The sequence below is a fragment of the Coptis chinensis genome, chromosome 4, assembly GCF_015680905.1.
Source record: "Coptis chinensis isolate HL-2020 chromosome 4, ASM1568090v1, whole genome shotgun sequence".
Lineage (NCBI taxonomy): Eukaryota > Viridiplantae > Streptophyta > Magnoliopsida > Ranunculales > Ranunculaceae > Coptis > Coptis chinensis.
The window spans coordinates 11,106,658-11,238,521 of record NC_141459.1 but is presented as its reverse complement, the minus strand read 5'-3'; the positions used below and the strand labels follow the sequence as shown (position 1 = coordinate 11,238,521).

The window sequence follows — 131,864 nt, the reverse complement described above, 5'->3', positions numbered from 1 at the left end:
ATATTTCATGAATCCTTCTCGACATATAGATAATGTGTTAAATACATTATCTAAAGAAGAAATTGTTAAGAACCATTTGCTAGTCAAAGCTATTCTTCAGTGTATTCAATTTCTTGTACTACAAGAGATTTCTTTTAGAGGCCATGACGAGTCCAAAAAATCAAAAAATGGTGGAAATTTCAAGAGAGTGTTGGGATTTGCAGCGATGTTGAATGACAAGGTTGCAGAATTATTAAAATATGCTCCGAGAAATGCCACATATACCTCACATTCAATTCAAAAGACAGTTTTGCATATATATGCCGATAAAGTGAGAGAGAGAGAGAGAGAGAGAGAGAGAGAGAGAGAGAGAGAGAGAGAGAGAGAGAGAGAGAGAGAGAGAGAGAGAGAGAGAGAGAGAGAGAGAGAGAGAGAGAGAGAGAGAGAGTTCGTGAGGAAATTGGTGATGCAAAATTTTGTGTTTTTGTTGATGAAGCACAAGATAATTCAAATAAGGAGCAAATGGCGATTGTCCTAAGATTTGTTGATAGATGTGGTCTTGTTAGAGAGCATTTTCTTGGAATTGTTGGTGTTAAAGACATTTGCGCTTTAACTTTGAAAGAAGCTATATGCAATATCCTTGCTTGCCATAATTTGCATATTATAAATATAAAAGGTCTAAGTTACGATGGTGCTAGCAATATGCGTGGTCAAAGGAATATATTACATGCATGGTTTATGAAGGAGTGTCCATATACATATTATGTGCATTGCTTTGCACATCATCTACAACTTGCTCTAGTTGCGGCTTCTAAAGATGTTTATGATGTTTGGTTGTTTTTTTTTCCAAGTTGGCTTCCATTGTTAATCTTCATGTTGCGCCTAAACGTAAACATGAGTTGAAAGATACTCGGAAAAATGAAATTGATAAGCTGGTAGCTAGTGGTGAACTTGTTACTGGAAAAAGGAGCTAATCAAGTTTCTACTTTGCAACGAGCAGGAGATACTAGATGGAGTTCTCATTTTGCTTCAGTTTGTAGCCTGAAAGAAATGTTTGATTCAATTTGTATAGTTTTTGAAAGCGTCATGAAGAACGGGTCAAACAACTATATGTGTGGGGAAGCTAAAGGTGTTATTCTTGCAATGAAAAGTTTTGAGTTTGTCTTTCTTTTTTATTTATTGTATAAGACTATGAGAATTACTACTGTCTTATGTAAAACCCTGCAATAAGAGTCCCAAGACATTTTAAATGCTATCAGCTTAGTCTCGAGTATGAAAGCACTTCTTCAAGAATTAAGAGGATCTTCTTGGGACGTTTTCCTTTCTTTCTTTTTCTTTCTTTCTTTCATTAACCCGATGCTCCTATCTAGTAGGTATTTTGGCAGTAGACTTACGTCCTGACCATGGAAAACCCAATGTGCCAGTTCGTGCGCGTCGCCATTATACCGCCTATTAATCCAACTATATTTACAAAACTTAAGCGGTCTGATACGCTTTCCTTAGCGATGTGATTTTGTTTTGCAAAAAGCATGACATTGGTATGCCTGATATGGGTGCTCGACACATAGCGGATACAGGTCGTTCTTGCCAGCAGAAAGATTACATTACAGTTAAGCATCACTACCGCGTCGAGTTATTTAATGTTGTAATAGATTACCAGTTGGTGAAATTAAAGAACAGATTTCCAGGAGAAACAATAGAGCTTCTTTATCTTAGTTCCGTTTTGGATCCGAAATATGCTTCTAAGTCTTTCTGCATTGATGACATTTGTAAACTCGCAGAAAAGTTTTATTGGGGAGACTTCACGAAGCAAGAAATACATCATTTGAGAAGTCAACTACAACATTACAAACTTGATGTACTCAAACATCCTCTTTTTCAGAAATTGTCTACCATCTCCGAATTATGTCAAAGATTAGTTGAAACAAGAAAGATAAAGATCTATTATTTGATTGATAGATTGATTCGTCTTGTCTTGACACTTCCTGTTTCCACGACGACTACAGAACAAGCATTCTCAGCTATGAAATTGCTCAAAACACGACTCCGTAACAAGATGGGAGATGAATTTCTTGCAGATTGCATGGCTATTTACATTAAACAGGAATTTGCTAAAGAAGTTGATTTGGATATAATAATAGATGTATTTGATAAGAATCCACACAGATCAAAACTTCACTAGTGTGATACTAATGTGCTATGTTATTCTTGCACATTTCTTTGTTATGTTTATCTAGATCTATAGTGAAAACATTCTTTTGTCTATTTTGGGTAAGATAATAAAAGTGATAACTCTTTTGTTTATCAATGCTAACTAATTATGAACTCAAATAGATATTCAGATAATTTTCCGTAGACAGTGATTATTGGTTCCTAAAAAAATATTTAAATGTTAACTCCATGACAGCCCCCCAATCTAAAATCCTAGATCTGCCCTGTATATACCTAATGTGCTATATAGGTTTAACTATAAATTTGCAGCCCCAAGCCCCCGACTTGGAATCCTGGTTCTGCCCCTGCCTAGAAGAATTATTTGCTTAGAATGAGTTGGTGCTAATGGATTGTGAGTTGCTTCGTCTTATACGACGACCTTGATGCATGGCCTGTGGAATCTCTCCATACATTCTATTCTATGAGGTCGTCCAATATATCCACTTGTAATATGGACCAAGTTGGCTGCGTGACTTATGTCTTTATTGAAGTCCTGGATGGGCGGTTCTGTTGCAATTCATTTCAGATTTTCAGGCCAGCTTCTTTGGTGGATGATAAGCCAAATAGTTGGGATCGCATTCTCATTGCTACAAAAGCGTATCATTGAGACCTAATTAGTTTACATGCATTGCATTTACTCTGATCACAACTGTATTTGTTCTTGTGGTCAAGCCCTATTTAAGCATTTTCACTAACATGGAGAATTGATAGATACTATTCTAGCTAGAAAAAGAAACACTTGATTTTTTATTTTTTTATTTTGATTTTTTTAATACAACGAACTCAATAATAATCTTGTTCCTTTTGGTTTACTTTTTTTCTTCGATAATCATTTCCTTTTGGTTTAATTATTTCATTTATAATTTTTTGCTACGTTCATGAATAAATGAAATAATACACTGTGTTCCATTCAATTAGTGTTTACTAAGTCACTCCATTTAATGCGCGATCAAACTCAGACAATTTGCTAGATCGGATTGATGAATGATAAAATGGTCCTTTCCATTCAATCTGTGTTTCCCAGTCTTTTGTTCTAAGTTTTTTTTTTTGCTAAGTTTGTGTTTACTAGTCAATTATTAGAAAAGCATATTTTGAAGTCAAATTAGAACAAATGATGATTTCCTTTATTTCATTGCGTCAAAAAGAATTGGGGTTTTTAGGTTTTGGTCCTCCTAATAATAGGGTAATTAGGCTTTGGTCCAACAATTATCGTTTATTAGGTTTTGGTCCTCCTAACCGTGAGTTGGCCGTGAGTTGATTTGGTTGACTAACGATGGACGTCCACCCATCTCACATATTTTGCTATTACCCACAATACCCTTATGAGGTCCTGAGTTGACCATCTCCAATTTTGGTCTGACCAGCAGCACCAAGAAATCATTCGACGGTATGTGATGAGGCAATTGGTCAATCTTCGGAACAAGGCGATGGTCAATCTCGAGAACAAGGCTAAGAGGAGAATCGTAATCAAGGCGATGGGTTCACGGTTCGAAAAAAAAGACCATTGGGTGTTGAGCAAGATGGTTCCGGGTATGGTTTTCAGCAGCGAAATTTGAGTAATAACCCAACTAGTAGCTCTCGATTCCTTCCACCTTCACTGACTCGCATTTATTGCCGATACCATTAAGTCTTTTTCCCATTGCGGTTTCTACAACATCACCTCCAATCCATTTTCCAAACTACCCACCGACCCCTTTCAAGAACTAGTAGCCACACTCAAGATCTTCGACTTTCACTTTAGTCATTTCAAGACCCAATTCTACTTCACCATCAACATTCCAATCCTAATTCTTCTCGTAGACAACAAATCCTTTTCTCCAACTCATCTCTCTCGCCTTTGAGACTAACTCTACTAGTTAGTCCGACCAAAGAGCACCAAGAAATCGGGAGGTTTCAAAGAATGGTTGCTTGGAATGTTGGTACGATGCAAAAAGGGAGGAGGAGGGGTGGTAGTGGAGTAGGATTTGTCTTCAATTCGCAATGACCATCACAACCAAGATTCTCGCCAAATAATAGAGTGAGATTACTTATCAGCACCTCTACCAAGCATCTCCTTGTACCTGAGAATAGAATCTAACCTCTGCAACTTCAATTGGTTCTTGAACTTGTTAATGAAATCATCTGCCTTTGCATCAACTTCTTCATCATCTCTGAAACTCTGCAAAGTACTCTTCCCTTCTCTTACAGTAGCTGGTTTAGTAACTTGTATATCTCCAGATGCTGGTTTTGTATCAGATATAATGTTCTTGTTACATGATGATCTTCAATATTGTGATAAGTTTCATCCATGGGAAGATGATGGTTCTCTTCGAGATTCTCATCAAGATTCTCATATGGGAATTGGTCAATGTGTTGTTTATCATCATGGGGTATGTTAAAAGTGTCTAAAACTTGTTGGGAATGTTCTAGTTCTGAAGGTTGAAGTGTAGTTATTGTGATTGAAGAAAATGGGTTTAGTTCTTCGGACTTGTAACGATATAGATTAATTGATTTCACGCGTTGTAAAAGAGATGGAGATCTAAGTAACCGGCCGGGTTGTTGGTTATTGTTGTTGTTGTTTTCTCGGTTCTGTTTCTGAGTTCCAAAACCACCAGAAGCAACAACAATGGTTCCAATCATGGGGTAAGTAATCGACGGTTTGTTTGATGTCCCAAAACCTCTGCAAAAATTGGTTTCATCACTTTAATTCGATATCTTTCCAAATCTCTCGTCGTCGATTCCTCTAGCCTTTTAACATCTTTAACTAGATTGTCGGGCTATGGAGCCATTATAGAATGCTTCCGCCCATGCCTTCCAATTATTTGAAGTGTTTGTGCTAGTTTTCGTTTCGCACATACCGCCTTTGTTGCAAGAGGGTTCCATTTTATGTGAATATATCATGAAGTCCCTTTGTCGGCCATGATCCCCAATCTTGTTCTATCCATTTGCATGTAGAGATAAGGAGAGATTTTGAATCCCTTTCAAGCAAGACGCTCTGCCGGTCTCACCACCTTTCCTGTGGTAGCTTTCCATGTTGTTTCCAAGCTTCATAAAGCCCCCGCAAGTTCCCAAGAACTTGAATAGAAAGTGCTCCAAAGAAATTTTGAGGCAACATTTCCAAAGATACATGTTCAAATGAAACGAGAGAATTGAATGGAGAAGTAAGAAGTTAAGATATTTGCAACCCACAAGTTTCGAAGTTTGACATCAAGAACAAGCACCGCTTAGGGTCCGTGGTCGGCCACCACGATAATCTTGTTGTTTCTTTTGTCAAGACACGTGTCTCATCACATACCGTCGATTTGGCGTCAAACTACAAAATTGGAGATGGTCAACTCGGTCAATATTGACCTTATAAGGGTATTGTGGGTAATAGCAAAATATGTGAGATGGGTGGACGTCTATCGTTAGTCAACCAAGTCAACTCACGGTCAACTCACGGTTAGGAGGACCAAAACCTAATAAACGATAATTGTTGGACCAAAGCCTAATTACCCTATTATTAGGAGGACCAAAACCTAAAAACCCCAAAAGAATTTACAAATGCTGTTATCTATCTATAGCAGTCAAACAACAGAATTAGTTACAAAAGATATTTTAATTGAATGTGCTGATATGGCATAACTAAAGATTGAGTGTGAACTGTGAAGTGAAAGACTGTTCCGAACGAATTTTAATTACACATATATACGTATTCCGTAATCAATACTGGAAGATTCTATAAGTGAACTTTGACAAAGATGTGATCTCCTTTTATCTCTCTAATGATCTATTTCAGTCCAAGACCCTTCTTTCCATAGAAACAAGGCATAGATGCAGTTGTGATATAGCAATGTTATCATTGCGTTAGAGCGAGTCCACTGAAGAGTTGTCAAAATGAGCTGCTAAAGGGCGCCACGTAACCTAGATAGCAGGAGAATCAAATTTGAAAGCAGTTAAACAGAAAAACCGTTCTTATGGAGGAATGAAAATAAGGTGCTTTACGGACGGCATAGTTTCTGCCGTCCGTCCATTAGTTGCAAACTTAAATTGAACTTTTTTTGGACAAACGACACAATTTACTCGCCGCTCGTCGAATATCATTAACCTACGCGGTAAACCGGTGGCCGTGGCCGGCCTCTCTCGAAACTTATTATAACAGCTATTGGGAAATATCTTAACTTTGGCTAGATTTATGGCTCCTTCCAAATTTAGAAGTCTTTTAGTAGTCTTATTGGAAGTACATTTTGGTGGTTGGGGTGCTATATTTGTCTTTAGCAGTCCATATAGCTCCCATTAGACTTGCTCTTACTCACTTGACTAAATATAATTGTATTTAGAATCATGGACCAAAATATCGCCGATATATCCGATATATATCGGTATTTTGGTACACCGATATCGATATTTTCGATATATATCCACCGAATATAGAATCCTTTTTTTCTCAATATATATCAGAATTTCCAATATAAAACTTTATGTCGCCGATATAATCGATATATCCGATATTTACGATATATGTCGGTTGACTTTTTGACTATTTTTTAATATAAATCCGATATTTCCAATATATTTCCGATATTTCCGATATTATATTTTCAATATTTCCGATATTTTAAATAGTTTAGACTGATCACCGAAAAAATATATATATATGATATATCCGATATATATCGGTTTTTGAGTACACCGATATATTCATCGATATCGATATTTTGGGCCTTGTTTAGAATGAGTTCAATATCACTAGCTCAGAAACCTCATGCGGTTTGTATACCTTTTCCACTATAAGAGCACCTCTAGGTGGACGCATTCATGGTCGCATTCTTCAAATTTGAAGAAATGCGTCGAAATTTTCCGGAATTCTAACTCTAGGTGGATGCATTCGTGGTCGCATCACCTGCTTGTTCGCATTCTTGTTCGCAAATTTGGCAATTTAGATCTTGCGGATCTTGGTACGACATTTTAGTAATGTCGCTACCATTGCAAATGTCGCCCCACAACTTTTTTCGACTTTGACCAAAAGACTCACACGCCCATTCAGACCGCCCGCCCAATCTAATGTCGCGTGGATTGTTTTCAAATTATACATGGGCGACATTACAACTGTCGCGCGACAATGCTAATGTCGCGTGGGTTGTTTTTTGGTAATCGAATTTGCGACCACCTAGAGTTAGTCGAAATTTGCGACCAACTTTTTCATTCGCATTCTTCAAATATGAAGAGTATGCTACCACCACCTAGAGATGCTCTAATACTACATCAACCCCATGCTCAAATTTGTCATAATTCTTCACCACAAAGGTTTTCATATCACATTTCTTAATAGTGAGTTTAATCATAAACACTTACTCAAATTTCGAGGTCTCGATTCACTTTCTAGATTATCGGATTTTCAATTTCGTTCTATCCCAGAGGTCTCCCACCATCAGAGATATCGATGCCAACCAAGACATCCCAGTTTTATATGAATCCACTACTAAAAATCTCTTAGCTCCATTCAGGAACCTTTTAGGCCAACTTAATGGAGCCATGAGTCTTTGATGGAGCCATGAGTCTCACTCTAGATGCCGCCGGAAGAGCTTAACATCCCAAATGGCACTAATTCTACACTTACGCACCAAATTGACACAATCAACCAATACACTGATGAGTCGTGTCTACGTTAAGCGAGAATAAATAGCAGAGAGTGACATCCAAGACAGATTGAGAGAAAAAATAATTCTCAGAACCACCTTTTTTTTTAATCACTCACAAGGACCGGATAGATGAAAGGTCAAATATATCCTTGACACGAAATAATAAACGGCCTGACCCAACCGAAACGACTTGGTGTATATAGTATGAACATATCTATTGGACAATCGTTATTCATACCTCAACATGAGATATGAACAATCACTGTTCATACCTCAATATAATGTGTGGTCAATAAGAAATATGAACAATTATTGTTTACACCTATTGGAGTATAAACAATCAATGTTCATACATCAACATGAACTATGAACAATCACTGTTCGTTCATACTTATAATAATTGTTCATACCTATTTATTTTTATTTTATTTTTTTGTCGGGGGGGGGGTATGAACAATCATTGTTCATATTCCCAACCTAGGCTACGAACAATCACTGTTCATATGAACATTTATTGTTCATACTACTTATTTGGAGTATGAACAATTACTGCTCATACATTAACATAATGTATGGTCAGTAAGAACACCTATTATATTAGAATATAAATAATTATTGTTCATACAATTACTATTTTGAGTATGAACAATCACTATTCATATCTTAACATGAATTATGAACAATCACTGTTTATATCTATTTGGCCGGAGTATAAACAATCATTGTTCATAAATTCATATCTCAACATAATATATGATCAGTAATAATACATATTGGAGTATGAACAATCATTGTCCATATATCAACGTAGTGTATGTATGAAGTATGCTCACTTATTTGGGTATGAACAATCATTGTTCATACAACAACGTAAAGTTAAAGAGCTAATAATCATTATTCATACCAAAATAACAGAAATAGTAAAATTGGAAAATATTTCTTACAAATTTAAACTATTTGTCCTTACATATTATTTTAATTAAAAAATTAGTTTTCAAAGTTATTTCACCCAAAATTAGTACTAGTAAAAAATGGTACTAAATAGTAGAGAGTGATTAAAAAAAACACGCTGATTTACGGGCCACCTTTTTGTCTTTCTTTTGAGAGAAAAAAACAAAACAAATCAGGCCCTCTTCTCTCTCTCATGAGTCTCAACTTTTCTCCATTTTCACAAGCCATCTTCATATTAGTTATGTGATTATGTAACCTGACCCTTCAATCCATTGGAGCACCTTTATTTAGATTCTGAAAGTGGCAAAACAATTCCAGCAGCATTACTCTCAAATTTGGAACTGAACTAGCTACCATCAAAAGATTGCTCCATAGAAACAGAATTCTGCCTAAAGGAGACTACATCCTTAAATTGCAAATGGCAAAGGACGTGTTATTCTGAATTACTACCAGTAGTCCAGTACTAATATGATATCACAACTGATTAAGCAATATTTACAACTTCATCAAGCTTTGCCGCAAGATCAAGTGCATACATTGATAGATATTGGTAAAATAAACCAAGATCACAAAAACAAAAAAAAAGATGAATTGCAATTCTTGCAATTACAACTACGCACTAAATTTATTCTATCAGACCCATCTCTTTCTCAACCTATAATACTCACCAAACTCAACATAACACCCACTGAATTTCAGACTTATCCTCTAAAAATCTGATCGTCGAAGTATGGACGACCTCTTTCCACGTTTGAAGTAAAAATCTGATCTTATACTCACCAAACTTGATGTTTTAGTTTGTGGTGTTGATAAGTTGCCCCAAAATGGTGTTGATGTGGTCTTTTTCATGGACTGGTTAGCACTTGTAAAGAGGCAGATTAATAGCTAGGGAGAAGGGCAATCAACTACTTGACAAAATGCCTGTAGAAGTTTGGAATTGTCAGAGAACTGGTCTGGCCGGTCACTTTGGTGAGAGAAGAGGGCTTGATCACTTGATTAAAAAAAGTAAAAAAAAAAACAGAGATTGGGGCTGAAGCCCACCATTCTAATTTAATTTCGGATAAAAGGCATAGACTTTTGTAATTATGTTAAAAGCCCACCCAGTCAATTTTTTGGTAATATTACAAATTTGTCCCTCACCCCATCTTCCCCAAACAGAAATCTAAATAGTTTGAAAACAAAAAAACAAACCCTAGTTCCTCCAAATTAAACTGAAAGTATGAAAAGTGTAACATGGAAATTTGAAATTTGAAATTAATGGCGATTCCACCGATTTTGTACATTAAAAAACCGAGATCTACTTTCGAACAAAAACAACCAACTATTACAAAAGTGAGAAACTAAATTTAAAATTTCCATATATATATATATATATATATATATATATATATATATATATATATATATATATATATATATTTAATTTTAGTTGTATTTTGTGTTTTGGTTTAATGAACTTGCTTTTGCTTAAAATGAACATGAAGCTTAAATGTTGATGCTTGTTGTTTGATTTTACATGTTGTTTTCAATTGTCAACTCCCTCTACTGGAACATGGGTGTTACACCATACGTCAATTACTATTGCAACATGGATGTAGCACAATCAATTACCATTCCAACAACCACAAATAACTCATATTACAAATACGTGGATGTTGCGATCACAATTATCATTACAACATGGATGTTGCATAGTCAATTACTACCGCAACAACCATTGTCAACTATATCGCAACATGAATATTGCAATCGCCAATTACCAAGCAAAAACCAATCGCAACATGAATGTTACATCGATTACCACCGCAATATGGATGTTGCCTTGATCATTATTCTAATTTAAATGGATGGATGTTGCAACCGTTACATTGACATCAAATAATTGAGATTACATGTACTCATATATGAATGTTAAAGAACTTAATGGTTATACACAATAGAAAAGTGCACTTATTACTTTTGATTCAAATGTACTATAAGTATTATCGTGATGAAGTTAACATAAAAGAATGGATCTTTAGCTCAAAAAGGTAGAAATTAGGAGAAGAATCCCAAGAGGATGGTGGTTCAAATCCACCAAGATTCGTTTATATGTGTATATAGCATTAAGTCTCACGATAGTTCTAGCATTAAGTCTCATGCATTACATCAAAAGTAAGTCTCACGATGGTTCTTGTACAACATCCCACCTAATATGGATGTTGCACCTTCAATTACAACCGCAACATGAATGTTACACTCTCACCAGAATGTTAATGTTACACTTCATTACGACCGCAATATGAATGTTGCACTATCAATTAGAATGTTTCACTTCATTCACGATCGCAACATGAATGTTGCATTCTCAATTAAAATGTTGCACTATCAATTCATTTAATTACAACATGAATGTTGCACTCCACGACATCATTTACTTAATCCAAATATGAATGTTGCAATATCGGTTAGAATGTTGCACTATCAATTATGATCAAAATACATGAATGTTGCACTCTTAATTACAATTGCAACACAAATAATTTCACAGATATAAATTCCATTATAACAAATGAAAAAAAAAAACTAACTTGAATAATCTCAAATGAGTATCTAACATTCAATAAAAAGAATACAATGAGTATCAATTTCTCATTAATAAATGTCGAAGACTATACTTAAAAATCTCAATTAAGATAACAAAAAAATATGGTTTGTCGAGAACATCAAAACCCGATCACAGACTAACGAATCACACCGGTGCTTTCAATTTTTTTCTTCTTGAGTCTACCAGGACCAATCTTTGGACTACACGGATAAACCGTAGGAAAATCAAGCATATGTCTTAGCATAGAACCATTCGAAACTGGCTTGATAGAATGTGAGTAACATTGCCTGAATGCGATCACTGTATATCCTTCATCAATGTAGCTATAAAAGGAATCACCCTTACTACCAATACAAGCGATAACAAGTATGCAAGGGAAATTATCGACACACTAATAGTTACAAGTACATGATCTATTCATTAAATCAACTGAATGAATGACGTCGCTATGAACTAGAAACTGATTTTCATTTGATCTAACCACCCTCAAAGTCCTTATAGCTTCAACCTCTATCTCCATTTTTGGACATAAAACGGAATTCCATTTCATAGACTCCTCCAATCTGTTCCAAGTCATTTCTATCATCTTTTCCATGATTCCAAAAAGCATAGGAATAATAGGCAGGAAGCGCTCTTTAGTGATCCATATCATTCATTGAAACATTCGATCAGTTAGTGTCGAGCACATGTATCTTACCATATCTAGCACTGTGAAAGTATGCATTTGCCCAATTTTCCAATCTAATATCTTTCGCCAAAAACCTTTGCACAGAAAACCGTCATGTTTCTTCAACTTTTCAAAGACAAGGCAAAAATTCATGATGAGAAGCTATATAAGCACAATCGAAAAATAGCTTCACAACATATTTTCTCAATTTGTTATCTTTCTCAGATAACATAACCAACATTGTTCTTCAAGTGCCAAAAACAATATGAGTTAAATGACCTTGAAAACACAATTAGAATATTACACAATGTATTCAACGTATAACTTTACAAAGTATGTAGTAACAATATCAATAATTCAAAGTAAAGAAAATCAGATATTAAATTAAACAATCAATATATATAGCAACCGCTTGAAATCACAGGAGTATGCAATAAAACTAATCTACATAAAGGGGAAATGCTTCATTTGTAATGAAATCCAAAAAGTTAATCAATACCAAATTTCAAAGGTTATTTTGAAACCCAAAATCATAAATAATAAAAACACTCATTTTTTTAGAACGATTAGAGGAAAAAAAGAGAGTGGGGAGAAAAGAAGATGGAGAGGCAAAGTGATTACTTTGATTGTGGGAGATGCGAAGGTCGACAGCTAGTGTATGTTGGAGTGTGGTGATGAAGATATATTTTGAGAAGAGAGGTATTTGTGAGGAAAAACTTGAAAAGGGTAAAATGGGCATTTTGAATAAATGAAACACAAAGAAAAGACTTAAACTAGAAATTTACCGAAGTTGGAACCTTTATTTCACATTTCAAAAAATCGGGTGGGCTTTAGGTGTAATTAATAAAGTCAATGGGTTTTAAGCTAATAAAGACCGGAATTAGGGTTTTAAACCTAGTTTTATGAAAAAAAAAAAAAAAAGGCTCCTATTACTAGGGCTGGCAATGGATCGGGTAAGAACCGATATTCGATCCGGTCCGAACCAATAAAAACGAGTCTGGATCAGGTAGTTAGTATATTGGACCGGTTTTAGGTTTTAAAAATCAGAACCGGACTCTAATTGGATTGGTTCTGGATTAAGTATGTACCGAACCATTATAGGCCTGATCCAATTAAAATTTTTAGTCTTATTTTCCTAATTTTCTTCCACCATATATTTCTATTACCTTATACAACATTGCAATATTTAAAGTTCCAAAATAAGATATGCAAAATACATATGTAATATTACAATATTTTTTTACATAATAAAAAGATGGTTTCTATATATCTAAAGAAAAATCCTCCCTTACAAATTTGGATTTCAAATAATTCATTATGTCTTTTGGATTTGTGTACCTTGTTTTTGTGTTTAGCAAAAAAAAAAATATTTAATATTTATATAACGAAAATTAGGATCCAATTATAAAAAACTCAGTTCACCGAGTTGAAATTGAGCTTATTGGTTCGGAACGGATCGGATCTGGAATCAAAAAAAAGTTTTCGGTTCGATTCTGGTTCTCTAACTCAAATATCCGTTCGGGTCGAGTCCGGTTCTGGGTATGTATTGTTGAAAAGCAGATCGATTTTGGATTTGCATATATCCGGACCGATCCAACCCATTGCCAGCCCTACCTATTACTGAAGGACCCCATATTGTGTTGGGCAGACTCTAAAAAAAAACAATTATTACAAGTGTGTTATTAGTCTTAAAAAATTCAAAAAAAAAACAAATATTACAAGTGTGCCATTGGTCTCAAAAAATTGAACGACCCGACTAGGTCGTTCATTGTGCAAACCCAACGATATGGTCACACCGGTGTGGCCACATCGTTGGGGACTCAGTCCAAACGGTGTGACCACATCGTTTGAGACTTAGTCCAAACGGTGTGGCCACACCGGTCAAGAGGCCAAAAAACAGAACTTTATATTTTTTCAAAGTTCAAATCCCAAACGGTGTGGCCGTTTGGACTAAGTCTCCAACGATATAACGATATGGCTACACACGTTTGGACTAAGTCTCAAAGCGGTGTGGCCACATCGTTGGGGACTTAGTCCAAACGGTTTCGTTGGAGACTTAGTCCAAACGATGTGGCCATTACCGTTTGGGATTTAACTTTGAAAAAATATTAAAGTTCCGCTTTTTTCCTTTGACGAAGCTTGGACTAAGTCTCAAACGCAAAAACGTAACTTTATATTTTTCAAAATTCAAATCTCATTAAACACCGTTTGGATAAAGTCTCAAACAATGTGGCCATTGTTTGGGATTTAGTCAAACGATATACACCGCTTGATCGAGTCCCAATGATGATGGCTACACCGTTTAAGACTTAGTCCAAACGGTGTGGCCACATCGTTGGAGACTCGATCAAACGGTGTGGCCACATCGTTAGGTTTGTCAATGAACCGCGAATATATCGTTTAAAACTGGAAGCTGAATTCAATTTTTTTGGGATTCAATGACACACTTTTGTAATATTTGTTTTTTTTTCAATTTTAATTAAATGACACACTTGTAATAACTGTGTTTTTTTTGGAGTCTGCCCAACACAATATGGAGTCTGTCAATAATAAATACAAAAAAAAATGGTCTGTTTATCCTTGCTGATGTCAACAAGACACATCATTGTGTTGGTTGATTGTCTTAATTTGGCGAGTCGGTGTAGAATTACTCTCCCAAATGGTGTTGTTATGGACATTTAAATGTATCATGTATGTAGTGTCGTTTGTTTTTTACATTTTCACCAACTCATCAACAAAGAGTTTGTGTCATTAAATTGGAAACTCACTTGTAAATGCATTCAATCAATTAAGTAATTTGAATTTATATATTTTTGTATATATATATATATGTATTATTTACAATAAATTTGTGTTATCACGCAGTTTATATTTAATTATGTTTTCTATTTTCAATAATTAGAATAAAAAAAATATGTTATGTTCTTCACTAATATTCAAGACGACCATCATATCTTCTATCCCGCTCATGGGAAGTTAATATGGTAGTCTTTACCACTTTAGCTACAATTTTTACCGACTCATGAGATTTGGGAAGAACAATAAGAAACACTAATTAAATACATCAAAATTATGGCGAAGAGTTCATTTTTAATTGGTGCATAAAACCAACTAAACTCGGCCATAGAAGTTGAAATTCAAGGTCATGACATAGAATTTGGGAACATATCTTGCTCACACTAGAAGACAAGTCTCGTAAGTACTTGTTAAAGTCAGAAGAAAGAACAGAAAAACAAGTGCACCTGCAACGGAGTGCCAGTACTCGTATAGTCAATTAATCGTATACTACCGGAATTTGTACTACGTACGGCAAGTTCGAATTAGTGGACAGCAGAAGACCATCTCTTTTGAGGTAACAATTGTAAGATCATCATCACCACACCCCACCCCACCCCACCGCTAAACCACTTGTCCCCTGTTAGGCAGAATTACCAGAACCACTTGTCCCTGTTAGGCAGAATTACCAGAAGATTGAATAGACTATTAACTAGGGGCGGGAATTTGGCCCTAAGACCCTAACCCGGCCCTAACCGACCCGACCCTAAGTCCTATAAAGCCCTCACAACTAAAGCCCTCCAGCCCATAGGGGCCGCCCCCCTAATGCCTTCTAGGGAGAAATAAAATTCTAAAACATAACATCCTAATAAACCAAGCCCTAACCAAGCCCTAACCTACCTATTTCATACTTTCACTATAAATACACATACCATAATTGTCAACTCTTTTGTTAAATATTTTTAATTAAAATAACATTGTCCTTTCAAATTTATCACTTACACCCAAGACTTCCAATAACTTATTTTATATAACAAAACTTTAACTTAAAGCAATTATGTAACAATGAAGAGCACTTTAATAAAAAAAATAGACTTTATTCCTTTGATCATCAAGTCAAAGTCCATAACTTATTATTCTCAATTTCTTTTCTCACTTATTTCTTATAAATTATATTTTTATTCACATCCAAAATCAAGTCTAAAACTAAATATTTCCTTCCACACCATTAAAAGAAAATACTGAGAGCGGAGAGTTCATTTGTAACATAAAACCAAAAACAACCTTTGTCGGGAAAAATAACATTTGTAATCTCAAACCTTTCTCCATCACTTGTTCAAAAGTCAATATTTTCATTTCCATATACAAAGCTTGAATCACTTTTAAATTGTAAGAAAGGTAATATTATATTTGTTTGAATCTATTATAGAAAATAATTTATGATATTACAAATAGTTTAACAACTTCCATGACCATTAACCAAAACTATATGTTTCTTCTTTATATATATTACTTCTTCCTTTAAAATGATAATATAATTATTTGTCTATGTATTTCAATGTTAAATGTAATTTTAGTGAGGTTTGAGTAAAGAAGAACAACAAATTCAACTCTCGATGTACTTGAATTCATTAGATTGTGGATGTGCATTTAAAATTTTGGACTTATACAGATTATTACTAGATTGGTTGGACTTTGAGTTTGTAGATTATTGTACATTTTGTAATATAAATGAGTTTTAAAACCGATGTAGTAAAAAAAAAAATATATAGGCCCCTAAAGCCCGACCCTAAAGCCGAATCCACTAAAGCCTTTAAAGAGGGCTAGTCGGGTCGAGGCTTGAGGTTTCGACTTGTGACCCGCCCTATGTCATTTTAGGGCGGCCGTGAATAATATCTTAAGGGCTTTAAATGTTTAGGGCCGGGCTAGCCCGACCCGGCCCATTGCCCACCCCTACTATGAACTCTACATTAGAAGCTCAAAAACCTCATGCTTTGTAAATTCCTTTTCCAGCCCAAGGCAATTGTAGGGGAGCAATATCCCCATTAAGGAACATTGCATACGAAACATAAGCGATCTCAATACAACGACCTCCAGGACCGATCTATGAAGCAGCTCTCTAAGAAACATTGCATACACGACTTCAATACATCGACCTCCAAGACCGACTGCGAGCGTCTTTTTTGTATAGGTGGTACGCTAAAAACTCACCCCGAGACATCACAATGCAAAAGTGATCATCGAGATCGAACGCCTTCGGATAAATAAGGCATACCCCATCATATGTAATCATGACCAAAATCTTACCTTCATCGAAAAATGGGGTTACCTCACCCACTCCCAATCGAAAACAACTAAAAATAACCTCCTCCCTACACTTGTCCACCGGGTCCCCGTGTCCCAAAAATCCAAGCCCCTAAAGCCTATAAATACCACCTAATGGAACTACGCCGGACTCGATTCTTCTCTCCCCAAAAAGAGATCAAGAGAAGATATCGCAAATTCGAGAGCTAACTTCGGTCTAATCCGAACCATAACCACCCCTTTACCTACAATGAATCGAAAACCTAAACGATCCTCTACATTGGGCCACTGCGTGGTTTCGATTATTTGAGAACCACCTTAAATCGGGCTCATCCATCACCAATTCTCAAGCCCACGAAGCATGGTCACCTCGAAGCTCAAGTCCAAAGACCTTGCCCACCAAATAGAATAACGAATGAGAGCATTTCCTTGCTCGTGGGAGGAAAATGCTACTTTTACGAAGCTCGGTGGATAGTTACCAAAGAACAACAAGTAGGTAACGGAGTAGAGAATCCGGCATCAACGACGTTAATCAATAGATTAACGAAGTTATCACAAAGGATTGGTCGAACGCCAGTAAAGAAGGATTCGACACAGTTATTGCACAAGATGCTTAAAACATATCGCTGCAAGCGTCTCGCTTCAGCAGAGGTCCTCAATAAACCCTCTCCACAAGACTTTATCCACCCACGCTTTCCCATGTACGATGGCAAAGACGCGTGCCACGGGTCGGCATGTAGCTCGCTACATTCGAGTTTGGCACTTTACACTCTCCCGAAGTTTGATCATCTCCACCGCAGATTATTTCCGGCCGGTCCTCGATGATGCTCTTGATTGGTTCTTTTCAATCGAATCGATTCTATAAAACCTTCAACAAATTTTATCGATTTGTTCGCCCGGCCAAGACGCCCACAACAACAGCGGAAGAAGGCGATCTTGATTCTTTGTTTCAATTATCATTCAAGGAAGATGAAACTATTCGTGAGTTCCTAGGACGGTTCAAGGCCGAACTCGGTTGCGTATGGAAAGCGCTTTGAAAGAATCTTTCGCCATTAATCGGCCTTTTCCAATGCTTGCCGAAAGCGTGAATAATCGACCTCTCCGTGTCGTTGATGAAGAAACGCCGTAGACAATCGTCCCGAGCTCTACGCCAAGGTGGACAAGTACATCAAGTTGCAGAAACTTTGAAACTCCACGGCTTAGACGAGAACCGGAGGTGGCAGCGCCAGATCGCATCTCCACGGGCCAAGAAGCAGCTTTTAGGTCGCTTATACCAAAAGCCGCGCATCTCGATTAGACAACGCCAGAGTTCGCTATCCCGACGCCCCCCCGCCATACATTCTCAAGATTAAGCGAGCCCCATTCTTCCTACCGATGTGAGGCAACCAAAGAGATCGACTGACAAGCCATTTTACGCGATTTCACAAATGCAAAATGCCATGAAACCGATGCATCTTTGGGGCTTAAACATTATCTCCGTGGATCTAGTGGAAGCCGCCATATAAAACAAGACACTAGCATTCCCGACGGTGACTTGCGTCACAAACTGATGGCTCGCCGAGTACGCAGTCGATCTCCACCTCGCCGTCACTACCAAGAGGTTCAAGCTCGTCCTCGCAGCAGAGGACGTCCACGAGATCGTTCAGCGCCACGAAATGGCGAAAGACTCATCCGATCGCGGACAATGATCGAACTATTCACGCCATTACTTTCCTGACGATTCCGTAACCTCATCTAGAGAGAAAAGACGTCGTGTCGGCGCTCTTCAGGAAGTCTATCACTTCATTTCACAGGTAGCTCACGCCCCGCTGGTTCGTGTCGCAAGCAGCAGCGATATCATTTTCATGGAGGCCGACTTAAGCAAAGTCCGCCTTCCTCATAATGATGCATTGGTAGTCCATGTCAAAATTAGCGACCGGATACCAAGCACGCCCCGATCGACCCGGCCAGCCTCTGTGACATCTTGTTCTACCACACCATGCAAGAGATGAACCTTTCCAAGTCCGGCCCTCGTGACCTCGATCGCCCCTTTTACGGGTTCAATGGTTCCGTGGCCGATCCCATTGGTGATATTATACTTCCAAAGGTCGGTGGGATCTAGAGAGGACAAGATCACCGCAATACACGGCTCTACGCTCTAGACAAAGAAGTCGCCATACAATGCCATACTCGGACGACGCTTGATCCATCGATGCAAGCGGTAATCGTCAACGCCACATCAAGTTCTCCGCTTCCCGGGACCTGTAGGAATGATGGAACTTAGAAGCAATCACCTTTGAAGCGCACCATTGTAACCGATCATGTCAACAAGTGAGATCGCCTGCGAACCGACCCCGCCACACATGAACCCACCAAGCTACAATAATGGCACATGACTTAGTTGCCGGTTCCAAATTCCGAATCGCCAAGCGTAACGGGGCTCTAGCAAGCAGATTTTCTCTCCACGCAGATACCCGCGACTCGCCCCGAAGTCCTTACCGCCAAAGAAAGGATTCCAAAGATTGATCCAACGCCGAGAACTTCGTCGCTAGAATATCGAGGTCGCCTCACCGTGTTAGGCGCCACGATGACGCAGCAGCCACACCATCAATGTGCATGCAGCCAGGTCCCACTCCCCAGGTCGTGGGTATCCCCGCGGCGTTACGCATTGTCGCTTCCACCCTCCGGCCGGTCGTATGTCGTCCCACAAAGTGTTCAGACTCCCCCCGATAGCAAATCGCCAAAGCCGGCCATCCGTGCATGCAAACTCCAATGGCGAAGAGAAAAAGTGAACCTAGGCACTGAAGACGACCCCAAGTTTGTATATGTAGGGGCTAACCTCGACCCCACAATCAGGACCCACCTTGTAAATTTCTTATCTATGAATAAAGATGTTTTTGCTTGTTCATATATTGATGTGCCCGGAATAGATCCCGCAATCGGATGCCATAAATTAAATGTTCATCCCAATGCCAGACCAGTTCGACAACAACCCCGCCGACTATCCCTGCGTTTTCAAAAAGCCATCAACGACGAGGTCGACAAACTAAAGCAAGTCGGTTTTATCAGAAAAGTAGACTATCCGGAGTGGATCGCTAACATAGTGGCAGTACCCAAAAAGAACGGAATAGCGGTTTTACGCTACGATTTTACGAAATGTAAATCAGGCCACACCAAAAGACAGTTTTCCCTTACCTCGTATTGACCGACTTGTCGACCAGACCTGTGGTCATGAGCTTCTCTCCTTCATGGACGCGTACAGTGGGTACAACCAAATCCCACTCGCAAAGGAGGATCAAGAGAAGACCTCTTTCATTACAGAGCAAGGGATCTATTGTTACAACGTTCTCCGCTCGCCTTGAAAACGTCGAGCAACGTGATCAACGCCGTCACCGACATGTTCCAAGACATGTTAGGCGATACCATGGAGGTCTACATCGACGATATGGTCGCCAAAAGCAAAAGCCGGTGATCACCTCGACCACCTTGAACAATCGTTTCTAGATTACGCCGCACGGGCATGAAGTCAATCCAGAAAATGCCTTTTTGAGCCGCCCTCCCAAAAATTTTAGGGTATCAAGTGTCTCAAGGGGATCGGGGGAATCCGCACCAGATCCGGCGTTCTTAGACATGCCCGATCCACGCATCGAAGAAACAAATACAGAAATTGTCGCATGGTCACCGCTGCACTCAACCGATTCATATCAATGGCATCCGATAGGTGTAGACCGCTCCTCGCAACTCCTTAAAAGGCGAAGCAGCTCATGGAGCGATCAAGGCTAAGCATTCGCCACTCTCAAAGAGTACCTCACCACGCCTTAGCCTTAGCCAAGCCCGTAGATGGAGAGACTCAAGCTCTATCCGGCAAGATCCGATTTCACCATTAGCTCGGTTCTCTTCAAAGAGGAAAACAATTCAGAAAAACCGATCTACTTCACAAGCAAGACGCCACGACAAATGAAAAGAATTACTCCTTCCTCGAAAAAGCCGTACTTGCTTTTTGTATTCGACACCTAAAGTTCGGCCTTACTTTCAAAGCGATCAAATCAAAGTTCTTACCGACCTCCCATTGAAGAAAATCCTCCACAAAGAAAACAAAACTACTCGAATGGCAGTTTGGGCCGAAGAACTCGGCGAACACCACCTGGAGTTCGTACCACGGATTTCTCAGAAAGGACAGGTCGTCGCCGATTTTCTAGCGGATTTCCCTGTTGATGACCCCAATTGGGAACAAGAAACCGACCTCCCAGATTCGAAAGAGCACATCAAGTCCACTGGTCTCTTTGTAGATGGTTCTAGCAATCCTGGCGGCAGTGGCATAGGGGTTGTATTAGTTTCACCCGATGGAACGGTGATGGAGAAGTCAGTTCGCGCATCGACTTCGCAACTTCCAATAACGAGGCGGAGTACGAGGCGCTGATCAGGGGACTTCGTATGGCGCTGCAGCTCGGTGTCAAAGAGCTCCAAGTCTTTAGTGACTCGCAGCTGGTTGTTCGCCAGGTTGCAAAAGAGTACACTACCCATGAAGGTAATCTTTCAAAATATCTTCAGGTCGTTCATCAATTATTGCCTTCTTTTGAGCAGGTACACATACATCATTTCTTGCGTGATTTAAACCGGCCATGCGGACGGTTTAGCTTACCTAGCAACCCGCACTCGAAGCCGCACCCCAAGACAACTACTTATAGAAGTAGTCGATCGACCCGCGCATCAAGTCGAAAGCACACCCCCTCGACAATAAGCGACCTATTCCCTCTCTCCGCCAGTCAGTTGAGTCAAACATGGATGCAGCCTCTCATCGACTATATCCAGCACGGCGCGCTCCCTGAGGAGCGTACCAAGGCTAAGCAGATCCCCTATCAAGCACGACGTTATTGTTTGTTCCATAACAAATTGTTCAGGAAATCCGCTGGTGGCCCACACTTGCGGTGCATCACTCCAGAGCAGGGTTAGTTAGTTTTCGCAGAGATCCACGAAGGAGAATGTGGAAATCATGCCGGCGGTCGCTCTTTAGCCCATAAGGCCATTTCACAAGGATATTTTTGGCCCCGTATGCAGATCGATGCTAAAGCATACGTCCTCAAATGTGTCAAGTGTCAAACATTTGGCCATAATATCATCCAACATGCTCGCAAACTGATCAGTATAGCAAGCCCATGGCCATTCCACATGTGGGGCATGGATATCATGGGACCATTCATTCCACAGAAAAGTACGGGCTTCCGCTTTGTATTAGCTGCAACCGACTACTTCACCAAGTGGGTCGAGGCTATTCCTTTAGCACACGTCAAAGAGTCACATGTCAGAAACTTCATCTGGACTCACATCATCACCAGATTTGGTTTGCCACATACATTAGTAATGGATAATGGGCCTCAGTTCAAAGGCGTAACGGTTAAAGAGTTTCTAGCCAAGTGGAAGATCGTTCACGATTTTCTACTCCACAATGCGCTTCAAAGTAATGGTCGGCGAAGCCCGGTAAACAAAGCAATCTTGGAAAACTTGAAGAAAAATATTGAAAAGAATAAGAGCCAATGGCCAAATCAGTTGAGAATATTCTATGGGCTCACCGCACCACACATACCGATCCAAGACGGGCGAATCACCATTCTCCTTATGTTATGGCACGTAGCCGTAATTCCCACCGAAATGACAATCACTACGACTTCGATCGTAACTTGTCGAGTCGGGACACAACGACTCCGTGTTAGCACGAGAAGTCGACCTGTTGGAGGAAAATCGGGACTTAGCTGCCATCAGAGTCGCATCTTATTAGCAAACTTTGAAGAACTCCTACAACAAGCGAGTTCATCCTAGGTCTTTTCAGCCTGGCGACCTAGTGCTGAAAAAGACGCAAGACGATTCCAAGTTAGCACCCACATGGGAAGGCCCCTACATCGTGGAACGCGTCGTCGGCAATGGATCATACTGGATAAGAACCCAAGAGGGGAAGATGTTGCCTCGACCTTGGAATACCTATCTACTGATTTTTTTTTACCAGTAGCGCCATTTATGTTGTATATCCTTTTGTTCACATTAATGAAAAATAAGTTTCTTGTGTTAACTAATACAATATAATCTATTTACTTGTATTGACAAGTCAAACAGTTTACACAGCATAGATAATCAACACGTTTACTTGGTCCGCCATCCTCAAAAAGAAGACGCTGTCAAGACACGCTAACGCTCTCCTTGAGCATACAACTCTCTCGGAGCTTACACAGCTCTACAAATCTCCAAGTCTTGTTACGCCGAGGACCTATATTTCTAGGATTGACCACACGAGAACGCCTCCGCGAAGTATACAAAGCTCTCTGAGCTTACAGCTCTATGACCTCTCCAAGTCTTGTTACGCCGAGGACCTATATTTCTAGGATCGACCACACGAGAACGCTCTCCGCGAGCATACAGCTCTCTGGAGCTTACATGCTCTACAGCCTCTCCAAGTCTTGTTACATCGAGGACCTATATTTCTAGGATCGACCATACGAGAACGCTCTCCGCGAGCATACAACTCTCTGGAGCTTACAGGCTCTACAGCCTCTCCAAGTCTTGTTATGTCAAGTACCTATATTTCTAGGATCGACCACACGAGAACGCTCTCCGTGCTCGTACAGCTCTCTGGAGCTTACAGGTTCCACAGTCTCTTCACTTATCATTCGTCGAAAACCTATGGTCTAGGGTCGACCACATGAGTACAATACCAATGGGCATAACGCTTATATACGCTAACACGCCCTGTCTAAGCAAGACATTCCCGGCAGCATTACTTATAAATTTAGAAAGAATACACCTAACGAAGAACTCTTCAACCTCGATTCATATCATCTAAGCAGTTCTAGCGCTCTTTACAAACAAGGTGACAAACGAATGACAAGAATAAAGCATAAAAGCAAAGACTTCGCTACCGAGCATTGAACTACAAACCACGCGCATAATAAGCAGGAGAATAGATGCAAACAATCAACAGTAGCCATTACAGCTCATTTTACCGATCTACTGGGGCTACCCAGAAAATCCAGATCGGTACGTATTAAACAAAACAATGAACTGCCACTTCCGTGGAAACCAGTTCACCGGTAGCGAATCGCCGCAAGCCCTCGAAAGTACAAACTCTATTGTTTACTCCCATATAAGAGAGGCCGAATCAACACATCATCACAAATTCCCACAAAGAGAAATACAGTACATCATCAAACATCAGTTAAGACATGCTTATCTTGTGGGGTCGCACTCCTGCCAAAGACCGTGGTCGAAAGCGGACCTCAAAGATCACCCGCGATACCTTGTTCCTCACCTTCACCATCGCCGCCTCTTCAGACATGATATTTCGGCCCAAATAGCGGCATATTCGACACCAAGCCGGGTGTGTATGCTTCCTTTGCCTCATGAAGACCCCCCTTGGCATTTCTTGGCATAAGCAAATACTTTAGCCACCTCCTTATCTAGCTCACCAAGTCCGTAACCCGGTAGCGGCGTTCTCGCAAACAAAGATTCGATATCTCGTTGTCATTACTTCCAAATTCCTTTTCTCCGATCCTCCCGCGATACGTACCGAAAGCTCCACATGAGAGTTATCATCGCCTTCAATGCCTTGCACAACATTCTTCAATCTATCATACCCCGCGAGAAACCGCCTGACCAAAAGTCAATGAGACCGAAAAGACATTCAAACTAGCATAAACGCCTTTAACGATCACGAAGTTTACCGGACAAGCCGCCATATCCATCGTCCCGTCCCGAAGCGTTTTCATGCTTTCATCCTCCACCTCCGCCTTTATCACCATCCAAAGACGGCCCCGTCGGTAGTACTCGCTATGGGGCGAGTGGGAACTACTACCAACAACGCTTTCACGGCGTTTCTTCCCCGCTTTTCCCCATAGTAGTAAACTCGCCCCCCACAACCCTGTGTCGGGAACGAAGTTCTCATCGCTGAATTGATGACTGGTCTCGATCGTCACGCCTCGCATCACCATCGCTCTGCGATGCCGCGATGTTGTTGGCGACCGACCGATCACAACGCCACCAAATTGGACGACCAAATTCCCTAGGTCGCTTTGTCGCCTCGCCCCCACCAAAGCAGCCTTCCGCCGCTTTCCACGGGTCTCCATGCACGTGAGGGGAGAACTCTATCTCCTCCATGACCAGTGGCGAAAGTTTCTCTCGGACGCCTTTTCTTTTACTCCGCTTTCGCATTCGCCATAATTACACCTCCACGAACAAAGAAGACGCAATGGAGTTAAAGACCGGGCGGGATTATGCTTAGCAAGACATGTTCAAAAGAGGAGAGCAACGCTACCTTTCAAAGCAGCGGTAGTGGAAATGCACGCGAAGTCGGAAAGAAGAGAAGCCGAACAAACAAATGCTCAAACACCTTTGGTATTCCGCGAACGCTTTCACTTCTCAAGTAAACATCTTTTCCAAACCACGCCATAATTACCTTGAGACGCGTAAACATCGCCAAGTCGTCCGCCATCATTACCGAGCCGCCATTGCCTTACACGTGGCATTCCCATCAAAGCGATCCGTATCATCGATACAGAAACGCACAAAGAGAAACAAGTGTGCAACATCGCAGAAAGCAAATAACGACCTTCTTTAAACAAAGACTTTCATACATTTCGTTCTTTTAGTCCGGGCCACCGAGACTACTCAGAAATCCAACCCGGCTACGCGTTAACTTAACTTCATATGGTTACCCCGAACTAGTACGGGATACCAACTCATTCAACAAAATAGAATACGAAAATGCAAGAAAGGCGAACCGCCTGTGTTACCCTGTGAAACCAGGTTTTATTGATCGCAAAGATATAAGCCGATAAGAGACATTCAACAAATTTACAACTCGCCTCCCCCCGGCATCACAATTAGTTCTACAGCCTCAAAAGCTTTATCGACCTCCGCATCCCTCCCGTCCACTACGATCGATCGCCATCCGGTTCCAAACTCATCGGTAAAAAGTAAATAAAATCCAGCGACTCGACACACCACCACGCCTCGGCATGATCAAGGAGGAGGCAATCGCCCCACCACCGCCTCCTCGCACTGTTCCAATCGAGGTACCGGACGCCGCGCGCGTCGGTTCCTCCTTCAAAGCCTTGTAATCCGCCTCCAGATCTCAAGTCCGCATCCGGATCATCATAGGCCTTAGTAGGCCCCGAAAGCAACCTTCTTGCGGTGAAGGGCATAATCGCTCACCCTTCCATTTCCACATTCGCGGCGACGAACGCTTCCGCCCTTCTCCTTCTTCTTCCGCTTCGGATCTTCGACGATCTCTTTCAAAGATCTTCGCCAGATTCAGAGTTTCATGAGCCTTCCGCAGGTCCTCAAGCTCCTCACGCTCCATTTTAGCAGCATCCTGCACATTCTTCAGGTCCTCTGACAGCTTCAACACAGACTCTTTATCCGTTTCAAATAATCAAGCTGCGCAATCTCTTTCAACTTTTGAAACCAGCGACAAAGCTGCCATAGTCCACGATATAAACAAATCAAAGCAACGAACATAACAAAACACACTATATCAAAGGACGACAAACCCATTACATCGGACATTGCGCGATTTCCATCCGCCGTATGTTATCCGCCAGTCCCCTCTCATCCAGTTCCTTGCGATTGCCATCTAACGCGATCTCGTTCCAAAGAAGGCCCGATACCTTTTACTCGACTGAACCGCAGCGGTCGATGCTTTATCGTTCACATCAGCGCTCCGTGTTCATCTAAATACACGAACTGGGCCTCCAGGTCATCAGCACTCACAACAGCCTTCCCACTCGCCTTTCGGGGAGCCTTCGCTTTCGCTAGCGGACTGGGTTCCCGTCCTCGTCGAGACGGACTAGATCCCACACCAAAGGTCGCCAAGTCCATGACCTGCCAGCCTCGCCCGACCGACTTCCACCGCTAGCACCCCCACTAGAGCTCTCCCCGTATGCGTCGCGACAACCTTAGCCATTCGAGCCCCCTCTGGCTCAGCCACTTTAACTCTTCTCTTCTCCGACCTGCCCCTGGGACGAGCAGTGAAGGCTACAGTCTCCAGTTCCACAGGAGCGTCAATTGTTAACCCTTCAGGACGAAAACTCGAACTACCAAACCCCTACAAGTATTCACCACCGGGGAGGACGCCGGGGCGCACGCGCCCGATCTCGGTCCTCCCGTGTTATCAGATCAGTTGTAAGCTTCTCCATCACCACCCGCTTCGTTCGACCTAGAGCTCGCTCTTTTTGAGCCTTTCTTTTCTCCCGGATCGCATCACCTCCTTTTTCCTCAAAGAAATGAGCAAATTCCAGAAGCTTCGCTCGTTTTTGTTCTCGACTCAACCGCGCGAACCTTTCTATCTCCCCTCGACGGTTTCGTGTCCGCGACAGAAACTCGCTGCAAAACACAACAAAGAGATGAACCAGTTAGAACAACAGTCGCTCACCCATTAAAGTGTCAAAAGCAAGACAAGCCTACCTACCGGCTAGGCTACACATCCTAGTTCGCAACCTACATCCACTAGCACGAGTTGCCAACTAGCGAACGCGCCTCTTCGTCCCAAGCCTCATTGCTTACACCATCGAAAGCACATCGAACGCTGCGTCGCCATGGTTTGCAAGCTAAAGTTCGATTACCGGACCGCCTCATTACGTAGTGCTCTATTATGTCGACACCCCTACATGTGGTATTCACCATCGCATTCAACAGTCGAACACCTTAAATAGTCGCCAAGTGTTACCAACGAACCGGGTATGGAGATTTCCCACGCTGACTCAAAAAGTCACAAACCAACTTCGAACGGTATCCGCATGTGCGCTTTCTCACCGACCTTCACAGATGATTATTCCACCATTCGAGGATTGTACCTCTCTCACTACTTAACATCTTCACTTTCACCGGGTTCATATATTTCCGTGTCGGGCACATTGATCCCATAAAGCCGCCGCAGTCAAAAACGAAGCTAGCAAAGACGATGCTTCTACCGCTCTTAGGGTAACTTCACTTTCAAGCGCATCTCCCATCGACCCCGACGTACTAGCCACGCCATCTTCCTCGACCCAGATCGACTATTAACCTCATCTACCCTAACTTCTTCATCCACTTCAGTCCCACCACCACCACCACCACTCAACGAGTCTTCATTCTCCTCTTCATACTCTCCGCAGCTCAGTGAAATCTCCCGAACCTCTTCCGAGCGAGTGTCGTCAGAATCCGACATTGTAGTATTTCCTTTTTCTCAAATTACCCAACCTTAAACCCTACAACCTAACACTGACCTACCAACTTAACAAACCCTACTGGAATGAGAAGAAAGCAAAGTGAAAATGAAAAGCAAACAACAACAAAAGCACTCACCTGTAGAGCCCTAGCTTGCGTTTTTGCGGAAGAAGAAACTTGGAAATGTCTTTTGGTTATCCCAAATTTGATTTTGCACAACCGCCTGTTCAGTTCCCCAGAAGTTATGATTACGGCCTATCATATAGCCCACACACGTGTCCAAGGACCTGTCTTTTCATGGGTTCGAATAACGCGGGCGACCGCGACTCCTTTCCAACTGCTATGATTCTCGCACGTCGCGTGCCACGCCCCAATTTTTCTTTCCCGCCAAAACCATCATGCTACAAGATTCGAACTCAGCGCCATCTCAGTCAGAACGATCACCATAGCTCGCTCATGCTTCACCCAAGTGTTGATTCTTCTCTCAGCAGATCACTTGCATGAACACAACCAATCTACTGAGAGGGGGCTGTGTAGGGGAGCAATATCCCCATTAAGGAACATTGCATACGAAACATAAGCGATCTCAATACAACGACCTCCAGGACCGATCTATGAAGCGAACTCTCTAAGAAACATTGCATACACGACTTCAATACATCGACCTCCAAAGACCGACTGTGGAGCAGCTCATTCAGATAGGTGGTGGTACGCTAAAACTCACCGAGACATCACAATGCGGGTATATCGAGACCAACGCCTCGGATAAAGGCATACCCCATCATGTGTAATCATGACCAAAATCTTACCTTCATCGGGAAATGGGGGTTACCTCACCCACTCCCAATCAGAAAACAACTAAAAATAACCTCCTCCCTACACTTGTCCACCAGGGTCCCCGTGTCCCAAAAATCCAAGCCCCCCAAAGCCTATAAATACCACCTAATGGAACTACGTCAGATCTGATTCTTCTCTCCCCAAAAAAGAGATCAAGAGAAGATACGTAGGCAGCCTTCGCCGAGAGCCGAACTTCGGTCTAATCCGAACCATAACCACCCCTTTACCTACAGTAATCAGGAAAAAACCTAAACGATCCTTTACAGCCATGTTAACCCAATTCCTTTTCCAGCCCAAGGCCATGTTAACCCCAGGCTCAAATTAGCCAAGATTCTTCACCACAAAGGTTTTCACATCACGTTTGTCAACACTGAATACAGCCATAAACGTTTACTCGAGTCTAGAGGTCTTGATTCTCTCAACGGTGTGCCTGACTTTCAATTCCGAACAATTACAGATGGTCTCCCACCATCTGATACTAACAGCACCCAAGATGTCCCAGCTCATTGTTTTTCCATGGACAAAAATTGTTAGCCTCGTTTCAAAATCTACTTAACGACCTCGACACAGCCTCTAACATACCGCCAGTCACTAGTATCGTTTCTGATGGAATTATGACCTTCACTCTAGAAGTTGGAGAAGAGTTCAGCATCCCTAATGTCTTCTTGTGGGCAAGCAATGCATGTAGTTCAGCTGGTTTTATGTCATTTCGTGCTCTCAAAGAAAGAGGGATCGTTCACACCATTGAAAGGTAGAAATTACAATTGTTATTAATTATAAATTCAAAGTTTAGAAATAATTTAAGTGGGAAAGTTGATTTCATTACGTTGGCATCGAAGAATCTCAGTTTATGTGAACGTCCTCTACTCCTCTTGAAACTTGAAAGATCATACTAGAGGGGTAAAAGAAAGAAAAAACATGGAGGAACCACAACGCGAAACTCGAGTCCATTTGCGCACCATCGTTGTGCACAGTCCTATTTGTCTGCTTAAAACATGACTTAATTGGACTTTTTTACCTTAAAAAAATATCCTGAAGTTTAATTTAGACTCTATTCAGCCAAAGTAACATATAAGAAGTTAAGAACACATGCACTATGTTAGACTTCAATACGATCAAACAATTTTCTGTTTATAATATATTATCCCTTCATATTAAAATTAGATATTAGCACTTGGCAGTCTTCAACATAAGCCACAAAGCACCCAACAGATCAATTTGCAGGAGGTAACATACTCATATGCATGTGTATCGAGAAGTGAACAAGAGTGCTAGCTGATTATTTAGCAAGGCTTTCTTTAAGTGTTGACGAGAGTTTTATCTATAATGATCCTGACATAAACGCAAATGATGTAAGAGGAGAAGTTTATGTAAGATTATAATCTCCTAATAATACAGGTAAGGGTTTGTCTAACCCTATTAATCCTTTTTTTTCAAAAAACATAAACTTCGTTATCTAATCTCTTTGGGCAGAGATGCCATTAGAGATGTTAGTGTAGAGACAATGTGTTCTACATTAGAGTCAGAGAAACCTCATGCAGTTTGCATACGGGTAATCCAAGCCCCGCTTTGAGGGCAGGCCAACTAGGCAGCAGCATAGGCCCCAGTTTGTTGGTCAAAATTTGGCCCTCCAAATATAATCTTATGCTTATTAGACCATATGTCCACTCAAACATTGGCCCACGACTTTTTGTGTGAAAGACTGTATTTTTTTCTCAATAATATAGACCTATTTTAAAAACTCGCTTTGGGCCTCTCAAAGTTCAGAGCCGGTCTGTGTTAACCCCATGCTCCGAGTAGCCAAACTCATTCATCCCAAAGGCTTTCACAACCTTGTTAATTATTGAGTAAAATCTTAAGCTCGCCTTTGGTCGACTCGATCTCATGGCCCATATTCATGGAAAAGCACCCTTAACTAACTTTCAGTTACAAGTGCCGATCAGCAGTAAAACTTTTGAGTGATGATACTGTAGGTTCGAATCCCGCATCAAAGAGTTACTAACCTCATTTAAAACAAACTTACCAATAAAAAAAAAAGTAAAAAAACTAACATTCAGTTTAAAACAGTCCCAGATTGTCACCCACCATTAGATGCTGCTAGCGAAGACATTCAATTACTTTGTTGCTCTCTGGGAGAAATTGGCCTAGTCCCATTTCAAAATCTCACAACCAATATCAACAACACTTCTAAAGTACCGCCAGTCACTTGTATTGTCTCTGATGGAAATCTGATTTTCACGCTTGATGCTGGAAAAGTGCTTGGAATTCCAAATATCTTGCTGTGGACAAGCAATTGCTTGTACCTCTGTAGGGTTTATACACTTTTGCGCTCTCATTGAAAGAGGGATCTTGTGCCGCTCAAAGGAATATTGTAGATTAGCTAGCTAGTCTCTTATGCCGCTCAAAGGATCTTGTGCCGCTCAAGACTTAAAATCGCTTTTTCTATAGCAGAACTTCAGCTGTCGATTAGATCTTTTCATTTTATTGGCATCTGTATTACTTTTAAAATTGTTTGATTGTGCATCTGCAAATTGTTTAATACATGTGTTGATTTGTCCTGTTTCCATTACTTAAAATGGTTAAACCGATAGATCTAGCATCAAAGTTGATTTTCTAGTTCAAATTATATCATGTATTAGTGTGGTGTTGATTATGCTGGTGTGTGCAGATGAAAGTTATTTAACAAATGGGTATCTGGAGACATCGATCGATTGGATACCAGGACTGAAAAATGTCCGTCTCAGAGACATTCCCACTCTTATCAGAACTACAGATCCTAATGACATTGTGCTCAACTTCATGATAACACAATTAGACAGAGCACGCAAAGCCTCGGCAATCATTCTCAATGCTTTTGATGCTCTTGAGAGTGAAACTTTGGATGCAATCAAGCCCTTATTATCCCCACTTTACACCATCGGACCAATTCATCTGCTGCATCGCCAGCTTTCCGAAAAAGGATAGGATCAAATTTATGGAAAGACGTAGTGTCTTGAATGGCTTGATTCCAAGGAACCTAATTCAGCTATTTATGTCAATTTTGGCAGCATTACCGTCATGACAACTGACCAACTCATTGAATTTGCTTGGGGTCTAGCGAATAGCAAACACGCTTTCTTGTGGATCATTAGGCCCGATTTAGTCGTTGGTGACTCGCCTATTCTTCCAACCGAGTTCATAAATGAGACTAAAGAAAGGGGAATATTAGCAAGTTGGCGTCCTAAAGAATAGGTCCTTAACCACCCTGCCATAGGTGGGTTCTCAACTCATTGTGGGTGGAACCCAACAGTTAAAAGTATATGTGCTGGTGTGCCTATGATATGTTGGCCTTTCTTTGCTGATCAACAAACAAACTATCGATACACTTGTGTACATTGGGGTATAGGCATGGAGATATATTGATAATGATGTGAAGAGAGATGAAGTGGAGAAGCTTGTAAGAGAGTTGATGGAAGGTGATAAAGGTAAGGAAATGAAGAAAAATGTGTTGGATTGGAGAAGAAAGCTGAAGAGGCTGACCTTGTGGGTCTTCTTGCATTAATCTGAACAAATTTGTCGACGAGGTTCTTAATTCCAAAATCTGTATCGGTTGGTATCATACAATACCATTGGGTTAGATCCTTGGAATTTAAGAACTCAAGTAAGACCACTTAGAAAATGGTACGTACATGAACAATTTGTATACTGACTGTTAGTCCTTACTATTAGTCCTTATTGCAGTACAAGTTAATAAATTTGTTGGGTTTTGTAGATCATGCATGTCTGTATTATATCATTTGGACATTTGGCCTGCAGAGTTTATCTCTTTTAAACAGATGTGTTAAAAAAGTTAGTTGTCTTATTAGATTACGGAGCATGAATCTTTTGCAAACTTGTCCTTACTTAACACGGGTCTACATATTTAGCGATTGAGAAGAAATATTCAACTGTTCAATTAAATTCAGTGTACATATCAAGGTCAAACCCAATCTTCTAGTATTTTATAATTCAAGTGGAATCGTCTATCCATGTATAGGATGAAAACAACTCCTGCAATCATGATTCATAAATACTATTTAACCCGGCCAACTGCTCACGTTAGACAATTGTGCGCTACATCGTTGGGAATCCTCGTGGCAATCTATCAATATATCTGTACCCAAAAAAATGTATATATATCTCGAGATTCCGGCCATCAGAGATCAAACAGTAATCTAAGAGGAATGCTAGCACGTGCCAGTATGCCCCCTTACCAGTTTAAATTGATGAGTTCCTTGCCATGACAATTCACAAACACCTATTTAGAGAAAGAGATGGGATCCCAACAAGAAGCCAGAAGACTTCATGCAGTATGCATACCATACCCAGCACAGGGCCATATCGCCCCCATGCTCAAACTAGCCAAGATCCTTCACCACAAAGGCTTTCACATCACCTTTGTCAATACTGACTATAATCACAAACGCTTACAAAACTCTCGGGGTCCTAATTCTCTGAGAGGCTTACCTGACTTTCAATTCCATTCAATCCCAGATGGTCTGCCACCTTCCGCTTCCAACACCACCCAAAACGTCAAAGCTCTCAACGCATCAACTAGAAAAAATTGCTTAGTCCCTTTTCGCAATCTTGTAAATCAATTAAATACCACTTCCTCTTCCATCAACATTCCTCCTGTTTCATGCATAGTTTCAGATGGAGTCATGAGCTTCACTCTTAAAGTTGCAGAGGAACTTGGTATTCCGGAAGTATTATTTTGGACTCCTAGTGTTTGCAGCTTCACAGCATATTTACATTATTATCTTCTCATACAAAGAGGTCTTATACCACTTATAGGTAAAAAGTATATATGAACTTTTTTATATATCTTCAGTTGATCAGGGGGCTTTGTGTTGTCTATTTGGGATACTTCAATGGTATCACAACAGACGAGCTAAAGCGGATGCATGGTTATTGGTTATTACTTATTAGTATGATCTTGTTGTACCAGAGATGTCGTTTTTGTTGAAAAATTAAGCAGTTTGGTCCAGCAATTTCAACCTTCTTTAAAGAAGAACTTAAGTGAATCAGCTTACCAGTTTTCCGCGGTAATTATATATTTATCAAATATAAGGTACAGCATATGTCAATTGTCATGATATAATCAGTTCGTTGTCCAAATGAGCTAATATATGCTGAAAATTTTGTTAAGCAAACACCCAAAGTCAACTAGTCAATCCTTTACATGCATGTCAACTCCCTCAAACTCAAAGGGTGCGCACAAAAAAGAGTACAAACTCCGCAACACAAGGTAATTGGGGCTGAAACCCGGGGAAAACAGTCCATAGTCCTCTGGCTGAAGTTTGGCGCCCTCACTTGTCCGGTCAAACCAGAGGAGTCCCCAGAGACTCGAACTTGAGACGTCTCTTGGGTGTTGTGGTACTCAGACAAGCAACTTGAGCATATATTGTGGTTGTTTACATAATGTAAGCTAATTATTCTTTTTATTTTTCCAATCGAACAGGTGATACTTATCTAACAAATGGAGATCTAGAAATGCCAATAGAATGCATACCTGGAATGAATGATATCCGTTTCAGAGATCTGCCAAGTTCTGCTCGAACTGCAGATGCCAAAGACGACACCATCGACTTTGTCTTGAGTGAAACTGAAAGAACATATGCAGCAAAAGCTATTATTTTCAATACTTTTGATGTATTGGAGCAAGAAGTGTTAAGAGCAATTTCGTTCAAGTTGATTCGGCCTCTTCCACCTATATACACTATTGGTCCACTGCATTTGCTTCTTGGCCAAGTTTCAGGAACTACATTGGATTCTATTCGTTCCAATCTATGGATAGAAGAACCCGAGTGTCTTGAATGGCTTGATTCCAAGGAACCTAACTCAGTTGTTTACGTAAATTTTGGTAGTGTAACAGTCATGACGAGTAACCAACTCAACGAATTTGCTTGGGGCCTTGCTAATACCAATCAAACTTTTTTATGGATTGTCCGACCCGATCTTGTGGTTGGTGACTCGGCGATCCTACCACTTGAATTTGTGACTGAAACACAAGAAAGGGGTCTAGTAGCAACTTGGTGCTCACAAGAACAAGTACTCAGTCACCCTTCTATAGGATGCTTCTTGACTCACAGTGGGTGGAACTCAACTTTAGAAAGTGTGTCTAGTGGTGTGCCTATGATATGTTGGCCCTTCTTTGCCGATCAACATACAAATTGCAGATACTCGTGTAAACATTGGGGTATAGGCATGGAGATCGATAGTAATGTGAAGAGAAAGGAAGTGGAGAGCCTTGTAAGAGAGTTGATGGAGGGAGAGAAGGGTAAGGAGATGAAGATGAAAGCATTGGACTGGAAGAAGAAAGCTGAAGAGGCTACTGCTCCTGGTGGTTCTTCTTACATGAACATTGACAATATGATCAATCAACTATTTAGATGACACGCTTTGGCATTGACCCCAGCTTTACTACCTTCTCTTTGTTGTTCCTGGCCGGATTTGTTTTTCTCATATAAAAATCAATAAACTTCACTTTCTTTTCTCTAAATTGTGGCCACAAAGGGCAAAATTAAGTTCTTCCATGTTAATTGGTGTCAGTGGTTCCTTTAGGGTGTTAATCTTCGGAACATCCAATTCAAGAACAACAATTGTCAATGAGTGCTTACGTACAGAGCCCACAGGAATTTTAGATTGATCTCTAGGTTCTAAAATCACAATGTGGGAATATTTTAGTCTCAAGAGCGGGACTCATGATTTTATGCACGCACGAAGGCTATGCCTCTGCACATCTTGGCGTGCGCCTTTGGACCCTCACTGTAAAAATGAAATATTTCTTGCTCTGCCAGTACAGTAGCATGTCACATGGCAGAGAGATGTTAACAAAGTTTCTCTTGTCTCTTACAACCTTACAGTAAGAGCGGCGGTATTGACACCGGACTAGCACCCGCTACACCATTTGGGCCAAACAGAAACGGATAGGGCCCGTTAGACCTGTTTCAAAATTAGGCTAAAAGTCCAACAGTTTTCTTCACAATTTAGAGACAGGCCTAACAGAAACAGGCTCTAATCCGTTCTTGTTTGGCCTAAATGGTGTAGTGACCCCTTTGGTAAAAAGGTAGGCCACGTGTCCCTTCTTCATATGGGTTTACCCCCCACCCCCCTAGTAGGCACCCCAAGTTTAAAAAGAGAAAACTAAACCTTATATTAATTTCTCATTCTCATCCGACACTTTCTCTCTATTTCTTTTTTTGTCCTAGCGAAACCGAACTCCCGTCATTCTCAATTCCACCAAAATTTACTTCATTCAAATATGAGTGATAAAAATACAGCGCTCTCTTCCATAAACCCCAGTGAATGGCCTAATGAAATTGAAGAAGACTCAATGATTACAAGTTTCACGTTAGGAATTTTGGAGAATTTGACGTATGATCAGTCAGTCGAGAATGACAATGACCTTCATTACCACACATCTTACATAAATGAAGAGCGACAATCACCGTTATTTTTTTTCACAACATTTTCTCGTCTAATGGATTTTGGCGTAAGTTATTCCCATGAACATATGAAATAGAACAAATCAAGGGTATTCCCTGATTTCCATAGTTAAAACTTGAATGAGATAATAGTACGTAATTCCAGTAAAAAGTCATTCAAGTTCGAAGCTTGTATTAGCATACTAGCAGAAATAGGTTGAAGTTTTAGAGACAAGTTTGTGAGACTAATTTCACATCAATGACTAAAACATAGTAAAATTGTATACAAACGAGTGAATGAAAAAAAAAAAAAATAAAAAATTAAGGCAAGTGAGTAGCGAGTGAGAATAAAGTTTACCATTACCTTGAAGACCGTAACAAACATAATTAGAAAGGTGAATAAAATGGCCTTATATCGAACCATAAGAATAGCACAAAACATGTGAATTTATAACTTTTTTAATCATTTTCATTTTATTTATTTTTAGTTACCGACAAATGAGTATACAAGTGAATTTATGAGAATTGAAGAGGATTTGCTAGTTATGTTTCAAATGATGAGCCCTATGATCAAAGTAGCAGGATGGAGTACCCAGATTTTAGTGATTCATTTGTTACAGATGTGGTAAGTCATAAAATTTTAGTTTATTAATCAAAGAAATGTTTGCTTGATCTGAGTTAATAATGATATTATTTTATGTGATTTTGTTTTGCGAACTTAGGTGTTCCCATCTCGTAAAGAAATGGTGAATTGGGTTCAACAAGTGGGGAGAGGTTTGGGCATGATTATTGTTATTGGGAGCTCGGATCTATACTAAATACGTGTGGAAGGACTCTAAGAATTTTTTTGGAATGTCAGCGCTCTGGTGAGTATCAGGTGCATGTGAAAAAAAAATGGTAAAGGAAATCACTTCAAGCTAGAGGAAGAGAAACGCGGGAACGAGAAAGTGTGGTTGTCGATTCAAAATAAGAGGTGTTTTTGTTCCTTATTCAAAAGATTGTTGGAAAATTGAGGTGGTTTTTGGTCGTTGCAATCATTTTGTTATTGTACAACTAGAGGGCCACTCATATGCCAATATATTAAGAGTTGGAGAGAAAATTTTAGTCACTGATTTGATGAAAACAGGGATGAGACCCAAGAATACTCTTAAGAACCTTAAGGAAAGATTTCCAAATAATGCATCGATCATACAAACTCTATACAACTTTCGCAATAAAAATAAAGTAGAAGTCATGGCCGGTAGAGAAATGCAAAATGCAACAACTTCTGCATTTGATTTCTCAGAAAGGAAAGGTATATTCACCATGTTACACTTGTAGACAATATAGATGAGATTAGGGATTTGTGTTGGGCGCATCCAGACAGCATATCTTTGTCCAACTGTTTTCCATATGTCTTCATTATGGATGCCACCTACAAGACGAATATGCATGATTACCCACTATTCGAGATCGTAGGTGTCACCCTACTCACAAAACTTTTTGGCATTTTATTGTCTAATGCGCAGAGAAACCGAGATGGCTTCAGATTAGGAACTAGAGAAATTTAAGTTAATGTTGGATGGTTTGACACCTTTAGTAATGCTGATTGATGTTGATGCTGCTTTGATGAAAGGTAAGCTTTGGAAGTTGTTTTCCCTCAAGTTACTAAATTGTTTTGCCGATTTCACATATTTATGAATGTTGCACATAGAGCGAGAAAAGAGCTTCCTGATGTGGAATCGTTGTGCCAAAAAAATTCGAGTTTGTGGGATCGTTTGGTAAGTTCTACAACTAATGCGGAGGTAGAGTGGCAATGGAATTATATTGTCGAGAAGTTCAATGAGTTTCCAGATCTGATTGATTATCTTCAAAACACATGAATGTCTTGCAAAGAAAAATTTGTTGACGCTTTAGTCGATCGTTGTGAACTTTGGTGAGAAGACCACGAACCAAGCCGGAAGAAGCGCACATGCTTCTAAAGTGAAGCTTAAATGGAAGAAAAAAATCATACATTCCTTGACATGTGGAATTGATCCATCCTAATGTTGTTGCTCAAGCTATCGAAATTAGAGCTTTGTTCGAAAGCAAAACTTGAACAACATTAGGCCCGCACACATGATTGCTTTGTTTAGTAAAATTCGAGGCTTTGTGTCAAGGAAAGATGAATTTATTGCTTGAAGAGAGAGAAAGATGTGAAAATGTAGAAAGTTACGCAAAAAGTGTGGTTGTGTTCTCCGTAACACATGGATTACCATGTGCCAATTCATTGAATGGTCTTTCTAAGAAGGGAGAAAAGCTTACTATGAACCTGATTCACCCATTTTGGAAGAAGCTAAGTACAACACCTAACCCAATTAATTGAGGTGACCTATACCAAGATGAATTTGATTTGTTTGTTGACCATTACCAAAATTCTTTTGAAGATAAAAAAGAACTTGTTGCAGAGATTGAGGGAAATAAGTTGTCCGCTAAATACTTGGTTTATCTCTCCTCAAACAAAAGTGAAGCCAAAGGGAAGACCGGTTGGTAGTCTTGGCAAGAAAACTAAAGGGTCAACGAAAAGTGAAAGTAAAGATGAAGACTCAACAAAAATGGATCCTTCCGGCAGGGAGAGATCACTACCTCTTATAATACCAACCAATAAATCCAGTTGCTTCCATGCAACATGCTCCGAAGAAACGAAAAGTATATTCAATGCAAAAAGCTCCTAAGGAATCTTCGAAGAATGCTTCACAAAAGGTTGTTGCTCCGAAGATTTCTTTGAAAAAGGTTGTTGCTTCGGAAAAAACTCTAAAGAATCATGTTGTCCGATAAGTACGAAATAAAAATATCTTCCTCTTGTGCATGAATCTTTTCGCCAATATGTAGAAGATTTTGAAAATGTGAGTAGTGATGGAACCTGTGGTTTTCGGCGATTCATGATTGGTATGGGATTTGATAAGGAGACGGGTGGATACAAGTGAGGCAAGACTTAGTTGAAGAGATTGACTCATGGAGGCACGATTTATATGATAAAATGTGGCACGATGATGGAGCCTCAAAACTTCGCGCGACAATCATCGATTGGTATAGAAGCTTGTGTTATTCCTCGAAATATATGTTGATCGCGATGCGAAACCAATTATTTAATTGCTAGTAAGTATAATGTGGTTTTATTTTTTTTTTTATCCCCACAGTGGCATACATTCTTTCCTTCCATTGCACTTAAGTCCTCCAAGTAATCCTAAAATAATTGGTGTTTTGTGCGACAAAGATAATAACTATTATGTCAATGTAAAACTCAACTAGAATTGTTTATTCCCTAGACCTGTGACTTCATGGAGAGATCTTGTTTTTCAAGGAGGTGGTGAATGGAGAGATTGGGCATTACCTAAAGTCAATGTATACATAGAGGCTTTTAGGAACCTGCTTCAACTTTTGACAGATGCTGAAGTTGAACCCTATGCAATTATCCTATCCGGACGTTGTTGTTGATGATGATGATTTAATGTAGTTTTCAGTGAATGTAAGGCTAAACTTTTGTAAAATGATGTTTACTTGTAACTTTTTTTAAATAGTGGTTACTTGTAATTTTTTTTGTAAATAATGGTGATTACTATTATAATTTTGTGTAAATAGTGGTTGTAATTTTTTGGAATGACGAGAATGTAATGAAAATAGTGGATATCAAATGTTAATCATCTTTACTTTGTTTATTAAATATTGAATTTTAAGGAAAACATTTTTATACTTTTACGTTTTTTTAAAAATGGTTATGGGGGTTTTTTTTTGCCATGAGGGGAATTGAGCGGGTATACTTTTACGTGCTTAATTATATCAATAACAAGATACACTAACTAAATCAAACATATAAAATAAACCGACTAACTAATATAAAATTAAGCGCAAATACATAACATTTACGTACTTATCAATAACAAGATTAGAGTAACTAGTAAATGGGCACGCGTATTGCGCCTGCCTACAATGGTTAGAATGGTCTGAAAAATGTATATGTGGTAGCTGGTTTTTAGAAGGGGGAAAAGATAAGTACATAGTTTTTGCAATATCTAAATCAAGCATAGACTTCCCCTAGTATCCCATCACTTTCACATGTTTGTAAAAGGGAAAAAGCATGATGATAAAGCCGAGGGCATGAAGTAATAATTGCAACGACATAAGAACTTTCCATCTTAGTTTTTCTAATATGGAAAAAAAAATTAAAAGCACATGATATGTTGTACCTAACCCAAACTAATTGTACATAGTATTCATTGCAAGCTACCACCATGAATGGGCAACCAAGTACTTTTGCTAACATGCTAAAGTATCCCACAATTGATTCTCAAAAATATTCTTGAAAAAAGCTAAAGTATCCCACAACTGTAAAATCAATGAGATAGTAATGCATAGACATTGCAAAACACAGATCTAAATTCTCAAAGTGTATATGAATTGAATTACAACAATTATATATGGAAGGAAACTTGAAATGAAATATAATGTTATCATTTCCTAAAACAGTTATGAAACATATTTAAAGGCATAAAAAAATAAGCATGAGTCATAGACTGCACACAATGAAGATGTGCAGGCTATTCTCGATCATGAGAAGTTGATATATGTTGTTCATGTGGATTAGATACTAAATGTTTGGTGACATGTCCAAGTCTTCATATCTAATACCTTCCTTCTTAGGTCTTCGGATGCCCTATTCTGCTAGGCTTCAAGCACCGCTTGATAGTTCCATTACATTTTGCCTTGAAACCAAGAGATCTAAAGCATAAACATGTTAGTTGCCAGTGGAGAATGGCTAGCCTTGTAGGTAGTAGCATGCTCTCTAATTAGTCATCACAATTGAAACATTGAAATTGAAGTGTGTAGTTTAAAAACTTACCATCATATCATTTTTTAGGGAACCTACATAACCAATGATCAAACTCAGAAAACAACAATGAAGAACTAAAATTACTTCTTATCAAGACACATGTTGCTGGAAAAAATCCTATTGTCAAGGAATGGCAGAATACACATGCGCTTCTTAACATCTTCACCAGCAACAGTCTCATGTAATGGCATCCATAGTGCAATCAAGGAAATGGAAATTAAAAAACATGCAAATCTAATATTCCAACAATCAAATTTTCTCCTTGATCAAACACCAAAGAAAAAGGTAAATAATAATAAGGAATCCTATGGTACAAAAAAAGCTTATCTACACCTGAATATGACCGATCACCTCATACAAAAGGATTCAAACTATAATTGGTTACTCTACTTGTCTACTTAAAAACATAAAGTTGCAGAATATGGACTGATTCAATAAAATAAAAACATATGAACCTTGCAAGAGTAAAGGCTATTTCAATTTTGAACATCAATAAACAAAACAAAAAACAAAACAGTGAATAAATCATACCTATTGCAAGTTTCGCTTGTTAGAGTAAAAAATCACTGCAAATTAAGCGCGTTATGAAGAAGGGAGAGGGGTAAAAAGTATCGTTGATGTGGATATATCACTACACTAAGTAACTCTAATAAAGACACCACAAAACATATATTGTTTGTAGCTAGCAAGATCAAATTAAAGTCGAAAGGAGGTACCATCGACGATTTTAGCATAAATAAACTACATTAATTTGTATTATGAGTTTGTGACTGGAGTCATCTAAGTAGCTAACCTTGTGGATTCAGCAGTTAGTCTCTTTTGTGCGATGGGCACATTGACATAATAAAGCTATTTGCAATTTGCTTCCATCTCATCACAATCGGTTTGTCAATGTTCCTGCAAGAATTCTCACATTTCAGAGTACGCACAATACATAAAAGTTATACTAATTTTCCCACTAAAAAAAATAATGATGAATAATGCTAACGTAATGATGCCAAGTTTACTTCTCATCTTTATCGATACTAAGATTCTCTGTACGTACAGGGTTACATGCATGACTCTGAAAGTATATGCATGCATGGTTGAAGTACAGTTTCCACTAACGTAATGATGCCAAGTTTACTTTTCATCTTTATCGATACTACGATTCTTTGTACAAGGTTACATGCATGGCTCTGAAAGTATATGCATAGTTGAAGTACAGTTTACAAACCATGGTATACTGAAAAACCACTTGTTGTACTTATTGGAAACTTTTAACTCTAAATTTGTCACCATAACATATAGTGATTATCATCCTCTGCAATAAAATTTTCACGAAACAGATAGTGATTATCACCCTACACATCTTATCAATAGATTAAATGTTGTGAATAGTACAATGCGGAAACAACGTTACCCACAACAAATAGATCAATTCTACACAAAGATCGATCCTTCTCACTAGACAAGACTTCAACACCCTTCAAGTGATATCCCAACATTTCTCAATATCAAATAACAAGCATATACAGTAAAGATAATAATGCAAAAGAGAACTAACCACAAGACAAAGATATATCGTGGTTCAGTAATTTGTCTGCATCCACACTGGTGAGATCCAAGTTTTACTAGATGTCTGGAGTAACAGATTACAAGAGCTCTCAATTCACTCACAAAGAATGAACATTCAACTCACTAAGAATTTCTCTCTTTCTTTCTTTTTGGTTAGGTTAGGTTTCTACAAAAAAAATCTATATTTATACTATTTCAGAAAACTTCCGAAAAAGTCAAAATTAGTGCTGAAAAATGGTGGAGCTGGTTCAACCCTTGACCCGAGCAAAGTGGGCCGTCGCACTTAAGGACCTGGTGATCGCCAAAGGCATGAGCGCGGTCGCGCCCTTCACACCAAAGAGAAAAAACGTCATTTTTCTCTACATTCTCCACCTCGGTGAGGTTTTAACACATAAAACCGAGCCGAACACATCCAGCAAGAACACATCCATCCGAACTTCAGCGGTCCGGCCCCCCGAAGGCCATGCCCACAAAGGGCCACCCATAAAGAGTGTCTTGCTCACAAAGAGCCACCCACAAAGAGTGTCATGCTCACGAAGAGCCACCCACAAAGAGTGTCTTGCTCACGAAGAGCCACCCACAAAGAGTCATGCCCACGAAGAGCATGTCATGCCCATAAAGAGCTATCTTCACAGAGAGTCATGCTCAGAAAGAGCAATTTCACCCACAAAGGGCCATGCCTACGAAAGGCATCAATTAACAATGCATGAATACCTCCAACCAATGTTGGAACTCAACTCCATAGAGAACTTTCTACAACCCAAAGCTCTTTTGCCCGTAGGCAATAAAACAAATTCCCAAGTACAAAACTTGTTATGAGCCTCCACCATTTCATGCATATCCACCGACCAATCTATGCAATTACCATATCTAACTACTTCTGCGAAGTCGTTTGGTTCATCACACTTTCGATATTCGGTCGTAGGCAAAACCGTCCGGTTGACCATAATGCTTCACTGGCTTATCATGCCCATATTTCATAACTTGTTTCACACTTCCCTTTGACTTTGATCTAGCCAAAGCTTGCTGCTTATGTTGTTGTAGCTCTACTTCTTATTGAATAGTTCTTTCACTAAGAACCTCACTCTCTTTAGCATCCATGAGACGCTTCTATCTCAATCACTTGAGATTCTATAGAATCACCACTATTTCCAACCTTCTCCGGCTGCTAAAATGTAGCAATCAAGTCTCATCAAAAGGTAACCTCATTTGTTAACCGGGGAACTTGTGGTTCTCAAGACACCCACAATCCATATCCCTTTCCTCCATTTGCATAGCCCAAGAATATTGCTTTCTTAGCTTTAGAATCAAGCTTACTATCATTCGGATGGTAGTAAGCACTAGATCAAAACAAAAGTACCATAATCGGTGGTTTCCACTGTCACCCTCATAAGGTGTTTTGCAGTCTATCGCCGGCACTGGTGATCTATTATACAAATAATACGCCATGGCCACTACATCTGCCCAGAACTATTTGTCAAGATTGGCATTGGAAAGTAAACACCTAGCTTTCTCAAGCAACATGCGATTCATTCTCTCTACTAACCCATTCTGTTGCGGCGTGCCCCTCACTATCCAGTGTCTGACAATTCCCTGTTACGCACAAAACTCTTGGAAAGGCCTATAGGTATACTCAGTACCATTGTCAGACCTATGCACATAATCTAGGATGCCTTTCGTCTTGTGCTTGCTTGTACCGAACTTGACTATGCACTGCTTGCCATAGACACAATGCTCGCAGAATTCCATACTTAGTTTCTCCAAGTCTTTGTTAGCCCAAAAATAACCCAAAAAATATCTCACTCATGAATTTTATCGAACACCTTGTATACACAAATTTTGAGCACTATGATTCTTTACCAAAACTCAAAATCCTAGGTCTTAAACCTCACTCTGGTACCAATTGTTGTGAATAGTACAATGCGGAAACAACGTTACCCACAACAAATAGATCAATCCTACACAACGATCGATTCTTCTTACTATACAAGACTTCAACACCCTCCAAGTGATATCCCAACACTTCTTAATATCAAATAACAATCATATACAGTAAAGATAATAATGCAAAAGAGAACCAACAACAAGACAAGGATATATCGTGGTTCGGCAATTTGCTTACGTCCACACTGGCGAGATCCAAGCTTTACTAGATGTCCGGAGTAACAGATTACAAGAGCTCTCAATTCACTCACAAAGAATGAACATTCAACTCACTAAGAATTTCTCTCTTACAATCTCTCTTTATTTCTTTTTGGTTAGGTTAGGTTTTTACAGAAAAAACCTATATTTATATTATTTCAGAAAACTTCTGAAAAAGTCAAAATTCGTGCTGAAAAATGGTGGAGCGTGGGTCGCACCCTCGACCAGGCAAAGTGGAGTGCGGGTTGCGCTTAAGGACCTGATGATCGCCAAAGGCATGGCCTTGTCGTGCCTTGTTCGGGCATAATTGAGCTTGTGGTCGGCGTCCTTCACACCAAAGAGAAAAAACGTCCTTTTTCTCTACATTAAATATTTCCCATAAATCAACCATGCTATACTTGATTGTACAATAGGAACTAACAGTCCAACCTGACACATACAATTTGGTTATAACCCGTTGCATTTTATCGTTGTAGCATCCGAATATCATGTGTGGTTGGAAAAATAACATTTCTTGGGAGTTATAGGTATATAAAATTGAACAACATGTAACAAAATCGAGCGAGTATGAAGAATAGAATCAACAATATATAGTACATCAATCAAACAAATGACTTCTAGGAGCTATCACTAAATTTATTTTTAACACGCATAAGATTTGTTGAATAAAGAATAAACCGAGGGATCGAGTATAGTCAATAAGTGAAGTGCCATTTACATTAATTTGAATTTTATGAATCATTTGACATGAAATAGAAAACTTTAATCTAAGAAGAATGGCGAGGAAGATAATACCTTCCGCGTCGAAGAGGAGGAGTTGTCGGTGTAAATAATGCTTTAACTTCAATAATTGGAACAACAGAAAAAAAAACAACGAAAAGAAAAATAACACTTTAAAAGGTAAGAAAACATAATCAAACCAAAGTTGTAGATTAGTACTTACGAATTTGTTAAGAGAAATAAAGGAAAAAAAATACATTTCGCGTATAAAAATGGAAATAATTATGAGATTAGTAGAATAAGTTAGACGGATGCAAAAGAATAAAGTTTTAAACATTATGAGATAACACGGAATAAGATAAAACCAACCTTCATTAGATAAGTGTTGTTGATTGATATGCCTTTGATAAGCGATTTCTCGATTAATAATAGAACGCTTTTGTCTTTGTTGGCCATTTTCAGGACCTCTTCTTCTAAGTCTGGTTCAGCGTTGCCGATGTGAAACACTTTGTTCTGTAAAAACACAAAATGAAAATGTAAAATGAAGGTCGGAGGAGGTAGTAATTGAAGCGAAGAAAAACAAAGTACCTCTAAGTGAACTTTGACTAAAAAGAAAATGAATGAATAAAGAGATTTTACAAAAAAAAAACGAGAAAATAAAAAGAGGAAAAGCGTTGGGAGAAAATTTGTGAATTTGTGGGTGAGAGAGTTTGGGATGATGAGGGAGAGTTGGGTTGATGATGAAAAGCGGTTGAAAATAATTAGTTTGCAGTTATTTGTTTCCCTTGATTAAAGAGTGAAAGAAAGGGTATGGATGTTCAGTTTTTCGGGTGTAATTTAAGAGGTGTAAAAGGCGGCGTGTTTACCAATTTACCCTTCGGTGAAGAGTAAAAAATAGTGGCTATCCAACTGCGGTACCCTTTTGATTAAAACTTTGTTCTAAAATGGAATCACGAGAACTAATTGGAAAATCCAGTATCCGCATTATATATAAGATAAATAATTAGACTTGAGATCAAAAATAGTGGAATATGAATAATTAGACTTGAGATAAAAAATAGTGGAATATGGTGGTTAAGTCTTACGTTATTTCCTTGTGCGGGTACCCTCTCTGAATCCGGACTCGTTGCTAGGATGGACCGCAAATTCGAATGTGTCGTGTTGCAACAAGTTCTCTTACCATCACATCGTGTAGAGTTTCTTGTTATACTTTAATTCAAATAATATTGTACTCTTTTTGCTTGAAAACAAATAAAAACCACAACCACTAGCCTGAAAATTTCGGGCCATGCCATTATTATCGGACCTAATTGGAATATATCCAGAATTGGCCCAATAGACTCATCGAGCCGAATTTAAAGTCTATATCCATATTTGATCGGTCCGGATTTAATTGGACTTTGGGACTTTTGGCCCGGCCCGTTAACATTCTAAGCCAGAACCCCAGTCTGGAATTCTGAAACCCAAAGCCTCTCAACCTCGTACTTGGTGGGACCAGTGCACAAGTGTCGTATAGACAAGAAAATGAGGCTGACCTAATATATTTGCAACTTGAACTTCACTAATGAGATCATGAAAAAAATGGGGCTGTAAACAAGAAAAATGGTTATCAAAACCAACTTTGCTTTGTAATCATTTTGATGAAAAAAGCCTAATACAAAATTAAACCTCCTAAAGAACAATGTCGTCCAGGAGATCTTAGAAGGGTCTCCTACAATGAGCTTCAAAGGCAGCGGACTGACTTTTCCTCGACAAATTTGATTAGTATGGGAAGTAGTGGAACTGTCTACAAAGGGATTCTCCAGCAAGATGAAGGTCTTATTGCCGTGAAGGTACTTAACCTCATGGAGCGGCCAGAGCTTCCAAGGTTTAAAATGGCTGAATGTGAAGCCTTGAAGAAATTACGACCATCGAAATCTCAAGATCTTAACTGTTTGCTCAAGTGTGAATTTTAGCGGTAATGATTTTAAGGCTATTGTTTCACAATTCATGCCCAATGGAAGTCTAAAAGCTGGTTGCACCAAATTTCAGATGGACAAGATCTACAAAAAGTTTGAGCTTCTACCAAAGATTGAACATAACAATCAATATGCATATGCTTTGGAATTACCTACATAATCAATGCGAAGGGCGTATGTGATCTGAAGTCGAGAACAAAATGTACGAAACTCAGCCATGACATGACTGCCGTTGTTGCTGACTTTGGCTTAGCAAAATTTCTCTCCAAGGCAACTACCATCCAACAAAAGGAAAGTAGCTCAGTTGCTATAAGAGGAACTATTGGGTACATTCCTCCAGGTACTTCCACTCAATTATCATTCTCTTTACAGGGTTAATTTCATAATATGGTAGCATGCAATTTGTGATTTAAAAAGAATGAATATAACTTAAAATATGTTCAACAAATAAATATTGAGCCACTATCACAAGCTTAATAAGTCTATCAATGGATTGCAGAGTATGGCATGGGTGCAGCAGGTGTCTACACAAGGGGATGTTTGCAGTTATGGTGTATTATGCTAGAAATGCTCACGGGAAAGAGACTTACCAGATAACATGTTCAAGGATGGACTCACCCTTCACGGGGGTGTTGGACATCATGAATATCACATGCTATCAATAGAAAGTCATATTGAAGATGGCATTCCAAAAATCAAATCAAAAAGAATGCCTGAGGTGCCTTAATTAGAATCGGAGTAAAATGTTCAGAGGAACTAATTACTGAGAGAATGGACTCAAGATGTTCTCAAAGAGCTGCGTTTGGTTGAAAAAGTTTTTCTTTCAGGTTAGAAGTGAAGTAAAAATGAAATTCTGCTTATTGTATTCGTAGTTTAGGTTCTACAAGCATGTTATCCTTCTGAATGTATTCTTAAGTGTTTGTTTCTAAAGATTGTGTGATTGGTGAACTTTCACCGATACTTGATTAGTTAGAACTGATACTCATATATAAAGCAATAGAAAACAATAGCTAGTATGTGAACAAATTCTCAGAGACAAATTTAACAGATTGAAGGATTGGCAATAGACTACAATCATCATATCCAAAACTTCGTAAGAAAGTAGATTATAGACGTACCTGGAGAAATATAGCCAAAACCCCGTTAATGGAACTTGCAGAATGAGAATTCAAGAAAAGATTATACGTATACAGCAACTAAAGATGGAGTTCAGAGATCCTCCTGCAATCAGTAGCGGACCACATTATTCCCAGATAAAATTCGGGCATATTTATGTTCTGACTTCAAAATTCAAATAGTAATTGTGGAATTTGGTGGTCCTAATTCCCAAACAATTGGAAGGCTATAAATGGCGAGTTTACATTTGGCACTTACTGTTACATAGTTCCATTACCTGCAAATAAAACAGCAGCAAAGACCACGCTTTTCTACAAATTCTAAGTAGAACATTTGATGTTACAGACTTAAGAGCATATGGTAAGCGTCAACACTGCAGAGTGCCAAAAGCTGTTACTGATATAAGTTAAACAGATGAAGATTTTTGGTGTGGTGGCAGAATGATAAATGAAAGCATCTAGACTGAAAAAAAAATATGTCCTCATATTCTCTTACAAGGAGTTCATGAATTTGAATTTATACCAATTGACAATGGCTACTACAGGCCATGTTACAAACATGACTAAAAGAAATAAAGAACCACATCGTTCAAATCTCTATACAAAATCAAATCACTTCCAGATGAAGAAATGACCACCACCCTAAGCTCGGTAAATCATTAGTGTATGCCAAATGATGATCTAGCACCATGCATATATGCAGCCAAACAGCCAAACCAGAAAAGACCCTGGACAGTTGGGTCGAAGTGGATGACTATGCTTGTTTGATGGTTATTATCCCGCCAAACAGGATTCAGTTAGCATTACGAATTTGAAAACTCATTTTCTTTTTTATCCCCTATTGACCAGGGTTTGAATTAGTGAGATTGTGCTTCAAGAAGGATGTTTGTAGCCACATTAACGTCGTTTCTGGCCTGTTCAAGTGCCTGTCTTGCCGAGCTCCTGTCAAATCCCATTGAAACCAGTGTCGATGGAATTGTCAGATGGCTCCACGGTAGAAGCAAGAGGAGCAACGGGAAGGATAATTTCCCTGAACCAAGAAAATTAGTTAGTGAGTCAGGAGGAGAGAATAAGAGATGAGGAAGTACAAGAAGAATGGAACCATTGCAATAACCAATTATTGTTTTCATAACAAACAAGGATCGATTACATAATTTAGGCAATCCAAAAGCGAAAACCACATTGCCCATAATCTATTATAGGTATTGCATAAAGCTATACTGCAGAAAGCCATTGACAAAGACCAGGAACATCATTTAAAGTCAGCACAAACACAGCGCACAAGACCGGGCAAAGTGGAGTCCTTGTTTGTACTCAAGCAAAAAGAAAATGATGTGTGAGAGTCTGACGGCCAAAAATGATGTGTGAGAACCATCCAACAGAGCAAAGAAAATGCCTGACGGCCAAAATATCAAAGTGTCCTAGAAATTTGAACTCATATCAAAATGCAGTGGAACATATGAAAGTGAAATTCTTCTTGTGAGGGATGGTGGAGCATTAGATGTGACATGTTATCTACTATAAGTTGGTAATCTAAGCACCAAAATTTAAACATCAATGCAGCAAATGAAGATCTGTGAGAGCCTAAAGTTAGAATAAGATCATCAACATTTAAAGTGGAGCCAATGTCAGACATAAATTTGGATAAGGACTTCACATGGTAATAATATTAACATACGTGATGTAAGAATATAGTTCTGTGCAATAAAACAAAGCTAACATCCATAAGTTCTTCAGAAGTGACAAACAGCAATAAAAATCATTTACTAACAGTACTTGCCTCCACTTCACAGCCGGTATAAGATGGTATGTTTTCAATTACATTCCCGCCTGATGCTGGAGGGGATGAACCTCCCAAAGTGGGCCAAGACAATCGCGAAAAGAACAAACTGACAAACTCCGGGAACTGCAAAAGTTATTCAATAAACAAATTACATTGTCAAGAAAGACCAGGATGTGAAAGGTTTAGGACATGTATATATCGCAGTAACAAAGAAAGCCACAACACTGCTCCAAGTATGGCTAATAGAATGCATATGGCACCCTAGGAGCTGTATGACATTTGGTCATTGGGAATTATTTGTTCAAGTGAAATGAAAAGGAACTGATTTTGCAATAAGAACCCGTTAATCATTTAGCTATTAAACATACAATTGTTCCAATTTCATATCAGACAGTCTGTACACTTCACAATCTAAAGATTTTACTGAGATCTGTGTGCCTAAAAAGAAAAAGGAGCACCACAAGACGATCTATAACTATCTATAGTACCGTTTTTCTGGAGTCATGTTTTCTTCATTCCTGATAATTAAAAAAATTACAATTAGCTGCATTATCAAAATATTGTATCCGAGTATAGCTTGACTCAATAGATCTTCTGTATAAAATAGTCTGAATGACTGAAATTGTTGCTCCATTCAATGAAGAGCTACTAAGCTGGCTACTAGTGAAATCTAAGTAATTGTTCTACTGCCATATAAGAACATGCCCAGCTAAATTATCTACAGAAGGTAAAGAACAATTGGAAAACTAAAAACTAACCTTGATGCGGCGTATGCCTAAAATATTCGAACGATAGAGAAGAACACCACATATGCCTGGCAGAATAGATCTTTTCCACAACAAGAAAAGGAGCTGTGAGGTGACAGTAAAAGTACAGTTAGCATTTAGTTGAGAAAAAAACTATTTCACGTCGAGTCAGCCTAGAAATTGATAAAAAGGAAAAAAACATGAAATACTTAAAGAACCAACTTACCTGAAGACCTGCTAAATATACAAGCGACTTGTCAGAGAAGTTAATTCCAAAAATCTGAAATCATGTCTAAAACTGGGATGCCAAAGTAGAATGGTACAAATGAAGAAAATATAAGACCATAAGGTCCAGATGCCAACATGTTCAAGGAAGGATCTGCAAAATCAAAGAAATAAAACTTCACCGTAATTTATTGCTTTACAATCCTTTTAATAAAGAAATCCATCAAAAAATTTTGCTCAGAAAAAGGACTGGTGAACTCTTCATACACTATGGTCCAACAAACTAAACCTTCTCGTCAATATGAATCTCAAATCTATGCAACTGCAAATGTAAATTAAACCAGATATGAACAACGCACAGATTGGAGCAGTATTTTTCAACATCAAAAAACCATGAGGTCATCCAAATCTGCAGCAGTGCAGATCAAACTAGCCTCTTTCTAGATAATCATTATGTCTAATGCCAAACACAAGAGTGAGACAAACAAAAACATAAAGAGCAGAAAAGGATAACCAATCAGAGGGCTACACAAAAGATTTGCGGATGTTTTAGCTGGGGAAACAATAATGAGGTTGCAGGTCAAAGGTTTTCAGTCCTGGACCATTGTTATAAGGATCGTTTATTTCTCGCCCCATCCCCCCAACTAGCAAAGTTGGTAAAACCTTTGGGTGATGATACCAGAGGTCTCATGGTCGAACCCGCCAGCACCAAAGAGTTACTGATCTCATATAAAACAGGCTTGCCAATCAAAAAAATAAAATAAAATAAACATGACTCAGAAGCAATAATTAGTCTCAAGCTTTTACATCTTTGTATAGAGAAAATTGTCATGGTTCTCTGCTGTCCATTTTAGTTCAACATTATTAAAATTATTTGGGGCTAGAGATGTTGATAAACATGCATAGGAACTTAGCCACTCAATGGGCGTAAATGAAATAGTTTTCTCGAACATAAGTTTTGATTAAATAGTTTACCTATAAAATTAACCTGTAATGATATTCATGATCTTACTACTTAGGTAATATCAAATCCATGTCTAATGCCCAAGGGAGTAAAACTTTAATAAAAACTACTTTTCATCATCTTACTACTCTGAATTTGCTACACCGTGAACCAGAGCTATATTGGTTGAATACCACTATGAAAGTATCTATTGAAATAATTTTGCATGAGACGTAACAATTAATCAATTAAGCCTGCGGTAAAACAAGAACTATACTAACAACTAAAAACAAGAGAAATGAGATGGAAAAGTTTTAGTTCTCATTCTTCCCCAAAATTACAACCATGTTCCTGCCAACTGGGCATCCCGATTTATTGATGATGAGCAACACAGTGTAACCAGTGGTGCCTCGTGACTTGTATATTATTTAGAGGAGAATTCTGGTTTCTCCTCCTGGTCGAAAACGGTTCTCAAAATGAACACGCAAGACAATAAAAGCTATAGGGTGGCATATTACTCTTACTGCAAGACAGTAGAAACAAATATGTGCACATAACATTTGAAGAGGAAACTTATCACTAACATATGGGGAAATTGAATTCAGTTTATCGAATCAGAAAAATAAGTTCTCTTACCGCTCTTATGACAACGCGGAGACTTCTAATCTAAAATCAAAACGTCTCCAGGTGACCAACAACACCATACCACCACCCTGTGAAGCATACAAGTAATACAACACAAACAACTAACTCAATAAATTTGTTTTATTCTAGTTTTAAGGATAAACTTGGTATAGAATGTAGAGGTAGAAAATTAGAGAAAGTAGATTAAATATTGGAAACTTAATGTAATCTTGTACAGCTTGAATCAATAAATTTCAAGAAAGGAATTCAGATGTCGTGAACACACCATAAGGAAGTTCTTTGTTTCTTCTCCACTGAATCTCAACATGGTCCCCGGATGTAATTAGTCTAAACAATCCAAGGCATGAATATTATGAGGGGAATGTCTATTGGTGGTGCTCTTATCCTATCCCAGTGCACACATTCCTCTATCACTGGAGCCGTGAATAATGAGATGGATACCTGAAAACAGAGCAAACATCCAATGAACAAAATAAGTTCCAGAACGTCATGCATTACACCCACTCAAATGAGCTAAAGATACACTGAAAAGTGTCAATAGTGCTAGTGCTAACATATTGGTCATTTTCTATCCATCATTCTATAGCTTGAAACAATTACATGTTTTGGGCTTTAAATTTTAAAATTGATGTTGAATTAGAATAATAACAACATGAGATCAACTGTTGTGAAAACGAAAATGTAGGATAAACTTTGATACCTTGCTTGAAAGGTGTCTGTGAAGCAATCATAGCGAAGTTCTGCATCATAAAATGACAACATATACTGAGCATGCCCATTCTGAAATGAAAAGACGGAAAGAAGAACCTAAATTTCAGTCATTTTAAAACCATAACTGTCAGACATTGAAACTCATAAACCATTCATTACAAATCAAGAGTCAAGCATTATATTGTGATAAGTGAATCAAAACTAATATTGTCGTTCGACTGAAACATAATGTTGATCTTTAAAAATTAAAATAAGAAAGAAACAAAAAAAATATGCTCATTGTTGATAAGTTCCAATCGAACACGTTTAACTAAGAAATAGTTAGGATTAAGTACTCATGATAACTACCTCTCAGTTATAGACTTGAGCTGGGAACCAGAGCTTGCCACGCTCAAGACAAAGATACTGAGATATGATAGAATCCATAGGCAATGAAGTTGAGCATACAAAAGAGAGAGACCTGAGCCAACTTTTCTTCTTCTTTTGATAAAATTCCTTCCTCATACTATACTGACATTTTCATTCTCGATAAGCAGCCTGCCCGATCGCTCCAACCCCTTTTTTTTCATGTGCCTCTCCCATAGGTAATCGCTCCACCATCCATCTCTCAACGGTTTACAAACTTCTGCCACTTTACACAAATCAATTGGCTAGAGTTTCTCTAAAATTCCAAGGCCGATTCAGGCAAATCCAATAAATAAGTCTCAATTATGCCCTCTACATTCTCAACTTTTGCTTTAAGAAACTTCTTCTTAATGGACACCATTGAAGAAATTTCAAATGAACAACAGGTACGACAACTTTTTGTTAACAATGATAGTAGCAAAGACACTAGTCATTCCAAAAAGAAATGTACAACAGTCTCGTCTCACTCACCATGGTGGAAGAGGTTTGAAAGAAAGTGGTTGGAAGGGAGGATAAAGGAAAACGATATATTGGGAATAAAAACATTACGTAAGTGAATTTCTCAACCACGTAGAATTGAAACTCACATAAAAAATGAAAGAATTCAAAAACAATTGCCTGATTAATCCCACCAAATGTTTATCAGTAGGCTTAACTGGAGAACAGCTAACTGTTTGAAAGATACGATGGAACAAACACGTTGAATTGAAACTCTTTTTTTAAATAGACCCAAGGAAGAACGAAAGCAAGAGATTAAGATCTATATTGGGTCTTTGACCAATTTACAGTAATCAAAATTTAGATTGAATGACACATTTTTTTGACAAACTCACCAAAATCTATGATCAACACAAGAAATCTTTACAAATGTTTCAAAACATAACAAAAAAATCTTTACAGGTACAACTAGAAACAAATATGACAGAAAAATATTGTGGGATGAAACCTGAGCCACCATGCATATTTGGTTGCATATACACAGTGAGAACTTCACTTGCAGATAGAGGAATACGGGTATGGGGGGGCCATTGGAGGGAGATTTTCATGGTTTTACTTGGATAAGGGACCATTTGAGTTGACCTAACAAAGATTGCAAGTATGTACAATAACCAAATTGATACAAAATAACCAATAACTTTCACCTCATAAAAGTGGAGCATATGGCTGCTATTCTAGGAATCATGTACTGGTTGGTAGCATCCTCTAACACATGTATGAAGAATCTGCCTTCAATTTCCTTTTTACTCAATTTATTAATGTTTCTAAACAGTGTTCTATACATCCCATAAGAGCATAAATGAAGGAAAAAGTAAAGAGCAAAACAACACAAATTTCTTCTACTCTCTATATCTCTTTCATACTCATTTATTTGTAAAAGATGTGATTTTACCTTTCATTTAAACCGTCATTGGAGTCAGATATGTTCACCGTGAATCCTAGTACCAAGAAATGCATGCGTCTCTGATAGCGTGTAATTCTCTACTGACATCTCTAATATCCATTCTTTCTAATGGTGATTCCACAGAACATGCAACCCCAATTCTGACTAATGCATTCATGCACTCTAGTAGTTTTGTTCTTCTGTGGCTGCCAATTCTCATGCTATAAGTATCTCCTAAAGTGTCATCTCCATCAGATATTAGTATTGGATCTACAATCCTTATAATATGATCTCGCAAACCGTTGCTAGCATACTTATGGAGGCTTAAACCGTCTTTAAACATCTCATCGGTTGGTCTCCTTCCTGTGGACATTTCCAACACCAAAATTCCATAACTATACACATCACCCTGTGTGGATGCATTAGCTCCCATACCATATTCTGCAACATATACATCAATCGCTAGTTTCCATTAAACATTTAAATGTAAAATATATATACATATTAAGAGCCATTGGCCGGCAAAAAGAAATTGAAAAAAAGAAAAAGAAAAATAATTTTAATAGTCATATCATAATAAATGTCCTCGCAATCATCAATTAAGATATTGATAGAAGTAAACAAACTAGCTTAATTACCACCACAACCACGATTCTTTCATCCTCGATCTTTTCAATTTTAACTCAACTAGCATGGGATGAAAAAAATTAAATCAAGTTGATGGCTTTTATTCTCTCTAACAATTTCTTTTTCCTCTTTTAATAACTATGATATAAGCTCCAACTATCCAAGGCCCTCATGTACCTATATCAGCTCGTGTAACTGGGGTGCTAATGGTGTTGAACTTAACACGGAAGAAAAGAGGCAAAAGGATTTGAGACCGTCGAAGATAATGTGGCTGCACATAAAGATTTCAACTAATGCAATATACGCGATATTGATTTCATGCATTTATGAGTTGGAAAAATAATTGAAATCAACATTATTGAAATTCCTACCTGGAGCGGCATAGCCAATAGATCCTTTTACCCCTGTTGAGGTACTTTGATTATCATGCAAGTTCTCTAGTGGTCCCGAAAGAAGCTTTGCCAAACCAAAATCACCAACATGAGCTACCATATCATTATCAAGAAGCACATTGCTTGGCTTTAGATCACGATGAATAATCAAAACGTGGCACTCGTGATGAAGATAGCTAAGCGCAGAAGCAACATCAATGGCGACATTTATTCTTTGAAGTAGGTTCAAATTCAATTCTTCTTCTTGTTCACTGATCTCTTGATGCAGCCACTTCTCTAAACTTCCATTTGGCATGAACTCAAAGACTAGTGCTTTAAATTCATTTCCATCGTAATCTACGCTAGAGCAAGAAGTTAGAATCTTAACAAGATTTCGATGGCGGATATTACGCAATAATTCACACTCTGCCACGAAACTCTTTAATGCTCCTCTCAATTGAAGTTTGAACACCTTAACAGCAACAACAGTTTCAAATTGGTTTAACAGTCCCTTATACACACTGCCAAAACCACCGGAACCAGCAAAATTAGTTGGAGAAAATCCACTGGTTGCTTGAGAAAGATCTCCATAAGAGACCTTAACATGTTGATCACTGAATGATTGCGAAGAAGCCGTTTTAGGTTGACTTTTTCTTCTCAAGTAAAATATTAGAGAATATGATGCCAAAAGAATGAACATAGCCACACTGATGATAACGTCTATTTTGGAAAGATCAGACCTTCTGTGCTTAAATAGGCATGGCGGCAATTGCAGTTCACGTATACCCCCACAGAGATTGGAATTTCCAACAACAGAAAAATTGCCTGCAATTTTAAAAATTCCTTTCACTGGTACCTCACCTTCAAATTTATTGAAGGATAGATTCAATAGCTGGAGATACAGAAAATCCTCCCAATATTTTGGAATTTCACCTGACAAATTGTTGCTTGATAGATCTAACTCTTGGACATTCTTTAAAGAACTCAAAGATTGAGGAACTGTCCCTTCAAACAAATTATCGTTCAAGTACAACTTTTCCAGACTCAAACACTCACCAAGAGTACTAGGTATCAAACCAGACAACTTATTTCCAGACGCCTTGATATCAACAAGATTTTTTAGTTTTCCTACTTCTAAAGGTAGAGAACCAGTTAAGGAGTTCATAGAGAAGTCAAGATAAAGCAGAGTGGGAATATTAAAGATCTCTTTTGGTAGGGTACCATTTAGGTTGTTTTGTTCCAGACTTAGTTTTTGCAAATGGCTAAGAGCACCAAGACTTGAAGGAATGTTTCCTTCCAGTCTGTTCCCTCCCAAATACAATTCACTCAATTTAGTATTGTTTTTTGCGAGAGAAGATGGGATCGGTCCAGATAATTTGTTTTTGGACAGATATAACCCCTGTAAACTACGGAGTTTTCCAATAGAAGATGGAATACTACCGGAAAAGTTATTAGACCCGAGATCTAATATAAACAAACTGACCAGGTTCCCAATCCCTTCTGGGATAATTCCAGTTATTTTATTGCGTGCTAGATCCAACACCTCCATTCGGTTGGAGAGATTGGTTATAGAGTTCGGGAAAACACCTCCAAAATTGTTTTGTTCCAAGCCCAATATCTTTAGATTACTGGAGTTGGTCAAATAAGTGATAAAACTCAAATCATGAGCTTCTCCTGTTCCTACATGATTACGTCCAAGATTTATCAATTCGATAGTTGGAGGGAATTGAAAATCCTTAGGAACTTGTCCTTTAAAATTGTTTTCTGGAATATCAAATTTTCGAAGTTTAGAAGCATTAGCTAATGAAACTGGGAGTAGTCCAGAAAGTTGATTTCCAGCCCCGTAGAAAATAGCGAGATTAGGAAGAGTGATGCCCATGTCTTGTGGAAGACTACCACTAAATTGGTTATAGGAAATTGATAATGTTTCATTCAGGGATGAGATGTTGAAAATTGTTGAAGGGACCTCACCAGACAGTCTATTAAAATCAACGTTGAAGTAATTTAAGCTTGACAGTCTACCAAAGCTGGCTGGAATACTTCCAACCAAATTATTTTCGGGTGTAGAGAATTTTTGAAGCGACGAAAGATTACCTAAAGAAGGTGGTAGCACTCCTGTCAGATTGGTTCTTCCAATACGCAAGAATACAAGCTTTGACAATGAGCCAAGCTCTGCCGGAATATTCCCTGTAAATTTGTTCCAACTTATATTAAGGACCCTAAGTTCAGTACATTGGGTTAGATTGACTGGAATTTCTCCTTGGAAAGTGTTATTGAACAGAGTGAGTTCTTGAAGACGAGACAACCGACCAGTTTCTTGTGGGATATCACCGTAGAGTTGATTGTGCTGCAGGTCGATGACCCTTAGGAAAGTGAGGTTTCCAATATGAGGCGATAACGATCCAACTAAACTCTGGCTGGAAAGATTCAAACTTATGACTCTTTGATTACGCTTGCCGCATGTAACGCCTTGCCACTGACAGAAATGGAAAGATTGGTTCCAGGAGCTTAAGCCGCCTTGAATTCCATCTCTAATAGCGATTAGAGAGTGAAGATCAGTCTCATTTCCTGAGGTGGCCATAGAAGGTTTTGTTTGGGACATCAATTGGTTAAAGAGTAGGAAGATCATGTAAAAGTTAAATACTGTAAATGCCTGCAGGTTTGAAATCATCTTTGCGAATTGTAGAAACTAAGGTGTGGTGTAGTAATATATAGGAGCATTGCATGTCAAGATCTCCATTAATATTGCCGTTGCATCTCCATTAATATCGCTCTTGCTCTCAAACCGCGCTTTCAATATTCGAAAGGAGAGGAAAGAGTCAAATTGCGAATTGTCGGTCTTCAATTTTTTTTTCTTGCCTGTCAAGATCTCCATTAATATTGCCTTTGAAATCATCTTTGTGAATTGTAGAATATCATTTGTGATACCCCATATTTCCAACTTTCGTTAGTCAACAGTTTGCTGACCAAGTCAAACCGTAAAAAAAAACTCAAAAATAAAAATAAAAATCGACTTAATTAAATAGTAGAGATTACTAAAGTACCCCTCCACTAAACTGACCATTTAACTTCAAAATTTTTAAATCCAACACACAAGAACATGTATTTAATAATTTCACTTTAAATCAGTTACAATTGTTTTAAATTTAATAATTTCACTGTAAATAATTTGGCAATTGTTTTTAAATTTTGGTAATATGGTTTGAGAGGAGAACGATTAAAAAAAAAAAAGAAAAAGAGAGGGAGGACGACTGTGACAGTAGCGGCATAGATGGATCTAGGGGTACTTTGATAACCTCCACTATTTAATTAGGTCGACTTTTATTTTTATTTTTTTTCAGGTTTGACTTGGTCAACTAAATGTTGACTGACTGAAGACTATGGGAAGTTGGAAATGTGGGGTTTGCAAATGATCTTCAAATGTGGGAGTATCGCAAAAGCAATCTTTAAATGTCGGGGTATCGCTAATTCCCTCTTTTTTTTTTTTTTCCGATGATAGTCTTGCATTTTTCTTTTCATCGTTAATATATTCTTTCTTGTAGTTTAGGATCTACAAGCATGTTATTCTTCTGAATGTATTTAAAGTACTATAGTTCTTAAGTGCTTGTTTCTAAAGATTGTGTGATTGGTGAACTTTCACCGATACTAGATTAGTTAGAAGTTAGAACTGATACTCATATATACAGCAATAGAAAACGATAGCTGGTATGTGAACAAATTCTCAGAGACAGATTGAAGGATTGGCAATAGACTACAATCATCGTATCCAAAACTTCGTAAGAAAGTAGATTATAGACGTACCTTGGAGAAATATAAATATAGCCCAAACTTCATTATTGGAACTTGTTCAAGAAAAGATTATACGTCAGTAGCGGACCCACATTATTCCCAGGATAAAATTAGGGCATATTTGTGTAATTGTGTTACGACTTCAAAAGAGTTGGATTTTGGTGGTCCTAATTCCTAAACAATTGGAAGGCTATAAATGGCGAGTCTACTGTCTACATTTGGCACTTACTGCTACATAATTCCATTGCCTACAAATAAAACAGCAGCAAAGACCACACTTTTCTACAAATTCTAAGTAGGACATTTGATGTTACAGGCTTAACAGCATATGGTAAGCGTCAACACTGCAAAGTGCCAAAAGCTGTTACTGATATAAGTTAAACAGATGAAGATTTTCGGTGTTCTGGCAGAATGTTAAATGAAATATATGTCCTTATATTCTCTTACTAGGAGTTCATGAATTTGAATTTATACCAATTGACAATGGCTACTACAGGTCAACAGGCCATGTTACAAACATGACTAAAAAGAAAATAAAACCACATCGTTCAAATCTCTATACAAAATCAAATCTCTTCTAGATGAATAAATGACCACCAAACTGATTATATAATTTCAACCTAAGCTCGGTAAATCATTAGTGTATGCCAAATGATGATCTAGCACCATGCATATATGCAGCGAAACAGCCAAACCAAAAAAGATACCCTTGACAGTTGCTGAGTAGATCAACATGGGTCAGAAGTGGATGACTATGCTTGTTTGATGGTTATTATCCCGCCAAACAGGATTCAGTTAGCATTGCGAATTTGAAAAACCATTTTTCTTTTTTATCCCCCTATTGACCAGGGTTTGAATTAGTCAGATTGTGCTTCAAGAAGGATGTTTGCAGTCACATTGACGTCATTTCTGGCCTGTACAAGTGCCTGTATTGCCGAGTTCCTGTCAAATCCCATTGAAACCAGTGTCCCAATGGAATTGTCAGATGGCTACAGTAGAAGCAAGAGGAGCAACGGAAGGATAATTTCCCTGAACCAAGAAAATTAGTTAGTGAATCAGAAAGAGAGAATAAGAGATGAAGAAGTACAAAAAGAATGGAACCATTGCAATAACCAATTATTGTTGTCATAACAAACAAGGATCGATTACATAATTTAGGCAATCCAAAAGCGAAAACCACATTGCCCATCATCTATTATAGGTATTGCATAAAACTATACTGCAGAAAGCCATTGACAAAGACCAGGAACCTCATTTAAGTCAACACAAACACTATTGCGCACAAACGCGGAAGCTAACAATAACAACAAGATCAACCACAAAGGTGTGATCTTTCTTCTAAGACAAAGTTCCAACAAATACTCAAACAACAACCCAATCACCACACAAGCATAAACAATTATAAACTAGTGTAGAGAATATGTAAAGAACACTCACACATAAAACGAAGCTATATCATGGTTCGGCAAAGTGCCTATGTCTACATGGCGATTTCAATGATTTACTAGATGAAACAAGATAGAGGATTACAAAGAGGAGCTCTCACTTTTTCACTAAGAATCAACTCTCATACTCACAAGGAATGTTCTCTCTAAAATCTCTTTTTTAGTTCTAGGTTAAGTTCTCTCAAGTTTCTCACAAAGAAAAAAATTGGTTTTAGTTAGAAATCCAAACTCATCTTCTTTTATAGTGGTCCAAAATTTCAGTGTAAAATCAAAATCTCGATTTATTGGAGAAATTTCAGAACCGATTGTGTAGAAGCAAAGAGTCGTGTGCCCTTTGGGCAAGGCATATTGAGCACGCTTGCGCCCCCTTTTCTTGACTAACTTCCAATACTTATTAAAATGGCCAAAACAACATTCTCCACTTCGGTGAGGTTTTAGCACATAAAACCGTGCCGAACACTAGATCCACCAAGAATCACTAGTCTTCAAACCACATCGCTAACTTGCCGTCAATCGCCTGAAGGGTATGCCCACAAAGGGCACTCATCAAACATATAGGATTTGGAGTAAGTCCAAACAATGTTGGAACTTAACTCCGGTGACAACCTTAGTCAACATATCAGCAGGGTTGTCTTTGGTGCCCACTTTCTCAAGTGCTATATCACCATCCTCAACGACATCTCGTTACAAAGTGATGACGGACATCAATATACTTCGTCCGAGCATGGTGAACTTGGTTCTTTGCCAAATGAATAGCACTCTGACTATCACAATACAAAACAACACTGTCTTGCTCAAAACCCATATCATCTAGAAGACCTCGAAACCATAAGGCATCTTTCACTGCCACTGCCATATACTCTACCTCTGTAGTAGATAGAGCCATTGTAGCCTGTAGCATAGACCTCCAACTAACCGGTGCACCATGCATCATAAACACATAACCAGTAGTTGATCTTCGTCTGTCTAGATCACTTGCATAATCTGAGTCAACATAACCACTGACATGAGAGGTATCTCCACCATAAACTAATCCCACATCGAAAGTACCCTTTCAAGTACCTCAATACCCATTTCACTGACTCCCAATGCTGCTTCCCAGGATTTGTCATATACCTATTCACAACACTGACTTGTGAAATGGCCGGGCGTGTGCACACCATGGCATACATCAAACTGCCTACTACACTAGCATACGGAACTCGAGCCATATGCTCTTGCTCCTCCACCAAGCTAGGAGAGAACCTAGTTGAAAGCCTAAAATATCCAGCCAAAGGAGTAGAAACCGACTTTGCATTCTCCATACTGAATCTAGAAATCACTTTTTGAAGGTATTTCTTCTGAGATACAACTAGCCTTCACTTCTTTCTATTTCTTTCAATCTCTATTCCCAATATCTTCTTGGCTTCACCCAAGTCCTTAATCTAAAACTCAGAGCTAAGTTGAGATTTCAACTTTTCTATTTCCACCATGCTTTTAAAAGCAATAACCATGTCGTCCACATAAAGTAAGAAATAAACAAAGTCATCACCACGAAGTCTACAAAAGTAAACACAACAATCATACTTACTTCAGGTATATTTCTATTTCATCATGAACGTATCAAAGCGCTTGTACCATTACCTTGGCAATTGCTTTAAACCATACAATGACCTGTTTAGCTTGCACACATGATAATCTTTTTCAGCAACAACAAAACCTTCTAGTTGTCTCATATAGATCTCTTCCTCTAAGTCGCCATGCAAGAAGACGGTTTTCACATCAAATTGCTCCAACTCCAAGTCAAAGTGAGCTACCAAACTCAATAACACACGGATAGAAGTATGCTTGACCACCGGTGAGAAAGCCTTATTATAATCAACTCCTTCCTTTTTGTGAGAAACCATTTGCTACCACTCTTGCTTTGAACCCGTTGTCACCTGACTTAGGAAGGACCTCTTTCTTTCTGAACATCCATTTGGTACCGATAGCCCGCTTGCCGCCAGGGCAAAAAAAACCAGGTCCCATGTGTGATTCTTATCAAGGGATTTCATCTCTTCTTGCATAGCTACCAACCAATTGTTGTAATGGGCATCTCTAACAACTTCTTTGAAGCTATCTGGCTCATTACCTTCAATATTCAATGCATATGCTACTAGATCCACCTGATCATAATGTTTCACTGGCTTATCATGCCCATACTTGTGCTAGCCAAATAAAGTTGTGGATGCTCATGCTCTTCTTCCTTTGTTGTGGGTTTCATGATCTTGGACATCATCACGAACCAATCAATATATTGTCTGGCGCATCGGACAATTCAAACTCCGTGTAATTCGAGGTTCTATAGAATCACCACTCGTTTGACTTTCTCCGACTTGTTAAAAGATAGCACCGAGCCTCGTCAAAGTAACATCTCTGTGACTAGGAACCTATTGTCTTCAAGACACCACAATCTATATCTCTTACCCCATTAGCGAAACCCAAGAATATTTTCTTCTTAGCTCTAGGATCAAGCTTGCTTTCCCTCACATAGTAGTAAGTTGTAGATCCAAACACTCGCAAAATCTGTAATCAGCAGGTTTCCCTGACCACACCTCATAAGGTGTCTTGCAATTTATTACCGGAACCGGTGACCTATTATACAAGTAACACGTCATGGACGCTGCATTTGCCCAATACTCTTTGCCAAGTCTAGCATTAGATAACAGACATCTCGCTCTTTCAAACAATGTTCTATTCATCCTTTCTGCAATCACATTCTGGCAAGCGTGTCCCCGGACGCTGTTCGGTGTCTAGCAATACCATGTTTAGCATAAAAACTCTTGGAAAGGATTTGTTAGTATACTTTCGGTACCATTGTCGGACCTCAAAGTCTTCACCTTCCCTTCTGTACGATTCTCAATCTTTGTTTTCCACTTCTTAAATATCTTAAAGACTTTATCTTTGATTTTCATCATATACACCCACACATAACGAGTATGATCATCAATGAATGAGACATAATAACGGTTACCTCCTTTAGAAGCCACTCTGGAGGGTCCCCAAACATCCGTATGCACATAATCAAAGATGCCCGTTGTCATGTGTTTGCTTGAACTGAACTTGACTCTGCACTGCTTCCCATAGACACAATGCTCACAGAACCCCATACTTGGCTTCTTCAAGTCCTTCAAGAACCCTCGCTTGCACAACTCAGACAAACCCCGTTCACTTATATGCCCTAAACGCATATGTCACATCTTAGTGCACTCAGAATCATCACTACATGTACCAACTGCTACATTGCATGTCACCGTACTACCTATTAAAGTATACAAGATTCTATGGAGGGGTGTGCATAAAACAAGCCAAACCGAAAAAACCGAACCGAACCAGTCGGTTTCGGGTCAGTTATATTTATTAATCGATTCGGTTCAGGTCAGTATATGTGAAAACCGATAGGGTCAGTTCGATCATCGGTTTAGTCCCAAACCCGACCCGACCCACCATATATTATATATGCTAAAATATACATATTTAATTTTAAAATGTGTGAAAATCAGTTGGTTCGGGTCGGTTAAACCGTAACCCAATTGGTTCGGTTCGGATATCGGTTCAGTTGAAAATTAGTTCGGTTTGGTTAGTATAACCCGACCCGGTTCGGCTTTCGGTTCGAGAAAAATATAAACCGATAGGACGGTTCGGTTAATCGGGTTTAGTCCCAAACCCGACCGAACCAACCTGCGGTACACCCCTAGTTCCATGGCTTTGGCCTTTCTAAAGAGTCACTAACAATCTTTAGGACTCCACCTTCTCCCACAAACTTGTGTCTTTGGAATCCAAGGTACCAATAGAAATAAGGTTTTTCTTTAGCTCGGGAACATGTCTCACATCATTTAGAGTTCTCCGCAATACCAGTCATGCATCTTGACTGTATAGTTCCAATCCCAACCTTATACTTATACACATGGTCATTACCCATCAAAACGGAACCACCATCAATGCTCTCATAAGAAGTAAACCACTTTTTATTATGGCACATATGGTAAGAACACTTTCGGTCAAGAATCCACATTTCGGCAGATAGTCTTGTGTGGACACACAAAGACTCACATCTTCCACTTCAGAGTCCCAAGCATAACTTACCTCAACTTGAGCCTTACCTTTCTACTTACCATCTTTCTTGTCACTTTTCTTGGGTAAGAACAATTACTTGCGTAATGTCCATTTTCATTGCAATTGTAACACTTTATATGTTTCAACAACTTCTTTGACTTGGACCTAGACCTCTCATTTGCTTGTAGATGTTTTTTCATGTGACCTTCCTCTTGCCACTAACCCTTGTGCATCATCAATATTATTCTCTACTTTCGTGTTCTTCATCAACTCATAAGAAAGAAGTACACTTTGAACTTCATCAAGATCAACATCTTCTCTATTTATAAAGGTAGTCATTAAATGCTCATAGCTTTTGGGCAAAGAGAATATTAAACATGTCGCTTGATTCTCGTCATGCCAACATTCAAATAATCCGGAAGCGTCGACGGAACTTCACTAACGATGCTCTTTGTATCGTTGAACCATCCACCATTATATACCTATAAAGACGCTTCTTAAAGTACATTTTGTTTGTCATGCTCTTGGTCATATATATTAACTTTAACTTGAGCCAAATACCGGCAGTGGTATTTTCTGTCATCACATTATACATGACCTCATTCGTAAGACACAACTGGATTGATGAGCATGCTTGAAGATCGAAATTTTTCCAATCATCATCGGTCATCATCACCGACTTAGTTTTAATCTCTTTCAAAGTCTTATGTAAACCTTGTTGGATAAGGATGTCCTTAACTTGAACTTGCGAAATCCCAAAGTTGTTTTTCCCATTAAACTTCTCTACTAGCTTCAAACCTTGCATTTGACACCTTGGGAGCCATTTCCACAAGTCACACAAAGCAATTCACAAGAAAAAATTCACTTGGGAATTTTATCAAACACCTTTGCCTTCCCAAATTTTGAAGCACTATGGTTTTACTCAAAACTCAAAATCCTAGGTCGTAAACCTAGCTCGATACCAATTGTTGTTGCACAAATCGGAAACTAACAACAATGTAAAAGTTGTATTTTGGATAACCTTACAATTGTAGGGTGATCAAGGGGGATGGAGTGTATTGATTGGGTTTGGTGAGTTCGTATGGTGTTTACCGCCTCGTATCATGTTCTCTTTGCTTGGGGAGACTTGAATTAGGTCGGATGTAGTTCCTCATCCTCTTTTTATAGGCAAGATGCCCACGCCTCCTGTTCTCCGTCGAGGTCAAGTTAAGTCATCATTCCACTCTCGAGCCATGATGGCGAAGTTATGAGCTTTCACGGCGTGCATGGTGAAACTGCGGTCTTGAAAGTAATAGTTAAGATATCGTTCTCGACCGTTGTGGAGTGGGGTTAGCGAGAGGCGTGGAGGTCGCTTATGGGCTAGAATCGTTAGTGCGTGTCGAGTCATTTCTGAAGTGAGCTCGCATGACGAGCACCACGGTACCGGTTGGAGATCGTTTGGTTAAAGCCGGATCGTTAAGCGTTAAGCCGAGTCCCTATGAAGCGAGCTCACGAGGAGGAGGATTAGAGGTCGGTTGGTAGTTATGTTTATCTTTGGACCGTGCTTGATATTCATTGGATGTGAATATTACTCCTCACAAACAACAACAAGATCAACCACAAAGGTGTGATCTTTCTTCTAAGACAAAGTTCCAACAAATACCTAAGCTAATAGCCCAATCACCACACAAGCATAAACAAGTATAAACTAGTGTAGAGAATATGTAAAGAACACACACACAAGACGAGGATATATCGTGGTTTGGCAAAGTGCCTACGTCCACACAGTGATTTTAATGATTTACTAGATGAAACAAGATAGAGGATTACAAAAGGGAGCTCTCACTTTTTCACTAAGAATCAACTTTCACTCACAAAGAAAGTTCTCTCTCAAATCTCTCTTTTTAGTTCTAGGTTAAGTTCTCTCAACTTTCTCACAAAGAAAAATTGGTTTTAGTCGAAATCCAAACTCATCTTCTTTTATAGTGGTTCAAAATTTCAGTGTAAAATCAAAATCTCGATTTACTAGAGAAATTTTGAAACTGGTTGCGTAGAGGCAAGAGCGCGTGCGCCCTTTGGGCAAGGCATATAAGAGCGCGCGAGTCCTCTTCTTGACCAGCTTCCAGTATTGTTGCTTCGCAGAAAAAAAAAATAAAAATAAAAAATAACTTCTTTTCTTAGGCAAGGGCGCGTGCACCCCTTGGGCAAGGCATATTTGAGCGCGCGCGCCCTCTCTTCTTCACACGAACAATACTAAAACGGCCAAAACAACAAACACAGCGCACGAGACCGGGCAAAGTGGAGTCAAAGACAAGTGAGAATAAAAATGTCCTTCCGGTAAGGCACTAGCTGGGGAACCATCCAATAGAGCAAAATAAAATGTCTAACGGCCACAATATCAAAGTGTCCCAGAAATTTGAACTCACATCAAAATGCAATGGAACATATGAAAGTGAAATTCTTGCAAATGGGATGATGGCCATTAGATGTGATATGCTATCTACTATAAGTCAAGAATCTAAGCACCAAAATTTAAACATCAATGCAGCAAATAAAGATCTGTGACAGCCTAAAGTTAGAATAAGATTCATCAACATTTAAAGTGGAGTCAATGTCGGACATAAATTTGGATAAGGACTTCGCATGGTAATAATATTAACATACATGATGTAAGAAATAGTTATGTGCAATAAAACAAAGTTAACATCCATAAATTCTTCAGAAGTGACAAACAACAATAAAATCATTTACTAACAGTACTTGCCTCCACTTCACGGCCAATATAAGATGGTATGTTTCCAATTACATTCCCGCCTGATGTTGGAAGGAGATGAACCTCCCAAAGTTGCCAAGACAATCCGCGAAAAAGAACGAACTGACAAACTCCAAGAACTGCAAAAGTTATTCAATAAACAAATTACATTGTCAAGAAAGACCACAATCACGGAAGGTTTAGGACATGTATATATCACAGTAACAAAGAAAGCCACAACACTGCTCCAAGTATGGCTAATAGAATGCATATGGCACCCTAGGAGCTGTATGACATTTGGTCTTTGGGAATTATTTGTTCAAGTGAAATGAAAAGGATCTGATTTTGCAATAAGAACCCGTTAATCAATTAGCTATTAAACATACCGTTGTTCCAATTTCATATCAGAAAATCCGTACACTTCATAATCTAAAGATTTTATTGAGATTTGTGTGCCTAAAAAGAAAAAGAAGCTCCACAAAACGATCTATAACTATCTATAATACCGTTTTTTCTGGAGTCATGTTTTCTTCATTCCTGATAACTAAAAAATTACAGTTAGCTTCATTATCAAAATATTGCATCTGAGTACATCTTGACTCAATAGATTATAGATCTTCTGTATAAAATAGTCTGAATGACTGAAATTATTGCTCCATTCAATGAAGAGCTACTAAGTTGGCTACGAGCTACTCAGCCGGACCTGGGTCGGGCCTGGCCCAAGTCCGAAATACAGTTGTCAATAATAATGAATTTCTCAAAAATGTTTTTGCTGGTCATGGGAATTGAACCTTGATCTCATTTGTGGCATCATCAAACTTATCCACCAAGCTACAAAGGCCATTTGTTCTAAACATGTTGAACTTAAAATAATACAATCAAGCTTGAAAACTAATAAAAACAACAACTACAAGTATCAAAATATCAGGTCGGGCAACTATCAGACCGGACATAGCTTTGTCCAGAATTGGCCCATTAAGGCTATATGGCCTAATTTTAAGTCTAAGTCCCTATACTATCCGTACGGATCCAATTGGGCTTCGGGCCTAGCCCAGCCCATTGACAACCCTAATTGGAAACAATATTTTGAGTTTTGAATTGATGTATTTCAGAAAAATGTTTCCTAGAATTGAAGCACACCCTAAAACTGTCAAATATACACAAAACTTCAAATAAAAACATATCTTAGAGGTCTCGTGACTGAATTGTTTAGCTCCACAGTTGTCACAAATTCTAGGTTCGGGCAACATGTAAGGCTCGAAGTTTTGATCCAGAACAAAACCCCTTGCACAGCTATAAAATTCAGTGCTTATCCTTGACGGTCTTGTGGATGGAAAAGTTGTTGACATTATATGCGTGATGGATCTGTTACTCCCTGAAAGCAACATATTGTTAGATTGAGTAAAGATGCATAATCTATTTAAACTTTTAGTCTTAAGTATCAATTTGTTATGAGCAGTCAAAAGGGCTGGTGAAACAAAAGGAAGCCAATCCAAGAGATGAATGTAGAAGATACTAAAAAGCTGTTTGACACACATGCTATGTAACTGTTTTTCTCAATTATTAAAAACTTTAAGGAAATAAAAAGATGCTATCCTACAGAAATTGTAGCTACTCCTATTATATTAACTGAAACAAATGATAGTGGTGAAAAAATTACTTATATTGTCTTCAAATTTCACAATTAGAACAAACTAATTCCAGAAAATGCGTCAGAGAAGAACAACTCATTTTATTAACATTTCACAACTCAACCTCAAAGGACAGAATGTAGATTATGATATGTATAGAAATGACAACAACAAAATCGACTTGGAACGGTATAACTGAAACAAAAGAGCATCACCATCGTTGTTACAAAGTGGCATATATATGCAAATGTCATTTGCACAAAGTGATATAAATATCCAACTGTCATCTGTAGATTTAGGTTGAACATAAAGTTGTACACTTTGTGAGAACATTAGGCAGAACCAGAGATATTAGACATTTTTTTTATAATAATATGACGTATATCAGTTATGAAATCAACTGCACATGGAGCCGTATTCGATTGTCAGCATCCAAGGGAACAATGACTTGATATTGAAAAAAAAAATGGCTTTGACGTTGGACCTAAGCCCGAGATTTTGAGGGCCTTCTGACTTCAGATTGTCATTGTCAACTGCAATAATTTACTCTGACTTACTAAAGAAATCGTACATTTGGATTTCAGAGCCTAGAGCAACTATGAATAAGAAAGATGTGCATACCAATAAAAACATTCTAAGTGTATGAACAATATATGTTTATGTAAAAAGAAGTTGAAGGATAACGCAACAATTAACCTTAAGAAACCAATTTAATTCAACCCAAGAATAAAGAACGTACCTCTGACATTGCCACTGTAGAGTGTCTAACTCAAAAGGAATGTGGATAAATTTGTCAGAATAAGAGAGTTGAGAAAGAGAAGTGATGGAGATTCGTTGCCCAGAGAAGAAGACCAAACATTTTTTTTTTTTTTGGGTACCGTTAGTTTTCTGTCGTGGGTTAAGTGCTCGAAACGGTGTGCCGTTTGGGGTTTTAATTCTGTGAGATCTATTTACCTATTTGCCCTTTGTGGGGTGAGCAAAAATAAACTGGTTGTCTAACTTTCCGGTACCCTTTGGCATTATATATAAGATAAGCATTGCAAAGAATCCAGTGTTCATTGTGATATGAAGTCGAGCAAAGTTGTTGTGGTAGATGGCACGACTGCTCGTGTATCTGACTTTGGCTTAGCGAAATTTATTTCCAAGAGCAACAACATTTCCACCAACAATGAGAGAATCAATCGGCATAAGAGGGACTATTTGGCTACATTGCCCCATGTACGACTTTCAATTTATTGTCATAATCTTTCTCCGATCCACATGCTAATTTCGCAAGATTGATGTAAGTTCCAATTAGCTAGGCCTTAATTTATGCATAACACAATTAAAATTAACCACCCTTTATACAAACTTTATACAAACTAGCAAAAAGCACGTGTTATACACGTGGATGACAAATTTAATGTATTAAAAAGAGTATGTATGATAACTTGTTTACAAAGTGACAACTAAAATAATCTAACAAAATATGTCATCTGGTACTATAGACTGAACCATGGAAAGAATGTGAGAAAAAAAATTGCAATCATTTATTATAGATTTGAGTCAAAGACCATACTCAACATAGCAAACATAGGAATTGAAGAATAATTGTTTCCTCTAAATTTGAATCAGAAAGATACATTAATTACCCCCACAATTGTCATAAGAGAATTAGAAAAACTAATAACTAAAAACTTCTACTAAATAAAAAATCCTTAAGGAGTAGCCTTGAGATCCTAAACTGCAATTGTATAACTCTAAAGGACCTGCAAATCAGACAAAGGTTGGATTATAATCCATCTTTTTGCGGTATTCTATTATTTTAATATTTGTTTTTGCTGATTTTCTAAGCCATGGATTAAATCCCCAAGTAACACACAATAAACTCATATATTGATTGACCAGGGGACAATGACAGAATTGTTTTTGCTGATTTTCTCTAAGCCATGGATTAAATCCCTAAGTAACACACAATAAGCTCAAGAAGGACCAGGCGATGATGACAGAGAGTTCGAATATTTCCTGCTGCAATCACTCTAAGAATACGTTGCAGATCAGTGAAAAAGGTTGTTGCATTAAAGAAAAGAGGTAAAAGAACAACATAAGAAATTCTGAAGATGATAAGAAAGGATGTAAGAAAATCCTGAAGCACAATAAACTGTGGAGTTGACATCTTACAATCTTTGTTTGCATAAACTTGAACAACTCCATCTTCCATCCAAAAATAATGTTGTGAACGAAAAGGAAAAGGATAATATTAAAGTGGAAATAAATAAAGGACAGTTAAATTTGAAAAGAAATTAAATAATTGACGATCCCACAGCAATTACCAAGTCATGCTTTCAGTCTTTACTTACTAAGCAGAAGAGGGGAGTATTGAAGAAATGGAAATACAAAATCACCAGCTGTAGTAGCATTCAAGTTTCAAAAGTATAAACTCATGTCAGTTTTTGGCCTCAGAGGAGTATGAAAATGGATTTGGACCAGGCTTTGGTGTGCTCGGATCAGTTATGATTTCTTTGTCCCAAGGAGCAACCTCTTCCCTGAACACATAATTTTCTCGCAATCGAAGACAATCTTGTAGAACCAAATAAACCTCCACTTCATCGGGAGATGGTACCTCTGTCAATGATGAAGAAACAAAGGAACAGTTAAAAATGACGCAATGCATATATATGTCAGAAGCTTATGAAATAACACTTAAAAATCCTTACAAGTATATAGATTAAAATGTACAGAGGACGCATAAGGTCCTGGTCCTTTAATGCCTTCCAGTTGTTTGGTCACACGGTCACACCAAGTATAGTCGTGTATAACATCTTGACAAACACTGATACTGAAAAAGTCTACTTCACTGATACTGAAAGAATCTCGCAGTAATAAGAAAATACTTATTGACATTTTCAGCCTTCTGTTTACCAATATCTTAGTTTATGATATGAAATACAGATCCACCTAATCGAAGCTTCGATTAAATTGCTTTCACACATTTGGGCGCAATGTAACTGAAAGAATGTAGTACATACACAAAATTAGGCGTGACCTACATGGCTACATGTGGGAGGGATAATTATGACCAGCGTCCAGAATTTCCTCATTTTATGATATAAGTATTCACTTTATTATGTTCACACAGCAAAGCCTAATGTATTTGACTACAGTGTTACCTGGAACCACAATCCTCCTCAAAGTCATGATCCTGACCTTGGTCAAAAACAGGATAAGCAGGCTTCCCGCTTAACTCCAAAAGCAGAATGCACTAAAGGATTAAAAGCCTAAGAAATTTAGTGTCAAATAGAGCTGAGGAACAGGAACACAGAAAACTGTAAATTGACATACAGGTCCTCCTGGAAATACTTTTGGGTATGTTGGGATTGAAAAGTTGAGACAATCGACCTATTTCCCAAAAATAAGACAAAATAGGAGATGAGATACGAACGGACAAATTTATTCAATCGATAATGCGATATGCATGGAATAATTTGTCTCATTGAGGAATAAGCTAGGGTGGTATTAGTCACAAAATAATTCTAGGGGTTTTAGATTTACCATAATTGCTTCCACTTTCTGATGGAAGTGACGTTGCATCAATACAACCCAATTCTTGATTGCCTAAGTTTCGGGCTTGTTGCCTTATAGGAGTCAGGCGTCTTCGCTGTGAATGTTGACTTGCACGAAGCATTTGGCTGGAAATATTCCTAGCTTGGCGGCGTACGTGGGTCAACCTATGAGGGGTTAGACTGTTGGAGTCCAACAATTCATCAGCAGGATTCAATCGAGGCGAGTGCCATGCCACACACATGCGTTCTCTCTGAGAAGCAAGTTGTTCATTTATTTGGTTTTGGACTCGTCGATAATAATTCCTTCCGATACGCTCCCTTCGGTGGGCTATCTATACTGAAGTCAAATTTCTTTGCCTCACTCTTTCTCTAATTCTCTTAGCCTGTTGTTGTTGTTGGTGGTGCACACTATTATCACTAACAGAAAGCACATTTGGAGGGCCTCCGGTCCCAGCCATTTCCAAACGCTGGCAAATGGAAAATAACTTGGTTGCATATGAAGTGCGCAGTCTATAAAGCAATAAGACAGTAAGCACTAAACAACACCATTTAAAGACTACTTTATATAAAATAAAATAAAAGCTAAAGTTCGACACACTACGTACATGACTACTTGTAAGAAATGAACGTTAACACATCGCTTTACCAAGGAGTTCTTAGGAAATACATCTAACAACAAAGAGGATGGAGGGCTCCCTCGTAAGCATAAGTTGATATGGTTCTGATGTGCCGTGTGGTGGGCGGGTTTTAGTACATTGCATCACGAAGGGTTAGAGAAATGGAGCAAGTAAATTTTTTCTGGGTCTTTGTGAGGAAGAAAACAAAACTAAGAAAAAAAAAAGAGATTGAGAGATAGAAGAAATCAGAAAAGATCAGAAAGATAAAGAGAGCAGACTGGGAAATAGCGTCATTGGGCAACGTTTCATTTAGTGTAAAATCACTACAAAAGGAGTCAATGAAGACACATCAATTGGGGCACTGAATCAAGGAACAGACTATTCAGTTTTTGGGGCTTTTCTAGTGCTTCCCATGAAGGAAAAGGACTGAACAGCAAGGAAAAGGACTGCAAATCCCAAAACTACACACATATAAAAGCCTGCTGAAAACAGCACCCATTGATTTACCACACATAATTAACTATGAGAGAGATATACAAAATCTCCTCTAACATTGTTATCAACGCCGATGAGGACCATTGGTTAGCTATTTAACATAATAGGCATCAAAATAAATATAACATGATCACCACACGACACAAGCCCATATTAGTTAAAAATAACATTTCTTCTTGGCTGAACAAAAAAGTTCACAACGTTGTGCGCAGTTGACTATGGGATGAATTAAAAACATGCATAACTTTTGTGCGGATGACTATGAGGGGAACAATGACAGTTGACCATAAGCAATAATTTTACACAAATTACTAATGTACACTGCATTTAGGGAATTTTGAACATAAATAAGGAATGGCTTCTGCACAGTCCGAAATCGAGCATAGATTGATTGCATTAGGTAATTAAAATCACTAAACTTGCAAAGAAAAGAGGACACACCTGCCAATCCAGCAAATCTATGACAACATTCTTAGCTTCTTCATCCTCAGGTTTAAACTGATTCAACTCTTCAGGCCACTCTTCGGTTTTCACTGTCAAAAATCCCTCCCTCTTCAATAAAAAGAGGAGATATCACTGCAATGGCTGCAAAACCAATAAATTAATAAGGAATGGCTTCTGCACAGTCCCAAATCGAACATAGATTGATTGCATTAGAATGATTGGTAAACAGGGCTGTGAGCATATTTCATTACATTAACAGCCATGATGGCGAAACCCCAACTTCGAAACCAATCCAATTCACAGATATACTTCACACCAAAATCTCAATTCTCCCTAAAAGTCCCAACCTCAAGTACTTGCAAATATCACTGTTTCCCTCTGCAGCACCAAGACGAAGAGCCAATTCGCCTTTTGAATTCTTAATACTGGCAACTGTTGCCGCTATTCCCTTTCAAACATCAAGTTCCGCAGCCAAATCTACTCCAAAAAAAAATTGGTTATAAGATAATACCATAAGTCGAGAAACACAAATGTAGAGAAGTTAAGAGTGAAGCTGTTACTCTTGAGACGCCTCAGATTTCCATTGGAAGCAGCTTCAAGTAAGAGTTGAGCTTTTGTAGTTGTACCAAACAAATGAAAAAATAGAGAAATCAGAAAGCAAAAAGGAGGAGAAGTATGAATTAAACTTTAAGAGTAGAAGAAAATATGATTTTTATTTTTTACTATTTGCAAAAGAAAATGGGAGAGAGTAAAGTGGACTGCATAGATGAGGGCCTGCAAATCCAACTGGTCACACGTGTAAAAGCACAAAAACTGGAATAAAAAATGCTTCAGAAGCCCATTTAATTATAACCATTACAGTATGATACTTTAACCTTTCCCTCCCTCAAAATAAACATATTAAAGAGGTCTGTGGCCCTGCTTCCAAGATCAGCGATTTTGTTTCTTATGCATACTGAATTTTGCTTACTCATAATAGAAATCTGTAAAAAGAGGGTGGTCTTAAGACATAGGTTTCTTTCAGAAAACTATTTTCCATTTCTTAGTTTTCTTTGTACATAGTCATACCAGAAAATTTTATTTGAAAGTTAAAATAAAAAAGGCTCCACAAAAAGAAGCTTGATTGAATGTAGATACCTTGTAATATTTTTGACATTCACCAAGGCCACTCAAAAACAAAAATCAAGCAGAATGAATTAGAGTTGAGTTTATATTAAAAAAAGGCAGAGAAATAGAATAAGGACCAACTTCCTACAAATATCAGTTATCGGGACAATGAAAAAAAGACTCAACATGGTATATTGTTAGTCCTATCTATATAAAACAGGTGTGGTAAGCTACCAAGCTTACGACTGAAGAAATCAGTGGTCATGCAAGCAGAAACACAGAGACCTAAGTGCATTTGCACAAACCACACACACAGGTTTCAAGTTATGAACAAAACCTTGACAGTGCCTGTTGAAATTGTCGATGTCCTCTTTGAGTGCCATATAACCATATAGTTGACACTTCCCACCAGGGTAGTAGAGTACATGATTGGTCTCCCATGTGTGTCTGTCAGTTCCTTGATTAGCAAAATGCTTGTGCAAACGCTCTGCCTCCAGATAGCCCATTGCAGCGGTCTCAAACAGAAGGAGACTCAAAAACAGAATTGAAGAATGAAAGAAACAGGATATCATGAACAAATAAAATTTGGAAAAAGAAATCGAAAAAGAATTAAAAATCTTACCTGTTGATTTGAAGACGTGGCCTAAAAATTGAAGAAGCATAAACACTAATAATTACGTCACGAATCTGAAACACAATCTACTAAATCAAAAAGATAAACCATTTTTTTTTTCACCTCGATTGAATGGCTGAAAATTCATTGTAATAAGAGAACTCAAATTGAAGAGAGAGAGGGCATAACTTAGCATTATATCTGATAATTGTCTCCTTTAATTTATGGTTCGTTCTTTATCAGAACACAAAGTCCTGCTGTGATCCCAAGTCTCTTTTGTAAATCTCCACTGTACACCTGTTAGAGAAAATGAACGCTTATAAGACAGACATATTTAGAAATGGTCTAACAACGGCCAAGTATAACCTCAACACTCCCCCCAACGAAAATACGCTGGAGCGAACGATTCAGTGTGACTGCCTACAGACTTAAGTGTGCATAATATGTTCAATGGCTTCACTTAATATTCTAAAAGTTTAATGCAATTTCCTAATATCTCACTGAACACATGCAACTTTTAATTTAGGCAATCTTAGACAATGTGATTCCAATAAATTCATTAAATGGGTCAAAACTGGACTTTTGTGCTAATTATCCAGTTAACAGATTGAAGTGGAATCTGGGCAGGATTATAGACTATGGATTATATTTACTTTTATTGATCTTTGGGTTTGTATGGTGTAGATCACTTGACAAACTGAAGCATAGCTATGAACCTGTATTGATTTTGTTGATTAAGGATTCTTGATGACCGTGTGGAAATTACTAAAATTGATTCAAGATTGAAAACTCACCTTGTTGCTAAAGGGGGCAAAATCACCAAGAGAATTAACCTCTTTCTTGCTCAATCTAAGATATGCTGGACTTCCCCTGTCTCTTTCATTGATCTCATACACATTCAATTCTTGCAACTTAGCTGAAGAAAAAAAAAACAAAACATATTAGTTTACCAAAACACATAAATCATTCACTTGGCCTTGCAGAATCAGAAATGGCAGCAGCAGTTTTAGTTTCTTTCTTATTCCAAAAGAAAGACTTAGTAGTGAAGTTCTTAGTACTAAGAGTACATAAACTTTGAGGGGCAGTTGGAAATTGAAAGTTTTTGCTTGTATGTAGGATACATGTAGGATTTACCTGAACCTGTAGCTGCCATGGTTCCCTCACAACACCCATGAAAAGTTGGTAATTATAACCATGAGTTGCAGAATCTTAAAGGATAAAGCTTCTCGATGGTACTCGTAATGGTCCAACACACGTTGAGTGGTAAACTCCACATCAGATGCAAGAAACACACTACTTCACATAAGATTTATCAAACATCTACCTATTCTAGTGCATTTCCTGCCACTGCCTTAAAAATAATTATTCCAAGTAAAAGAAGAACTTCCTGAATAATGCAGATCAGTGAGCCCAGTTACCCCCACACAACTTAAGAATTCTGCAGTGTCTCTAGGGTGCAAAGGCTCAAACCAAATCTTTCATCAGGTGACAAAACACAGTTGAAATCCCGACATACACACCAAGGAGTAGATATGTTACCATGTGTTAGAATACGATTATTCTATAAAGTACTTCTAGCACTCCCAGAGTTATAAGCATAAACTATAGTGAGAAAGAATGAGTTTAAAACAAAGAATGAGTTTATGAAGAAAGGAGGGGAAGTTGAAAGAACTAAATTTTTTGGGTTAAGCATAAAACAAAGAATGAGTTCATGAAGAAAGGAGGAGAAGTTGAAAGAACTAAATTTTTTGGGCTGTTTTTAAGACCCGGTATTAATGGTTTTAAGTGGGTATTAATGGTAAGACTACCCGCGTACATTTCAATATAAGCGTGGATTTGGTTTTCGACCTGAATTTACATAAAACTCCTTTGTGAGTGTGTTGTAACTGAAGGGTATAAATAGAAATAAAAATTTAAATGATGAAATAGTCCTTTTTAAAGACATTGAATAATTTTTCTTTATATTTAATTAGGGGTATTTGGTGGTAGTAAAAATGCTGGTCTAATTTAAAAGGCCAGGTTAATTATGATGTACTTTACTAATAGAGATAAATATCGTATGCTTAACAACTCAATGAATGAACTACAGAGTATGGGATGGGAGTGGAGTGGATATTTCTACACAGGGGGGTGTGTATAGTTATGGTGTACTTTTGCTAGAGATGTTCACAGGAAAGAGACCAACCGATGACATGTTCAATGATGGACTCAGCCTTCATGTGTTTTGAAGAAGCTCATAAAGAAGACGTCAAATCATATAATTGGATTAAAGAATGTTTAAGTTCAGTTATGAGAATCGGAGTAGCGTGTTCAGAGGAACTAATGATTGATCGAAAGGACATTCAAGATGTTCGATCTCAAGGGAGATGTATTCAGATAAAAGATGTTTTTCTTCAGGTTTGAGGTAATGAACGGAGGTGAAAGTGTTAAACTCTGCTCATTATCATGAAATTCATATAAAGCAAAAGTATGTTAGAAGATCTAGCGCGCTAGCTTGTTTGTGTATGTCTTATTAAGGATCCGTCTTTATCTTAGTTAAAGCCATGCATTCAGTGAGACGAAATTCCATTAAATAGTTATGTTCTGGTGAAGTTAATTGTCCAAGAGTATAGGCTGATTACCAATTTAATCCAGTCAGTCATAAAAAAAAAAAAAGTTAAAACGAATAGAAATCCTCTCACCTAAGAAGAAGAAAAAAATGACGAATAACTATGCATATTCCTTTCCAGTGAAAAAGAAAAAGAAAACTTGAACCCGCATAATGAAAATTTTGTCATTATATTTCTTTTCTAGAGCAAAGGTGAATAGGTGATAATAACTTATAAAATTTTAATAGAGCAAATTATAAAATTAATTTTAATAGAGCAAATTGGCACTCGATATAAATTACTCACGCAGAAAATTACAAAACTTCGTTTGGCTGAGGGACCAGTAGGCTACATGCACGGCAGTGTTCATCATGACACATGCATTTGTTATACACCTGATCGAACATGCATTCAGTCAATTGATTCTGATTTTGAAGTACACACTGATTGTTGTTAACATGTTAAACGCCGGAGATGAGCATAGAGGAGTTTACAAACAAAAATGCAAAACAAGCCCAACAGGGACATGCTAATTAGCATATGTCATATGATAACCACTTGCTGTTTTTCAAATGAAAATCCACTGTTTGAAACATCGAACATACAGTGGTTTTGGCTGTGTTACTGTGTATATGAAGTTCTGAACTTCGACTGATTTGTTGGCTTATGAGTCAAGGTCTCCATTTCAATGGCAAAGATCAGATATATTTGGCAAAGATTGGATCCAGTAAAAGAAACATGAATTTGAATATTGCGCCACACACACACTTAAAACTCCCACAAACTAAGTTTTCTGAAACTGCAACTGGCATCAGTCAGCAAGTGGCCTTTTACAAAAAAAAAAACGAACAAAAAAAAATCCGTTACATTGAAGTTTTCTCATGCATTGGTGAATTATTTACCTGCCGTGTAGAATAATTTGCTAGCCAGGGTCTTATTCAATATGATGTCGAGTAAAACTACTGGTTCACTTATGCAATTCGTATGGCTTGCATGCTTAATCAAATTCCAGTTTCTTATATTCCTACATGGAATTCAAAAGTTATTGCAATGCGCTCGTCGCCTACTTTGCATAAATATTTAAATAAATTTGCACATATAGAATTTCTAACAATTCCTCAAATTTTCTCTTTACCTTTCGGGTTCTTATTTCGGCTACCTTGGGAAGGAGAGAAAGACTTGTAAGGCTTTCATATTCATTAATTTGTAAAATATGTGATTTTACTTTTCAATTAAGCCATCGTTGGAGTCAATTACGTTCTCCATGAACCCTAGTACCAAGAAATGTATCTCTGATAGTGTGCAATTTTTTACTGACATCTCTAATATCCATCCTCTGTACCGGTGATTCAACGGAACATGCAATCCCAATTCTGACTATTGCAGTAATGCACTCTAGCAGTTTTGCTCTTCTATGGCTACCAATTCTCATGCTATTAGCATCTCCTAAAGTGTCATCTCCTTCAGATAGAAGTATTGGATCTACAATCTTTATAAATTGATCTTGCAAACCATTGCTAGCATAGTTATGGAGGCTTAAACCATCTTTAAACATCTCGTCGGTTGGTCTCTTTCCTGTGAACATTTCCAACACCATAATTCCATAACTATACACATCACCTTGTGTGGATCCATCAGCTCCCATACCATATTCTGCAGTATATACATCAATCACTAGTTTCCATAAAACCATTTAAATGTAACAAAAATATATATTAAGAGTCAGCAAAAAGAAAAAGAATATAATATTAATACTGTAATGCTTTACATATATCTATTAATATACTACATAGAGATTGAAAAGCTCCTTACAATCGTCAGTTAAGATATTGATAGAAGTAAACAAACTCACTTAATTACCACCACAACTATAATTCTTTCATCCTCAGTCTTTTGAATTTTAACTCCACTAACATAGACTGAAAAGAAATTAGATCAAATTAATCGTTTTATTATTATCTCTAACAACTATTTATTCCCACCAACATTCATTTTTCCTCTTTTAAGATATCTACATAAGTATGTTATAAGCTCCGAAGGTGAAAACATCCAACAATCCAAGGCCCGACCTCTTTTAGCCTTGTAATTGAGATCTTAATGGTGTCAAACTTAACACGGGGAATAAAGAAGAGATAAGGATTTGAGTTTCACTAAAATGTTGCAGCACAGAAAGATTATAACTAATGTTGAATACCAGATAATGATTTTCATGCACTTATGAATTGGAAAAAAGGACTAAAATCAACATATGTCGATCTTTAAATTCCTACCTGGAGCAGCATAGCCAATAGATCCCTTTACCCTTGTTGAGGTACTTTGATTATCATGCAAGTTCTCTAGTGATCCCGAAAGAAGCTTTGCCAAACCAAAATCACCAACATGAGCTACCATATCATTATCGAGAAGCACATTGCTTGGCTTTAGATCACGATGAATAACCAAAACATGGCACTCGTGATGAAGATAGATAAGCGCGGAAGCGACATCAATGGCGACATTGAGTCTTTGAAGTAGGTTCAAATTCAATTCTTCATCTTGTTCACTAATCTCTTGATGCAACCACTTCTCTAAACTTCCATTTGGCATAAACTCAAAGACTAGTGCTTTAAATTCATTTCCTTCGTAATCCACGCTAGAGCAAGAAGTTAGAATCTTAGCAAGATTTCGATGGCGGATATTACGCAATGATTCACACTCTGCCACGAAACTCCTTAAAGCTCCTCTCAATTGAAGTTTGAACACCTTAACAGCAACAACGGTTTCATATTGGTTGAGCATTCCCTTATACACACTACCAAAAGCACCTGAACCAACAAAATTAGCTGGAGAAAATCCACCAGTCGCTTGAGAAAGATCTCCATAAGAGACCCTAAGATGTTGGTCACCGAATGATTGTGAAGAAGCCGTTTTAAGTTTACTTTTTCTTCTCAAGTAAAATATTAGAGAACTTGATGCCAAAAGAATGAAGACGACCACACTGATCAAAACTGCTATTTTGGAAGGATTGGACATTCCTTGCCTTTTTTCATCTTGCTTTCCTGATTTCTTTATTCGGCATGGCGGCAATTGCAGTTCATATATACCCCCACAGAGATCAGAATTTCCAGCTACTGAAAAATTGCTTGCAATTCTAAAGATTCCGTTCACTGGTACCTCACCTTCGAAGCCATTGAAGGATAGATTCAACCTCGAGATACGGAAAGTCCTCCAAATATTTTGGAATTTAAGCGGAGACAAGTTGTTTCTTGATAGATATAATGTTATCATGACATTCTTTAAAGAACTCAAAGATTGAGGAATTGTCCCTTTAAACAAATTTTCATTCAAAGAAAGATATTCCAAACTCAAACACCCACCAAGAGTACTAGGCAATAAACCAAATAACTTATTTCCAGACGCATCCAGATGAACAAGATTTTTTAGTTTTCCTACTACTAAAGGTAGGGAACCAGTTAAGGAGTTCATAGAGAAGGAAAGACGAAGCAGAGTGGAAATATTAAAGATCTCTTTTGGTAGGGTACCATTTAGGTTGTTTTGTTGGAGATCCAGTATTTGCAATTGGCTAAGAGCACCAAGACATGAAGGAATGTTTCCTTCCAGTCTGTTTTGATGTAAAAGCAATTCACTCAAATTAGTATTGTTTGCTAAAGAAGATGGGATCGGTCCAGACAATCTGTTTTCATACAGATGTAACACCTGTAAACTACGAAGTTTTCCAATAGAAGATGGAATACTACCGTAAAATTTATTAGAATAGAGAATTAATGCAAACAAATTGACTAGGTTTCCAATCCCTTCTGGGATAATTCCATATATCTGATTGTTTTCTAGATACAACTCCTCCATTTGGTTGGAGAGATTGGTAATAGAGTTCGGGAAAACACCTCCAAAATTGTTTCGGTCAAAAACCAATGTATTTAGATTACTGGAGTTGGTCAAATAAGTGATAAAACTCAAATCATGAGCTGATCCTGTTCCTAGATGATTGCCTCCAAAATTTATCTTTTTAATCGTTTGAGGGAATTGAAAATCCTTAGGAACTGGTCCTTTGAAATTGTTTTCTGCAATATCAATTGTTTGAAGTTTAGAAGCATTATCTAATGAAACTGGGAGTAGTCCAGAAAGTTGATTTCCACCACCAAAGAAACCAACGAGATTAGGAAGAGTGATGCCCAAGTCTAGTGGAAGACTACCACTAAATTGGTTAACAGCAATTCCTAATTCATTCAGGGATGAGATGTTGAAAATTGTTGAAGGGACCTCACCAGACAGTCTATTAACTGAAACACTGAAATATGTTAACCTTGACAGTCTACCAAAGCTGGCTGGAATACTTCCAACCAATTTATTTTCTTGTAAAAGGAAGGTTTGAAGGGAAGAAAGATTACCTAAAGAAGGGGTAGCTCTCCTGTCAGATTACTTCTTTGAATAATCAAGAATGCAAGCTTTGACAATGAGCCGAGCTTTGCGGAATATTCCCTGACAATTTGTTCCGACTTAAATCAATGAACCTGAGTTCAGTACATTGGGTTAGATTGACTGGAATTTCTCCTTCCAAACTGTTACTGCGCAGACTGATTAGTTGAAGACGAAACAACCGACCAATTTCTTGTGGGATCTCACCGTAGAGTTTATTGTGCTCTAGGTTGATGACCCTTAGGAAACTGAGGTTTCCAATATGAGGTGATATCGATCCAACCAAACTCTGGCGGGAAAGATTCAAACTTATGACTCTTTGATGACGCTTGCCGCATGTAATGCCTTGCCACTGACAGAAATGAAAAGAGTGGTTCCACGAGCTTAAGCCTTCAATCCCATCTCTGATGGAGATTAAAGACTGAATATCGGTCTCATTTCCCGAGGTGGCCATAGAAGGATTTGTTTGTGACAATTGGTTAAAAAGTAGGAAGATGATGTAAAAGTTAAGTAATGTAAATGCCTTCGAAATCATCATTGCGAATTGTAGAGTTTAATTATTTTAATTATGTATGTGGTGTAGCAATATATAGGAGCATTGCTGCGACGCGTACTTGGTTGATTTACAAATGTGAATCCTCTGTTTCGGTCTTCAAATTTTGTGTTGCCTGTAGAATAATATTGTCGTGTAGAATAATTTGGTAATCAGGGTCTTTTTCAAACTAACGTCGAGTAGAATTACTGATGAATCGTTTTCTTTCTTTTCATTTTACTGATGGAGTACAGAGTCGGTGCAGATGGATATCATAGATATGCCCTTGCTATATGAAGGAACTAGCTATTGAGAGAATGGGCATATTGTATCGTCCATTAAAATATGGTGTATTACAGTTTACATTGACTTGAATATCAGAATATGCTTTTACAGAATCAAAAAAGTATGTAACACAAAACAGGTGGGGCTTGCCACTCTTAAGTATTAACCCAACCAAAAAAATAACCCACCAAAAATCAAAGTCTTTCGATTGACGTAAGAGTCAAGATTGCATTTTTTTTTCCTTAAGAGTTGTGGAATTGTGGAGTAAACCATCAACATCAATGATTCAACGTGCTTTGTCCTTGAAACTCTTAGTTCTCATGATGCATGGTTACTTCTTAAGGTCCTGCCGTGTATGATATTTTGCCAGTCTCACATTGAGCTGTTTCACCCCAGATTACTCTTATCAAGGCCGAAAATATCAACCGATATATCGATAATATATAATATATATCAGTTTTTGAGGTACTCGATATAGATATATTACGATATATCATTGACTTTGACCAATATTTGACCGACTCTCGGCAACCAACATCTTGGAAATGAAACATTTGATGTTGATATGTCAGATAACATTTTAAAAGGATGCATAACTTCAACTATTTTATGCAATCCAAATTTGCAAGTGTTAAACCTCTCTTATAACCAGTTTACAGGTACCATACCAAATAAAGAGATTGCGCTGTCCTCGGGTTTAAGTTTCCTTAGTTTAGCACATAATTCAGTAAATGGTCCCATACCATTAGAAATCAGTAATTTGAAGAAACTTCAGACATTAGATGTCACTTAGCAAAAAAAATAAAAATAAAAATTCAGACATTAGATGTCTCCGATAACAAATTGATCGGAGAAATTCCTGACACCCTTGCAAGTTTTTTGAGTTTGGAATACCTTTACTTCCAAGGTAATTTCCTCCAAGGACCCCTTCCCTCTTCACTTAGTTCTTTGATAAGAAGCCTCCAGGTTTTGGATGTTTCACACAACCATAGTACAAAATATCAGGATATGGGTATTTATCGATATTCAATTTCTGGATATGTATCGTGGATATATCCCCCTCTTTGGGGATATTTGACATTGTTTCACATGCAAATATCGGGATATATCCAAAATATCGACAAATACCGTTAGATATTGTGGATATTTCTTGATATATCATGATACATTATTTATATTTATTTGAAATATAATGGTAAATATTAAATAAAATTGTTATATACATAAAATATCGCCAAATATCTCTAAATATCACAAAATATCACAAATATCCCAAATATCGTTAAAATATCATTGATATTTACAGTTGTATATATCTTTGAACATATCGTGATATTTATATATCTTTTTCTGAAATCCGGATAGATATCCCCAAATATCGCGATATATCGGGACATTTTGTACTATGCACACAACAACATGACTGGAAATATCCCAAGAGGTCTAGAGGATCTTTTTACGAAGCGTAAACCTATCTTTCAATAACCTTGAGGGTGAGGTGTGGACGAAACACAATGCCAGTGCAATATCAGTCGTTGGAAACGACAAGCTTTGTGGGGGCATTCCAAAGCTTAGGTTACACAAATGCAACACCCCTAAGTCTACCAAAAAAGAAGTTCCTCTAGCTTTAAAGGTGGCACTTGGGGTACTTGTACCGTTGCTACTAGTGGTGGCATTGCTCATTGTAATCATTTTGATGAAAAAGCCTAATGCAAAACCTCCTAAAGAACAATGTCGTGCAGGAGATCTTAGAAGGGTCTCCTACAATGAGCTTCAAAAGGCAATGGATGGCTTTTCCTCAACAAATTTGATTCGTATGGGAAGTAGTGGAACTGTCTACAAAGGGATTCTCCAGCAAGATGAAGGTCTTATTGCCGTGAAGGTACTTGACCTCATGGAACGTAGAGCTTCCAAGAGTTTCGTCACTGAATGCATGTGAAGCCTGGAAAGAAATTCGACATCGAAATCTACTCAAGATCTTAACTGTTTGCTCAAGTGTGAATTTTAGCAGTAATGATTTTAAGGCTATTGTTTACGAATTCATGCTCAATGGAAGTCTAGAAAGCTGGTTGCACCAAATTTCAGATGGACAAGATCTACAAAAAGGTTTGAGCTTCTACCAAAGATTGAACATAGCAATCAATGTCGCATCTGCTTTGGATTACCAACATAATCAATGCAAAGGACCTATAAATCATGATCCGAAGTCGAAAATGTACTGCTCAGCAATGACATGACTGCCGTTGTTGCTGACTTTGGCTTAGCAAAATTTCTCTCCAAGGCAACTACCACATCCAACAAAAACGAAAGTAGCTCAGTTGCTATAAGAGGAACTATTGGGTACATTCCTCCAGGTACTTCCACTCAATTGTCATTCTCTTTTACAGAGGTTAAATTCATAATATGGTTGCATGCAATTTGTAATTTAAAAGAATGAATATAGCTTAAAATACGTTCAACAAATAAATACTGGGCCACTATCACAGGCTTAATGAGTCTATCAATGGATTGCAGAGTATGGCATGGCCGCAGCGGTGTCTACACAAGGGGATGTTTACAGTTATGGTGTACTTATGCTAGAAATATTCACCGGAAAGAGACCTACAGATGACATGTTCAAGGATGGACTCACCCTTCATGTGCTCTGTAAAAAGGCTTTACCTCACCGGGTGGTGTTGGACATCGCAGATATGCACATGCTATCCGATGAAAATCATATTAAAGATGGCATTCCTAGAAATCAAATCAAAGAATGCCTGAGTGCCTTAATTAGAATCGGAGTAAAATGTTCAGAGGAACTAATTACTGAGAGAATGGAGACTCAAGATGTTCTCAAAGAGCTGCGTTTGGTTGAAAAAGTTTTTCTTTCAGGTTAGAAGTGAAGTAAAAATGAAATTCTGCTTATTGTATTCGTAGTTTAGGTTCTACAAGCATGTTATCCTTCTGAATGTATTCTTAAGTGTTTGTTTCAAAAGATTGTGTGATAGGTGAAATTTCACCGATACTTGATTAGTTAGAACTGATACTCATATATACAGCAATAGAAAACAATAGCTAGTATGTGAACAAATTCTCAGAGACAAATTTAACAGATTGAAGGATTGGCAATAGACTACAATCATCATATCCAAAACTTCGTAAGAAAGTAGATTATAGACGTACCTGGAGAAATATAGCCAAAACTTCATTAATGGAACTTGCAGAATGAGAATTCAAGAAAAGATTATACGTCAACTAAAGACGGAGTTCAGAGATCCTCCTGCAATCAGTGGCGGACCCACATTATTACCACGATAAAATTGGGGCTTATTTATGTTATGACTTCAAAATTCAAATAGTAATTGTGGATTTTGGTGGTCCTAATTCCTAAACAATTGGAAGGCTATAAATGGCGAATCAACATTTAGCGTACTGTTACATAGTTCCATTACCTACAAATAAAACAGCAGCAAAGACCACGCTTTTCTACAAATTCTAAGTAGAACATTTGATGTTACAGACTTAAGAGCATATGGTAAGCGTCAACACTGCAGAGTGCCAAAAGCTGTTACTGATATGAGTTAAACAGATGAAGATTTTCGGTGTTATGGCAGAATGATAAATGAAAGCATCTAGACTGAAAAAAAAAATATGTCCTCATATTCTCTTACTAGGAGTTCATGAATTTGAATTTATAGCAATTGACAGTGGCTACTACAGGCCATGTTACAAACATGACTAAAAGAAAATAAAGAACCACATTGTTCAAATCTCTATACAAAATCACATCTCTTCAAGATGAAGAAATGACCACCAAACTGATTACATAATTTCACCCTAAGCTCGGAAAATCATTAGTGTATGCGAAATGATGATCTAGCACCATGCATATATGCAGCGAAACAGCCAAACCAAAAAAGATACACTGGACAGTTGCTGAGTAGATCAACACGGGTCGGAAGTGGATGACTAAGCTTGTTTGATGGTTATTATCCAGGCAAACAGGATTCGGTTAGCATTGCGAATTTGAAAAACCATTTTTCTTTTTTATCCCCCTATTGACCAGGGTTTGAATTAGTGAGATTGTGCTTCAAGAAGGATGTTTGTAGCCACATTGACGTCGTTTCTGGCCTGTACAAGTGCCTGTCTTGCTGAGTTCCTGTCAAATCCCATTGAAACCAGTGTCCCGATGGAATTGTCAGATGGCTCCACGGTAGAAGCAGGAGCAACGGAAGGATAATTTCCCTGAACCAAGAAAATTAGTTAGTGAGTCAGAAGGAGAGAATAAGAGATTAGGAAGTACAAAAGAATGGAACCATTGCAATCACCAATTATTGTTTTCATAACAAACAAGGATCGATTACATAATTTAGGCAATCCAAACGAGAAAACCACATTGCCCATAATCTATTATAGGTATTGCATAAAGCTATACTGCAGAAAGCCATTGACAAAGACCAGGAACATCATTAAGTCAGCACAAACACAGTGCACAAGATCGGGCAAAGTGGAGTCCAAGACAAGTGAGAATAAAAATGTCCTTCCGGTAAGGCACTAACTGGGGAACCATCCAACAGAGCAAAATAAAATGTCTGACGGCCACAATATCAAAGCGTCCCAGAAATTTGAACTCATATCAAAATGCAGTGGAACATATGAAAGTGAAATTCTTGCAGTGGAATGATGGACCATTAGATGTGATATGTTATCTACTATAAGTCAGTAATCTAAGCACCAAAATTTAAACATCAATGCAGCAAATGAAGATCTGTGACAGCCTAAAGTTAGAATAAGATTCATCAACATTTAAAGTGGAGCCAATGTCAGACATAAATTTGGATAAGGACTTCGCATGGTAATAATATTAACATACATGATGTAAGAATATAGTTCTGTGCAATAAAACAAAGCTAACATCCATAAGTTCTTCAGAAGTGACAAACAGCAGTAAAAATCATTTACTAACAGTACTTGCCTCCACTTCATGGCCGGTATAAGATGGTATGTTTCCAATTACATTCCCGCCTGATGCTGGAGGGGATGAACCTCCCAAAGTGGGCCAAGACAATCGCGAAACGAACGAACTGACAAACTCCGGGAACTGCAAAAGTTATTCAATAAACAAATTACATTGTGAAGAAAGACCATGATGTGGAAGGTTTAGGACATGTATATATTGCAGTAACAAAGAAAGCCACAGCACTGCTCCAAGTATGGTTAATAGAATGCATATGGCACCCTAGGAGCTGTATGACATTTGGTCATTGGGCATTATTTGTTCAAGTGAAATGAAAAGGAACTGATTTTGCAATAAGAACCCGTTAATCATTTAGCTATTAAACATACAATTGTTCCAATTTCATATCAGACAGTCCGTACACTTCACAATCTAAAGATTTTACTGAGATCTGTGTGCCTAAAAAGAAAAAGGAGCACCACAAGACGATCTATAACTATCTATAGTACCGTTTTTCTGGAGTCATGTTTTCTTCATTCCTGATAATTAAAAAATTACAATTAGCTGCACTTGTAAAATATTGTATCCGAGTATAGCTTGATTCAATAGATCTTCTGTATAAAATAGTCTGAATGACTGAAATTGTTGCTCCATTCAATGAAGAGCTACTAAGCTGGCTACTAGTGAAATCTAAGTAATCGTTCTACTGCCATATAAGAACACGCCCAGCTAAATTATCTAAAGAAGGTTAAGAACAATTGGAAAACTAAAAACTAACCTTGATGCGGCGTACGCCTAAAATATTCGAACGATAGAGAAGAACAGCAAGAACACCACATATGCCTGGCAGAATAGATCTTTTCCTAACGAGAAAAGGAGCTGTGAGGTGACAGTAAAAGTACAGTTAGCATTTAGTTGAGAAAAAACTATTTCACGTTGAGCCAGCCTAGAAATTGATAAAAAAGAAAAACCATGAAATAGTTAAAGAACCAACTTACCTGAAGACCTGCTAAATATACAAACGACTTGTTAGAGAAGTTAATTCCAAAAATGCGAAATCGTGTCGAAACACGGATGCCAAAGTAGAATGGTACAAATGAAGAAAATATAAGACCATAAGGCCCAGATGCCAACATGTTCAAGGAAGGATCTGCAAAATCAAAGAAATTAAACTTCACCGTAATTTATTGCTTTACAATCCTTTTAATAAAGAAATCCATCAAAAAAAATTAAGTGCTCAGAAAAAGGACTGGTGAACTCTTCATACACTATGGTCCAACAAACTAAAATTTCTCGTCAATCTGAATATCAAATCTATGCAACTGCAAATCTAAATTAAACCAGATATGAACAACACACAGATTGGAGCAGTATGTTTTCAACATCAAAAAAACATGAGGTCATGCAAATCTGCAGCAGTGCAGATCAAACTAGCCTCTTTCTAGATAATTATTATGTCTAATGCCAAACATAAGAGTGAGAGTGTGAGATAAACAAAAACATAAAGAGTAGAAAAGGATAACCAATCAGGTGGCTACACAAAAGATTTGTGGATGTTTTGGCTGGGGAAACAATAATGAGGTTGTAGGTCAAAGGTTTTCAGTCCTAGACCATTGTTATAAGGATCGTTTGTTTCTCACCCCACCCCCCAAACTAGCAAAGTTGGTAAAACCTTTGGGTGATGATACCAGATATTTGCCAGCACCAAAGAGTTACTGATCTCATATAAAACAGGCTTGCCAATCAAAAATAAAATAAAATAAACATGACTCAAGCAATAATTAGTCTCAAGCTCTTACATCTTTGTATAGAGAAAATTGTCATGGTTCTAATGGCTGTCCATTTTAGTTCAACATTATTAAAAATTATTTGGGGCTAGAGATGTTGATAAACATGCATAGGCATTTAGCCACTCAATGGGTGTAAATGAAATAGTTTTCTAACATAAGTTTTGATTAAATAGTTTACCTATAAAATTAACCTGTAATGATATTCATGATCTTACAATTTAGGTAATATCAAATCCACGTCTAATGCCCAAGGGAGTAAAAACTTTAATAAAAACTACTTTTCATCATCTTACTACTCACAATTTGCTACACAGTGAACCAGAGCTATATTGGTTGAATACCACTATGAAAAGTATCTATTGAAATAATTTTGCATGAGACGTAACAATTAATCAATTAAGCCTCTTGGTAAAACAAGAACTATACTAACAACTAAAAACAAGAGAAATGAGATGGAAAACTTTTAGTTCTCATTCTTCCCCAAAATTACATGGGGAAATTGAATTCAGTTTATCGAATCAGAAAAATAAGTTCTCTTACCGCTCTTTTGACAATGGCAGAGACTTCTAATCTCGCCGCACGTCTCCAGGTGACCAACAACACCATACCACCACCCTGTGAAGCATACAAGTAATACAACACAAACAACTAACTCAATAAATTTGTTTTATTCTAGTTTTAAGGATAAACTTGGTATAAAATATTGAGGTAGAAAATTAGAGAAAGTAGATTAAATATTGGAAACTTAATGTAATCTTGTACAGCTTCGAATCAATAAATTTCAAGAAAGCATAGAATTCAGACGTCGTGAACACACCATAAGGAAGTTCTTTGTTTCCTCTCCACTGAATCTCAACATGGTCCCCCGGATGTAATTTGTCTAAACAATCTGAGGCATGAACATTATTAGGGGGAATGTCTATTGGTTGTGCTCTTATCCTATCCCAGTGCACGATTGCTCTATCACTGGTGTCCGTGGAATAATGAGATGGATACCTGAAAACAGAGCAAACATCCAATGAACAAAATAAGTTCCAGAAGGTACGAACACCTACTCAAATGAGCTAAAGATACACTGAAAAGTGTCAATAGTGCTAGTACTAGCATTTTGGTCATTTTCTATCCATCATTCTATAGCTTGAAACAATTAGATGTTTTGAGGCTTTAAAATTGATGTTGAATTAGAATAATGACAACATGAGATCATCTGTTGTGAAAACGAAAATGTAGGATAAACTTTGATACCTTGCTTGAAAGGTGTCTCTGAAGCAATCATAGCTAAGTTCCATCATAACATGACAACATATACTGAACATGCCCATTCTGAAATGAAAAGACGGAAAAGAAGAACCTAAATTTCAGTCATTTTAAAACCATAACCATCAGACGTTGAAACTCATAAACCATTCATTACAAATTGAGAGTCAAGCATTATTGTGATATGCAAATCCAAACTATGATTGTCGTTCGACTGAAACATAATGCTGATCTTTAAAAGCTAAAATAAGAAAGAAACAAAAAAATCTGCTCATTGTTGATAAGTTCCAATTGAACACTTTTAACTAAGAAATAGTTGGGATTAAGTACTCATGATAACTACCTCTCGGTTATAGACCTGAGCTGGGAACTAGAGCTTGCCATGCTCAAGACAAAGATACCAAGATATGATAGAATCCATAGGCAATGAAGTTGAGCATACAAAAGAGAGAGACTTGAGCCAACTTTTTTCTTCTTTTGATAAAATTCCTTCCTTATACCATACTGACATTTCCATTCTCGATAAGCAACCTGCCCGATCACCCAACCCCTTTCGTTTTCATGTGCCTCTCCTATAGGTAATCGCCCACCATCCATCCATCTCAACGGTTTACAAATTTCTGCCACTTTACACAAAATCAATTGGCTGGAGTTTCTCTAAAATGCATTCCAAGGCCGATTCAGGCAAATCCAGTAAATAAGTCTCAATTATGTCCTCTACATTCTCAACTTTTGATTTAAGAAACTTCAAATGAACAACAGGTAAGACAACTTTTGTCAACAATGATAGTAGCAAAGACACTAGTCATCCCAAAAGAAAATGTACAACAGTCTCGTCTCTCACTCACCATGGTGGAAGAGGTTTGAAAGAAAGTGGTTGGAAGGGAGGATAAAGGAAAACAATATATTAGGAATAAAAAGCATTACATAAGTAAATTTCTCAAACACGTAGAATTGAAACTCGCATAAAAAATGAAAGAACTCAAAAACAAAAATATTGCCCAATTAAGCCCACCAATTGTTAACCGGAGAACAGCTAACTTTTTGAAAGATACGATGGAACAAACACGTTGAATTGAAACTCTTTTTTTAAATAGACACAAGGAAGAACGAAAGCAAGAGATTAAGATCTATATTGGGTCTTTGACCAATTTACAGTAATCAAAATTTAGATTGAATGACACATTTTTTGGACAAACTCACCAAAATCTATTATCAACACTAGAAATCTTTACAAATGTTACAAAACATAACAAAAAAATCTTTACAGGTACAACTAGAAACAAATATGACATAAAAATATTGTGGGATGAAACTTGAGCCACCCTGCATATACACGGTGAGAACTTCAGTTGCAAATATTTGGGGAGGAGGGAATTGGAGGGAGATTTTCATGGTTTACTGGGATAAGGGACCATTTGAGTTGGCCTTAACAAAGATTGCACGTACAATAACCAAATTGATACAAAACAACCAATAACTTTCACCTCGTAAAAGTAGAGCATACGGCCACTATCCTGGGAAGGAAACATGTACTGGTTGGTAGCAACCTCTAACACATGTATGAAGAATCTGCCTTCAATTTCCTTTTTACTCAATTTATTAATGTTTCTAAACAGTATTCTATATATCCCATAAGAACATCAAAGACCATTAATACTCAGTAGTGGAGAATGCTCCCAGTGACCCACGTCAGCCCCTTTTTTTTCTCTCATACTGACACATCAGATTTTATCTAAAAAAATGAATTCTACGCACTATTTCAATTGTTCGTACCGTAGCCCAAAATAGTTAAAAACCTATCTCTATTCTTTTCAAACTCTCTCATCATTCTTCTTCCAAAATAATTGAACTCTCAAGAACAGACAATAATTTCTTCTGAGAAGCTACCACAAATACAGAGATCAAGTGATGAAGAAGAACTGCATTTGAAGATAACCACACAACAGATATCTCCACCACCTTCATCATTAATTCAAACTCTCTCAAGATGACGCCTTTCTCAGAATATCCTCCTCTGAAGTGTTCTTAATGACTTTGAAGCATGCTTTTAGGAACTGCAAGTCCAACAGCGAGCACTTTTGAAGAAGCTTCCTTCTACTACTCTTGGCGAAAGTTCAATTAAATCTTCCTAAAATCTTCCAAAAGACTATTAAGCTTTGGAATACGCTGGGTGAATGGAAGTACATAATTCAAGAAGCTGATGGGCATAGTAATTGGGTCAGTAGTGTAAAGTTTTCTCCTTTTGGGAGAATCCCACGATTGTTTCTGCGTCGTGGGACAGGACAGTGAAGGTTTGAATTTATCAAATTGTAAGTTGAAATCTACTTTGGCTGGTCATACTGGCTATTTGAATACGGTGGCTGTTTCACCTGATGGGTCGCTTTGTGCAAGCGGTGGGAAGGATGGGGTGACTTTGCTTTGGGATTTGGCTGAAGGGAAGAGATTGTATTTGCTTAATGCTGGTGGGATTATTTATGCGCTTTGTTTTAGTCCTAATAGGTATTGGCTATGTGCCGGGACGGAAGATGGGATTAAGATTTGGGATTTGGAAAGTAAGAGTATTGGTCAGGATTTGAGGCCTGAAGTCCCTGCACAAGGAAAGAAGGCGGTAATATACTTTCACTTCCCTTGACTTAAAGTTGCATGTATTGTTATTTTTGTTTATATGTTGTTTGCATCAAGTCTTTTAGTTACTGTTATTCTGCATAATACTGCATTTGGAATTGATTAGTTATAGGATTTTTTTCCTTGAGAGCAAAAAACATGTGTGTCTGATTTTCAAAGATTTATTTACAAATATTATTGTTATTCTGCATCCTTGAGAACGAATAGAGTATTCGATCTCCCTTCTGAGTCCAATGCCTCCAACTCCAGCGTTTGTGTTTCATTTTCAAAATTTTATTTACAGAAGTTGTGTGCAGAATGGGCAATCGTGAGAAATGCAAGGCGTAGTTGAAGTTCAACCTTCTTTTCAAGATCGCCTTTCAAAACCTCGAAATTGGTCGCCTCTGCCGCTTTCGTTTCAGGTAAAGTCTTAATTTTTCATTTTTCTTGAAAACATCTCTTTACAATATATTAATTAACAACATCTGGTCCATCCCGAATTGGGGTTGGGTATGGTAAAGGTGTTTGATTGAAAATGGGGGGATCCAAATTGATTCGTCGAATTAACTGATTCAATTTTTTTCTTTTCAGGGGAATTATACTTTCACTGTTGGGTACCATGAACTGTCTGGATCAAGAATGTCCTTGAAAAAACCATTGTTGGTATTGAAGAAAAAAAGAGATGGGGACCCAAGCAAGCTTGATGAACCTACCTCATCAAGGGTAGAATTGGAAGTAATTGGAATTATAAGTCATCGGATATTGTTCAAGACCCGACCCAAGGCCTTGATATCAAGTAAGCTTACTTTCATTTGATGCTGTTTTTTAATCGATCAAGTGCAGAATGAATTTCTGTAAACAAAGATACTAAAATGTAGAATGCCAAGTTGCCAACCACGATGATCAATGTTGTACTTATCCAAATATTGAAAATTTGGCACATGAGTATAATGTATCATAGAAAATGGACTAGAGGAAATCCTTTTGGTGAACAGTGTTTGTCCCAGTCCCTGTTGTATCTTGATTTTATGAAGTTCATTTGATCCTGGAGTTTGAAGTAAACCTATTAGTTTGCCCTTGCACCTGTGAATTATGGTAGTTCATGTATCCCAAATTCTCATGCCAAAGCATAGACTCCTTTTAGAATTGGCAACATTGTCATGGTTTAGAAACTGGAGACCTTCTGCGATGCTCATACTGTTGTATTTGCTCTCTCTATCTTTATCAGGGTGTTTAAAGGTGGACAAATATGATTTACCGAGTTTTAATACAGTTGATTCGTTAGACGAAGATTGAGGAGGGTGACTCTAACTTCCATTCTCACCGACAAAAAAATGGTAACATCACCGGGGTAAAACAGCCCCAGATTCATGGAGTTCACGAAGATTTACAAAGTCATAACTCAGGGCCAAGAAACTCACTAACTTAGGTATGTTTTCATCTTTGCAATTCTTGAACATCTACAACGCTTTAAATTAGCTAGGTGGTTATTCTCATTTTTAGCTCATGTATGTTGTGAAGAAAGCTTAAACACAAAAACATTGTAACACAGGTACAAGACGACATTAGAGTTGGTAGTGTGGTCTTTTGCAGGATTCAAGACATGGTGCATAAGTATGCTGCTTGCCAGAAGCGACATAAGGGAAAAAGAAGGTGAAAGCACACTAATTCTAAACTTTGTTAGTTATCTTGCACTATACAAGTTGTTTCCCAAAACCTTTGCTGATTTGCATTAGACTTTGTAAACTTCAAACGGAGCTGCTGACTTTAATTACTATGTACACATTAAACTGTTTAAGTTATGATCTTTAAGAACATTCATAGTCTGTAATGCGATGTGGAGCAGCAACGATGAATACTGCTTAAGGCACCTATTCTATATTCTACAAAACCTATTAAATGTATGCTTTGTCGAGATTATATGGCCTATTGTTTCCGTTCTAGGCTAGCATATTGAAATTAATATAGCATTGAGCATAAATAACTCGATTTAGGTCATTGCAGCCTGGGCTTATCATCCGGTGCGTATGTTCTTGCCTGGAATTGAGATCTTTAATATTGTAGCCAAGGTAGTTGAGCCTAGAGTTCTTCTTTAGGTTTGCTGTTGTTTTTCCAGAATTTTGAAGTTTTGCATTAGATATTTGGTTGGTTAGTTGCATTTTCCCCCATGTTGAATTCTCACAGGTTTCTCCTCACAGATGATTTTTAGTATATCGGTATATCCAAATAGAGCAAGCTAAGCTATATTGGATTATATTCCAAATTTTAATATTTGCATTCTTTTTGTGTAACGTATTAGTATTTGTCTCTCTGAAAATAATGAGTATTCCAGGGTGACTGTGTCTCATGAGTATTCCCTTAGAATAGAAGCATGTGGTCATTTGGTGATACTTTTAAGAGCCTCTGTCACATTAGATTATCTCCATTAATAAAACTATTATATGCATTTTACATGGGAGCTAATAGAAGCAGCTAGACATACTATTAGGTAGAAATCATAACCTTCACATAAAAAGTAGTTTTTCTGTTTACCCAAAGGCATACTATTAGGTGTTTACTGTATTTACTGGATTCATCTTATTGACATCTTGGTTTACTACTACAGATGATATTCCCATGGATGTTTGATGAGAGTCACGCCTTGAAACATTTTAAAGATGCTGCTCATTTGTTGGCTGAGAAGGAGGATTGGCCTCCGCTATATGACATTTCTTCGTTGAACAGTAACAGGGTATGTTCTTTTGCTTATTCATCAGGGGTATATTCTATGCACTAGCTCAAAGAGCAGGTGCTGACGGGTTGTACTATAAGGAAAGGCTGGTATAATCTTTGGCTTGAAGACGACAGATCTGCAGCTATATCAGCCTTTGCTTCAGGGAATGTCTGATTCCTTTGGATCTTCAGGCCTGTTGGAAGAGAATGCCGGCTGAAAGAGTTTTATTACCCATTGAAAACTCATGTAGAAGCTAACTTCTCAGCTGATTTAGCTGCAAGGATAGAGCTGCATTACAAGTTTACAACCAGGTTGGGAAATCACTTTTGAAGGTAAGTCTCAATGACTCCACAAATGGGGAGCACCACACATGGTAATGATTAATGTAGAAGAAATCTCTTTAGAATGCATGCACGTCTGGGAAAATGTAGGTATTGTTAGATTTGTTTGTTTGGAAGCATACATAACTTGGATTAGATTTGTTTGGACAACAGTGTATTATACAATCTGTATCAGATTTGATTTGAATCTTCGAAATTTAATTTGGAAATTTCTTTGAAGTGTCTTGTGGAATTATGGCAGGGAAATTCCTATTCAAAATAGAGATTTACGTGTGAGAGAACTCTCACAGACAAAATAGAGATCCACGTGGGAAGAACTCTCTCATAGGTTTTAGGTGGTTTCTAATTTAGTCCATAGAAAATAAATAGAAATAGAAATAGATTGAAGGTGATAAATTGGTTTCCAAATTTGATTAGGTAACGGTGTTGAAATCTAATTAGAATGTCTTGGTGTCCCAAAATTCCTATTTGTATATCGTTGGTTTAAGTTAATTATAAATAGAGAAGGCTCGACTCATATTGTTTGCAAGATAAGGAACACATTCTTTTGATACCTTAACCTTAGGTTCATCAAAGCTGCTAATATTATAATTCAGAGTAATCTAGGCGCGCGATGTGGAGGCCCTTAAAATGACTTGATTAACATATTTGAGTATTGCAGTTCTATCCTGTCCTGATAAAATAGTTAAAAGGATAGTTTTGAATTACAAAAAGGAGAGAATATATATGATCATTTTGGGAAACTAAAACATGGATGATAGTAAATATCAATGTTAGCTCCAGTGGTAGAGATCTTTAACAATCTCAAATGGATGTTTATGTAAGGTAGTGTTGGGCACTTGGCCTTCAACTTCGCCTTTTCTGATATTCTATACTGGTAGCTGGTTAAGCTGTAGAGAACGCTGTCTTTGCAGTCGTCATGTATGATCAGAGACAAAAAGCCAAGGAACCGCACCATTTGGAATTTGATCAGAAATTACATTTAATAGTTGAAGCCTCTTATTGAACTGATATATTCTTTCATTGGCAACTTAAACGTATTTTGAATTTCTTTAGATGTTGCGTATGCAATACAAACATAGTAGACTTTTTCATCTGAACATTATGAGCAAAGAGAATAATAAATTTAATGCCAGTTTTCCCTGTATAAGGTCCATTCATCAGCGTTTATGGCACCCTCTTTGTGAGCAGAAAGAGGATTCTCAGCAAATTCAGACGGCAAGGACTTCCAATATAGGCTCGGCTCCCATTCCGCTTCCTTTAAGACCTTCAGTATCTCATCCACTACTATCTTGCTACCCCCAGAAGATAAATGGACACCATCTATAAAACATGAAGTTTTCCAACTATCTGTTTTCTGGATGGCTGTGTAGAGATCAATAACCTTCACTCCCATATCTCTGCAGAGCTGTATACAAGCTTCTGAATATCTCTGGCAGGCCTCATTGGAGCGAAGGAGCTTAAAATTTGCACGATAAACAAATCCAATCGAGTCAAAAGGCATATAGAGGCCAAATAGTAAAACACAGGCACATACTCTTTCACTATGAAAACAAAAGGAAAAGTATACTTAAGTCTACGATGTACGCGTTATCGACATTATTATTTCTGTCGATGTTTTCGGGTGGTCTCGATGCTCGGTCCTTCATTCCTCGGTCGAGTAAGGAGTTCACAAGAATAGTATTCCCGCATACAATGAAAAAGTTGTACTTGAAACTTTTGGATTGTTTGGCTTCACAATTTTCCAATTTCTTATTGGAGTATAAATGGATCATAACATTATTTTGCAACTGAAGGAGAGCCATAGCAATAGGTATCTTAGGATACATAATTCCTTTTACATTTGGTGTTTTAGCGACTATTGTCCTAAGAATGCATTGTGAATGTTGACACTAACGTTATCAAGAGTGCTTAGCATTGTAGTTGGTACAGAGTCTATGTCTCCGCCTTCCCTCTTTATTACTTGCTTCCTCGGTGACCTCGAGATTCTCAATTCGAGAGCTTGGTCGCCTAGCCTCCTCTTCATCTTTAATATCCGATATTGGTGCTCGAAAGTTTAAATCTATCATTCAATAACTTTGAGGGTGACGCACCAATAAGAGGGATCTTTGAAAATGTGAGTGCATATTCAATTGGTGGAAACAGTAAACTTATCTTGGGGTGTTTACCGAACTTCATTTGCCGAAAAATGCCCTATCCAAATGTCAAAGAAAAAGGAAATGTCTCTTGCTTTAAAGGTGATACTTGGTGTTCTTCTCCCTCTCGTTAAGTATATCATTCCTGTTTCTTGCATTTTGCTTGAAGCAAAAGCGTCGAGCAAATCTTTCTTTAAAACTCTTTTGGAAAAGTAGTCTCTAACGGAAATGGTTTTTCTCCACAAAACTTGATTGGTATGGGAAATTTTGGATCCGTATATAAAGGTGTTCTTATTATAGCATTGAAGGTGCTCAACCTCATGGAAAGAGGTGCATCCAAGAGTTTCATGGCCTTCACATCTCATGTAAGTCTAGCTAGGAAGCATTTGTGTAGTTTCCAAGAATTTCTTTGATGTTACATGTTATTGATGAAACACTTGGGTTAGGAAACATTGCTCTTTTTGATTTTTAGAAGAGCTTAATCGGAGACATTCAAAATAATCGCGTATAAAACTCAATTCAATGACTCAAGATAACTATGTAACACGGCAACAACGACACGACTATGCTATTCCTCCACCACTGTGGAAGTTGAGTATTTGGCACTACCATGGCAACCAACATGCCCAAGACCAATTCGAGGCCACCACCACCACAACAACAACAACAACAAATAACAGCCAAGCAGAATAATAATGTGAACAATGCGAAGAGCAATGGTGGGGAGTGTGAAGCGAATAACCAAAGATACCTTAATCATCATCCAAGCATGTCTTCTATGTATGGGAATAGTATTAAAGGGAGGGAACCGAAGACCCCCGAAACTAAAACTATGATGAAGGCGATGGCGGCAAAGAGCCTTATGGCATTTAGCTAAAGGGAATTCGACAATTTGCAAAAGCATTACGGAGTCGAGGGCTTTTGTGTTTTGGTCGTTCTTCTCGAAAAGGTAGTTATGAAGTCCAATACAATTCTGCAATGACATTGATGGAAGTCATTTCTTTATTGTTAACAAGATGCCGATTTAACGATTGCATGCTTCACGTTGGAGTCTGCATACTCATGACCAAGGGTGGGGATGCATCATACAACTAAATATGTAACACAATCCAAGAATGACGACATGCCAAAGAAGTAGAAAAACTAATAAAAGAAACTTAGGTGATCAAACTCCCTTATAATCAAACTAACCTTTGGGTTGGTCTTGAAACAACCTATGGTTTTACTTAAACTAATTTAGATTTTATCTTCTTATATGATCATTTAGCTCTAGAATCTAGCCCTTTCCCCCTCCACTTTATATGATCTTGCAGTTTGTCATGTTCGATTGGTTCCAGATCTGAGTTTGTAATTTGAAATGTCCCCTGCAGGTTGTTAGTTCTGTGAAGTGGCTTGAAGATGAGCTGAAGCTCAATGCTCTTCACAACCCTGGCAGTCATCGAGGTAGTGGTAATGAGAAAGATGCTTTAGTGCAAAGAAGTGCTCTTTGTGCAGCTTTAGGAGGTTAAGTTGAAGTGGGTGCAATGAGCAAATTGCGGTTAGTAATTGAATGAATGTCTTTCTCTTTACTTCGATATATAGAGACTCACCGGTGACTTCGTTTCAAAAATTATGGAAAATCACGAAAGTGAAGGTTCTAACCGGTTGGACTAAAGATTAGGTCAACCTTACGTTTTTTTCCAAAAAATATGATGTTTAAAGTGTTTAAATGAATTAATTGAGTTGAAGAAAAAATAAATAGGAGGCTTTAATCGTCGGTTTAGGAAAGTCCATGTTTCTTTGCCATGAATTAGGGGAGTAACTCAAGAACAACTTTTGATTGGTTAGATAAAAGACATGATATTTATTTTGTTTCATTTGTCCTTCCCCGTGGTTCGGGTCTCTGAAGGGCGTTAAGGCAACCTATCTTCTTTTCGCGATAGCTTTTTGGAGATAATTTGTTTTAGCAAAGAATTGTGGCATCCTTAATGGTGATATGGAATTGATCGCTTCTAGAAGTGCCTTCACCATGTGTTTGAATACCTCAAAACTCCAAATCTATTACCGGTTGTACTTGTGGTTTGATTGCAATTATCCATAGGTCCTTTGAAGCGGCCATGTCATGGCCGGTATTACTTCCATTGTGAACTGTGAACTGCCGAGTCTTATTTCTTTATTTTATTCCTTTTGGTTTCGGGCCCCAAATGACATGATATTATTAAATAATATTTGTGTGTGTGTGTGTGTGTGTGTTTTTTTCGATAATATTTTGTGTGTGACTATGTGTGTTGTTGGTGCTTTTATTCCCTGTTCTCTAAACCGCTTAGGAGTTATCCTAAATTAGGAAAATAAACTTTAGTTCTCCGTGTTTTCATTTGTTGATTACTTGCATTAGTTATCGAGAAAAGGTTTTCTTTATTCTTATTCTTTACTTTGGATAATTCTCAAGAAAAAAGAATATTGAGGAACTAATTCGGTACTAGCAGAGATGTAGTGGGGTAAAGTTAACCGACTCCAATGAAACTTGCGTTATAAGGAATTTCTGTTGGAATTTTAACATGGGATGGAGTAAAGTGCTTAGGGTTGGGGAGGTGGTTGAGTTAGACTCTCTCACTTACTGGGTTTCTTAATTGATTTTTGGATATTATGGATAATCAAATTTATCTTCATTTTTCTTTTTCTCCTTCGCTTCGTTTGCACTCATGTTTTTTAGACTCCCTAATCTCAACAATGATTCTTCTGTATGTTTCAAAGAAAGGACATTTCCATGAAATACCTCTTTTTTTTCCCCTCCTCGAAAGACCTCTTTGCCACCGCAATGTATTTAAGGGTCCCTTCACCACTGCAAACCCCTAAACTGGTCAAGAAGGGATGGGAGGGTGTGTTGAAACAAACTGGTCAAGAAGGGATGGGAGGGTGTGTTAAAGCTATCACATAGGGACATATCTACCTCTTTCTTTTGATTCATGTATGCCTAATAAGTCCAACCAGTGATGAAGAGGGGCGGGTTTTAATCCCCTAAACCAAAACACCTATTAATGTCGGTCAATCAGAAGGCAAAAAACAAACATTTAGTCCATGAATTAGAATTGTAGTTTCAGACTGTCACTAATGATTGCGAAAAGAGTTCGCCTTTTGAATCATTACTAGCTTTCGAATCCGTCATACCTAATGGGTCTTTTTATAAAAGTATTAGCAGCTATGCATAACTATGAGATATGAATATTATATTGACCACTCATCCAAATTTCTTGCAATGTGAAAAATCTCACTTACAATAAAAAAAAGAACCCACTCTTGGTAATCTTGTAATTTGGGGTTGGTGTTGATTGGGACAACAGGGAAAGGTAAACACAATGGTTCAATCAATGGTGTTTCTTATTTCAAGCAAATATATATGCCCCTGAAACTAATATTTGCTTAAACTAATATTAAGCAAAATTTTCTGTTTAGAAGTATCTAAGGCATATCACACATGCAACAATGGTCTTACAAAGGATATGGGGAACTTAATATTTAATTTGTACACCGACTTGATGAGGACCGGACAAAAGATCAAATCATGGTTAACAAACTCTAGCCGGATACATAATGCAGCTTATCTAAATCTTTCTATTGTGTATTTTGGCAACTTCAAAGAGGTTTTATCGTGTTTCTTTGTAGGTCTTTATAATGGATTAAGGGCAATGTATCTCATAAGTCACTTAAATTTTTTTTTATTGAAATTTGACAGCAAGACCATCAAACAAACCATTCTTCAAATGTAAAGATATATCTAATACCTAAAAACAATCAATATATCAAAAACACTAATAATATGATATGATTTAAATGTAGGTTCTATAAAAATATTTTAATTGTTTCTTAAAGTGTTGCAATTCAACAAATCTGATAATTAAACGTTTAAGAGAAGGAACCAAAAGCACTCTGACTCAATTCCAATAAGAATGAATATAGCAAATTACAAAACTATAAATAACGATAGCGAGTTCAAGAGATTTTGCGAAAAAGAAAAGTACCTTTGAGAGCGTCTGAATTTACTTTTTTGCTAAAGTAAACTGAAAATAGATACCCAAGAGACTAAAGAGGTTAACCATTTGCTTTCTTAAAAAAATCAGAGTGCGAATACACGTGTGGAAATTAGAGATACAAATGGTGAATGTGACACCACGTGTTAAGTATACTAATGTGTTTAAAAATTAAGCGAACTTTTATCATGAAACCCATAAAAAATTGGACATCTTAATAATAATACACTCTAATACCCATTAATACAAAAAAATAGAGCCTTTTAGCCTCATCAATTATTACGTTTGCTACTTGAGTTTCAATATATTTTAGAAGTAAGATTTTTGATACATACTAATTCATAAACTTTTATTATCAAATATTACCAAGAATTAAAAAAATTATATCAATGGTCAATACCCATTTTATATAAATTAATGGTAAACAATTGAATTAATGGTTAACAAATGCTCATCTATTATTGAACTTTAAGGATTTTGGAGATATACTTTAAGGAAATGTGTTAAAGGAAGGCAATATCTACACATTAGAGAAATTTGACGTGATTATTGAACTTTAAGGATTTTGGAGATATACTTTAAGGAAATGTGTTAAAGGAAGGCAATATCTACACATTAGAGAAATTCGACGTGTGGTTTGCGAAAAGTTATAGGCTAATTGAGAATGATCACAAGATCTTTTTCAAAATCGCATTAGTCACGCCAATGAATGGAGAAGGTATTGACATTGCAAATTTCAAGCCAAGTTGAAAACAAAACTCACCTCATAGGTAATATTTTATTTCAATAACCACTTTCCTTTGTTAACTCGGCTATTTGTTGATTAGGTTTCTCCTGACATTTATGTGAAAACAATTGTAGACGTTATTGGCCTACTGAAGAGCGTCGGTAACATTACACCCAAATTTGGAACAATTTTTCAGGAGATTGTTATCATGGATACTTAACTTATAACGTTTTAGCACTTATATACTTTAAGCTTCGACTTTCTGTTATATGTCTTCTTATCTATTGCTTTATTTTAGATTTACTTTGTTTTTTAGGACAATAATACTTAAAAAAAAAACACACATAAACCCATCAAACAAAATATATATATATATATATTATAAGTAATTAATCATTAGCTATCAATATACATATATTATTTATTCAAGTGGACTTTAGGTTTTTGAGTCATTAGCTATCTATGTAGCAAGTCCGGCCATAGGCCGGGCCAAATGGCTAGTAAATGAAGGGAAAAGTACAGAGCAAAATACAGATTTCTTCTACTTTCTCTATCTCTTTCATACTCATTTATTTGTAAAAGATGTGATTTTACCTTTCATTTAAACCGTCGTTGGAGTTAGATATGTTCTCCGTGAATCCTAGTACCGAGAAATGCATGCGTCTCTGATAGCGTGCAATTCTCTACTGACATCTCTAATATCATTCTCCGTGATGGGGATTCCATAGAACACGCAACCCCAATTCGGACTATTGCAATCATGCACTCTAGCAGTTTTGTTCTTCTGTGACTGCTAATTCTCATGTTATTAGTATCTCCTAAAGTGTCATCTCCTTCAAATAGAAGTATTGGATTTACAATCTTTATAAGTTGATCTGGCAAACCGTTGCTAGCATAGTTATGAAGGCTTAAACCGTCTTTAAACATTTCATCGGTCGGTCTCCTTCCTGTGAAAATTTCCAACACCAGAATTCCATAACTGTACACATCACCTTGTATGGATGCATTAGCTCCCATACCATATTCTACAATATATACATCAATCACTAGTTCCATCCAATGGAATTCTGTGAAATTCGTTTCCGCAACAAGAAATGCCCACGTTTTTTGCTTGCATTTAGTAGCTTATTTTTCTCACATGTTTTTATGAGAGTAGGAACTAGGAAGGTTCAAAAGAAACTATTATTAATTAAGGGACTGTTTTCAACATACTGATGCTAATTCTCACAAGCTTAACTCATCTTAACCTCTAAATATCCAATAAAAGCATTTAAGTCTATCATAGGTCCGTCACAACAATCAAAGTGTACATCATGAATTACAGTGACTACAATACCCAATTGATATAGATCTTTCACTGGTCAGATTTACTAATAGTATTTTAGCCAATTCCTTAACCAAAATAGATATCTATATAAGTATTACAATAAATACCTTTCCTCTCCTTCCTTCATACACATTTGTGTTTGATCTTGAATGATGGGACCTTGATGATATTTTGAAGCTCGAATTTGGGCCGAAGATGATTATATCAGCATCGGATCCAGCAAGAATTGCTCCTTTTCTTGGGTAGATATTGAATATCTGAGCACTGCAAATTTCAATCATGTCAAGTCCTTTAATATACAGATAGCACCATCCAACTCAGTCATAGATATAATAGAAACCAGTACCAAAAATGCAAACTATCAATCTTACAACGTCTCGTTTGTGTCAAATATATAAAGGCAAACATTCACTAAGCCGAAACTTGTCATTTGTTAGTATAACTAAACGGTCATCTGAGATCATGACTCTCAGATTCCATGCTTCAGTAAGCAACCATACAACTGAAGCGTAACTTTTTACTTTACTGCATTGGTACTCCAAAATAGAAGCCATTACACTCTTGGGCTTACCATTTTTTTAACAATTAAATATAATACGGTGTCCCCGGCATCCCAATGTGACTTATTATCATTACTACAAATACAGAGGTACTCTATCTGGTATGCGGTATGCCATGCCAAGATAACAAAGAAACCAGAGTATATGCATACCATTCAGTACTCGTTACTCGCACAAAATTAGTAACAGAAATTTGACCAGACTCCTACATCAGATCAATTGAAACAGTAAGGTTAACGGGAGTAGAAATATCGCCAGGCATTTTCTTCAGAAGCTAAGAATCCAAGAAAGCCTACAACCAATGTGTCCTAGATAAGATGCATTCTCTCTTCAATTCCTGAAAATTCCAAATGGCCCATTGAATTAACAAGTTGAATAACCAAAGGTAAAGGTCAATTATCGGATTTTTTTTTGTAAAAAAAAAGAAAAAAAGAAGAAGAAGAAATCGGACAAAAAAAGGTCTCATTTCAGTTACCCTGTACAACCTATTTAACTTTCAATTTACTCTTTAGGTGGCAAGAATTGAAAATTACCATTAGCACCATTAGGAATTTTCTCAAAATCATCGATTCCAAGAGCTTTTTGTGTTGAATTGAATGTACAATGATCAATTCCTACAAGCTGCACAAGAGAAAACGACAAACTATTTAAGAATTTCCTAGCTAGCTTGTGTAGCATGCTTATATAGTAAATGCAATACAAGTCAAGTTGGAAGGGGAAAAAGAGAGTGAGAGAAAGAGATTATCAAAGTCGTGTTAGTAAACCTAGTACTGATTTCAATTGATACATTCATATGCACGATAGACCAATACTAAGAGAAGCAGAGAACTATACCACAGAAAGCAGGACTATCTCATCTAACAACTAGATATTGTAGACTATCCCTTCTTGAAAGATTGTTTATTGAGATAGTTTAATGGACTGGAAAACACACTAGACCAAGGCGGTCGTGTCCTCTATTTATAATAAGAATTACAACAGTTTCCTCCACAATAGGACTATGAGATCCATCTTTATCATAAACTCAACAGTTCCCTACACCATAGAGATATGAGATATGAAATACATCATATCATACCAGAATAACTACAAGATTATGGAGGGAGACTCGAAGACAGTCATACACAGCAGTTTTCTGAAACAATTTTTCGTAGGGAGTGATATTATTCAAAACACGACTAGGAAATCGGTTAATTAAGTATAATGCAGTATTGAAAGCATCAACCCAATATGTGCTTGGCATATGAGCATGTGCCAAGAGAGTGAGACTTGTTTTAACTATATGTCGATGTTTCCTTTCGGCCAATCCATTTTGTTCGGGATGGTCGACACAAGAGAGGAACGAAAAACTAATTCCATGATTTGATAAGAAGTTTTGAAAACACGTTTAGTGTATTAAGCCTCCCCGATTGAAAAGCTTTGAGATTTTGGTCGAGAATAAATTTTCAACATGCAACTTAAATCGGACAAAAATATCAAAGACTTCATGTTTAAATTGCATAGGAAAAATCCATGAGTATCTAGAAAAAATCATCGACAAATAAAACGTAATACTTCGACCCTTTAAAAGACATAGTGGGAGAACACCAAACATCCCCAATGCACCAACTCTAAAGGAAGTTTTGTTATTGAATTCGACAAACTAAACGACAATTTAGTACTTTTGCCTAATGGACATGAATGACAAAAAAGATTGAAGTTGATCCTTTCAAAGGAAGACATTTATTTGACATAAGTCTAGATAAGGTGTTTGATGCGGGGATGGCTTAGACGAGAATGCCAAACTTGAGCACCAACACGGACACCAACAAACGCAAAAGGATGACTGACTTGCTTTCGAATCTGATTATGAATGTGAAAAGAGTAGAGACCATTTTCATTACGTCCTTCGAAAAGCCCCTCCCGTCTTTAGGTCCTTCACATAGAAACAATCGGGGAAGAAAACAAAAAGCAATTATTGTCACGAAAATTGATGTAATGAAAGGAGGTTAGCGGAAATGAAGGGCAATGTAAAATATTGTTCATTTTATAGGATGACATAGCATGTGATATATTAGTTGAACCAATATGTTTTATAACCAAACTGCACCGCTGTGCCACAAAGAACTTGATCCTTGCCGTGATAGTCATCATGAATTGCAAGATTAGTTAGATCGGAAGTGATATGATTCGATGCACCAGTATCAGTAATCCAAGTGGTTGGACTGTTGTTGAATGATGCAGTAGCTGCCATAGCAGTGAGCTTCTGAGTGGGAACCCGACCTTCATAGGCTTTGTTCATGCGCTCATAGCAATCTATAGCAGAGTGTCTTGGTCGATTGCATATTTGACAAACAAGATGATCAGAATTGTTAGCCTGAGGTACATAGTTTGATGGTCCTGAATAAAATCCACGACCACGACCTCTGCCTCTCATGTGAGATCCTTGGATATTTGGCGAACCACGACCACGAGTATTGTTCTGATGAGATTTAGGAGGATACATTGCAGTCGGATTGGTTTCAAGTGAAGGTGTGTTATGTGCCTTAAGTCTCATTTCGGCACTAAGAAGCAATGCCACAAGATCGTCATAGGATATAGGAGTGTCACGGGCTTGAGCAGAACTTACTGTAGCTTCATACGTGGAACCAACATTGTTCATAATAATAGTAACAAGATCATCATCTTCAATAGGTTTGCCAGCTAAGGCAAGATTATCAGCAAGCTGATTAATTTTGTCCACAAAATCAGAAATTGAAAGGCCTTCCCCTTTTGTTGTAAACAAATCATTCCTCAGTTGGAGAATGCGATTTTGTGAGTGAGAAGCATACCTCTTTTCTAGTGACAACCACGTGTCACGTGAGGATGTACAGCGAGCCACCGTTGATAACACTGATGGAGTGAGAGCTGTTGATCCAACTCAAGATCATTTGATCCCGTTGATTCCAAGCAGCACACTCGGGATCAACTTCAGTTGTCACTGCGCCTGTAGCATCCCGTTTGAATTCAGATGGAGATGGTTTTGTACCATCTACAAAACCCATTAGTCTTGCTCTTCAAAACAGGAACAATTTGAGCAAGCCAAAGAGAATAGTTGGTCTTGTCCAATTTGATTGACATGAACCCGGAATGGTTGGGTACAACGACACCAGTTGAAGAGGTGTTTCCTGCGTCCATTGTGATTGTGATTGCTGTTAAAGAGAAAAAAAAAATTCTTGTTGCTGGACTAAGTCTCTGATACCATGAAAGATTGTTTATTGAGATAGTTTAATGGACTGGAAAACACACTAGACCAAGGCGGTCGTGTCCTCTATTTATAATAAGAATTACAACAGTTTCCTCCACAATAGGACTATGAGATCCATCTTTATCATAAACTCAACAGTTCCCTACACCATAGAGATATGAGATATGAAATACATCTTATCATACCAGGATAACTACAATATTATGGAGGGAGAATCTCAGCAGCCAGCGTGCCATGATTTGAAGGTGAGACACTAGGCTTGGTCTTACTATCACTTCTCACAGCCGAAGGAATTTCACAGACAGCATACATTGATACTAGATATCATATTTATAACTACGTAAAAATTCATGGAGAGCACATACTCCTTTTATTTTTGTTTTGTAGTGATCAACTATTTGTGGGATATATTTCCCGAGATATTAGACTTGATACCAGATACTATTGAAGACAAAAAGATATATGAGGCAAATGCACTTAATTTCAAAATAACAGCCAAAGAAAAAGATGTGATTTTACCTTTCAATTAAACCGTCTTTGGAGTCAGTTACGTTCTCCGTGAAACTAGTACCAAGAAATGTGTCTCTGCTAGCGTGCAATTCTTTACTAACATCTCTGATATCTATTCTCTTTGACGGTGATTCAACAGAACATGCAACCCCAATTCTGACTATTGTAGTCAAACCAGCAGCAGTTTTGCTCTTCTGTGATTGCCGATTTTCATGCTATTATAAGTATCTCCTAGAGTGTCATCTCCTTCAGATAGAAGTATTGGATCTATGATCTTTATAAATTGATCTTGCAAACCATTGCTAGCATAGTTATGGAGGCATAAACCGTCTTTAAACATCTCGTCGGTTGGTCTCCTTCTAGTGGACATCTCCAACACCAGAATTCCATAACTGTAAACATCACCTTGTATGGATGCATCAGCTCCCATACCATATTCTGCAACATATACATCAATCACTAGTTTCCATAAAACCATTTAAAAGTAAAAAAATAAATATATTAAGAGCCATTGGCAAGCAAAATATATATATATATATATATATAAAGATGTGATTTTACCTTTCAATTAAACCGTCTTTGGAGTCAGTTACGTTCTCTCTGTGAACCTAGTACCAAGAAATGTGTCTCTGCTAGCGTGCAATTCTTTACTAACATCTCTGATATCCATTCTCTTTGACGGTGATTCAACAGAACATGCAACCCCAATTCTGACTATTGTAGTCAAGCACTCTAGCAATTTTGCTCTTCTGTGATTGCCGATTTTTATGTTATTATAAGTATCTCCTAGAGTGTCATCTCCTTCAGATAGAAGTATTGGATCTATGATCTTTATAAATTGATCTTGCAAACCATTGCTAGCATAGTTATGGAGGCATAAACCGTCTTTAAACATCTCGTCGGTTGGTCTCCTTCCGTGGACATCTCCACACCATAATTCCGTAACTATACATCATCACCTTGTATGGATGCATCGGCTCCCATACCATATTCTGCAACATATACATCAATCACTAGTTTCCATAAAACCATTTAAAAGTAAAAAAATAAATATATTAAGAGTCATAATATCGTAATACTTTACATCCATTATACTACAGAGAAATTGAAAAGGTCCTCACAATCGTCACTTAAGATGTTGATAGAAGTAAACAAACTGGCTTAATTACCGCTACAACCACAGTTCTTTCATCATCCTCGATCTTTTCAATTCTAACTCAACTAACATGGACAGAAAAGAAGTTAGATTAAGTTGATAGTTTTTATTCAGTCTAACAGCTTTTCATTTGCACTAACAATTCATTTTTCCTCTTTAAAAATATCTAAATAACTATGCTATAAGCTCCGGAGCTGAAAACATCCAACTATCCAAGGCCCTCCTATACCTATATCAGCTCGTGTAACTGGGTTGTTAATGGTGTCTAACTTAACACGGGGGAAAAAGAGGCAAATAAAAGCATTTGAGTGTCACAAAAATATGGACACATAAATATTATAACTAATGCAGTATACCAGATATTGATTTTCATGCATTTATGAATTGGAAAAAGGACTCGAATCAACTCATGTCGATCTTTGAATTCCTACCTGGAGCGGAATAGCCAATAGATCCCTTTACCCCTACTGAGGTACTTTGATTGTCATGCAAGTTCTCTATCGATCCCGAAAGAAGCTTTGCTAAACCAAAATCACCAACATGAGCTACCATATCCTTATCAAGAAGCACATTGCTTGGCTTTAGATCACGATGAATAACCAAAACGTGGCACTTTGATGAAGATAGCTAAGTCTGCGAAGCAACATCAATAGCGACATTTAGTCTTTGAAGTAGGTTCAAATTCGATTCTTCGTCTTGTTCTCTAATCTCTTGATGCAACCACTTCTCTAGACTTCCATTTGGCATGAACTCAAAGACTAGTGCTTTGAATTCATTTCCTTCATAATCCATACTAGAGCAAGAAGTTAGAATCTTAACAAGATTTCGATGGCGGATATTACGCAATGATTCACACTCTGCCATGAAACTCTTTAACGATCCTCTCAATTGAAGTTTGAACACCTTAACAGCAACAACAGTTTCATATTGGTTGAGCATTCCCTTATACACACTGCCAAAACCACCTGAACCAACAAAATTAGTTGGAGAAAATCCACCAGTCGCTTGAGAAAGATCTCCATAAGAGACCTTAACATGCTGATCACTGATTGATGGCAAAGAAGCCGTTTTAAGTTTACCTTTTCTTCTCAAGTAAAATATCATAGAACATGATGCCAAAAGAATAAACACGACCACACTGATGATAATTGCTATTTTGGAAGGATCGAACCTTCCTTGCTTTTTAGAATTGTTAATTCGGCATGGCGGCAATTGCGTTTCGTGTATACCCCCCACGAGATATAAGAATTTCAGCTCTTGAAAAATTGCTTGCAATTTTAAAGATTCCGCTTCATTTGGTACCTCACCTTCAAGTTTATTGAAGGATAGATTCAACAACCGGAATCTGGAAAGACCTCTAAATATTTCGAATTCCACCGGACAAGTTGTTGCTTGATAGATCTAATTCTTTCACATTCTTTAAAAGAACTGAAAGATTGAGGAACTGTCCCTTCAAACAAATTATCATACAAGTATAACTTTTCGGACTCTCACACTCACCAAGAGTAATAGGCAATGGACGGATAACTTATTTCGGGGCATCCATTAGAACAAGATGTTTTAGTTTTCCTACTACTAAAGGGAGGGAACCAGTTAAGGAGTTCATAGAGAAGTAAAGAAAAAGCAGAGAGGAAATATTAAAGATCTCTTTAGGTAGGGTACCATTTAGGTTGTTTTGTCCCAGATTCAGTTTTTGCAATAGGCTAAGATCACCAAGACACGAAGGAATGTTTCCTTCCAGATCACATTGCTTCCTAAAATTAACAGACTCAATTTAGTATTGTTTGCTAGAGAAGATGGGATAGGTCCGACAAATTGTTTTATGTAAAAGAAATAACCCCATAAACTCTGAAGTTTTCCAAACGAAGATGGAATACAACCGTAAAAGTTATTAGCGAGAGAGATAATAGAAACAATTTGACGAGGTTCCCAATCCCTTACGGGATGATTCCAGATATTTGATTGTATCCTAGATACAACTTCTCAATTTGGTTGGAGAGATTGGTAATAGAGTTAGGGAGAACACCTCCAAAATTGTTTTGGTCCAAGATCAACATCTTTAGATTCTTGGAGTTGATCAAATAAGTGATAAAACTCAAATCATGAGCTTCTCTTGTTCCAAGATGATTGTTTCCAAAATTTATCCTTTCAATAGTTTGAGGGAATTTAAAATCCTTAGGAACTTGTCCTTGAAATTGTTTGAAGAAATATCAAAAGTTGAAGTTTAGAAGAATTAGCTAGTGAAATTGGGAGTAGTCCGGAAAGTTGATTTCCCCCCATAGAAACCAACGAGATCGAGGAAAGGTGATGCCCATATGCGGTGGAAGACTACCACTAAACCTGGTTCCGGGGAATTGCTAATAAATTCGGGGATGAGATGTTGAAAATTGTTAAAGGGACCTCACCGAGATAGTCTATTACCCGCAACACTTGAAATGGTTTAAGCTTGCGATCTACCAAAGGTGGCTGGAATACTTCCAACCAAATTATTTTCTTGTATAATGAAGGTTTGGAAACAACGAAAAGATTACCTAAAGAAGGGGTAGCACTCTGTCGGTGGTTCTTCCATTCTCAAGAGTTCAAGCTTTGACAATGAGCCAAGCTCTGTTTGGAATATTCCACGACAATTTGTTCCAACTTAAATCAATGGACCTGAGTTCAGTACATTGGGTTAGATTGACTGGAATTTCTCCTTCGAAAGTGTTACTGAACAGATCGAGTGCTTGAAGACGAAACAACCGACCAATTTCTTGTGGAATCTCACCGTAGAGTTGATTGTGGTCTAGGTTGATGAGCCTTAGGAAAGTGAGGTTTCCAATATGAGGCGATAACGATCCAACCAAACTCTGGCTGGAAAGATTCAAACTTATGACTCTTTGATGACGCTTGCCGCATGTAATGCCTTGCCAGTGACAGCGAAATGAAAAGATTGGTTCCACGAGGTTAAGCCGCCTTCAATTCCATCTCTAAGGGCATCTCCAATGGGGGGTGTAAAATTACACCTCCACCTAGGCTCCACGTAGGTGCCATTAGGATTTTACACATCTAATTGTATAGTATTGTATAGCTCATAAATATCCACACTCTATACTCTCCAATGGAAGAGTGTAAAAAAAATAGATTTTAAACTCGGACGTCACTCCAAGTGGCGTCCCTCTTTAATTTAAACCGGGCGTCACTTGGAGTGGCGTCCAGGATTAAAATAAAGCTTCAAACGCGTGTGTTGAAGTGGCGTCCGAGTTTTAAGTTAAGCGGGGCGTTATTTTAAGTGACGTCCGGGCTTTTTATTAACTAATAGCGAGAGGGGGAATTTCCCACCCTCTCTATTAGCTAATACACTATTACCTACGGTTTAGCACCCCCATTGGAGAGAGTTTTTTGATATTTGGAGTGTAAAATTTCCACTCTATACGGTTTACACCCCCCATTGGAGATGCCCTAATAGCGATTAGAGACTGTAGATCAGTCTCATTTCCTCCTGAGGTGGCCATAGAAGATTTTGTTTGTGACATCAATTGGTTAAAGAGTAGGAAGAACATGTAAACGTTAAGTAATGTAAATGTCTGCTTTGAAATCATCTTTGCGAATTCAGTAGGAAGAACGTGTAAACGTTTAGTAATAATATATAGGAGCAGACTTCAAATTTGGTCTTACCAGTCTGTCTATGTCACTTTCGATAATGACCCATTTTGCCGGCTAATGAATCATTGGCCCAAATTAGTAGGTGTTGACTAGAGATGTTACTAGTTTAGTATAAATCTTTTGCTTTCTAGTTGTATGGATGATTCTGCAACTGCTTTTTTTCTTGAGGACGACGAGATAAAGAAGACGAAAGAATAAAGTTGATTGACGATTAAGTATTTAAAACAGAGTTGATGATCCGTGTTCGCGTTTAATTTGCGTATTAAACACAATTTTTGAAAACGAATCATTCGGGAAAAATAAGATTATTATTCGAATTCGGAAAATTTTCGGGATTCAAAAGTTCTAAACGGGTAAAATTCGGATTCGGAAATAATTCGGTCCAAATAATTCGGTCCTATTTGTTAAGATGTGATGTGGTGGTTAAAAAAACTATATATAGCTAAAAGTACTATTTAGAACGCTTAATATAAGTAATTATCTATGATTTTGACCTATATTTCATAAAATGGAAGTGGTTTATGTGTACATTTTTATTATATAAAATTGAATTATACACGAATAAACATATAGACGAATATTTGCCGTACAATGAATATATGACATAATTTTTTTTTCCAAATGTTTGAAATTGAAACCCGAATTAGACCCGGATGGATTTACGTTCTGAATAATTCATGTCCCCAAATTTACTAACTAGGTTGATGATACGGTGTTTTTACTTCTTAGTTATTGACATTTTGATTCGTGTACTATGAATATGTGATTACTTTTTAGTTACTGTAAATTATGAATACGAGCTTAAGCCGCCTTCAATTCCATATTTAATGGCAATTAGAGACTAGAGATCAGTCTCATTTCCTGAGGTAGCCATAGAAGGTTTTGTTTGTGACATCAATTGGTTGAAGAGGAGGAAGATCTTGTAAAAATTGAGTAATGTAAATACCTGCTGTTTTGGCAATAACCTGTTTCATCTCTCCCGACATTAAATTTTCTCTGTTTCTTAATGCGTTCTTTATCATTTCTGCCGATAATTTTCGCTAATTATTTTATTTATTTTAATACTTTATAGAATGAAGAGGAAAAAGTATAATTTTTTTTTATTGAAGGAGTAATCGTTGGCAGGTTTCTTGTTGGAGTGGTCTCAAACAGTAGTAACTTCTGCCGACAGCAGTATATGAAGAGACAATGCCATCTCCAATGAGCTGTGTTTTGCAATTAAGTTAAGTGTGTATCACAGGGAAGCATTTTGGTAGGAATGGCGTCTCGGGTGTATCATGAATGCTACTTTTCTCCATGTGTTTAGAGAGGGTAATTGTGTGGCAGATGCTCTAGCAAGGTGTGCAACAGATGAAGAGTGCTATGCCTTTGACAACGTTAATAGACTTCCTAGGAAAGCTAAAGGTTGCTATGTTCTCGACAAGATGGGTATGGGTAATTTTAGAGTTTAAATTGCATTTAGACTTTGTTTTTTTTGTATCATGAGATGGCATATATATGAAAAATTTGCAAATGCAATTTGTATGTTCAAGTAAGCAATCTGACTAAATGAAATTTGCAGCAGTATTGCATTTTTGGGTCACTTTCTCAGCAAAATGGTCGTATGATGGAAGTTGGGTTCTCCCAGATCAAAGTTCCCAGCTACTGTTGTATTAGTTTGGTTTTCTGCCTCTTAAGCGCATATTGTATAATCCAGCGTTGAGAGTGGTTATAGATCTAACTTTCCAGAATTCATTTTCTTCGTAATAGTACTATTCATTTGCGTCTGCGGTCGATGCAATTTTTCTAACCTGGTAGTTGGTACTAGAACCAGGTTTATCAAGGAACGGTCCTAGTTCTGCAAGAACCCTCTAGGGCTTTAGAGGCTAGAACTCCTCCTCCAAAACAGAAGCTTTTCTGCGGCACCATTTCTACTCTGGGTGGTTTCTTTGGCTGTGAAAGTTAATGCTAAAGTTGTTAGAATGTGAATTATTATAATTCTAATAGAAGGAAATGTTATTGATAACTTGGATTTGATTACAATACCAATGGTGGTTTATATAGACTTGTCACCAACCATACACCATTAATACATCTACACAATGCCAAGATATTACAATTATGAGATCCCATGATTTAAGGGGAATTCTAATAAAAGATGTGTAGGTTGTACTGTTGAAACTGTGTGGTGAACACTGGTACGTGGTTTCAATAGGTTGTTGAATGCTTCCTCTTCTGCAATCTCCTTTTTGATTGTGTGAATAGACGTTGGAAGTTGGCTACGTCAGATAGCACTTTAAAAAATTAGTCAGATTTGCAGATAATGGGTGTGGGATGATTCAACAATTAAGATTTATCGGAAAAAAAAAATGGGTTGAAAGTATTTAGATTCGGCGCAGTCGGCTAGATGTGCCACTCACTGTAGAAAACAGAGGATATTTTACTAGGAAAGATCAAAACCTTTAAGTAAATGATCCCACATAGCAGGGCAGGTGCCGAGTAGCAAAGTCGGTAAAATATTTGAGTGATGATACCAAAGGTGCAGGGTCGAACCCCGCCAAAGATCAAAGAGTTCTTGATCTCATTTTAAAACAAGTTTGCCAATAAAAAAAAAAAAAAAAAAACATAAAGGGGGATAGCAAGCAGATAATGCATTGGGCATGTCATAGTTTTTTTTTTTTTTTTTTTTTTTTATGGGGTTCCCACCGGTTTTTATTGCAAAGGGGTAAACCTTACAAACCTTCCTAAGAGTTAGATCCTTAAAAGGAGGCACACAAAGACGCAAAATCGACAGACTATAAGCCTAACATACCTAAGATCACTAGATATGCTACAATTGTACACTAAGAAAGTAGAGTTAGGAATCCTACTTCCTAGTCATGATATCCTTAACAATCTTAGGATGATCTTTCCTAAGATGAGTCTGCGCTTTCTCATAGTTACAAAAGAAACATTACAAAACCTGACACACATAAGTGAGTTCCAATGTGTCATCCCAAAACTTTTTTGTGTAGTCCTCAAGATATCTCATCTTTTTGTTTTTGGTTAATGACTTAACTTTCTTCATCATTGCAAGTGTAGGCTCTATTTCTCCTAAAAAACGCTCTTGGATCCTTTTGCTTCTTTTTGGCTTCACAGTAGTCCATTGATTCTCAGAAGGCGCTGCATACTTTGATGTGCTCTTAGGCAATGCAAGCGTTGTAGCCCCTATATACGTATCCCCAAACAACTCAGATTCACTCTTTGAGAGATCATCATCTACATCCTCATTTCCAACAACTAACCCTTCATACATGTTTATTTCTCTACTATTTGGGAGTTGGTTAAGAGGATAGTAACTCTATGTTGGTGACTTTGTATTGGTAGATCCACTTATTGTGCAACCACTTATTGTCAACATTATTTCCGTTTTGAAGACGGCAAATTGGATACAGGAGTTAGTAGCTCTGCATTGTTCGCACATCTTTTCAGTGCTTGGTTCTTCAATAGGAAACTTAATATTCCCCATTCTGAGCAGGGGGGCAAGACATTAGCATAGTTTTAGCTACGTAACATTGAATAATTCTTTGCCAATGTAGTGGGAGAACAAATTGTAGTGTGCAGTTTATCAAGGATGCGAAGATAGTCAAGTGTTTTAGTTTTGTTGGAAATAAGGTTGGATAAACGCCCATCAGGATAAGGATAAACCACCAAGATAAGGATAACCACCAGGTATTAGGATGAGTGTAGGACTTTATCCTATATGATATTAGGATGAGTGTAGGACTCTATCATATCTGATATTAGATGAGTATAGGACTCTATCCTATCTAATATTGAGGAGGTGGGAGAGCTTTATAAATAGACCCCCCACCCCTCACATATTGATCATCCCAAAAACAACAAAGAAAAGCTCTCTCTCTCCTTTAATGGTGGCCTCCAACATTTTCTAAAGAAGAAACTAGTAATTTGTGGAGATTCCATAGGTGGTAACCTCCCTAGCCATTGTCGGTTCTTGGTTCGTGAACAAAGGTTGCTTCCGTTAAGTGGTTGGAACTTGACTCGAGCTAAGTTGAGAAGAAGAAGATCTTGAGTGTGCCAAGAACATCATCTTCTCCTGTAGATCAAAGTTTAGAACTTCAAATTGAAAGCTGTGACCAAGGTACGATCTTCTATTTCCGCTGTGCTATTTTATGCATGTGATATAGTGTAATTATACATATCGTAGGAATCATGCATGAGATATCGGTAAAGAACCCTACATTGGCATCGAGCCAGATTTTCCATGGTTTGCATGCTTTTGTTTGTAGTTTTGATCTTGTGATCTACATTTCTTTTGGAAAACTGTTTTTTTTTTTCAAAATCTTTTAATTAATTTTTAAATAATTAGGTTGTTTAAAATTAATTAGAAATTGCTTAATTTTTTTTGCAAAATAAATTATTTATGGGAAATAATTTGGCTATTTTAGTGGAAATTTTTTTTAGGAAAATTTTTTTCCTTTAAATTTTTTATTTTTCCACGATTAAAAATTGACATTAGGATGTTTATTTTTACCATGCTGTAATTATTTAAATATGGATTTTTACTATTGCATATAAATAAAATTGTATGTTTTCTATCAACGGTCATATGAAAACTAAGGCACAATGCCTAAGTCGCATAGACCTGAGACTTGTAGGAAAATTGAACCAGATATTGGAAGATGTGCTTCCAAGAAACGCATGACTGCAAAACAATATATGAGAGTTTTGCAGCGTACTGTCTTGAAATCTGATAAGATAAAGACAGAGCCACCATCATCAGAATATACACCAAAGAGCCCCAGTCCTATTCAGGATAGGAATGAGGCTCGACCACTTAAATCTCTCCTACATCGATTATGGGACAATCTTTGAGGAACCAAATCCATATGATGTGTCATCGAGTTTATTTTCCCACCTCACCGGGAAACAGAGGAAGTGGCTAGTAATTTTCAAATAGGCTGATAGTGACTGGTGAGGATGAGGATGACTCCCTGGACACCCAAGACGCGTTTCTATGTTCATGGTTGGTGACTCTTTTTTAGTTCCACATTGTTTTTGAAAGATAGAAAACTCCTTTGTGTAGAAACAATTTTATTAAATGGAAATTTAAGTAGTAGATTTTTGCATATTCTATGCTATTGATAGTCAAATGCATTGATTTTATTTAATGGCTAGAATCATGCTAGTAGATTATCATGATCATCTCATATGTGAAAATGTGGATTACTTAGATTTATTTTAAGAGATGATTCTTATTAAGTAGTATCTTATTTTGGAATTCAAACTTGATAGAATGGCACCCGATGGAAAATCCCGTTCACGATGCTACGAAAAAGGACTTGTTAAACGATAAAAATTAAACTTTGGTTTAGGAAAGTTAGGCTAATTCTCGCGCAGATAGGAAGGTCATTGACGTAATAAGCGAGACAATAGCAAAACCTACCACCGGGGAATAACACAAGCTGCTTATCTTCTTGCACTTAGGAAGTACAATGAGTATACAAGCGAGACAATGTTGCCCGAATTGCGGACTTGGCACCATGAGGAATGACTTCATGATGCGGTATGATGGCCTTGGATCGGCTAAAGAGGTATGGGAAGCGATAAAGGCGGACCTTGGGGGGTACTCGACTACTACACACACCAGGAGGCTACAAATGAGCTTTGACAAATTTATCAAGTCCCCCCATACCTCTATGATGACCTGACATTGCACGTGATGATGAGGAACATGGTTCTTTGAGTTAGCCCAAGCGGGGCAGTCTGTCAAATGAACAACAAATTCAAGCTGTCATTAGGTCTTTACCTAAAACTTGGGAACAATTTCGTCTTATCTTAACGCAAGGCAACAGTATCGCAAACTTTGCACAAATGCAGAGAAAATGTGAGCTTGAGGAACAAAGGCTTCTCAATGAAAAGCATGTAATTCAAACTGAAGCAAATGTTGTCAACTCCAAAAAGAGGAAGGCTCCTTGGAACAAGAAAAGTGGAAAAGGAAAAGGCAAGGAAAAGGCCAAGCCTGATCCACAGCAAAAGAAACCTAGGAAGTCGATAGACATGACTAGTGTTGAATGCTTCCGTTGTCATCAGATGGGACACTATGCTAGGGCATGTCCTTCTCCTGAGGTAAGTTTTACTTTAAGTACTGTCAATGTGATAAATCTTGTCATCTTTGTCGATTCATCACAATATTGGATTGTAGATTCAGCAGGAATGACATGACTACCATAAAGCCGGGATAGGTCCCCGCTTTGAAGATTTCGGAAACTTCCACAAGGAACTCAGAGAGTCCACATGGGAAACCAAAGTGTAGCTGATGTTTTGGGCACAGGCACTTGTAGGTTGGATTTTGCGAGTGGGAGATCCATCCTTATTGATCGAAGAAGTACTTTTTGTACCCTCAATTTGGAGAAATCTTTTATCAGTTTTGAAATTACTTCAAGAATCCTATGTGTTTAATTTTTCCCAGAACTCGCTTGAGATATCTTTAAATAACAGTTTGATAGGTCATGCTTATTTAATGAATTCTTTTATGACATTACACTTAGCACAAACTGAAGTTTTTATGTCTAAAATGGTTGGTTGCCAATTGTGACATGCTAGACTAGGACATATTGGACACAGTAGGATAGACCGCTTAGCAAAGGGAGGGTTGTTAGGTAACTTAACCTCTGTTAAAATGGAAACATGTGAAAGTTGTCTTGCTGGAAAAGCCACCAAGAAACCTTTTGGGAAAGCCCAAAGGGCAACTTATCCTTTACAACTTATTCACTCTGACATATGTGGACCAATGAATGTAACAGTAAGGCATGGGGCTTTGTATTTCATTACCTTCATAGATGACTATACACGTTATGGGACCGTGTACTTGATGTCTCACAAATCAGACGCCTTGGACTATTTTAAAAAGTACAAGAACCTTGTTGAGAATCAACTTGATAGGACAATAAAGCCTTAAGAACTGACCGCGGACGTGAGTATCTTTCTGATGAGTTTAAGGAACTCTGTGAAAATAAGGGTATAGCTAGACAGCTAACTATTCCTTATACCCCTCAGCAGAATGGTGTCTCTGAGAGAAGGAATAGAACTCTTCTGGAAATGGTTAGATCTATGATGGCTCAGGCTAACTTTCCATCTCATTTTGGGGTGATGCATTGTTTACGGCTGCGCACATACTTAACCTAGTTCCTTCAAAATCTGTTGACAAAACACCCTATGAACTATGGACTGGTAGACAACCCGTTTTGAACTACCTTAGACCATGGGGGTGTGTAGCCTTTGTCACTTCTCAAAATCGAGAATTTGGGAAGTTGAGTGCTCCTGGAAAGAAGTGTGTCTTTATAAGATACAATGAGACTTCTAAGGGGTATGTCTTCCTAGGGGAGGATACTCAAGGGCATGTCACAGAAATAGAAGCACGTAACGTCAGATTCTTGGAGGATCAATACCCAATGAGGGGTGAGGTTGATAAGGATATACAACTTTACGAAGTTGACAACCTTATAACTGCTGATGAACAAAGCGAAGATGAAACTTTCATCAACCCTGATTCCAGTGACAATGGCATTGGTCAACTGATTGATCAATCCCAACCTCGTAAGAGTGTTAGAGGCCATATCCCCAAATGTCGGTTTGAGATTGAAGGGGAGATAAATATGACCAATGCAGTTACAGAAATATCTAATGAACCTAAAACGTTAAAGGAGGCTATTTCTGGGTCCAATACAAGTAAGTGGATGGAAGCTATGAAGGAAGAATTGGAGTCGATGAAGAAAAACAAAGTATGGGACTTAGTTGATCTACCTCCAAACAGGAGATCTATTGGGAACAGATGGGTTCTCAAGATCAAGAAAAATGCGGAAGGGAACATAGACAAATTCAAAGTCAGGCTTGTTGCAAAAGGTTACACCCAAAAAGAATAGACTATGAGGACACCTTCTCACCAGTAGTGAGATTTGCCTCCATATGTCTTCTCTTGTCAATGGTTGCCCACTTAGATTTAGAGCTTTACCAGATGGATGTCACTACTTTTCTCAATGGAGAATTGCAAGAGGAAATCTATATGGATCAACCCACTGGTTTTTCAATCAAGGGTCAGGAACACAAAGTGTGTAAACTGAACAGATCCATATATGGTTTAAAATAGGCCTCTAGACAGTGGAATTTGAGATTCCATGAAGCTATGCTTCAAGACAAATTCGAAATGGTAAATGAGGACCATTGCGTATATGTCAAGACATCTAAAAAAGGTTTTGTGATTCTATCTCTATATGTGGATGACATTTTGTTAGTATGTAATAATAAGGCATTGATAAATTCCACTAAGGAGTGGTTGTCATTAAACTTCGAAATGAAGGACATGGGTGAAGCTAGTTATGTCTTAGGAGTTAAAATAACTCGGGATCGGCCCAAACGCTTGTTATCTTTGTCTCAGGAGACATATATCAAGAAGATTTTGGAAAGATTCAACATGACTGATTGTAAGCAAGTGGATCTCCCAGTAAGTCTAGGAGAGTCTTTGAGTTCTAAAATGTCTCCCAAGAATCCTACTGAAACTCAGGCTATGAAAAATGTACTATACTCAAGCCGCAAATGGAAGCCTTATGTATGCAATGTTGTGTACAAGGCCGGACATCCGCTATCACAAATAGGTTAGTATCAAGGTTCCAAACAAATCCCTGGGGTCGCACATTGGAAGGTCATCCAAGAAGATAATGAGGTATTTTAAAGGCACCGTGGACTACTCACTTGTCTACCAAGGGAAAGATCTTAAGCTGATTGGGTATTCCGATGCCAACTGGGCTGAAGACCTTGATGAGAGGAAGTCAACTTCATGATATACCTACATAATGAATGGAGGTGCTATATCCGAGGAAAGAAAAAGCAAACTTCCATAACACTTTCAACTATGGAAGCCGATATATTGCATCTTTGCTTTCTGCCACCAATGGAGTCATGTGTGGCTCAGACGATTCATCAAACACTTATCAGTGTTCTCAAGAGCTACTGAACCAATTCATATCTAGACTGACAGCATGGCTGCTCTTGCGTATGCTAAAGATCCAAAGTACCATGGAAGAACCAAGGAGTTAAAGTACCATTACATACAACAAATGATACTGAAGAAGAAAGTGGTTCTACAACATATATCCACTGATCAGATGGTTGCGGATCCACTAACCAAACCTATTCCAAAGGAACTCTTCCTTGCACATGTAAAAATGCTTGGGTTAAAGAGGATGTGATTATGCTAAGAACACTTTGATGGTTTAATGAATAAACGTGCATTCTTTCCAGATCGATTGCATTCTCATTATATTGTTTATCATCTCATATGTATGTCAGTAGGGTTGACTGGTTCACTCACATGAATAGTCACTTCCATTTTAAACAGTGGGAGTTTAGCTTGACAAGTCACTAAACCTTATGGGAAGGGTGGACCTAGTGTTTAGTCACTTTCTTATAATTGGATAAGAAGAAACAGGCTTCATAAGGAAGATTTTGTCTAAACCTACAAACGGTTGTTGCCAAGTGGGAGCAAAGTATCATTGGAATTGTCATTAGGGATGACAACACTTGCATGGTATGAGTGGACATACAGATATCTATTGTTGAGTAAACAAATTAGATACTCTTGCCATGACATGTTTTCACACAACATGTGTATAGTTGACCACCTGAGAGCAAGAAAATAAATATCCCTAAAAAATTCTTGCTATGTGAGCTCTATTGATATGTTTTTTGTTTAAGACATATCGAATGGTACCCTCCTTGAACTTTTGACCTTGTCAAGAAAATAAGAGGACTACTCGTAACTTTGGTTTGCTCCCCACAAGCTCTTACTAAAAGGCTGACTGGATGCATACTGGGAAGTTGGTAGAACTCTGACGACAATAACTTGCGTGCAAAGGGTAAAAGAACTGAAGGTTTATCACACAATCACTGGGATTCTACCTGGCCAGAACAATTGATGATAATTGTGAATCATGTGATACGTTTTTTATTTTATGGTGTGGACTCATAGGGATGAGTGTTATTTGTCAAAGTGATGAAACAAACAGATCTTGGGGTATACACACACTCTCCGAATATTAGGTTTCCGAATTCGTCTTCTTTAAGATCACTTTCATGGTAGATCATTGTGTCGTACTTTTTATTGCGACTTGCTACTTCACAGATATCATGATACGTGTGCTAGGGTCACACGAACCATTTGCCGTGTGAGACACACAAATGGCTGAGCATTCTACTTAAATGCTTATCTTAGAAACCTTCTTCACCGTTGTGGGCGAGTGGGAGATGTTGGAAATAAGGTTGGATAAACGCCCATCAGGATAAGGATAAACCACCAAGATAAGGATAACCACCAGGTATTAGGATGAGTGTAGGACTCTATCCTATCTGATATTAGGATGAGTGTAGAACTCTATCCTATCTGATATTGAGGAGGTGGGAGAGCTCTATAAATAGACCCCCCACCCCTCACATATTGATCATCCCAAAAACAACAAAGAAAAGCTCTCTCTCTTTTAATGGTGGCCTCCAACATTTTCTAAAGAAGAAGCTAGTAATTTGTGGAGATTCCATAAGTGGTAACCTCCCTAGCCATTGTCGGTTCTTGGTTCATGAACAAATGTTGCTTCCCGTTCGTGGTTGGAACTTGACTCCAGCTAAGTTGAGAAGAAGAAGATCTTGAGTGTGCCAAGAACATCATCTTCTCATGTAGATCAAAGCTTGGAACTTCAAATTGAAAGTTGTGACCAAGGTACGATCTTCTGTTTCCGCTGCGCTATTTTATGCATGTGATATAGTGTAATTATACATATCGTAGGAATCATGCATGAGATATCGGTAAAAAACCATACAAATTTTTAGCTAGTCTGAACTTCGAGGTTGACATGGTAATAGTATAACTCACTGCAAAACCAGAGCAAAGTTCCGCTTGATATGGCACAAGAAGTAATTAGTTACTAATAAAGAGAGGAAAGTCGTGGAAGCACGTAAGCACACACTAGATTATTAGCTAGCTGGTGTTGCTGGAAGGTGTCTGTTTTTAGAGGAGACTCTGACAACATATCTTTAAATGGCACTTAAAACGATTAAAGAAGATCTTGAACTGATTGTGCCAAGAGTTTCTCAAGGATGCAACAGTTCTAGCCTCTAGGGACAAAACCCTAGACGGTTCGAGCAGAACTAGGGCCGTTCCTTGATCAACCTAGATCTGGTACCAGCAACCAAGTTAAAATATTTGGATCACTCGCAGACGCAAAATAAGAGTACTAGTAAGAAGGAATAAATTCTGGAGAGTTAAATCTACGATCACTCATTAATCTCCACTTTGAATTAGAGCAAAATAAATTAACCATGTACAACAATAAACGGTTGCTTAACATCCCCAAAAGTAGGGGTGACTTCGGATCGGATCGGATCGGATTAACCTCCTTCGGAATTTTTCCAAAAATTTTCAGAACTTAATATGCTAGCCAAATCCGATCCAATTTTTTTTTCGGATTCAAAATATATTTCCAATTTCGAAACTTTCGAAAATTTCGGAATACTTGGTAAATTTTCAAAGATCTCTTTACTTTCAATTATTTTTGGAATATCATACGCCAATGTTCATTGTAGGGAGAGAAAATCATGTCCACAACACCAATGTACCAACAACAATACGCATTTGTTTATTGAGAAAACCCATTTTCATTCAAACAAGTGATCCAAGAAAAAACGAGAAAAAGAACCTGCAGCCACCAATAGCAAGCATTGCATTCTGTTGAGGTCTGGGTATTTGTAATGTTTCCATCTTTTTTCGTGTGTGGAAATTGAAGCGTGAAGTGTCTGCATAAATAATGGATTATGGTCTTGGACTCTAAGTAGCTTACATAATATTCTATCTATTGGAATTTGACTTAGAGTAAGAACATTGTGACCACGCTTTTCTACGGATTCGAAGTAGAACATTTAATGTTACAGACGTACGAGCATATGGTGAGCATCAACACTGCCGAGTGCCAGAAGCTGTTACTCATGTAAGCTAAATAGATGAAGAATTTAGATGTTATGAAAGCATCTAGACTGATAAACTATTCCCTCATATAATCTTACTGGGAGTTCATGAATTGAATTAATACCAATTGACAATGGCAATAAAGAACCACATCGTTCAAATCTCTATACAAAATCAAATCTCTTCCAGATGAAGAAATGACTCCACCAAAGTACCAAACTGATTACATAGTTTCTCCCTAATGGCGTTGTTTATATATACAGGGAGGTTACACGTACTCCACTGCTAAAAACAATGACTTGAAGGAGCAAATTCCATAACCTGTTGCCAAAGTTACTCCCACTTCTTCTTGGCCATCATTGCAGCAACTCTTATATGGAATCAACTTGTGCCAACAAGGGGAACACCGTTGTCACCGGTTCCATCAGTTTACCCCCAGTGCAAAAGAGCAATCCTTCTAGGGGTGTTATGCTTCCATGAAGAGAGTTACACATCAAACACGTAGGAGAAACCGTCGTGGTACGTCTATGAATGAGTGTGTCAAATGTCAGCTTACCTACGTGAATTCCCCCTAAAAGAAGAATTTCACTTTAATGTTACTGGAACTTTCCACACCAACTTAACTGGAAAATGATCAATTGGTTGCTCATTGCTGCCTTGTATGTACAAGGCCGTGTAGATAGACTTCAGTGCAAAATTTTTGGTCTTTGACCCAATCCATACACACTTGTCAGTTTCTTCCTTAAATCTCACATTTTCATGTTTCATCACCAAATATGCGTATTGTTGCATCTCCCAGTCATTAGTTTGTCTTCTAAGAAACAGTTTCCATGGCAATTGATTGTTGCCCATCCAAACAAACTCATTAATGAAGCCTCTCTTCCTTGTAGAAACTTGAAATACCAATGGAAATTGTTCAGCCAACGGTTTATCTCCAGCCCAAGTATCCAGCCAAAACAGACATCTATGGCCATTACAAGCTTTGAAGACGATGCCGCCCGTAAAGTCGTGAAGAATATTAAGTACGTCTCTCTAAAGACTACATCCATATGCTTGTGAGTTGTGACGTTGGATTTGGCCACCACCTGTGCTCACTGTTACCATATTTTGCAATAATCATCTCTCGCCACAAGGAGTTGTCCTCAGTGATATATCTCCATAACAACCTGCCCAGTAATGCTAGGTTCAAAATTGATAAGTTCCTGATATCCAGCCCTCCGTACTTATTTTTTGAGCTAAAGTCTGTTGGGGGTGATTTCCTTTGTAGGGAGATTATCTTCATAAAAATCAGCCCTCAACCCATCATGTAGGTCCAGTTTTGGTGGTAGAGATCAACGTACTGGAGTTCACTTTATGAGAGTGTGTGTGCGTGTGTGTGTGTGTGGTGGTGGGGGGCTACATTAACACCGAGAACATATTCCCACTTCTATTTCCCTACACATGAGAGAACATTATTACTTTTGATCCGGGAACATCGATGGTTTTGATCTAGGAGAATCCAACTTCCAACATACGATCATTTTGCTGAGAAAGTAAGCCAATGGAGCAATAATACTGCAAAAATTTTATTTAGTAATATATCGGTGTACCCAAAAACTGATATATATCGGATATATCCATTTTTTTTTGTGACCAGTACAAACTATTTAAAATATCGGAAATATAAGATATATCGAAAATATAATATCGGAAATATATTGGAAATATCGGATTTATATTAAAAAATGGTCAAAAAGTCAAACAATATATATCATAAATATCAAATATATCGATTATTTCGGTGATATAAAATTTTATATCGGAAATTACAATATATATCGGGAAAAAAGGATTCTATATTCGGTAGATATATATCGGAAATATCAATATTAGTGTACCAAAATACCAATATATATCAGCAATATATCAAATATATCGGCGATATTTTGGTCCATGCTCTAACATACCCGCTGCATTTTGCAAATTTTTCATAAATATTCATTGCATACCCTTAGTTTTACAAAATATTCCACCCCAAACAAGTGCAAATAGAAGGCCATTCCTACCGAAATGTTTCCATGACACACTTAACTCATAGCAATTTGGAGATGGCAAAGTATCTTTATATATAGCTGTGAGAAGAAGTTACTAGGGTTTGAGACCAGTGCCACAAGAAACTCTCCAAACTATTTAGCCTAAAAAGATATTGTCCTTCAATGATGTAGGGGAGCGATATCCTCATAGGGCATCGCTTCGGATAATGCTTTAACCGAAGATATCGACCTCAAGACAAAACGGGAGAACATACCTGCGTGTCTTGCAACATAGATGAATCAAAGGCGACCTCGAAGACCGACCAAGGATGGCGGCTCGAGTAGGTGGTCGCGATCGAAGATATCTCAGATCTTAACACTTTGCCGGATCTGAGCGGCTTAGAAACACACTCCACCGGGTGTAATGATTGCCAAGATCTTAGTGGTAATCTCAACACCGGGAAATAGGGACTACCGCATCTACCCCCAATCATAACAGATCCAATTCAACACTCATCCGCGATCTCCACCCTACATTTGTACAAAAGAATACGTGTCGGAAGGATCTCCTCTCTCAAACTCTATAAATACCACCCTCTGGAACTACGGATGATTCTTCTCTCCCCGAAAAAAGGAAAAAGAGAGAGAGAAGATCGTGAGGCGATTAAACTCAAATATACCTCGGTCACATCCAAATTCCAAACCCTTCCCGTTCTTCCTTATTGTAATTAGGAGAAAACCAAAACGCCTCCTTTACATTGGGCGCCGTCGTGGTTTCGATTCTTGGAGACCACTTTAGATCGGTTCATCTATCTCTAACTCTCCGATTTAACGAAGCATGGTTAGCATAGAAGATCAAGTTGAACCTCACCCACCGTTAGAGTAACGAATGAGAGCATTTCCTTGCTCGGGGAGGAAAATGCTACGTTAAAAGTGGATAGTTATCGGCAACAACAAGTCGGGAAACGGAGTGAACACAATCAATGACGTTAATCGGACTTTAACGAGTTGTCCCAAAGGATTGGCGGACCTCTGAAGAAGGACTCCATTGTACACAAGATGCTTAAGGCGTGTCGGCGCATCTCCGTTCACCGCAAGGTCCTCGAAAAATCCTCTCCACCCGACTTTATCCATTTTCCATGTATGCGGCAAAGACACCCTTTCGTCGACCAGATGTGGCTCGCTATATTCAAAGTCACGGCACTTTACAAAATTTCACCCGAAGTTCGACTATCTCCATCTGCAGATTATTTCGGCCGACAGCCGGGATGGCGCTCTCGATGTTCTTTTCAATCGAGTCCGATTCTATCAACACCTTCGAAAGAAAATTTTTATCGATTTGTTCGCCCGCCCGATGCATTACCGCAATGGTTTTGAAGACTTGATTCTCTGTTTCAATTATCATTCAAGGAGGGCGAAACTATTCGAGAATTTCTAGGACGGTTCAAGGCCGAACTACTATGCATGGAAAGTGGCTTGAAAGAATCTTTCGCCACACTGGCCTTTTCTAATGCTTGCCGAGTGCGAAACAGTGATCTCGCTAGATCGCTGATGAAGGAACGCCCAGAGACACTGTCCGAGCTCTACGCTCGTGTCGACAAGTACATCAAGTTGCAGGAAACCTTAAAACTCCATGGTTTAGCAGAGAGCCACGAGGTCGCCGAAGTCTCGGATCGTTCCCCAAAGAAGCGCACCGTGTCGCTTGCACCAAACTATCGGATAACAGCAGAGAGTTTACTGTCCTCACCCGCTCCCCCAGTCACATACTGAATAAGATCAAGCGCGCCTCATTTTTCCGGCCAACCACCAGGCAGCCCGCAGATCGACCTGGCAAGCCTTTTTGTGCATTTCATAAAGCGAAGTGCCATGAAACTGATGCATGCTGGGGGCTCAAGCATTATCTCCAAGACATGGAAG

At 37.9% G+C, this 131,864-nt stretch overlaps 5 protein-coding genes, 4 long non-coding RNA genes and 3 pseudogenes across 16 annotated transcripts; 5 read left to right on the top strand and 7 right to left on the bottom strand.

Moving 5' to 3' along the window:
* Positions 1-4,213: 4,213 nt before the first annotated feature.
* LOC147501861 (uncharacterized) lies at positions 4,214-4,858 on the bottom strand (annotated as a pseudogene).
* A 23,568-nt stretch (positions 4,859-28,426) lies between these two features.
* LOC147501860 (7-deoxyloganetin glucosyltransferase pseudogene) lies at positions 28,427-32,830 on the top strand (annotated as a pseudogene). The gene is made up of 3 exons (XR_015220883.1): positions 28,427-28,473; positions 29,347-29,831; positions 31,749-32,830. The product of XR_015220883.1 is annotated as a 7-deoxyloganetin glucosyltransferase pseudogene (transcript).
* A 311-nt stretch (positions 32,831-33,141) lies between these two features.
* On the top strand, positions 33,142-35,594 carry LOC147501859 (7-deoxyloganetin glucosyltransferase-like). The gene is made up of 2 exons (XM_086606874.1): positions 33,142-33,892; positions 34,560-35,594. Exons 1-2 carry the CDS (start codon positions 33,373-33,375, stop codon positions 35,492-35,494), a joined length of 1,455 nt encoding a protein of 484 aa, XP_086463000.1. The 5' UTR covers positions 33,142-33,372; the 3' UTR covers positions 35,495-35,594.
* Positions 35,595-50,423: 14,829 nt separating this feature from the next.
* Positions 50,424-112,058, bottom strand: LOC147501851 (rhomboid-like protein 20). Its single transcript, XM_086606871.1, has 11 exons — positions 111,710-112,058; positions 111,158-111,586; positions 107,946-108,033; positions 107,565-107,749; positions 106,960-107,116; positions 92,984-93,061; positions 92,556-92,734; positions 92,279-92,353; positions 90,947-91,098; positions 51,408-51,500; positions 50,424-50,772 (listed from the first exon to the last, which is right to left on the bottom strand). Exons 5-11 carry the CDS (start codon positions 106,983-106,985, stop codon positions 50,626-50,628), a joined length of 750 nt encoding a protein of 249 aa, XP_086462997.1. The 5' UTR covers positions 106,986-107,116; positions 107,565-107,749; positions 107,946-108,033; positions 111,158-111,586; positions 111,710-112,058; the 3' UTR covers positions 50,424-50,625.
* On the bottom strand, positions 54,390-59,608 carry LOC147501858 (uncharacterized). Its single transcript, XM_086603683.1, has 3 exons — positions 56,704-59,608; positions 55,715-56,146; positions 54,390-54,550 (listed from the first exon to the last, which is right to left on the bottom strand). The coding sequence occupies exons 1-2, from the start codon at positions 59,372-59,374 to the stop codon at positions 55,761-55,763; spliced, it is 3,057 nt and encodes a 1,018-aa protein (XP_086459809.1). The 5' UTR covers positions 59,375-59,608; the 3' UTR covers positions 54,390-54,550; positions 55,715-55,760.
* Positions 60,910-71,496, bottom strand: LOC147501857 (uncharacterized). Its single transcript, XR_015221493.1, has 3 exons — positions 71,113-71,496; positions 68,755-70,117; positions 60,910-61,521 (listed from the first exon to the last, which is right to left on the bottom strand). It is a non-coding gene; the product is annotated as an uncharacterized LOC147501857 (long non-coding RNA).
* Positions 72,692-75,633, bottom strand: LOC147501856 (uncharacterized). Of its 4 annotated transcripts, none has more exons than XR_015221494.1 (5): positions 75,469-75,633; positions 73,905-74,425; positions 73,523-73,751; positions 73,070-73,360; positions 72,692-72,977 (listed from the first exon to the last, which is right to left on the bottom strand). It is a non-coding gene; the product is annotated as an uncharacterized LOC147501856 (long non-coding RNA). The 4 variants fall into 4 exon arrangements; XR_015221495.1 differs by having other exon boundaries at positions 73,070-73,191; XR_015221497.1 differs by having other exon boundaries at positions 73,905-74,382.
* Positions 75,729-78,302, bottom strand: LOC147501855 (uncharacterized). 4 transcript variants are annotated; one of them, XR_015221492.1, is made up of 7 exons: positions 78,163-78,302; positions 77,986-78,107; positions 77,315-77,488; positions 77,201-77,221; positions 76,916-77,109; positions 76,032-76,082; positions 75,729-75,948 (listed from the first exon to the last, which is right to left on the bottom strand). It is a non-coding gene; the product is annotated as an uncharacterized LOC147501855 (long non-coding RNA). The 4 variants fall into 4 exon arrangements; XR_015221489.1 differs by having other exon boundaries at positions 77,201-77,488; XR_015221491.1 differs by having other exon boundaries at positions 76,916-77,221.
* LOC147501854 (putative receptor-like protein kinase At3g47110) lies at positions 86,409-88,166 on the top strand. The gene is made up of 2 exons (XM_086606873.1): positions 86,409-87,366; positions 87,527-88,166. Exons 1-2 carry the CDS (start codon positions 87,246-87,248, stop codon positions 87,886-87,888), a joined length of 483 nt encoding a protein of 160 aa, XP_086462999.1. The 5' UTR covers positions 86,409-87,245; the 3' UTR covers positions 87,889-88,166.
* LOC147501853 (uncharacterized) lies at positions 93,779-96,948 on the top strand (annotated as a pseudogene).
* LOC147501852 (uncharacterized) lies at positions 97,449-98,878 on the top strand. Its single transcript, XR_015219879.1, has 2 exons — positions 97,449-97,671; positions 98,208-98,878. It is a non-coding gene; the product is annotated as an uncharacterized LOC147501852 (long non-coding RNA).
* Positions 112,059-113,832: 1,774 nt separating the features above from the next.
* Positions 113,833-115,255, bottom strand: LOC147501850 (uncharacterized; the record flags this gene model as incomplete). Its single annotated transcript, XM_086604402.1, has 2 exons — positions 113,833-114,054; positions 114,890-115,255. Coding segments are annotated over 2 exons (588 nt in total), but the record flags the coding sequence as incomplete, so codon positions are not given.
* Between the last annotated feature and the right edge of the window lie 16,609 nt (positions 115,256-131,864).

Excerpts from the sequence above, each read along its gene's own strand:
- LOC147501851 (XM_086606871.1), bottom strand. The coding sequence starts at position 106,985 with ATGTGTATGAAGGAAGGAGAGGAAAG. Across the intron at positions 93,062-106,959 it reads ATGAAGGAAGGAGAGGAAAG|AATGGGCATGTTCAGTATAT; the intron begins GTATTTATTGTA and ends TTTTCATTTCAG. Across the intron at positions 50,773-51,407 it reads TAGGCATACGCCGCATCAAG|TTCCCGGAGTTTGTCAGTTT; the intron begins GTTAGTTTTTAG and ends TAACTTTTGCAG.
- LOC147501859 (XM_086606874.1), top strand. The coding sequence starts at position 33,373 with ATGGGATCCCAACAAGAAGCCAGAAGACTTCATGCAGTATGCATACCA. Across the intron at positions 33,893-34,559 it reads AGGTCTTATACCACTTATAG|GTGATACTTATCTAACAAAT; the intron begins GTAAAAAGTATA and ends CCAATCGAACAG.
- LOC147501854 (XM_086606873.1), top strand. The coding sequence starts at position 87,246 with ATGACTGCCGTTGTTGCTGACTTTGGCTTAGCAAAATTTCTCTCCAAG. Across the intron at positions 87,367-87,526 it reads TATTGGGTACATTCCTCCAG|AGTATGGCATGGCCGCAGCG; the intron begins GTACTTCCACTC and ends AATGGATTGCAG.
- LOC147501858 (XM_086603683.1), bottom strand. The coding sequence starts at position 59,374 with ATGATTTCAAACCTGCAGGCATTTACAGTATTTAACTTTTACATGATC. Across the intron at positions 56,147-56,703 it reads TATTGGCTATGCCGCTCCAG|AATATGGTATGGGAGCTAAT; the intron begins GTAGGAATTTCA and ends TATATGTTGCAG.